At 35.7% G+C, this 144179-nt stretch overlaps 1 protein-coding gene across 1 annotated transcript; it reads right to left on the minus strand.

Annotated features, from left to right (window-relative positions):
* Nucleotides 1-29616: 29616 nt before the first annotated feature.
* On the minus strand, nucleotides 29617-115468 carry VWDE (von Willebrand factor D and EGF domains). The gene is made up of 32 exons (XM_047095231.1): nucleotides 115402-115468; nucleotides 105934-106118; nucleotides 103089-103320; nucleotides 93770-93835; nucleotides 89542-89789; nucleotides 88895-88984; nucleotides 87011-87155; nucleotides 84207-84424; nucleotides 83843-83916; nucleotides 82147-82417; nucleotides 81432-81640; nucleotides 80051-81012; nucleotides 77664-77800; nucleotides 73837-73992; nucleotides 73608-73712; nucleotides 71668-71782; nucleotides 64825-65075; nucleotides 63539-63758; nucleotides 61823-61960; nucleotides 57598-57738; nucleotides 54749-55318; nucleotides 53284-53379; nucleotides 53107-53202; nucleotides 52019-52114; nucleotides 51130-51225; nucleotides 49789-49884; nucleotides 46364-46459; nucleotides 46164-46259; nucleotides 44849-44944; nucleotides 42454-42557; nucleotides 29764-29911; nucleotides 29617-29678 (listed from the first exon to the last, which is right to left on the minus strand). The coding sequence occupies exons 1-32, from the start codon at nucleotides 115466-115468 to the stop codon at nucleotides 29617-29619; spliced, it is 5682 nt and encodes a 1893-aa protein (XP_046951187.1).
* Nucleotides 115469-144179: the final 28711 nt, after the last annotated feature.

Consider the following 144179-nt stretch of genomic DNA (forward strand, 5'->3'; position numbering starts at 1 on the left):
GCCTTTTAGCCTCAGGCTTCTTACAGGATTTTTAAGGAAGAGCCCAGGAAGTGGGGCCTGAGATCACCAAGTGGTCAGAGGATCCTAGGCCTGGGTTGGGTCAGATAAAAAGAAAGTTTAAATCCGTCCAGAAAATTCCCCTTTTGCTGCCTAGGCTGCCTTGTCCCACAATGTTTTTGTCAAAAAATGAAATTAATTTTGAAATTATGCTATCCATTTTACTGTCCCTTTACCCACATTAAAAAAAAAAAATTGTAAGGCTGTATTTGTTTTTACCAAAGTAGAATATATTTTACTTAACAGTTTGTTGGCTTGCTTATTGTATGTTTTTTTGGACACCTGGACCTGATTGTGTAACAGGGCATAGTGGCTTTACTGGGTACAACTTTTGGTGTAGGACTGAGAGGAAATGACTGATTTCGATGAGTATTTTTATGATACTTTCATGCTGCAGTGCAAGAGGGGAAAGAGAATGGAGGAGTCCTGTGCATACTATGAAGTTTTCTTAAAATTGTATTGCCTCACATAACAAAATGACTCTCTTTTTCGAGGAGGTCGAAAGTTAGCAAAGCACTGATTTAAATATAAAAGCAAAGCACTGATTTAAATATAAAATGGAAAAATGATTAAATTCCTAATAAGCCTTCATATATAAATGACTATTGATGTAGAAAATCATGATACAGTATATTAAAAATTATTATAGAACTTTCTCTTAGCCAATAGGAGGACTTTAGAAATAACCTTTCATTTTATATGTATGTATAAGGAAGTTGAGACCCAGAGCCTTAGCCAAGGCTCCGTAATTAAATAGGGTTGGTGCCAGATTCCTAATCTCAGGATCTTTGCGTTAAAATCCTCCCAAATGGCTGATCTACCATTAATACAAAATGCCCCCAAAGCTATTTAATACTACACATGGACTGTATTTCTGTTTACACTAATTTAACTTATACACGGACCCTGTTTCTGTAAACATTCCCTTGTCCGACATGTAGATTCTTGGTCTGTTACATTTTTGCTTACTGGTTTAAGTGGAACTGACTGACTGTTACTAAGCAAATATTGTGCAAACCTAAGGAAAACTATATATAAAAAGTTAACTGGATAGTTATAGTTCTTAATTCTTAATTTAAGGACTCCTCAGTAGACAATGAAGGGACCACTGAAGGAGGCATTTCTTATAGGGGCAATATCCAACAGAAACTTTTGTTGAACCCTAAAAATATGTTTGCTTTAGATCTGATTAGTATCACACTCCCACTTCTCAGTATTTGAACAAAACATTAGGATAGATGGTTCTGTAAATACTTGTCAATGGGCTGCTTCAGTATTTTACAGCATGAACAATTAAAAGGAAGCTTAACATTATTATAAAAATACCAGTTAAATTGTAAAGGAAAATTTGTACTATAATTTTGGAAGATAATGTCTCCATTTTTTCTGTGCAGCAGAACTAAAAAATTGATTGTGTGGGGAGGAAAGATTTCTACCTTATATTGATTTCATTTGCCTGGGAAAGGAGAATGTGTTACATAAGATAAAGCGCTCAAGTTTTAAATACACAGGTTAAGTTTTGCCATGCTGATTCAGTCACAGAACTACTATCCTATTCAAGATATAGAATGTTCTAGACCTCCCTGAAGATTCCCTCCTGCCGGACCCACCAGTACTCCTCCCTGCTCCCCATCACCACACACAGCAGTACTCTGACCTTAATCACTACATTACTTTTTGTTACTGCATTTTGTTACTTTTTCAACCTCCTATAAACAGGGGCAAGTTCTCTTTTGCACCTGCCATCTTTCACTCAACATTAAGGCTGTCAGATGTATACATGCCATGCGTATCAGCAGTAAATTCCTTTTCATTACTGTGCAGTAGTTGGTAGATCAGGGAGTATGGTTAGCATTTGCAGGAAAAGAAAGATAGTTTTCCAAATTGGTGAAAACAGTAAAAGTTCCAGTTGCTCCAGATCGTCAGCCATCGTCTTTTTTTTTTTTTTTTTTTCATTTAAGCTACTCTGGTGGATGTGGAGTAGTCTAACTTGCATTTCTCTGATAACTAGTATTTTGGGATCTTTTTATACATTTATTGGTTATTTTGATACTCTCTCTTAAGACACTACTCTCATTAATAATTGAATGTTCTTTTTCTCATTTAATAGTAGGAGTCTTTAGGAGGTCTGGATGTGAGCCTTTCATATAAGTATGTTGAGAATATTTTCCTTCAGTTTTGGCTCACTTTTCATTCTCTTAATAATTTATTTTAATAAACAGAAGTTCTTAATTTTAACAAATGACAATAGTTTTATGGTTTGCTGCATGCAAATATTTTACTTTGTATCTTGTAAAGGTTTGATCACTTTAGCTTTTACATTTAAATCTGTGAGCAATCTTGAAATCATTTGTATGTGGTATAAAATAAGGGTCTAGGTTCTTTTTTAAAAAAATATGCAAAAACCAATCGGCCCAACACTATTAATGAAGACGGTCATCTCTCTCCCAAATTGCATTTGAGATACTTGCAAACATGCAAGAAACAAGTATAGATACAGCTTTTTATTTGGAGGAAACAGACTAATTCTGTAAAAACAAAAACAAAAACGAAGGAAGGAAGGAAGGAAGGAAGGAAGGAAGGAAGGAAGGAAGGAAGGAAGAAAGAAAGAAAAAGAAAAGAGGGAAGGGGGAGAAGAGAAAACCAAAAAGAGACCTTCAGAAAAATGTCTCTTTGATATTGGGGCATGGTTTAGTTTTGAATTAACAGATAAACTCTGAAAACTCTATGTAAGTATTGTAAAATAAAAAGTGTATTTTATTAAAAAAAATTGTTTTTAATGTTTATTTATTTTTGAGACAGAGACAGAGCATGAACAGGGGAGGGGCAGAGAGAGAGGGAGACACAGAATCTGAAGCAGCTCAGAGCCTGACACAGGGCTCGAACCCACAGACCGCAAGATCATGACCTGAGCCGAAGTCAGAAGCTCAACCGACTGAGCTACCTAGGCGCCCCTAAAAAGTGTATTTTAAAATGTATGCAAACTTCCAGTTTCAACTCTGATATGTAAAGAACTTAGAAGTCACCACCCAGATTCTTGCAACAAGAAAAATGCTGAAAAACATTGCAAATCAGCGATTTATCTTGGGCTTATTGGAGAATTGAGGTTGCAAGGCAAACCACCATGCAAATCTGAAGAGATCAGCAAACACAAAGAATCACAGATGAAATCAGCTTCCCTGGAGCAGAAGCTGCTGGAGCTGCAAACTGGTAGGAACACTTTTTTTTCTTTTTCTTTTTGGAAATTTATTACCAAACCATGAAAAAGGACATAATTATTTCATTTTTATAGTTGATTATTAAATTTTTAGTTAAACTCATTAAAGACAAGTGAGCAACTAAGAACCACTTTTGAATGTTTTGAAGATGTAAGTAGAATTAAACCAAATTACTTGAGGAAAAAAATCATGATGCCTCTGTGAATTTGAATAGTTTCATATAAATTATTAGACCTAGTGCACTTATTTGGAGTTTTTTACTTATTTATATTAAATGCATTTACAGAAAAACATGCCAGTAATTATATTCCAAAATAACTTATGTTCAATACAACCATGGTGAAGAACATTTATTCTTCATATAAAACAATCCAAAATAGGCAAAATTCAGGATAATACAAGTTAAATTGTTAGTTTGGATAGTATTTTTTTCCCTTTGCTTTTTATTTTTTTATTTTTTAAAATGTTTTTTAAAATTTAAATCCAAGTTAGTTAACGTATAGTGTAATGAGGAGTTCAGATATAGAATTTAGTGATTTATCACTTACATGTAACACCTAGTGCTCATCCCAACAAGTGCCCTCCTACTCCTAATGCCCCTTTCCCATTTAGCCCATGACCCAACACCCTGCCAGCAACCCTCAGTTTGTTCTCTGTATTTAAGAGTCTCTTATGGTTTGTCTCCCTCTCTGTTTTTATATTATTTTTGCTTCCCTTCCCTTATGTTCATCTGTTTTGTTTCTTTAATTCCACGTATGAGTGAAGTCATGTGATATTTGTCTTTCTCTGACTGACTTATTTCGCTTAGCATAATACACTCTAGTTCCATCCACATTCTTGCAAATGGCAAGATTTCATTCTTTTGATCGCCGAGTAATATGCCGTTAAACATACCACATCTTCTTTATCCATTCATCAGTCGATGAACATTTGGGCTCTTTTCATATTTTGACTATTGTCAGTAGTGCTGCTATAAACATTAGGGTGCATGTGTCCCTTTGAATCAGTACTCCAGTATCCTTTCGGTAAATACCTAGTAGTGTAATTGCTGGGTCACAGACTAGTTCTATTTTGAATTTTTTGAGGAATCTCCATACTATTTTCCAGAGTGGCTGCACAAGTTGGCATTCCCACCAGCAGTGCAAAAGCGTTCCTCTTTCTCTGCATTCTTGCCAACATCTGTTGTTCCCTGAGTTGTAAATTTTAGTCATTCTGACTCCTGTGAGGTGGTATCTCATTGCTATTTTGATTTGTATTTCCCTGATGATAAGTGATGTTGAGCATTTTTTCATGTATCTGTTGGCCATCTGGATGTCTTCTTTGGAGAAGTGTCTATTCATGTCTTCTTCCCATTTCTTCACTGGATTATTTGTTTTTTGGGTGTTGAGTTGGATAGTTCTTGATAGAGTTTGGATACTAACCCTTTATCTGATATGTCATTTGTAAATATCTTCTCCCATTCTGTTGGTTACCTTTAAGCTTGTTGATTGTATTCTTCACTGTGCAGAAGCTTTTTATCTTGATGAGCTCCCAATAGTTCATTCTTCCTTTTGTTTCCCTTGCCTGTGGAGACACGTCAAGTAAGAATTTGCTGCGGCTGCGATTAAAGAGGTTGTTGCCTGTTTTCTCCTCGAGGATTTTGATGGCTTCCTGTCTTACATTTAGGTTTTTCATCCATTTTATTTTTTGTGTATGGTGTAAGAAAGTGGTCCAGGTTCATTTTTCTGCATGTTGCTGTCCAATTTTCCCAACACCATTTGCTGAAGAGACTGTCTTGTTTCCATTGGATATTCTTTCCTGCTTTGTCAAAGATTAGTTGGCCATATGTTTGTGGGTCCATTTCTGGGTTCTCTGTTCTGTTCCATTGATCTGAGTGTCTGTTTCTGTGCCAGTACCATACTGTCTTGATGATTACAGCTTTGTACCACATCTTCAAGCCTGGAATTGTGATGCCTCCAGCTTTGCTTTTCTTTTTCAGGATTGCTTTGGTTATTTGGGGTCTTTTCTGGTTCCATACAAATTTTAGGACTGTTTATTCTAACTCTGTGAAGAATTCTGGTATTATTTTGATAGGGATTGCAAATTGGTAGGAACACTTAAATGTCACTTTGAAGAATTGTGGGATGCAGGCACGAACTAGTGTGAAAATCAGAAACTTTGGGGTGCCACAGTCTTGGAGAAGGTGCCCATACTTTTCTTGGATTTTATGTCAAGTTTTATCCCCATGTTTGCTAATTTTGTCTTCTCTGCTTAGTATGCTGCTAAAACCATTGAATGTTATTAATTTCAAATACTATATTTTGCTGTTCTGTTGTCCTAAAATGTCCATTAAGTTGTTTATAGATTCTAAAGTTTTATAGAAATCATTTTCCATTCATTTCCTCATTTTCCTCTGTTATCTTTAGTATATTAATCACAGTAATTTTAAGTATTTTTCTTCAAATTCATTTCCTTAGTTATCTCTAGGTCTGAATCTATTGACTATTACATTTTAAATATCATTGGCTACCTGCTGTTGTTGTTTTGCTTGTTTGGTAATTTTTAATTTTATGTCAAACATTGTGAATTCTTTTATGTGGTAGTTCTTAATTATAATCTTCTAGCTTCTGTCATGTTTTCCTCTAGCAAGCAATAAATTAACAGCGCCCACTTCAAAAGGGCTAATATATGGATTTGTAGACCTGGTCTATGTTTCTATATTCTTCTTCCTTGTTTTTTGTCCTTGTAAGGCACAGTTGTGTATAGCTTCCAACATCTCTGCTCAGCCCTTCAGTATCCCAACAGCTAGTCCCTGCTAGACCTCCCAGTGGTTCTTACTAAACCTACAAAGCTTAGGAGTTGGCCAAAGACCAGGGAAATTTTTATGCAGATTTTGGGGGTTTATTTTATTGGCCTTCTTCTCTTCAGTGCTTTCATACTCAAATCCCAACTGACTATGTAACTCTGAGCTCTGATCTTTATTTTCTTTTCAACCAGTGAGAATACACTCTCTGATTGGGCTCTGTTTTCCTGGATTGTTGTTTGGACAATGCCTCAGTGAGAGACCAGTGAATGTGGGCTCACCTTACCTTCTTCCCTTTGCTCAAGGATCATAGGTAACCATGGGTGATAGCTTTTCATTGCCTACAAATTATTGTTTTTAAAATTTAGAAGTTTTTTGGGAACCTTCTTGCACTGTTGGTGGGAATGCAAACTGGTACAGCCACTCTGGAAAACAGTGTGGAGGTTCCTCAAAAAATTAAAAATAGAACTATCCTATGACCCAACAACAGCACTACTAGGAATTTACCCAAGGGATACAGGGTGCTGATGCATAGGGGCACATGTACTCCAATGTTTATAGCAGCACTTTCAACAATAGCCAGATTATGGAAAGAGCCTAAATGTCCATCAACTGACGAGTGGATAAAGAAGATATGGTCTATGTATATACAATGGAATACTATTTGGCAATGAAAAAGAATGGAATATGCCATTTGCAGCAATATGGATGGAACTGGAAGGTATTAAGCTAAGTGAAATAAGTCAGGTAAGAAAGACAAATACCCTATGTTTTCACTCAGTTGTGGATCTTGAGAAATTTAACAGAAGACCATGGGGGAGGGGAAGGGGGAAAAAGAAACAAGTTACAGAGAGGGAGGGAGGCAAACCATAAGAGACTCTTGAATATTGAGAACAAACTGAGGGTTCATGGGGGGGTGGGGGAGAGGGGAAAGTGGGTGATGGGCATTGAGAAGGGCACTTGTTGGGATGAACACTGGGCGTTGTATGGAAACCAATTTGTCAATAAATTATATTTAAAAATAATAAATAAATGAAATAAAACTTAGAAGTTTTTTCCAGTTTTTATTATATTCACAAGGGAGTTTAAGCTTGTTCCTAGCTACTCTATGGTAGCCAGAACCAGTCATTAAATTTTGAAAACTGGGGCGCCTGGGTGGCGCAGTCAGTTAAGCGTCCGACTTCAGCCAGGTCACGATCTCGCGGTCCGTGAGTTCGAGCCCCGCGTCGGGCTCTGGGCTGATGGCTCAGAGCCTGGAGCCTGTTTCCGATTCTGTGTCTCCTTCTCTCTCTGCCCCTCCCCCGTTCATGCTCTGTCTCTCTCTGTCCCAAAAATAAATAAACGTTGAAAAATTTAAAAAAAAAAATTTTTTTTGAAAACTAATTTATAACAAGAAAAACAATTATTTTGATATGTGTTTACAATAGGAGATTTTAGCTATTTTTGAAATTTTGTGTTTTATTTCTCAAACTTTTTCCCCTCTTAAAATAAAGATATAACAGAATAGAGAACAAGGACCCAGATTTTTAATGATAGTGTGGAGTGTTTTCTCTGAAATATAAAACAATTATGGTAAAATGCCATTTAAAATTAGGTCTCCTTATGAAAGATTAATTGTATGTGCTGAATACTTGGTCCCAAACCACTGAAGTTTTTCAGAAGATAAATGACTGAGCTAGTCAAGGGCCTAGCAGGGGAAAAAAAAAGTTATACATTCAAATTGGATAATTTGAGGAATGTTTAATAAAATGATTGTTGTTCCTTTTTTTTAAGTGTGTGGACAAAGTATAGGGAAACAACAAGAAATAGTGCTGGACTGTGGGACGAGTGAATCATGGCACTAATATCACCCTTAGGAGAGAAGAGGAAGGGATAAAAAGGATGGTTTTGAACAGGAATTCTTGACAGGTGCTGAGATCTAGTTGAGGGACTCCATCAACCCATGTCACTCTACAGGAAGGAAGCCAGGGAAAAAAACATACGCAGACTTCATTTTCATCCCTTCGTCTAATCTCCAGCTGAGGCTTACCCAATTGAATAGGATGTCATACGATAAGGGAGCTTGGTGATGTAATCCATACAAGTCCAGTCCTCCAGAATACAGAGTAGGGGGAAAACAAATAGTGTTCTAGTTGAGCAAATAAAAACTATCTAGCACACCAATGACAGGATTTGTTTTTCCCTTAATAATAACTTCAGCTTAAAGTTATTTTTTTCACAAATGAGATTAATAAATTCACAACACACACACAGAAAACATACACGTGGCAAGCATTATCCAAGTGACAATGAATAAAGTTTCCAAAAAATGGACATAGTTTGTTTTTGTTATCTGTTGAATTCTCAAGTCTTTGAACAAAATGTGATACATACTAGATAATCAATAAATATTTGTTGTGTTACTGAACCTTTAATTGGAATTTATGACAGAAGAGCAAGCTGGAGTGTCTTTGGAGACATACCCTCAAATTCTATCAGATAGGCCAACCCTTGTTTTGTCTGCTCAAGAGGCTGAGCCTACTGTTACAGATTGTGTTACTTAACTCTCAAATTCTGCCTCATTGTATAACAAAATTTTGTTGAAATATAGCAATTTTGAAATCTGACCTACTGCCAAGAACTTTTTGAATACTTTCTAAAGTTTAAGAAGTAACGTCTTAACTATTTGTTTTTTCAAAGTAACAAAAATGAATTACTTTATCCTAAAAAACCATGTCTTAATTATTTTAATGGACTTGATTTTGATTAATTTACAAGCTAAATCACTACATATTTTCATTACATCTAAGCTTTTATTACTAAACCACAAAAATTAGCAGGCTGTTGACTACAAAATTCAATTTTATTTCTTATAGTCATAAAATGATATGAAAATTCACCACATGAGAGATGCTTATTTTATTTTTAATTAGGCATAAAACATGTTTAAACTAGGAAGACAAATGCCTTTATAGGTCACTAAAGGGTAATAATTTTCAGGGCTTCATTCAAATTTAATAAGTTAGGTAAGGGATTTTTTTTAAGGAAAAAAATGGCAAAATATAGCCTACATTGTAAAAATCTATTTTACTAAGGATGCTATCAATGGAAGGGTGGTCAGAGCAAATCTGTTTTTCCCTTTATTCTCTGTATGATACAGTTAACATTTCACCGGTGGCTTGTCAAGTTGATTTTTTTCTAGTAAATGATAGTAAATATGAGATATTTCTCATGACACTCATAAGAAATTAACTTTTGACTGTGTTAGGCTGCTGAGATTTTACTATGGCTTATTCCAATGTCATTACCAAGTCTATCTTGACTAACATAGTATATGTAATATAACCCACTATAACAGTTGTAGTAAAAGGCTTGGACTAAAAAAATCCCATTCGCATTAGCAGTCACTTCCCATTTTCTCCTTCCTGTGACCCGTAGCAAATACTAATCTATTTTCTGATTCTATGGATTTGCTGATGCCGGACACTTTAGATAAACAGAATCATGCAATATGTGTCCTTTTGTGAATGGCTTATTTTATTTACAATGATGTTTTTAAGGTTCATCCATATTGTACCTCATTCCTTCTATGGCTGAAATATTCCTTTGCATGAATATACCACATTGTGTTTACCCATTCATTAATTGATGGCCATTTGGGTAGTTTCTATTTTTGACTATTATGAATAATGCTGCTATGAACACTATGTACAGTTTTTGTGCAAACATATATTTTCAGTTCTCTTTGGTGTATACTGAGAAGTATAATTGCTGGGTATTATGTAACTCTAGGGTTAATTTTTTGAGAATATGACAGACTATCTCCAGAGCAACTGTACCATTTTATATTCCCACCAGTAATATATGAAGAGTCCAGTATTTCCACATTATTGCTAACACTTGTTTTTGTCCATCCTTTAGAACATAGTCATCTTAGTGGTTGTGAAGTGATATCTCATTGTGGTTTTGATTTGCATATCCCCAATAAATTAGTGATATTGATTTGTTTTTAAGTGCTTATTGGACATTTTTATGTCATGTTCAGAGAAATGTCTCTTCAGATTTTATTTCCAGGATGTAATTGGATCATTTGTCTTTTAATTAGTTGCAAGGGTTCTTTCATATTTTGGATAGTAGCCCCTTATTAGATGTATGTTTTACAAATATTCTTTCCCTGTAATTGGATTTTGACTATAGAAAAACCCTTCAGAAAATAGTGTAAGTGGTGAGTTGGGAGAAATGAAGAAGAAAAAAGGAAGAACAATTACTAACTTATTGGGGTAACTCAAGAAAAGGAATGGTGAGACAGCAGTCATAGAAATAGAGAGGAAATAGGAAAAATTTAAAGAGTTATTTCCTATATTTAATAACAGAATAGATGAAGGAGCTGGGCTATGCTGTGAGACTGTGGTAGTCATAATCGTTGTTCCTCTTTTCGCTAGCTGGATAACAAAGTATTGGTATTTTTAGAACATAAGTTGTATGCACAATTTTTATTTAAAAATAGTCCATAAATATTATTTTTTTATACTGAGTTTCTCAGATACTGAGGTTTGGGGGATATTTTAGAAGAAATATTTTCTGAGGACACCTGGGTGGCTCAGTCATTTAAGTGCCTGGCTTCAGCTTAGGTCATGATCTCACGGTTCGTGGGTTCAAGCCCCGCATTGGGCTCTGTGCAGACAGCTCAGAACCTGCAGCCTGCTTCAGATTCTTTGTCTCCCTCTCTCTCTCTGCCCCTGCCCTGCTCATGCTCTGTCTCTCAAAAATAAATAAATGTTAAAAAAAAAAAAAGAAATATTTTCTGGAGAACTTATGAGCATATTCTAATGAGAATTATGTTTCTGGAAATTTTGAACGAAAAATCATGTGTTGTACCTATGTTCACATCTGACTGGCTATATGATCTTGGACAAGTTTATTAAGCACTTTGAAAATCAGCTCTCTCATCTGTGAAATTGGGATAATAATTCTCCCATATCTATAGATTGGGGTGGGGGGAAGTAGTGGGTAATAGCACGTTTTTTTAACTCAAGCTACCTGCATTCAGATCATGCTAGTTATGATCTGTGTAACACTGAGAAATTATATAACTAACTGTACTTTAGTATGATCTGGGAAAATGAAGATAATATTTAACTTCAAAGTAATGTTATGAAGATTGAGCGAATACAAATTAAACTCAGCATGATATCTGAAAAATGTAATTTCCTAATAAATATTAGCTATTATTGTAAATGTTACATAAAATTATTTATGTGAAGTACTCATTTTAGAGCTTGGACATATAGGGTAATTAATTCATGCTTTGTGCTATCATTATAATAACCATTATTACTTGATGTCAGAGAAAGAAAGAAAAAATGAAAAGTTGAGGATGAACAACACAGTTTATAGCTTGGTAAGGATGATGCTACCATTTATTATACAAGAAAAATAGCAAAGCAGGTGGAAAATCAAGACAATATTTGAGCATAGTAAGTCAGAGATACTAGATAACTTGGTAGAAATGTCCAGTAGATAACTGATTGTATTCATTTGGACATTGGTTAAAGGTAGAACTTGAAAACTGCTTAAGATGTTTCCAAAGTGAGAGAGTTATTCTAGGCTTTGGTTGGAGAGGAGGCTGATGTAATGGAAAAAAGTAGTATAGATCTTTGGTTCACTAGGAGGAAGCTGAGAATAGGAGGAGAGAAGCACAAGAAAGGAGCTGAAGGTAAACTGATCATAAAACTGATTTGAGAAAATAGGAAGAAAGGTGTTCTGTCTGTAAAGGAAGAACTTAAGGCATCCAGATTGGGTTTACAAGCTCAGGACTGTGTGTCTAAGGAAATGAAGTATTGCAGGTATAAGTCATGAGTTCTAAAGTAATTATTGCCTGTTATAACTTTTCTGGCTTTTTATTGTAGTGAAGAAAAATATAGAGTAATTATATCAATCAGAAGTAAGAAACACATGTGCACTCAGGTTTGGTCATGAAGAAGAGTTTTCAGTAAAAGGACTTTACAATGGTGAAAGCATAGTTTAGAAAAAGCAACGAGGAGATGCACTGAGACTATGTAACTAACAACACGGGACCTTTACCAACCTTAGGCCGAAACAGGACGGGGGAGGTAGCATTGATCAGATCCCAGAGATGAAAGCTCTGTAGAGAAGGTGGCCTGTCAGCAGACCACAGCCAGCCAGGTTCAGAATATGAAAGAATGCATATCTTGACATTACTTTCCTCACTCTTTCCAATCTCCCGACTTTGTCCCATTGGCTGAAGCCAAAGCCTGTGAGCAAGGGAATCACTGATGCCTGCTGAATTCAGCATCCCGAGGCACAAAACAGGGTGGGAAAAGATGGAGAAGGTATCGGGGATGCTGGCAGGTAGTCAGCACAGCAGTGGAAACAAAACAAAAAATGAGAAGCTCAAAAAAATTACTCCCTCACAAGAAGCAAATTGGTTAAACGTGTTAAAATATCAGAGAGTGATTTAAACAAGGTTTCAACTTGGGCTCCATTTACTGTACCATACATCTCTGATGTGTCCCACAACTTTTTAAATAAATCCATGTAAAGGTTTAATCAGAAATATGAAAATTACTTTAGAAAAAAAAATTAATGTTCTTAATGACTACATGATAAGCTTTAAAATGTTGCTGCACAATAGCTGGCTTGCTGTGACTGTGCCAGCCCCGTGGGGTCAATACGAGTGCTATGAAGTGGAATAAGAAGATGGAGGCAAAACAGAGTTTCTCCATTGATTTTAATAATCTTTGAAATTAGAAATAGATGTTCTCTGTCAAACGGCTTAACCTCCTCAGTTCTCAGTTGAAGTCTTATTACACTGTAGCTTTTCAAACAAGCTCTGGTATTAAATTAGATTTTGTATATACCACATCATCTCTTTTTATTGTACATTATCCATAACTCATTTTCTAATTAAAAAAAATTATTCTATAAGGATAAGGGATACTGAAAAATAATGATAACAATTAAGTTTTTTTCAATTTCAATTGAATTTAGAGATTTTTTTTCCTCAGTATCTTGACATTCTTTATATCAATCTGGCATCAAAATGTTGTTTTCTCCTCACCAGTTTGATAACTGGTTGTGTACGGATAATTGTTCATGGTTATCACTGGGGATGACAAAGTAGCAAGAGACATTCAAGAGAACCATTTCAACTTCAGACTTACTCTTTCCTGCCTTGATTACTAGCTACAACTTTATCCCTTCATTATAATCAGTTCCCATGACCCCTCCCACTATAGTAACTATTTGCTCACTTGTCTTTTGGTATCAGGAATCCAAAATATCCAGGTGGCACCCACAGCTATAGGTTTAGTAGCAAAACCTTGCCTTGTCTCCTGATAGAAGCATTCCATTCTATACTCCTCCCTAAACCACTATCTCTAATGCCACAGGGCCTACTAAAGTTGTGGCAGAGTTAAGCACACATTCCTTAAATGGGCTAGTAGGAGTAATGATAAGAGAGCCTACCTGTGCTCCCATGCCTGAGACTCAGCCTCTTGTATTCTGAATTTTTTTTTTTTACATTTTTTTAACGTTTATTTATGTTTGAAAGAGAGAGAGAGAGAGAGAGAGCGAGACAGAGAGAGAGAGAGAGAGAGAGAGAGAAGGAGACACAGAATCTGAAGCAGGCTCCAGGCTTGGAGCTGTTAGTGCAGAGCGTGACGTGGGGCTCGAACTCATGGACCATGAGATCATGACCTGAGCCAAAGTCGGATGCCCAACTGACTGAGCCACCCAGGTGCCCCTCATGCATTCTGATTTTTGAGAAACTATCACCATATAATGGCTTTTGGTTTAAAATATATATTGCATCTTGGGTGCCTGGGTGGCTCAGTCAGTTAAGTGTCTGACTCTTGATTTCACCTTAGGTCATGATCTCACCTTAGTGAGATTGAGCCCCGCCTTGGACTCCATCCTGGGTGTGGAGCCTGCTTACGATTTCCCAGCCCCCCACCCCCGCCTCTCTGCCCCTTCCCTCCTCTCTCTCTCAAATAAACTTAAAATACATGCGCGCGCACACACACACACACACACACACAGCATCTTAAAGAACAGTATCCCAACCCCCCAACCACTCAAGGTATCATCCTCACAATGAAGCCTCAGCTGGGCATTTAAGAGGCCATTCCAAAATTTTATCAGCCTGGCATCTTTTGGGTGGTAAGTTATATAGTAAAATCAGTGGGGTCCATGGTCATATGCTGTCTATCGTACCTCCTATGCCATAAAATGAGCCATCAGTATCAGTCACAACTCAACTCTGTATCCAACAGTCTTGAAGAATTTCAGTATTCTTCTTCCTTGCATATATGGATATGGATATGGACACATATCACGGATCCCTCTGGGGACAGATTAGGAATACCTACTAAGCCTGCTGTGGTGTTATAGGGTCCTTCCTTAACAGCACCCAACCTCCCTTTGAACTGGGAATGAGAAATGGCTTACATCTAGAAACGGGGTAACAGATCAATGATTTTTCCATTGTAGTAGCCTCCTCCTCATCTGCTCTTGATATTTTGGGGTTATATAAAGTGAGAAGTGATTTTGTTGGTTGCTCCTCAGTCTTGCTCCTAGAATAACCATGATATGTAACACTTCTAATAGTCAACATGTGTATTTCTTAGCCACAGGAATTTTTCTAGCTGCTCCACTTTGCCCATGCCAACTGCAATAGCGCATAATTTTTATCTGCCTTCTAGTCTCCCTTAACATCTTTCAAACAATGGCTGGCGTTAGGATGTCCCTGGAAGGGGACGGCCCTCTCGCCAGCGCTCGGGAAGACACTGAAGGGCAACCAATCACCGAGCGCCAATCACCGAGCGCCAGCACAACCCAGCGGAAAGCCACCGAGCGGCTCTCCAGAACAACTAAAGGTCAACCAATTACTGAGCAACGGCACAACCGGGCACAAGAGAAAGACCCACCCGAGCCTAAACCCAGAACTACTACAGCTTAAAAACCCTACCCCACCATACCCGGGCGCGACTTCCCTGACTCCCTCCTTTAGTCACGGAACCTCGCCCGGAACCTTAGTTGCCAATAAAGCCTTAAACTGCAAAAATTCTTTTTGACTCTAACTCCTATCTTTGCCCCACACAACGCCTGACACTAACAGCTGGTATCTACAAATTTGTAGGTAAATACTACTGCCACCTCAGACTTTCGGTGAACGAGTGTGAAACGTGAGGCTATCACTCTGTGTGAAACCAGGTTCAGCTGACCACAATAATCTCTTAGTCAACTTTCTTTCCTTCTTAGTCTCATTTTTCCACGACCCTACAAATGCTACCTAGAATCTACCTTCCAATAAACTACTTGAACTCAAATCCTTGTTTTAGGCTATACTTGGGGTGGGGAGAAGTGAAATTAATACAGTACCAAAAGTAAATCCTTGGGACACAATAGTGGGATTGGATCACTCACCATGTAAATGCCAACAGGGTTCCATTGCTGGTGGCAAATAGGATGTGACTGTCCCTGGGATGTTGTAGTATCAGTAAGATCTTCACCTATATGAACTGGGGTGACATAAGGTGGAAAGTGATGTATGGGCTTATATAATATCACTGGCACTTGAGAGATATGGGATATGATACAAGGATTGTGTTGTTGGTTGGCTGGTGATAATTGCCATTAAGGTATGGAAAGAAGAAAATCATGGCCTTACAACATGCAATTCTTAAATCAGTCCATACTGAAGAAGCCCAAAAGTATTTAAAGAAGCCTTCAACCCCTGTAAATCCAGAATGTTGCCATCTCTTTCCCTCTTGGCACTGGAAAAGCTTTAAAAACTGCCAATGGAAAACCACAATAAAACGTAAAAGTTATGGTGGTTACATGCACAAACCAGAGTAATTTGAAGGAAAAAAATCATATGTCAATAAATACGGCTGGAATAACACTCTTAATTCTTTACCCTCTATTATGAAGATAGAAAATAATCAGTTTCTCTTCAAATATAGACTAAACTTTGCACACACAAAAATCTTTGTAGTTTCTCATTGCACTTGTCCACTCCTGGGTCACTCAGAGCCTAAAAACAACATTCAGTTTCCTTTAATTGAAAAGCAACACTTTGTAGCTAAAAAATTGTTCAAATTTAAGCTACATTTCTTCTAAGAAATATTTTCTTTTTTTTCTTTTTAAAAAAAAATTTTTTTTTAATGTTTATTTATTTTTGAGACAGAGACAGAGTGTGAACAGAGGAGGGGCAGAGAGAGAGGGAGACACAGAATCTGAAACAGGCTCCAGGCTCTGAGCTGTCAGCACAGAGCCCGATGCAGGGCTTGAACCCACAAACCGTGAAATCATGACCTGAGCCGAAGTCGGATGCTTAACCGACTGAGCCACCCAGGTGCCCCTCTAACAAATATTTTCAATCACAGTGAGAATACAGTTCTTGTAAAATGACTTGTAATTTGACTTTAGAGCCTCTTCAGAACAACAATTCTACACTCTTATTTAATTTCAGTATGGTGAAAACTGATGGCCTGACCATTTGCACTGGGTAACTGAGGATTAGGCCTCTTTTTAAATTGTATAACAGCATTTCAATCAAATAAAAGCTAATATTGGAATCACTTATAAAAATCACAGCTCATTTTTATAAGTTTTAAAATGTTTTATAAAAAAGAACATGATCTCCTTAAGAGAGTATCAATTTATCATAGTAACCAAGTGTTTATTAACCACATGCTAATTTAATTCTTAAAATCTTGTGTCAATGTATGTTTAAATAGAACTAAAATGCTCTGTTGACTCCTTCATGAATCCACCAGGCATTTCTGATCATCTCCTATATGCAAGGAATGATGATTGGTGTTCAGAGTTTATAATAAAGTATGAACGCAGAGACAGCTAAAATGTGCACAAGGTTCTAGGAATGGAGATACACAAGCCAGGAAATAAGTATTAAGGAAATAAAACGTGAGCTGGGACTAAAAGGGTTAACAAAAATTGGTCTGTGATTTTAAAGCAGTTCAACTGCCAAGTAGTTCAGCCTCTTGTCATGGGGGAAGGAGAAAAGAGCCTGGAGGGTAAGGAGGGCACTGCCTACTAGGACAAGATCCTGGAGGATGGCACACTGTGGCAGGGTGGTTGTGCAATGGGAGAGTCTTCATTATTCTCTTGTACTTGCTGATGTACCCTGGACAGTCCTTCCTGCCAGTGCAAGAGTCCAGACATTAGCCTCCCATCAACTTCTAGGGAATACCTGAAGACGTTTTCCTTTCCTCCATATTTGGATATTAAGACATGGGAGGAATGGCTTCTGTAAAGTCCTGACTTTGATCCCAGTGATCCTATAACTGGTCTGAGAAATTCTTTTCTACCATCCTATTTTGTAGGCTACTTGTGGACAAGACCTGGTTTCTTTTCTACCATAGTTTGCCAATATTTTTGTTTTCCTCAAATGAAACAATGGATTTGTGAGTAACTCTGGGTCATGTAATTACAAATGTATGCACATTAGGGAGAACATTGGATCCCAACAGTTGCCAATTGAATCCTTAGTAGGAAGGAACTGCCACCATCAAGGAAAAGACCTTGTTGAGCTATTTAGGGTAGAAAGGGATATTCAGCAGGGGCCAAGGCAACACAAAGAGAAGGCTCACTACTCTGCGTAAGAGAAAGAGGGGACATTTTTGTTTTCCTATGCTTGCAAGTAAAACAAAAACAAAAACAAAAACAGAAGGAAAGGCCAAAGACTAGAACAAAAGGTGGCAATGAGAACGTGGAAGACTGAATTCTGTGTAGTGTATACATTGATGAATAAGCAACCCTTAGTGGAATGGGTGGCTCTAGAAATGTCCAAGAACAAGTATGTCCAATTAAAGGTTCTTATTTACTATGTGCACTGTCATTGTTGAGCAAAATTTCTGTTCCTTGCAAATCTTGCATTATTGGTTTAGTTGGAGAGGGAGAGAGAAAATAGTGCAATTATTGGGTAAATGCCATGTGTACAGGAAGGAATGACCTGTACAAGAGCAACAACAATTCCACTCTTCCTCCAGGATTTTGCCCAGATTATATGACATTGGTTTGAATTGATATGTGCATCTCAAGGAACTGAGACACACTAACTGACCTAGAGCTTATACAGAGTTATGATGACATTTGCTTTGAAACTGAATTTTCTGTGTTCCCTAAGTTAAAGAATATTTCATGCTAATTCTTACAGAATACTAACATTTAATATCTTTTTAATATAATGTATTAAATTCATGTTTAATAAATGTTTAAAAATAAAAGGTAAATAAGTGTTAATTTTGTATTGTGTCCCTTAGATTGTTGTGAGTAATAAATTTTGGTTGTTACCTTAATTTAGTGCACATTTAGGTGTTTGAACAATGATTAGTTCTAGTGTTAGATTTAACATTTATTATTTAGCTTTGGGCACTAATGAACTTTTTTTCTTACATAATTTCATGTAACTCTGAAGATCTTTCTAAGGTTTGTAGAGAAAAATCATATTGTAATAAAAATAATACTATAATTAAAGAGTAGTAAATATTTCATAATCTTTGCTGTGCCAGTATTTATTTCACCCCATAAATTTGATATGTAAAATACCTCATTCTTTGTTTGGGATACCTCATTCTTTATCTGTGACTAGAAGTGCTCCTGGGTCTACTATTAAATATCCAAATTGAGACAAGTTTTAAATAATTTTGAATGTGGGTGCATTCATAGAAAGTGAGATCCTGTCAGATATGTATCATGTATAAAAAATTATTCTGAATTTGTTATCTTTATTCACCTTTTTCCTATTTATCTTTTACATTTATTTTATATATAGTGTACATATATATGATAACATTAAATATTTACTATGCACTACATAAGGTACATATAATATTGACTATATTTACCTTTATTAATCTGTGTTTAGTTCAATCAAGAAATCCCTTATTTCTCTTCCTCAGTATAACTGTAATTCCAATGATCAAAGTAGTATATCTCTTTATTTAATTTTTTATTGAGATATAATTGACATATTAGTTTCAGAGGTACAACATAATGACTCCATATTTATATATATGTTGCAAAATAATCACCACAATAAAGCAGTTTATTGATACATCAATTTAAGACTTGTGTTTATTTAAATTCTAAAAGCCCATTTTGAGATAACATAAAAGGATCTTGGAAAAGTTTTTTCTAAATTTAGTTCATTAATGTTTCTTAATCTGTGAACTTAGCTTTATACTAAATTTTTGAGATTTTTGGTATAAGCCTAAGAGTATTTTTTGACAAATTGCTTTGCCTGTTTGAGAAGTTCTTACATATTGCCCTTCAAGGAACAAGGAACACCCAGAAATTAGGAGACTAAATGATATTGCAAAAATTGCTTTTTTCTTACGATCAACATAAAAATAGGTCAAAAATATATCATGCGTGGGAGATAGAATGTTCCTTTTAGTTTTATTTTATTTTGAGGTCCTTATTAAATATATACTTTACACTGATTTTGATTTAGCTTGGAATTATTTAGTGAAATTTTGATGAAAATTGCCTTTTTAAAAAATGTTAATTTATTTATTTTTGAGAGAGAGAGAGCACACACGAGCAAGCAAGGGAGGGGCAGAAAGAAAGGGAGACAGAGAATACCAAGCAGGCTATGCACTGTCAGCACAGAGCCCAAACATCAGGCTTGAACTCAGAACAGTGAAATCATGACCTGAGCCTAAATCAAGAGATAGCCGCTTGCCAACTGAGCCACCCAGGTGCCACTGATTAAAATTGCTTTTAATAATGATGTTGAAAGATTAGGTTTTATTTTTTCCTCCTGACTTACATGCATAATTATACATGTATATTCATCATTTACTCAGCTCACTGTGATATTTAATTCATATTTATATATGGTTTTTTGTAGTTATTAATTGAATATAATTAGAAAGAAACTACTAAAACTTCCAACCATAGTAATAATCAATGGAAACAAAAAGTAAAAATAAAACTATTAACACATTTAAATTTTTTTCTTTTAATTGAGAGAGAGTAAGTGTGAACAGGGGAGACGGGCAGAGGAGAGAGAGAGAATTTTTAAAAAAATTTTTTTTAATGTTTTTATTTATCTTTGAGACAGAGAGACAGAGCATGAGCAGGGGAGGGGCAGAGAGAAGGGGAGACACAATCTGAAGCAGGCTCCAGGCTCTGAGCTGTCAGCACATAGCCCAACGCGGGGCTCTAACTCACAGAGTGTGAGATCATGACCTGAAGCTGGACGCTTAACTGACTGAGCCACCCAGGCGCCTCGGAGAGAGAGAGAATCTTAAGCAGGCTCCGTACTCAGCACAGAGCCCAATGTGGGGCTTGATCCTGATCCCATGACCCCAGGATCATGACCTGAACTGAAATCAAGAGTTGGACACTCAACCCTGAACCACCCAGGCGCCCTCCTATTAACACATCTTAAAGCTGAATATTCAGGTTACAGTTTTTAACATAAAGATGCTGTTTTGAAATGTAAAACTATACTGATTGATAAAATGTGATAAAACTTTCAAAGCTCAATACAACAACAAAAAAAAAACCGACAAAATTTCTTTTTAAATTAGAAAACAAAATGTAGAGTCAAAGAAAAAAAAGTTTCTGAAACTTATTAGGGCTTTGAAACCTAACTCATCAGATAGGGCTTATAAATACAGAATTTTGATTGTGAAGTAGAAATTTTTCCTGTAAATGGAAGGAACATCTGGGCAGACTCAGATGAAAACAGAATGCCACAATCAGCTTATAATACAAGCCAATTCAAATGGAAAGAGATGATTCTCAAAAAAGAAAAACCATTTTGAGAATAAAAGAAACATATTCAAAACCTACAATTTATTCTTAATGATGCTTCATTTTTCATTTGCTTTATGGCAGCCTTCTAACCAAAGGGCAAAGATTGGCAGACTATTCCTTAGTCCCTTAATTTTAGCTGTCCCCTTAACTATGACTTTGGGGCTGGAATGCACAAAGAGGACAATAAATCAGAAGGAACAAAGAACCTTTAAAACTATATGGCAGAGGGGAGAAGAAACGTATGCTGAATAATTCCTTTTATATGTATCCTTAATAATTGATAAACAGTACTGAGTTTGCAGAGTTCAGTTATATATTTTTCAAGACAGGTACATTTTTTCATTTTTCCCCATCTAACTTGAAGCAACACAGAGTGCTGTTTCACATTTCTTCCTTGATGTCATTCTCTAGTCAATTTGTTTAAAATTAGAATAAATTCTAGGTTTGGCTTTAGAAATATTCATACTTGCCCTGTCCTCAGCTCTTTCAAAACACCCATTGTATGCCTTCCTTGATTTGAAGCAAATCTCCATTTAAGTGTCATATTATCAAAAGTAGTACACTGTTGCATTAGTCAATAATACTCTGCATTTAAGGTTTCTGTTTAGATAAATCTAGCATTTCTGAAACAAGCTTAATTTGCCAACTCTAAAACAAGAATACTAGTACTTTCTAAACTTCTTTGTCATGGAGCAGATCTCAATAGATTTGTTTCTGTCCTGATTTAAATGTTTTATAATTTAATAATTGAACTGTTATTATATGTTGAATGTCATATATGTGCTGAAATATTACAGGTAATTTTCTTTATGTAAGTAATAAGACATCTTTGACCTAACAACTAAAAACATGCGTATCAAGGTCAACAGCTGTCACACTAGATTTCATTACTATGTTACTTCTGTCATTGTATGGTGGTTAAAAGCACAGGTAGGTCAAAAGGAAAGTTCAAGGATGGAGGGCTGGTTAGAGGGGCTTTGGACAAACTGAATTGGTTATTTCTGGTCTCAAGGACTTTGGCGACATTATTACAGGTAAGGATTTGTAAGATGATCACTGGGCAGGACGGGGGAGTTGGTCAAGCTTTCCAGCTACTAACTCAAACTAGGAGTATGGAGAGAGTAAAGAAGTTCTGGAGACGATGTACACATGCTTCAGTTTTACTGAGTTTGGTAGGGAAACTAAAAATGAGCCTGGACTATGGCCATGCCTGTTCTCACACTTATTAAATTTAGATGGTCAGGGAAAGCTTGTAAAATAGATTTGGGGGATGAAGTTTTGTGCTGATGCAGCAGTTTCCTTTACAGTATATAATTAGTTTCTTCAATTTTTAAAATTCTGTTGTTTCTTAAATCTAAAAGTTAACTTACGGTCTTTCTACCTTACATGTGTCCTTAAAATTGCAGTAACTGCCTGCAAATAAGTCATAGAACTATATAGAAAAGTAGCAAAGTATTTTTATCATTAGCATCTGCTTTTTATGTCAGCAAGGAAAAAAAACATTTCAGCTTAGAAATTCACTTTTCAGCAGTCTTTGTTTCTTTCCTAAACCTTTTGTATCCATTATGCCAAATCTCTAAGCATTTAAATGTTTTTTTTTTTTAATCATATTCCCTGTCTTCATTCAACAATGCCTATTCTGTTACCAGATGTGCTACATCTAAAGAGAATTGCTCTGCTTCTCTAATTTGGAGTGGAAAAGGATCTGCTTATTTATCTTTAACATTGTTGAAGTAATCTCACATAAAACACCCAGTGATGACGGGCATGGCAATATTCAGGTGAAGCAAAAATGTTTTGTTTTTCCTGGTTTATTTGGGAGTCGGTCATGATTCTGAAGAAGTCAATTCACTCTTGTTTGAGGAAAAACAGCCTTTGCGTTTTTGTGTCTTTCGTATATCAAAGAATAAATCCTAGCTTCAGAAAGAAGTAAAATATAAACCCCATTAAAATGTGAGTGTTATGATAACACGGGGGGCGGGGGGGAGGGCAGGTTGCGGAGACTGAGTACCCTGAGGTCTCTTTCCTCCTAATGTTAGACGTACTGCTTCCAACTTCGACTGTCCTGGCCCCATCAGAAGCTACAGGGCAGGGAGCCAAGGTGAGGCAATCTAAAGATCAATAACAGGGCACATAGTCAGGCAGATAATGACTAAGCACCAGAACAGATGGGTTAAAAGTCAGATTAGATAAAATTTAAAAGATAAGTAGTGATTTAGTGATAGGTTGGTAGAATTATCTGCTAGCACAGAGAGACAAGGATTTGGAAAATAAGAAATATTAGGTAATTGACATGAGGAATGTAATAGACAAATGTCTTACATTTCTAATGGGTATTCTAAAGGAAAGAATACAAATAATGGGAGGAGACAATATTAAAGGAGATGATAATAAAAGTAGTCATTTTCCAGTACTAATAGAAAACACATATAGCATTTTCTCTGTGCTGGGCATTTGGCATTCATTTGTTAACTAATTTAATCATTGTAACAATCTTCTGAGTAGGTACAGCATGAATCCATAGACAGGGGAAACAATATTATCAATCAGTATAAATAAAAAATAAGCTGACATTCTGACACCTTGTAGTCAGACTACTGAATACCAACTAAAAAGAGAAAAAAAGGGAAAAGAGCCACAATAAAATAAAGTAACAACAATTAGATTAATAACAAATTTTAAGAACATTGGAATCCTAGTTCAATGTATAGAAAGAAAATAACTATGAACGTAGAATAAAGTATCCAGAAAAAATATTTTCAAGTATGAGGGAATCACAATAGTACTTTGAGATAAAAACAATGTTTACCATCAAGACTGTCACTAAAAGAGCTTCAAAATGAATGTACTTCAGGAGGAAGAAAATTGATTGCAAAAAGAAGGTCACGAGGCAAGACAGAATAGTGAGTAAATTGATAAACATTTAACTAAATTTAAGCAAATAACTGTCTTTATAAAGTAACAGTAATAACTTCTAATTTAGGATATAAAAGAGGATAAAATTAAAATACAACAATAACATGTAACTTGGAATAAGAAAAAGTCTCTTATGTTTTTTGAAATGAGAGTAAAGAGTGATTTTTATTTTGTTCATCAATTGAGAATTTCAAAGGCAATAATCAAAAGGATTAAAATATAACATATATTACTCCCAAGCCAGTTGAAGGGAAAAGATGAACCAAGAATCAAATAAATATAATATCTCAGTCAATTTAAAATAAAAAAAGAAAGGGGGGGAATAGTAAAAATGGGACAACTAGCAAAAAACAAAATGATAGAAATGTCAGAGTACTTCTTTCCAGCTGAAAGACTGACTAACTGTATTTTAAAAAAGAAATCCAGCTACACATTGAATTCAATTAGGCATAAAACCTAAGGAGAAAGAAAGGTTGAAAATATAGTAGAAAAAGATTAATCAGGAGGATTTCCGCCCCCCCCCCAGGAACATCCTTCTTTTAAAAAAAGATAGAGTAGCTATCAAAATAACATATAAGTAACCTTTAATAACCATTAAGCAAAAAGCATTATTAGGAATAAAGAAGTCAGAACATTTACTGGTTTATCAATAGCTGTGTGTCAACTTCTGTTATGGGCTTGTAAGTATTCACTTATTTAAACCTCATTTCAAACCTGCCATGTAGGCATTATTTCTATTTCCATTTTTCAAGTGAGGAAATTAAGGGATACAGGTTAAGTCATTTGTTCAAGGTCACTCAGCTAATAAGAAGTAAAGTTAGGATTCAAATCCAGAGGGCAGTAGGTCTCCAGAGTCCATGCACTAACCACCATAACATGCTGCCTGATCAAAGACTTACTATACTAGAACCTTCTAAGCATCTAATTTAATGGCTTTGAGAATATAAAGTCGAATTGATAAAGTTACAGGGAGAAAGAGACAACTACAAAAATGATAAAAAGAAATTTCAGTACTTTTCTAAATTAGAAAATTAAGCAGCTAAAAAACTTGTAAGGTGAAGACCTGAACAACACAAATTAAGAGTTTGCTTGAGCAGAAATTAATATACTTTGTGCTCTTTATTAAAACTTTATACAAGGCAAGAATAATATACGGGTTCTTTACTGCTGACTAACAAATCACTCTAAAGCATAGTATCTCAAAATAGCACACATTTATTATATTTTCTTTCCTGTGGGTCAGGAATTTGAGTTTGGTTTACCTGAGTGCCTGCGTCTCCGGGTCTCTCTGAGGTTGCAATCAGGGTGATGCCTGGGGCTGTGGTCTCATCTCAAGGCTTGACTTGGGGATGATCCACTTCAAAATCACAGGTCATTGTCTGGGTTGTTGGACTGAAGGACTCGGTGCTGCCTGGCCTTTCTCATTCTTTACTACCTTTTCATAGGTAAACTGACTGCATGGCAATTGGCTTTCCTCAGAGCAAGCCACAGAACAAGGGGGGTGGGGTGGGCGAGAGGAGAGGGGGAAAGGGGAGAGAAAAGGAGGTAGGGAGAGAAGAGAAGCTATAGTTATTCTATAACCTAAGAAGTGACAGCCATTACTTCTCTCATATTGTGTTTGTAAAAAAGTGAATCATTAAGTGTAGCCCACCCTCAAAAGAAGGGGATTACATGAGGGTATGAATACGAGAAAGTGGTAGCTACTGGCAGGCATCTTACAGGCTGCCTGGTACAGATAACAAATGAAATTCAGGGCAGTAGTTTGGGGTGGGGAGGAAGCAGGGTCACAAGAGGAGCACAGAAGTAGTTGCAATCATATTGACGTTGCATATTTCTGGACTGGATGATTGAGTTGTAGGTGTCCGTTTTGGAACGTTTTATAACTTTAGACATATAATACTGTTTTCTTTTGCATGCATGAAATATAACATATTTTTTTCAAAGAGAGAGGTACTGGTCATCTTTTGAAACAAAACAAATCTCTGCCTAGCTTATAGACTGACCTCTGACAACTTTAGTTTCTACTGAAAAGTATTGTGTTTCATTGGATTTATCAGTCTTTGGGAAGGTTGCTCCATCTCTGCCTGCTCATACTATATATATAAAATAAAAGAGCATTTTAATTCTACCTGTAAAGCAAAATGTTCATTAATTCATTTTAAATTATCATTAAGTCATTCCTTTGAAGGTTCTAAAATTTTTACATGATAGGCACTCTACAACTTATAGGTATAAAACATTATTTTGTGGTGTATTTGCTCCCATAAACTTAGGCAAATGGGAGCTCTTTGGCTGCATTATTCAGGTAATAAGCTCAACTCTTAGCTGTAAATGTGACCTCTAAATATTAGAACTAATGCAAACAAAAGAACTTGGTTTCATCAGTTTGATATGTAGCATATTTCTCTCCTGCCTACCCCTTGCCTGACAGTATTAGAAATACAGTTTGATACATGAATCAAGCTAATAACATTAGCCTGTGACTGATTACCTGTCCAGTTTGGCCTCATATGAAAATTCTGAGCAATTAATTTTAATCTTATGATAAGACTCCTGGGACTGTAAACCATTCTCCCTAATTTAAATACAATGGTTTCCAAGTTAAATACATATGCAATAATGAATTAGCAAAATCTTTTCTCTGAAAAGAGTATAAGTACTATGGCTAAAATTTTACACAAAAAACATTACATTTTTAATTAATTTTTATTTACCCTTTTCAGTTGAAGAAAACTATATATTGGTTCTTTGATTTTCAATTCCTATTTCAAGAAAGCTGCATTGTTTGGGGCTAACTGGAGATTCTACAAAAATATAAATTACAAAAATAAGATCACTTATTTAATAAGATCACAATAAGATAAAAATTTGGAGCAGTATAAATATATATGAAATAGCAAGTAAAATCTCACCCTCCAGCTTCTAATCCCACCTAAGAGGCAGCCAATTTTAAACATTTAATATTTGTCTTTTTAGAAATTTTCTGTTATTAAAAATATACATGTGTGTTTACACAGATGCAAACATATATGCATCTTAAATAAGAATGTACTATAATTACTGCCTGGAAATTTGCCTCCTCACCTTTTTCACTTGATATAACATAGCCACAAAATACAAGATACAGTTCTTCATGAATCAGTTTCATTGGGTGTATAGAAATTGTATAGATGAGTGTGTAATAATTTAACTTTTCATATTGATAGTCACTTAAAATAATATTTATTAATTTTTATTTTTTCATATTGGGAACTGTCCCACAATAAACATTTGGCAGTAGAATTATGCTAATAATTCAAATAAATTATCAGAAGAGTAAAATATCAGCGCGTATTATTTTAAACCTCCATGCAATTTCTTAAATGGCCATATTTCTCAAAATTTTCACTGACTGCTCCCCATTTCATAGGACTACTCTTAAAATAGATGTGATAATCCTTAAATTTGATCCTCAATGAAAAGTTCACATCTTGATTTTAATTTTCATTTGTTAATTGTTATTATACATTAGCTAAGATATCCATGATAGCATGCCAATTTCAACTACATGCACAGCTTAACAATAATAAAGCTAGTCTTAAATATTTTATCTGCTTTCGCATAAGAACTATAATATGGTAGTATAAGATTGTTTGCTCTTTTCTGACAGTTTTATGCCTATAATAAAGAACTTACTTTGCTTTTTAAAAAAATAATGAGTAGCAATCATCTTAATTAATTGCAATGCGGCTTTTACAAAAAGCTTGGAGCCTCATTAGTTAAAATCTCTCATGTATTATTTCCGGCATGAGTATTCTATCAGAAGTTACAAGCTGATTATTCATTTTGGTTTCAACCACTCTTGTCTTCTTAATATTCCCTAAGGGGTGGGGAGCCTACCAATTTGCTCTTTCTAGCAAGTTGTATCACTGGCGCTTAGTAACGGGGACTGACCAAGCCTGTAATCTGCCTGCCTGCATGTGTTGGTAAAGGATTTGTCAGTTTTAGTGGAAACTCAATATTTATTCACTTGGAAGAATATAATGGTGTTCAAAACAATTAGAAATAGGAATTTTCTCCTAATTGCTTGGCTTAACAGTGATAGGAAGGTTAGGTCATCTAAACAAAGCTCACAGGTAATGTTCTGTTTGGGATCTTTGTTTTCTCAATTCAGGTGGAGAAAAACACCAACGTATTCCTTGGCAGGCTCCCCCTTTTTAATATGAATCTGACGTTGGAAGCTTTTTAGAATACATTATGCATCAGGACTTTATCGTTAACTGTAAACTGCCTTCTGTCCGCTCTAGCCCGCTGCCCTTCTTGATTCAACCATATGGCTCTAGAAAAATCCCACTCTTGCTCGGCAGAGCCAGGCACAAAGCCATATGCCAACCCTCAAAATGAGCAATTCAGGCTTTATGTTCTGGTAATGCAAATTTCCATTTCCTATAGCTATTTCTTCTTTTATGGGGAGACAGATGAAACTAAAATATTCTTTCAAAATACTTGTCTGTGACTCATGTGACACATGATGGATTTTCTCTATAAAGGTGCCCACATTTTCCACCAAGCTCTGCTGCTGTCTTGTGACTTTTTTTCCCCCTGGATTGAACCATTCTATTCTTCTATGTAGGCCACTGTGTAGGAAATGAAGTGGTCAGACTAAATATATCATCATTAATGCTTTATTCATTTCGCTTGTAACGCTGCAGCAGGATGCATTTGTGACATTACACTGGAAATGGCTTCACTCTGATATGGAGAGATAAGTCAACTCCAAAGAAAGAGTTGACAATTACCACAAGAAGGGATTTGAAATAAAATTCTGTCCACTTTTACAGTGCTCAGAAATTGTCAATCAACAGTAAGAATGCATCAGCACTGAACACTGACATGACAAAAAGCAGTCAGCGTAGAGGGATGAGGCATCCTTCAGCTGCCAACTCTATTAACCAACATCAAGGCAGCCTCAAGGCCTTCTCTAGAAATGAGTGACAGGTCTTGATAGCTAAAAATACAACTTGGGGCCATAGAATATGCAAACCCTACGAATCTCCTTTGATTTGTAATCAGAGCCCTCAACCAAAAAAGGAACATCTCAGTTTAGGTAGCACTGAGCCAAAGCAGTCAAGGAAACACAGATTACGATCACCGGAACCTAGAATGAGAATTGAAATTAGATAATAACAGTATTTCTTGGCCACATTAACAAGGATTACCACCAATTCCATGCTGAGGAAGATTGAAGTCTGATATCCGAAGCCACTCTATATATTTTGAGTATATATCTGAGGGAATTGAAAAATAAATTGGGATTATTCTCACTACAATATTTGCATCCAGTAAGGCTTATTACTTTTCTCAGATTCATAGTATGTCAGCTCAAAGATTCTTCAGGTGTTGTCATGTACAAGACACATAGCTGTGGGGACCCTACTTAATTCAGGCAAAATGATGATGCCAAGTAGGAGCCTTTTCAGCAAAGCACGCTTTACAAAGATTATTTTTTTTCTCTCAGGGTGTGCTATACATTGACTTATGATTCTTTGTTAATGACAAGGGGAAAAAGGGATAATTTTTAAATACTTGAAATCTGAATTGCTAGGATTTTCCAACTTCAATGTATATATGAAAATAAAAGGTTCTCTTCTTACACTAATACTACTCACAACCATTTTAATTCTAGTATAGATTGGGTAAACCACCAGTCTTTGAATGAATTGTTAACTGCACTCAGGCAAGGGGCTATTATTGATTACCCACCAGGTGTAATGAAGACTTCAAGGCTCACATGAAAGGCTGATGTTGTGTTACTAAAGAATTTCCATTTTGGAGAATGTCATGTTTACATTAAATATTTAATATGCTCTCTTACTGAAGTGGTCCTTCTGCATGTCTGGTGTGTTTCCTGGGAACTGAGGATCTGGCACCACCTGCAGGCAAAAATCTACAAAAGTTTTACGAAAGCCTTCCAACTGAGGCTCAAAGTGTTTCTCCAATGAAGAAGGTGGTCCTTACAGTAAAAATGTAAAGTGAAAATTCCATCTAGTTTGTCTTCCTTTTCTTTTATTTGCCCAGAGCATCCGCAGTGGTTATTTAAGAAGTACTCTGGTCTCAGACTTGGTATGCCACAGGCGATCACACCGTGGCAGGCAGGGCCACATTTCTGATCAGGCACAAGAGGCACAGCGACTAGCGGTTCACAGTACTTTTAAAGGCTCAAGAAAATGTTTTAATTTATTTTAAAATCAGAAGAAAAAATAAGCTTCTAGGTCAAAGAAAATGTTTAAAAAATAATAATATATTGGCCTTTTTAGCAACCCACCTGTAGAATATCATTTTAAATATATTTAAGTGGAGGAAGGGGCCGGGAAGACATAAGGGCTTAGGGCCCACAGAGGTTTCCCTGGAAGACTGTTGCTCAGGGCTGGAGAACTGTTGAGTGAGGAGTAACTGCTCACAGACGAGCCAGCAGGAGCAATCAACTGCACCCTTGTCCACCACTTAGAACAGAGCCTGGCTCACACATGGCTCACAAATTTTAGTCATTATGTGCCTGATTTTAAAAACTTTTTAGTCTGGTTCTTACTAATTATATGCCAGACTTGATTTAAAAATTCACAGGCTCTTATTGTATCTTGTGTGCAACACACATACTGTTTCATCAATGCTTTTTTTTTTTTTAAAGTAAATTCTTTAATGAGGGAACAAGAAACACTAATATACAGTAATCCCTAGAAAACCGAAAACCTGAATAATGGAGTCTACCTATCGTCCTTTTCTCAGCTGGTTCTGCTGATTTATTTTTAGCAACAAAAATAATAAATAAGAAATATGAATAGAAGAAATATAAATAAAAATAATAAAACCCATATATTTGCCATTTATTAGATGAGAGTCATTGTGAAAAATCATTTCTAAAAATTTCACTTTTTGGCACAAAAACAGACACACAGACCAATGGAATAGAATAGAAACCCCAGAACTAGACCCACAAACGTATGGCCAACTCATCTTTGACAAAGCAGGAAAGAACATCCAATGGAAAAAAGATAGCCTCTTTAACAAATGGTGCTGGGAGAACTGGACAGCAACATGCAGAAGGTTGAAACTAGACCACTTTCTCACACCATTTACAAAAATAAACTCAAAATGGATAAAGGACCTAAATGTGAGACAGGAAACCATCAAAACCTTAGAGGAGAAAGCAGGAAAAGACCTCTCTGACCTCAGCCGTAGCAATCTCTTACTCGACACATCCCCAAAGGCAAGGGAATTAAAAGCAAAAGTGAATTACTGGGACCTTATGAAGATAAAAAGCTTCTGCACAGCAAAGGAAACAACCAACAAAACTAAAAGGCAACCAACGGAATGGGAAAAGATATTTGCAAATGACATATCGGACAAAGGGCTAGTATCTAAAATCTATAAAGAGCTCACCAAACTCCACACCCGAAAAACAAATAACCCAGTGAAGAAATGGGCAGAAAACATGAATAGACACTTCTCTAAAGAAGATATCTGGATGGCCAACAGGCACATGAAAAGATGTTCAGCGTTGCTCCTTATCAGGGAAATACAAATCAAAACCACACTCAGGTATCACCTCACGCCAGTCAGAGTGGCCAAAATGAACAAATCAGGAGACTATACATGCTGGAGAGGATGTGGAGAAACGGGAACCCTCTTGCACTGTTGGTGGGAATGCAAATTGGTGCAGCCGCTCTGGAAAGCAGTGTGGAGGTTCCTCAGAAAATTAAAAATAGACCTACCCTATGACCCAGCAATAGCACTGCTAGGAATTTACCCAAGGGATACAGGAGTACTGATGCATAGGGGCACTTGTACCCCAATGTTCATAGCAGCACTCTCAACAATAGCCAAATTGTGGAAAGAGCCTAAATGTCCATCAACTGATGAATGGATAAAGAAATTGTGGTTTATATACACAATGGAATACTACGTGGCAATGAGAAAAAATGAAATATGGCCTTTTGTAGCAACGTGGATGGAACTGGAGAGTATGATGCTAAGTGAAATAAGCCATACAGAGAAAGACAGACACCATATGGTTTCACTCTTATGTGGATCCTGAGAAACTTAACAGGAACCCATGGGGGAGGGGAAGGAAAAAAAAAAAAAAAAGAGGTTAGAGTGGGAGAGAGCCAAAGCATAAGAGACTGTTAAAAACTGAGAACAAACTGAGGGTTGATGGGGGGTGGGAGGGAGGGGAGGGTGGGGGATGGGTATCGAGGAGGGCACCTGTTGGGATGAGCACTAGGTGTTGTATGGAAACCAATTTGTCAATAAATTTCATATATATAAAAAAAAAATAAAAAAAATAAAAATTTAACTTTTGATTTAAAATCCCATGAAATAAATATTATTTACCTCTTATAAATGAAAGAATTAAATATAGAAGGAGGTGAGGCTCTCTGTGCAAGTCCATATCACTGGGGAGAGGTGGAGTGAGGATTTGGGGCTGAATTTAAAGTCAGTCTTGGGGCGCCTGGGTGGCGCAGTCGGTTAAGCGTCCGACTTCAACCAGGTCACGATCTCGCGGTCCGTGAGTTCGAGCCCCGCGTCGGGCTCTGGGCTGATGGCTCAGAGCCTGGAGCCTGCTTCCGATTCTGTGTCTCCCTCTCTCTCTGCGCCTCCCCCGTTCATGCTCTGTCTCTCTCTGTCCCAAAAATAAATAAACGTTGAAAAAAAAAAATTTAAAGTCAGTCTCCCCCAATTCTAAAGTCTCAGCTCAATGTCCTGTGGCTTCTCTGCCTTTAGTCTTACCTCTGCAAAGAGCTCTTTGTTATCAGACACCTTTCTAGATAAGGATGCATATTCCACAGCTAAAATAAAACAGGCTGCTAATTTAGAAAGTCTTCTTGAAATATGTTCCTTTCAAAAATATTTTTGCTAGATGGGGCACCTGGGTGGCTCAGTTGGTTGAGTGTCCAACTTTGGCTCAGGTCATGATCTTACAGTTTGTGGGTTTGAGCCCCACATCAGGCTCCCTACTGTCAGTACAAAGCCACAGAGCCCATTTCAGATCCTCTGTCCCCTTCTCTCTCTGCCCCTCCCCCTCTCGTGCACTCTCTCTCTCAAAAATAAATAACCATTAAAAAAATATATACCTATTTTTGGTGGATAAGTGAATAAATGAAAACGTCTTATTTTAACATGCATAGTTTTCTGTTATCAGACCATACTGTGAATTGAAAAGATACAGGGAAAGAGACGCCCAGACTCCTTTATTGAAATTATCAGGTGGTCTTGAGCCATTAGAAGCCATTGAAAAATCTTGTTGTTGTTGTTGTTGTTGTTGTTTTTTAAATAAGTGGTACTATGAAGTTAAATAATAGGCCTAGGTTTCGGATAGATATGCATTCGAATAAAATCACTACAATATGTGAGCAGCAAGATCATGGACTATTCTGGTCTTTAGGATCTTCATCTGTAAAATGGGAAGAATCTCCCTATCTCAAAAGCTTTGTGAGGTCTAAATAATTAATATGGGTTAAAATCCCGTTAAAAACACGTTAAAATTGATGTGTTCAATACATTTTAGGTTTTTTTCTCTCAATTTGCCTGATAATTTGATAATCACATAATTGATCTACTTCAAATCAAGAAAACACTTCTAATTCTCATAGTGTGCTACTGAATAATTTACGAAAATAAAGTGGATGTTGACTGGAGATAATATCATACATAGCACTGTCCTTTAGCAGATATATTTGTTCATACGGGCTTTAGTTTACCTGCCTTAAATACATGAAAAAAACCAGAAACAAATATAAGAAATCTTCCTTGACAACAATTTTTTGCCTAAAATTACCATAACTTCTCGAGAATAGGGGCCTATTCTGTCCTATTTACCTCAATTAATTTCAGCATCACAAAGATCAAATTCTGAAAACTCTGGCATACTGGGATCTTCCTGTACTCAGAAGTTATATGTCCACCTCAGAACATGAACTTCCTCATAGGCTAAACACAGGCAGCTCCACCCACAATATGACTTTTCTGGCTGTAATCATGCCTGTTTGCCCAGGGATGGACACTGGCTCAAGCCCTCTGACTGTTCATTACTCTCTGAGGTCTTTCTCACTCAAGATTTTTGAACTAAACAACATGGTTTCTAACCAATGGGTGGCTGCTATGGGAACTGAAAGATTGTCATGTAGATTTGGTGGCCATGTTGGATCCTGAGGTGGATCAATAAAGGACAGACAGCAATGGGTAGAGAGAAGTAGAGGTTGACAAAAAAGCCAAGAGGAGATAATCTATACAGCTTCAGTAAAAGAGTGGATCTCTTTTCTTAATTGCTTTCTGGTTCCCATTAAATCCAACTTCATGTCTTGCCTCACAGAAAGCTCTGTGAGATTTCTCTATATCCTTTTACTAAGTCACCATTTTCATTGAGTTCAATCAAACTTAAACCTCGACTTGATGATTCGTACCTTAGAGAGGAGAGGCAGTTTTCACCAAACTGAGACAAGATAGAAAATGAAGGAAACTGAAAGCAGTTGTCCAATTTTCAACACCAGGGGTGGGTGGCAGTCCAGCATACTTGTCCACAGCAAACTCCAGAGCATTCCAGGCCATTGTGAACAGATGATTAGAAGACGCAGTGACAATGATGCTGTCCATTGTTTTCAACATCAAGAAAGAGTTATATGAGGAGGTCCTTGGGAGGCAAATTGAAAGCTAGGGGAAAAAACTGACAAAGGAATCAACAGGGTCAGTTCTTGCAGCCCATTTTCAGGATTAGAGGGCTGAGTTTTATGAAAAATGGAAGGTATTTAGGAAAAGGCTTTATGCTTCTTTTCTTTTTACATTTTTTGGTAATGTGTATTTATTTTTGAGAGAGAGAGAGAGTGAGAGCGGGGCAGGGCAGGGAGAGAGGAAGATACAGAATCTGAATCAAGCTCCAGGCTCTGAGCTGTCAGGACAGAGCCAATGAGGGGCTTGAACCCATGAACCGTGAGATCATGACCTGAGCCGAAGTCAGATGCTTAACCGACTGAGCCACCCAGGTGTCCCATGTTTCTTATTCAGTATTAAATATTAGTGGCTTCGGCACAACTCTATTTTGCTGCTGTTTACAAATATACCATTTCATCCACTTCATCAGATGAATAAAAGTGTTGAGGATTTATGCAATGTTAAGACTGTCAGGCTTTTCTTTTTCTAAAAACAAGAACTGACTTGATGTTTTCTGTATCATTGGCAAACAGCGACTGAGAAAATATCAGCTACAGGGCTATTCAAAGTCAATTACAGAAGAATTAATTAACACATTCCACGGAGGTCATCTACTAAGCTTTATATGAAGAGATGGCTATTCCTCTTTTTTTTTAAATACAATCTTATAACTGCCTAGTATTTACTTCTTATTTATAGTTTATAACATTGTAGATACAATACAGTGTTTCTTTTTTAAGTTTTTTGTATTTATTGTTTTTTCCCTATTTAACATGTTTATTAATTTAGGTCACTCGATCTCATTTTAGAAATAACTGGCATACATACCCTAAGGAATGAATTATTAAAGTTGCACAAAGAAAAGCAAATTATTGCATTCATTTAACTAATATAAATATACCTGGTTTAAACTCTAACACATAAATACTTTAAAAACAATTACATAGTTTCAATGATATTTGTAAAATGTGTGTAATATATATATGTTCCATTAGAGGCTCCAAATATTTCCAAATAGTTTGTCCTTGAAATCTAAAATTTTATTATGTATGCTGCAATTTGGATAAATTTTATAATTTGTGAATGTGAAAAATAAGATGTATTTAAAATTCTACCAAAAAGATTATGATACTTTAATATTTTAGAATAAAGGGCTGGTAGACATATTTTAAAATTTAGACAGAGAGTTCATATTTTAAATACTGGACCAAAGAAAGGATAAGAATACTGGACAACTCAAAAATTTCATTTAAATGTTAACATGAATAAACACAAAAAAGCCAAGCATATTAAATAAGGTCTACAATCTGAATTCTTTTTGGAGAATGATTTATAAGGCAAAAATTGAAAGGTACACATTTTAAAGTACTTTTGCTTAAGTTGTCTAACAGTCATTATCTTCAAAGTATTATCCAAATGGATTTTGAATGAAACAGTTTAAAGTTAATAAATGTGAAAATATCAACAAAAAGTAAGGAAAAATTAAATGTCTTCTCCATAAATTTATCAAATTACTTGCTTTTCTAAACTCAGATTATATTTCTAAAACATTACTTTCATTTGCATGAGTCATTAGCTTTCATAAGAAGTGCTCTTATATAAAATCTGTAAACCATAACATTTCTTCATTATTAGCATGTACAGGCCCATTAAATCTATTATAAATGGATAGTCTACTGATTAATATTGTAATTGTAGCATGGGGTTCTTGGTGTGGATCTAGAAAATATTTATGAAAGATTTAAAAGTGTTAGTTTAGACATTTCAGAATAGATCCTTGAGTGATTGTAACTTCTAGCCTTAAAAAGTATACACTGAAATTTAATTTAATAAGGCTATTGATAAAGTTGCTATGCTGTTACAGAGCAAAGGTGACAAAGAGACAAATATTAAAATTATATCTATTTTTATTACATCTATTTTTGTAGGAATTTCAATTCTAATTATTAAATTTTAAAAAGTATTTTTATCTAGAGTGCATTTTTCTTTATATATATGTATATATATATTTAATGTTTCTTTTGAGAGAGAGAGAGAGAGAGACAGACAGACAGCATGGGCGGGGGAGGGGCAGAGAGAAACAGAATCTGAAGCAGGCTCTAGGCTCTGAGCTGTCAGCACAAAGCCCGATGCCGGGCTCAAACTCACAAACTCTGAGATCATGACCTGAGTGGAAGTTAGATGCTTAACCGACTGAGCCACCCAGGACCCCTTCTAGTACTTACATTTTCATAAGAGTGTAAACATATAAGTACACACTAAGTGTCAAAGGTTTATTTTGCATTTATAATAATCTGTATTTTTAGTAATGAAATAAAATATAGTGAAACATTGTTTTCTTCAAAAATTCTTTAAACTACCTTTCAGCAAATAAGAAATAAATTAAAATCTCTTTAATTCTGACATTGGATGCTATTACTTAAAAGGTTCTTCTCAACATTAGCATAATTTTATTCTAATAATGTCTTAGTCTTATAGTTTAAACATGGCTTAGGAACGCTCAGTATTTCCACTTAAAATAACAAAATGAGTTCTGTAAACTTGTATGATTTAAAATAAATATATTCAAAGTAAAATAAAAGTATATTTTAAAAAGATAGTTTGAGGTCAAATCTGAGATAGGAAAGATTTATAACTGTATATAACCTATAATTATTTTTATCTCAAAGACAAATGTTTCAATTATATGTATATACCTTGTTGACTTTACCCACTTCCCCAACAGTTAATGCCATTAAATTTTGCTTTCATCAAGGATTCACTTTTTTTTAAAAAAAAATTTTTTTAACATTTATTTATTATTGAGAGACAGAGAGAGAGAGAGACAGAGCATGAGCATGGGAGGGGCAGAGAGAGGGGGAGACAGAATCTGAACCAGGCTCCAGGCTCTGAGCTGTCAGCACAGAGCCTGGCGTAGGGCTCGAACCCATGAACCGTGAGATCATGATCTGAGCTGAAGTTGGAGGCTTAATTGACTGAGCCACCCAGGGACCCCTCTTTCATTATTTATAGAAAGACTTGATTTTGTGATCTTTTGTCTCTTGCTTCTACACCCAAATAGATCATGGTACCAAAAGAATGGAAAGTGAAACAGACATCTTCATGTCCTTTTTACATCTAAACACAATGAGCAAGTAAATCTTCTAAAACCAGAATTTCATTATTCCTTTCAACTTGTCCAGAAATGGTACAGGTCAGAGAAGTAGAAAGACTGGAGGTGGAAAATAGGCAAAACTAAATATGGTGTTTTTATCACAGAAAAATGATGGCTTGATCTCTGGGAATATGGTCCAAAGCCACAAGATGCAGGGTATATCTTTTGTTAGCTCACTGTTGTCTCCCTGGTACTACTGTCAGTTACTTCTAAGGCTAGGACTACATTTTCCAGAACCCCCTTCTCTGTGTGTTTCTGGGTTAGGGTTTGCCAGTGAGAAAAGCTTTCCAGAGAGAGAGAAGATGGAAGTGGGAAGTCATTTTTTTCAGAGGTGTTTGCAGCTAGATATTTGGATAGATAAAAGATTCACAGTGGCTTCCCAGCAAATTTTCTGTAATGACAACTTGAGACAGTGGAGTTTCTGAAGATTGTCAAGTATTGCAGCAGCTCCAAGAAAGCTGAAATCTGCTTGGTGCTTTAGGCTAACATCTTCAAGAACAACCTCTCTGACCTTCAGCAGTTGCTTTCCTGACCTCTACCTCCTCCTGTCCCCACCCTTACCCCCAACCCTTCCAACAATCTTGAGATTTCCTAATTCTGCTTTAAATACTTTATATCTGGGTACATCACATGGTTTCTGTTATGCTGACTGATCCCTAATGATAAAGACACCAACCATCACGGTAAGAATTGGGAGATATTCAGTTTATTAGATAATGTGAATGTCTTGAATATTGGATGCATCATCTCAATATGTAAATATCAAATCACATTTCAAAGTCAATTCAAATGACCTGGATTTCTTCTTTGCTTTTCTCTAACAATGACCAGATAACAGCATTCTACATTTGATTAGTTTCTTCAGTCTTCAAAATAATTTTAAAAATGATGTTCAGATAAACTTCAAGTAGTTATCTTCAACTTTTTCTGAATAAAATTTCCATTCTTAAGACAGGCTTGTGATATACTGGATATTAATGGCGTTTTGTCTGTAGTAAGAAGTGGGAAACCAAGTTTCAATGAATACAGGAAAACCACTTGACCCTTATTCATTGTTTGCTACCTCTTCCTCTCTGACGTGATACATAAAGCTTTTGGTTCTACATTTGCTACTAGAGACCAAATACTGCTTTCATAAAACTGAGGTCTAATCCAGATCTTACTTATTTATTTAATTCTTTTAATGTTTATTTATTTTTGAGAAAGAGAAAGAACACTAGCAGGGGAGGGTCAGAGAGGGAGACACACAATCCAGAGCAGGCTCCAGGCTCTGAGCTGTCAGCACAGGGCCTGACACGGGGCTCAAACCCACGAACCGTGAGATTATGACCTGAGCCGAAGTTGGACACTTAACTGACTGAGCCACCCAGGTGCGCCCAGATTATATTTAAGTATCAAAATAGTTGTGACTAATTGGAGCTTGGATATTACATGACTCCACCTTGAAGAAAAATTACATTCAAGAAACATCCCTGCTCAGTAAAACCAAGCACGTTTTTTCCTGATACCCTTCAGGAAAAGACTGTTTTCAATGCGTTGCAACATTTCTCTCCAGTCTTTTTCCTCATCCTTTTCCTTCTCCATGGCTCTCTATTCCTCTATTCAATGTAATAACCAGTAACAAACTGACATAGTGTTTTCTACACACCAGGCACATATGTTAACATAGTTAGTCCTTTAACTCTCTGATTTAACCTAACCCTATGATTAGGTGTTATTAGCACCATATGACAGATGAAGAAGCTGAGACTTAGAGGGGTTCAGTATCTTGCTGAAGGTCACAGAGTGAACAAGTGGCAGGTCCAATGCTAAATGTATTTAGCAGCTGGGCAGCAAGTTCTGAGGCCTCTCAAAGCCACCTACCCCTCTTTAGCACCTCTTTTGCCCATTTCTCCTTTCTTTGTATTCTTTGTTTCTGGCTAGTAATTCTCTGCTGTTGTTTTCATTGAAATTCTAGCAACCCAACCTAATCACTATCTTCCATTTCTTTTTTCCCCTCACTACCTCAGGATGCTTGAAGAAGGGCCAGGAAGGTAGGCCTGAAGGGAGCTGGGAGAAGCCAGGGAGGGTTCTGAATACCCAAAACGGCAGTTGTTTTATTATTTTTTCCCTGCCTAAAAATTTGTTTTTTACCCTATGTTTTGGAGCCCAAGGAAAAATAAGTAAGTAAGTAAATAAATAAATAAATAAAAGCAATGACACCAATGAACAACTGAATAAAGCTCAAGTGAGAATTGAAGTCAAGAATTTGGACAAACAGGTTATAGTATTCAGGACATGTGGTCCCTGAGCTAGTCTCATTTTGTTTTCCTATTCCTTCTCCATGACTCTCTGTGCTTTCCTTCCTTAAAATGGCTCCAGGTGCAGTTTGAGAAGCGTCCCCATTAGAGGAGATGAAGATTATCTGAGGAAGGATTCAGGTAGTAAAGAAATAGATAAAAAAGATTACAGAGAAATCACCTAATTTAGTATGTCAAAGTGGAGTTGAAAGCTTTTGAGCTCATGGAACTTTCTGTGCCATAAAAATCTCAAATAAAATGAAATAATACATGTGTAAAAGCTGCCTTTGAACTAGGGAATTCACATTTTTATTGTTTTTATTGTTCTCAACAACAGCTGATCAAACAGGCACTCAATAGCTTTTGTTTTCTGGCTTTCAAACCACAGTACTATTATGAGCTTGTTTTTGTTTGTGTTTTCAAAATGGAGGCCATATCCAACCAGGATGGATACCAGTGCAAGGAGAAACACATGTGCACGTCCACTTTGCCTCTAAGCTAGACTGATCCAGTATCACGCTTCAAAAAGAAAATTCCTTATCATTTTTCAAATTACAGTACTCCAGGATACTTTGATACTCACAACCCTTGGGCTTTCTGAAGTGCTAAATAGCATATAATTGCTTTTAAAATTAAAACCAATACAGATTAGGGGTGCCTGGGTGGCTCAGTCGGTTAAGCATCTGGCTCTGGATTTTGGCCCCATGTCGGGACTGTGCAGACAGCGTGGAGTCTGCTTAGGATTCTCTCTTTCCCTCTCTCTCTCTGCCTCTCTTTTTCTCAAAATAAATAAATAAACATTAAACAAAAACCTAATACAGATTAACATTAAGAGATTTTTGAGAGCTCTGCTGCATTTGTGTGTGTGTGTGTGAGAGAGAGAGAGAGAGAGAGAGAGATTAGCACTACCCTTGTACATGTAGGAATTAGGACTGAAAAATTCCTTGGCTGTTGATATTTAGAAATTTAAGATTGGAGACAAAATAAAATACAGTTTAATCTTAGCACAGATTTGATCACAGAAACTTTTAAAAAAGATGTTTATGTAGCACTAGCCTTCTAAGGGAGTGTGGGGCAATTTCAGGAACTCTAAGAAAGTGTCTATTTTTCCTTTGCTTTCTTGATTTCTTAAGTAAAAATAAATCCTAATCCTAATGATATGAAGAGTTTTTTATTGCTTTCCCTGAAACAGATTTTAACAGGGAGCAAATAAAGAGCAAGAACTACTATCTAGGAAAAGAGTAAGGACAGATAAGGCTTTTTTGGCACACACATCCTCAAATCAGTGAAGCAGTGGATTTAAAAGTGGTGGATTTAAATAAACTGGAGGGAGGGGTGAGGGTAGTCTTTTTATCTAGTATTTGACCAAATTTGTGGTGTCAAATACTGTGGTGTCAAATATTTGTGGTGTCTTCTTTCCTAAAGAAGACATCCAGATGGCCAACAGGCACATGAAAAATGCTCAATATCACTCCTCATCAGGGAAATACAAATCAAAACCACACTCAGATACCACCTCACGCCAGTCAGAGTGGCCAAAATGAACAAATCAGAAGACTATAGATGCTGGAGAGGATGTGGAGAAACGGGAACCCTCTTGCACTGTTGGTGGGAATGCAAACTGGTGCAGCCGCTCTGGAAAACAGTGTGGAGGTTCCTCAAAAAATTAAAAATAGACCTACCCTATGACCCAGCAGTAGCACTGCTAGGAATTTACCCAAGAGATACAGGAGTGCTGATGCATAGGGGCACTTATACCCCAATGTTTATAGCAGCACTTTCAACAATAGCCAAGTTATGGAAAGAGCCTGAATGTCCATCAACTGACGAATGGATAAAGAAGATATGGTTTATATATACAATGGAATACTACTTGGCAATGAGAAAGAATGAAATATGGCCCTTTGTAGCAAGGTGGATGGAGCCGGAGAGTGTTATGCTAAGTGAAATAAGTCACACAGAGAAAGACAGATACCATATGTTTTCACTCATATGTAGATCCTGAGAAACTTAACAGAAGATCGGGGGGGGGGGGGAAGGGAAGGGGGAAAAAAAACAAGTTACAGAGAGGGAAGGAGGCAAACCATAAGAGACTCTTAAAAACTGAGAACAAACTGAGGGTTGATGGGGGTGGCGGGGAGGGGAGGGTGGGGGATGGGTACTGAGGAGGGCACCTGTTGGGATGAGCACTGGGTGTTGTATGGAACCAATTTGACAATAAATTATATATAAAAAAATATCTGTGGTGTCTTAAGTCCATTTTGAGGAATATTATTCTCTTTCAGTTCCAGTGCCATAAAATAGAATAGTATTACACTTGAAAGTCATATCTACACATTGAAATCCTTTAAGTGAACATCAGAATTTTGAATAATAAGGTAACTCTACAATGGCACAAAAACGATACTGTTTTTAGTTTCAGAGGCAAATAGTAAATCTCTGTATGTTTTTTATTTGGAAATCAATGAAAATCAAACAATAACACATAGATGTCAATTGCTAAGCAAAATATCTGAGTAGATAGCAGATAGCAATATCTAATATTTATTTTCCATTTAAAATTTAAAATACCTGTACTTTCTTTTCACATTTGGGTCCAGAATATCCATTGCGACAAGAACACACATTAGGAAATACACATCTGCCTCCATAAAGACACTTTTGTTTGCAAATTGCTGGAATATAAAAAAAATTACAATGACCATTCTTTGACACAAATGCTTGTGACATATTCTCTTCTGGTGGTCTGAAGCATGGTCATTAAGATTTTATGAATGACCAACGGTACTCCCATTCTTGTGCAGCCAAAACACACAGACACACATACACACATCAAAAAACAAAACACCCAAAACTCAACACAACAGTTTCACAATTCTATAAAGATATTATTAAAGCAAACAAAATTTTCATTGGCTACCTTTTAAACAGTGGCTATATGTTTTTGTTTTCTTTAGAGAGGAGATTCAAATCAGTAATATAAGCATTTATAATTTGCTTAATAATTTAGCAAAGATTTAAAAGACACAATGCAGTACTGGCCAGTGTAGAGAAAACTGACAATTTAATATGCTATCATTGGAAGTTTAATGTGAAACAACTGTATTAGAAACTTCCTAAAGATTTTTACACCAGCAATTTCTTCCTCAGAATCTCTCCTCATGAAATTTAAAAATACCTATATCTATCTCAATATAATTCAATATCAGTCTAGTTATCTATCATCTACCTAATGTATCCACCTATGTTATCATCTATCTACCTAGCTACTTATAGAAAGAAAATGCTTATTATAGTAATAACTTGTAAATGACTACAATGTTCAACATAAGGGAAAAAGTCAAGTGAATTATATATCTATCTATATATTATATATATAGAATAGATATACATACAGTGGCATAGATTATATAATATTTCGTTCAAAGTTATGTGTTGAAGGACACAGAAAATGCTTTTAAGTCATATTAAGTGAAAATACGTATAATATAAAATTACATACAATACAGTTATTTTTCATGAGAGAGGTATCTGCTTCCAGAGTTCATATTGAAAGCTTGCAAAATTCAAGAACAATATTCTCTTTGGTGGAAGTGCAGCATTAAAAGATTACGTTTTTATCAGTGATGCCATGTGTAGCTGGGCAGGCTGTGCAATACACAAAGCCCCACAGCTGAGGGAGTACTTTTCACACCACAGACATCATAGATTTGCATATTTGTTACACTAGCTCTCCAGCAGACGGCAGTCAGACATCTTGGTCAAATAATGTCAATATATAGAGTTTCTGAAAGTTGGAAATCAAGTATTTTGAGGAAAGGGACTTTGAAAAGTTCACACAGAAGTGCTGCAAGGTGCAAAAATAAAGTGCACATCTTCAGGCTGTACTCAGAGTACCTCAATCCACACTTACTGGAGCACGTTTCCACATTAACGTGCTTCTAATATCTCATCATTCTCTTTCATGGTCCACAAAGACCTCTCTCCAGAATAAGCAGCCCAAATTAAGGGTGATGGCTCTTTTTTCTACCATTTTATCGCATATAACTCCCAATGAGAATTAGTGATTTTTGAGCACATATTTCTTAAGTACTAGAAGTGAATTCTTTGATAATATTTTCCTAAGATGAAAAATGTATAAATTGTAATAGCACTTACTAATAAAATACACTCTAAAAGTCATGAAAATTATATGTGAAATCTGTGATATATGGAAACAAGTGTGGTTCATAAGACATCAAAAAGCAGGGCAGGTATTTTTTGTAAAAACACACGGTCATTTTGCAACTGTATAATTTCAGTTTACAATACACTTGGATCACCAGTTTAAGATGATATAAATCTTTTTTATATCAATTGAAAATATTTGGAGGGGGAGACTTCCAGTTTTTCTCATGAAGCTAATCTTTGTTAATATTTTAACATGTTATTTCAAGTTTTCATAGATTTCAATATTAGATCATTGATCTTCCTCAATACCCTGAGGCCCCATGAATGTAAAATTTTTAACTAAAACAAAAGGGAAATATATTAAAATACTAAAATCACAACAGGAATTTCTTTTGGATGGTAGAATGTGGGACAATTTAGTTTTTGGAACTTTTTCATATTTTCCATGATTTTCATGAGTGGTATGTATTTTTCTCATAATCTGAAAAAATATTTAAAGTTTATGGTAAAAACCTTCTTCACACCTGAGAGAACTTCCAAGGCACCCCAGAGACCATAATTTGGAGTTATCTGTGTCACACAAAATATTAACATATTTTACCAAATTTTCTTCTTTTAAATGGATATAACAATGAATGAAGATTTCCTTTTATTTCCAAAACCCTTTTTTTTTAATGTATAAGCATTATGGGATTTTTTTTTTCTCTATGATTTCTCCGCACATTACACTTTGTTTAATAACTGTAACAGATTCAGGTTCAGAACATAGAGTAAAAAACAAATTTTGTAGGCTTACGTATTTGACACTGCACTCCTTCCCATGCGGTAGGACAGTGGCATATACTGGGAGCTATACATTCACCACCATTTTTACATTTCTGAAAGCAGATAGCTGCAAATAGAAATACAAACAAGTTAACAATTTAATTTGCCAGTAAGTACTCACATAAAACACAAAAAATTTCACTGAAGAAAAAAAAGAGAAACAGTTAAAAGTTAATGACTTAAAGGAGCTTTTCCCTTAACATTTTATCAAGAACATTTTCCAATGTCACTGCTGATTCTTGAATAAGGTGATTTTAATGGTTGTATAACGTTCCACTGATCGAATGCATCGTGATTTAACTTTTCCTCAATTTGTGGGACATTGGTGTTACGTCTTATTTTTCACCTTGACGAGCACATTATAATAGCTGCTAATTTTATAGAGTAATTTATAAAAGGGGGAAAAAATGAAACGTTTGAATGAGAAGAGCTGTTATCAACTCTAAAACTAGCCAGAGTTGAAAGTAGTGTGACCCACCTTGGAAGGTTCTGAATTGGTTGGTCTGAGATGCAGTCATGGAATCTGTAATTTTCTTTTTAACGATTTATTTTTATTTTTAAGAGAGAGCGCACGTGAGTGGGGGAGGGGCAGAGAGAGAGAGGGGAACAGAAGATCTGAAGTGGGCTCTGTGCTGACAGTGGAGAGACCGAGGTAGGGCTCGAACTCACAAACTGTGAGATCATGACCTCAGTCAAAGCTGGACGCTCAACCCAGCCACCCAGGTGCCCCAGAATCAGGAATTTTTTACACCTTCCCCTGACCCTTCCTTAGAGAGGGAGACAGGACTTAAAGAACTTGTCATTTATCGTGGCAATCACAGTGGACAGACTGGAAAATACAGCATATCCTCTTTCTCTGCTAGCCTGAAGAAATGAATTCAGAGCAGTTGGCATTTCACTCCAGTTCACAAAAAAATCCCCTAAAGTAGGAACAAAGAATCAAAAATAAAAACAAAACAAAACAAAACAAAACAAAGAAAATGCCCTGTGTAGTAAATTCTGCTTGATGTTCTCATGTGGATGCAGCATTTAAGAGTATTCCTCTTGGGGCTCCTGGGTGGCTCAGATGGTTAAGTGTCCGACTTCGGCTCAGGTCATGATCTCACGGGTTCGTGAAGTTTGGGTTCCGCTTTGGGGTCTGTGCTGACAGCTCAGAGCCTGGAGCCTACTTCAGATTCTATGTCTCCCTCTCTCTCTGCACCTCTCCCCACTTATACTCTGTCTCTCTCTTTAACGTTTAAAGCAAATAAACATAAAAAAAAATTTTTTAAGAGTATTCTTCTTACGTGTGTTGCATTGTTTCCCTCTCCAACCAGAAGGACAAGAGCAAATGTTTGGTCCTACACATTTTCCTCCATTCACGCACATGGGATCACAGATACCTTAAGGTAAAAGCATGAAATATCAGCCCTCAAATGGCAATAGTTTAGCTATTTAATGTGTTTGCTTTACCTGTAGTTAAAAAACACATTTAGTGGTATCTTACTTTTTTGGCATCTCCTACCAGTGTATCCTTCACGACAGGTGCACACATTATTTCTCATGCAGCGGCCACCATTCTTACAGGGAGGGTGACAGATAGCTAAAAGAACACATGGCAGCAATCTGAGAATACTCCATATTCAATTATTATATATTACATATTGCATCATGTGCTTGTTATCTATGGGGCCATAAGGCAGAGAAATGTGCTATTAAAATAAAAGATCACATCTGCAAGTCATTAACACTATCCTTTCTAAATCATAAAATCCAATGCTTATAGCTTTAAGCAGCTAGTGGATTAGCACAATTTGAAAGGTATTGATGAAGTATTCATAACAAATGGAATCTTTGATATTATAGTGCTTAAATCACAAACCTTACCTTATGATTCACCTTTCTTAGAAGTAAAGAGTAAAATGATCCAGGCAGAACCAAGAAAGTGAGTCATAACCTAGCTCAAAATAAGAAATGCACCTATTCCTGTGGAAAATAGAAATCCCAACAATATATCATATGATTTTTAGAAAATAATTTTTAGTTGACTTTTGAATACCTAACTGAGGTCATAAAGGCAGAGCTTAGTATGTGACTTACTCCTAAAAAACTTAGTGAAAAATCCTTTTAACAATAAATCCCTGGCTTTGTTAGGAATATTTATCAGATAACCTTGACTACATTGTACTAGTATCTTCTATGTATATGCTTCTGCTTCATGGAATTCAGAAGTTAATATTTATCATCTTTTATGAGAAGATTTACATTGCTTCATGTTTCTTGCAGATATGACAATAAATGCCTTTATTTAAAAAAATAATACATAGGCAAACCTGCCTAAATAGAAATTTATTTTTTTCTCTAAATGATAATTAAATGAATTTTAGTTTGTATTTTAAAAACAAATGTCAAATTAACTGATTTTGGTAACAAGGGTATCGTAGACTAATTCCCAGTTTTGAATTAGATCCATCTTTAATAGCGACTTTATTTCCATTCTAAGAAAAGAAATCAACTAATTTCAAATGGACTCAAAACTGAAACCTTTTCTGTTTCAAAACCTTGAACCTTTTCTGATTAATGCTTCAGTCTACTTTCTCTGGTGTTTATTTGGTACTTTTTATAAAAAGTACATTTTCTGCTTCCTAGTCTTAATACAACTTACGATCATTTCTAGTATTAGAAAAAAAATGTATTTGTTCTATTGCAAAAACACAGTAGGAAATACTTATGGTTAGAAATTTAAAACTAAAACAAAAATAAAAAACCAATATATAATGGGTAACCTTGCTATAATCAATACTCATCCATACCACAAAACTTGAGTGTAGAGATAAATACTACATTTACACAACAAAACATATGTAAATAAAGTAATATAAAGAGATTATATATTAATATAAAGGTTTGATCTTCTCCACATCTAGTCCCATTTTAGGAAAAGGAAGTTTAGGAGAAAATCCACCTACATATATACCTATATATTCTCTAGGCCTCACACAGATATTCCATGAGACTCCAAAGGGAGCTAAGTAATCCAGCCTCACCTACCATGTGGAATGGACTCATGACATTCAAGGATTTGAAGGATATAAAATGTATTTAAACAACTCTCCAGTGACACATTATAAGCCTTGATTATGAATGGAGTAGTTTAACTCTTTCGTTATGTCTCTAGTTCAATTTTTATCTTCCTCATTTGAAATCCTATAGAACACACAATATCTTGTGTGGATAAATATTTTATCCATTTTCTGCCTATTTTTATTCAGTGACTTTGAATGTGTACATCATTTTCCCTTCCCACCATTTGGGCTCACAGAGGCTCATGAGAGGATGTGATCTGATAAGAATAAAGCTAATATTTTTTATTTCTTCTGCATCTCCTGTAGCATTTCTTAAAAACAATTGTACTATTATTCATGGTAGCCAGCCATGCACTTACAGTATGTACGTCTCACTCCTTATGGCAATTGTGTGGTTCAAATCTAAAAAGTCAGGAAGTCTGATGCTGGAGACTTTGATTTCAAAATCCATGCCAGCTAGGAGGTTTTAGAGGCTAGCTAATTCCAAAACCTTTTAACATATGTTCAACAGATACTTTTTAGTTCAATACTTAATAATTTAGAGATTTCCTCCTTTCTCAGTAATACTGCTGGCACATAAGTTTTAGAGACATTTTCTCACTATATCTTACATCTACTGCAAGGAGCATGAGAGATATCAGCTTTTATATCCCTCTTAAATTCTGAGTCAAAACTATACCTATAACTCAGAAATATGGGGTTAGACATAGTCACTTGGTTTTCAAGGTTTGCTTTAACGTGGTTTTTACATCTTCCCATTTCACAAAGTGGTTCCTTGAAGGAAATCTTAACTAGAGGAACTCATTTGCTACACCTGTACTTCAGTGGTAGTTTGTTCTCTACCTCATCTGCAACCTTAGAATCCCAGTCAACCTCCAAATAAAAGAAATTAAATCACTTCAAAGTATAACATGCCCAAAAAAGAATACGTTTTAGGAATTAAATTAGGACAGCCTCTGACACGTTTTACTAAAAAATCTATTCTGCATTTTGCAAAAGTTCAAAGATATGAAGATGTGGAAAATACATTTTAAATTTCATTTATTGACATTAACTCATAACTACACTGTCATCCTCAGGACATGCTCATTATTCTGAAAAAATCCATCACATTTCTATATCAGCGAAAGTATTGAAATAGCAGGCCACGAAGGGGGGGGGAACGATGCATCTGTATGACCTGATATCACCTTGCCCAATGCTGTGCATAGCTAACTTTTCACAAGTGTTTAATAAAACTAATGTTGAGAGATCATGAGGTAATAGTAGGCATTAGTGGACCATAAATCAAACATTTTTGCTATGAGGGCAGAAAAAATGACACCATTGCATGCAATAGACTCCAAGAGAATTTTGCTTATTTGGTTCACACCTTGATCCTATAAAACTGCATGGACAAGTGCCAAAATTGAGAGCCTAATGTATAGTGAATAAATGTAAGTATTTTATTTAAAATTTTTTTAATGTTTATTTATTTTTGAAAGAGACAGAGACAGAATGCGAGTGGGTTGGGGCAGAAGGAGAGGGAGGCACAGATTCTGAAGCAGGCTCCAGGCTCTGAGCTGTCAGCACAGAGCCTGAGGCGGGGCTTGAACTCACAAGCTGTGAGGTCATGACCTGAGCTGAAGTCGGACGCTCAACCGACTGAGACACCCAGGCACCCAAAATATAAATATTTTATATAATAACTCATACATTTTCAGGATCTGGTCATTAAGCAGCCACAACTGTAACATCACAAGAAAGAGAGAAAAAAATAGCACTGTCCCCTTTGAGACTTGTCTTGTGTTTACTCAGAGTTCTGTTTATGCCTTTCTCTTTGTATTCATAAAGAAAGAATAATTACCATTCTGACACTGTGCACCAAAGAATCCATTTGGACAGAAGCAAGTGTTTGGCTTATCACAGGAACCACCATTGAGGCAAACAGGGTCACACAAAGCTAATGAACAGCAGGGGGAAGAGAGACCATAAAAGTTTTATTATTTAAAAAATGAAAGCTGCACTGAAGTACAAAATGGTGCCTAATGAAATATTTTATTTTTACTGCAAGGAAAAGCCATAACCTATAATTAATTTGACTTTGCCAAACATAAGAGGAATAAAATAAGTGGATAATAGCTTTGAAAGTCTGTTCATTAAGTTTACAAACAATACCAAGCTAAGAATATGGAGGTTATGATTAGAATTCAGAATGCCCTCTGCAAGCTGAAAACAATGATGGGAAATTAGAAGACATTTCAGCAGCACTAACTGGACAGTCTGTAATCCACTCAAATACACTTCTTTAGGCCTCCATCTCAATTCAAATAGGAACACTGTGCTCAAGTCCTAGCATACTCAAAAGCATTCTGCTTAGCTTCTTTACCTTTGTTCCCCTTTGAGAGGCACCCCTAATTCCATTTTCCAACTCAGATTTTACCCATTCTCCAAAGTCTACCTCCATACTATCTTCTTCCAAACTGCACTTGCCAGAATGAATTTCTGTCTTCTCTGCTTCCAAGGAACTGTGCATTAATTACATTACTTATTATAATCCAACTTGTACCACAGTCATTTAAAATTATTGTATCCTGTGTCTTCTTCACTAATGACATCTACTTGAAGTCAAAGCAAAAATCAAATTGATCTTTGTTTCCCCTTGGATCATGCTTCACACATAGTTCGCAAGCTATAAACATTAAGTTAAACTTATGTTGAGAAAAGTCATTAGATCACAATGGATTAAATTAAACACAGATACCTGCAAACATTGCTGGCAAAAAATTAAGCCTGATACTCTGATAAAGAAATGGAATAGAGTGATGGTGTCGTTTAACTCAACTGCTTGAATGTTTCTTGAAACAGAATGTCTGTGTTGTGATAAAAAAAAAACTTAAAAGAGATTGAAGATTGAGATGTAACACATATTTGTTTCTCTCCATTATAAGGCAAGTGTATGATGAGAATATAAAGGCATAAAAAACAAAAAAAGAAGTACTGGTTGGGCTACATAACACTAAAGCTGAAATATACTCTATGGCCTGATACAGGAAGAAAAAGAATAAAAATAAAAGATACTTTTATTAAAACTTCATACTAATCTTGTCAGATTAGTTTAATGCTTTTGGGTGCTGGTTTAGGACACTGGTGCATTTAACATTTTTTTTTTAACTGACTTATTCATTGAAAAAAATCCTGATTTTACCTGTACCACAAGTAGATCCCGACCAGCCAGGCTTGCACTGGCAAATATCTGGTGTAAGACATTCACCTCCATTTTCACAGTGCCTGTTACAAATCACTAAGATCACAGAATAAAAATAAAAGCAAGCTAAATTAGGCTTGGAATTGGTCATGTTATTGGGTATTATCTAGGTAGCTCATAACTGCCAATCATATCCTCTAATGAATAAATTCAGAGAGAAAAATAAAAATAACCTATTCTTTGGCTTTAAATGGTCTCCAATTGTCACATTCAGCTACTTTTTGGTAACAGAGTTGAGGAGAGAAGAAAATCATTGATCTGAATGGTAAATAAGAGTTGGCTATTTAAGAAAATTATTAGTTACTAATGAAAATAGTTTTAGATATAAATAAACAAGATAAACTTATAGGCAAATCAACAAACTGGAATTCTTATTATCTCAAAGAAATGGTCATGGATAGGGTAAGGAGAGAGTTGTTTACAAGAACAAACTTCTTTATCTTAGTACTGGAATCCAGTGTTCCCAGTGGCATACAGAATAACAACTGTAATAATAAATCATGAATGTATGTTTGTTCGTTTTTTTAATGTTTATTTATTTTTGAGAGAGAGACAGAACGTGAGTGGTGGAGGGGCAGAGAAAGAGGGAGACACAGAATCCGAAGCAGGCTCCAAGCTCTGAGCTGTCAGCACAGAGCCTGACATGAGGCTCGAACTCATGAACTACAAGATCATAACCTGAGCTGAAGTCGAATGCTTAATCGACTGAGCCACCCAGGTGCCCCAGGAATGTATATTTTTTAGTGTTTGGGTTTATCTTAGTATTAAAGGCATCAACTATTAAAAGGAGCAGTTTCATTACATTAGGCTGCAAGAGAGTTTTGCTTACTTGTTTCACACCTTGGTCCTACAAAACCATAAGGACAAGTGCAGAGATTTCCAGCCAAGCAGGTGCCACCATGTCGACAAGGTGGACTACAATGTTCTACAGACAAAAATTATGTTATTAAGTCAGATCCTAATTAAGAATATGTTTGTTTATATTTATGAATCATAGCCACAATAAACTGTGTTGTAAAAGCAATTTATAACAAACTCGGCTTGCTTTTAGTATGAAATTTAGTTCTGTGGGATTGACTATACAAGTTGATACTCTCAAAACACCAACAAATCATCATCATGTTTTGGTTTATAAAACTGTTGGTTAACTGAATGGAAATATACCATGTTAGGTTTCTTCTGCAAAGTGAGACACACACTCCTCCCCTAAAAATAGAATACTTCTATATTTCCATAATTATTTTCCTATGTCATCGATAATACGTGTTTCTATTAGTTCACTCTGGATTTAATTTGTTATTTTGTACCTTGCCCTCCCATGGAAGTATTTAGTGTGGTTCTTAGATTATTAATAATTATTTGTACTGTCTATCAAAGTATATTCTTTAAAATATTAAAAATAACAAATGTGCTTCTTTAAAATATTTAAAAAATGTCATTTAATAAACTCCCCTCTTAAGATTTCAACCAAAGTAATAAAATTATGTGCCTATAGACATGTTTTTAAAAATCACTTTTTAGGATTCTTTTTACTACCTAATATCTTCTAATTATTTGGTATTTAGCACTTTCTTGGAGTCATGTTTGACAAGTCATTCAATAATCAGGTGTCCTTTACTTGAAGCTAAAATATATGTAGGGATATGGCACCTTAAAACCAAATATCCAAGATATTTCCGAAGACAATTTTACCAAGGACAAATAAGCTATTACTCTTTGGATTTCTAATGAAACTGAAGTTTTTAACACCTTCAAATAAATTATTTTTGGAAAACATTAAAAAGCTTAGACATCCTCTCCAACATTAATGAATATATATCAGTAAAGACACAGTAAAACAGAATTATCTTTTTAAAAAAGCTTTAAAAAAGTGTTTTATCTTGGCTCTATTATTTGATTTTTAATTTGAATTATCACCTTCATCACAGGTTGCTCCAGCACGCCCTGGGGGACATTCACAAATGTTAGGCTTAATACATTTTCCGTGGTTTTTGCAATCAGGATGACATAGAGCTGTATAAAATAAAGCTCAGGCTTTAGAAATATCAACTATCAATTAAATTCATTATGCAAACCAACAAGTTTTATACCTACCAGTTTGGCAGTTAGAGCCAGCATAACCAGGTTTACATTTGCATATGTTTGGGGCAACACACTCCCTGCTTTTCCCACATGGGTGTCTACAAATGGCTGCAAAAATCAAAGGAAAAAGGATGAATTGTTGATACATGTTCCATAGACTTACGTGTAAGAAAAGTAAAAATCTCTGAAATTTGAAAATTTTGACGCTGCTTATTAAAGCAATAACCATTGCATTTATCCATAAAGTCATTTTCCCCCTTATATTTGTTTTACTATTAGAATGACTGAAGAACATGATTAATATGGTCAGAAATAAGTGTCATAGGTGGTAATTATTCCCTTTGTGAGGCCTGATGTTGAAGATGGCTGCTAACCAGAAATGGGATTCCAGTCTTTTCACAGAGGTCAATAAAGTTCCAGATACTGATCAGATAAATGCTGGTAAATGTAAGAAATAATCAGAATTTCAAAGAGCAAGATACTAGGACCACATCTTAAGTTTACAGGTTTGTATTCCTTAAGCTTCTTGAAGTGCTTGATATATTCTAACTATTAGGCATTTAACGTTTTTCTGAGGTGACCAAAAGTATGTGGTTGTTAATATGGAGTTTTATATTATGAACATATAAGTCCTGAAAGTCATTATTATCACTATTCCTACAAACAAACAAACAAACAACGTACCTCTCAGTAATACCGACAACAAGGGAATATCCCAACAGCTCTATTGCTTAAGTTGGTCTCAAACAAATCAAAACACAAGCAACACAAAACAGTAATAACAAAATAACAACACAAAATAGCTTCAACAGTGTTAAAGCTAAAAATCTGAGTTGCATCTAGGAAAACAATACTGATAATTATGAAAAGAAGTAAATGCTCCTTTCAAAATTAAAGTGATGCCCAACTTGTTTTTTCCTCAAGAGCTGGAAGAAATACAGAGAAACATAGTTTATGCAAATAAGCAAATATGCCAGAATTAGTAATTTAAAGTGCTAAATGCCCACTGTGAGATGAAAAGAACCCAGACAACAATGTTATTCACATCCTTATTTTATCCCTTTAGCTGCTTAATGCTAGGAAAGTCAGTTAGCCCTCTAAGGCCCTGTATTCTCATCTGGATGATGGGAAAAATAACACTCAATACATGGAGTCTTTATGGATTATATGACATAATTGATACAGAATGTTTCTATAGACCTTGGAACACAGTAGATACCCAAAAACATATTTATACTATATTATATAGTTTATAGTACTATATATAGAAACGTTCTTTCTAAAAATAATGCAGGAACACCCATGTTAATTTTTTTGAAATGTGAAGAGGGGATACACAAACAATAAACAAATAAATAGAAATTGGAGAAATAAATGGAGTAAATAGAAATTAATACATAAAAAAGAATCTCTTCTTAATTACTTAAATGTGAACTAATTAGTTTTCTTTCTATCTTCTAAAGAATTTTCATACTACCTCTGCAATTGATACCATCTCCGTAATATCCAAAGGGGCATCGTCCACATCGGAAATGACCATCTGCGGTTGGCACACAGGAAACACCAAGAAAACAAGGCGATGCAGCACAAGTTGATATTTTGGTCCATCCAGGCTTTTCCGGCAAAACAGTGATGGCTCTAGTAACTGATGATGTAAACTCATCCTTAAATTGCATGTAACCTTGGGCAGACCTGTTGATTTGAGAATTATGCCCTCCTGCCTCTGTTTGGATGGTACTCTGTATAACATCCTTTGCTTTACCATGGGAACTGTTTGGGTTAATGCTTAAGGAATTTGGGTGTTTCACAGAAACTACCAGTTCCTCCAGACTGAGATTTGTAGTGATAGTATGATCCGCATGTTCAAAACCTGATATCTGATGGGAAATAACTTTCTCTGAATTATTCATCTGAGAGGTAACTGCTTTTAATGAGAAGCGTGAGATGTCACTGGTTGTGTCCAAGAACTTTTTGACAGTAGCAGGACCGTGGGTAAAGTTCACACCAATCAGTGAATGATCTGTTGATGGTGGAGGAAATTTTATACCTAACAACCAAAAAAGAAAAGGAAATGTTAGTAACATTTATTAATGTTCTGCCCTTCCCACTATATTTAACATTAAGTAATTCATTCCTTCACATAATGTCTGGTGCATGTATACCATTACACTAGGAGCAATGTGGTAATAAGAAGTCATCATACAGTCCCTGCCTTCAAGGGATTTGTAATCTTTTTGAATACACAAGGAACATAGAATATTAAACATTATAAAAGTTAAAGAACAATAAATAATAATTTTATTTAAGAGTTAGAAATAGCCAACAAACATTATTGACCACTTTATACACTGAGGCTCACAGCAAAGAAAGCATAGTGTTGTCAATAATGGACATGTGAGCAACTCATAATGATAATCTGAAGAAAATTTTTATTATATTTTACTTATTTATTTTATGTTAGTAGGCTTCATGCCCAGCATGGAGTCCAATGAGGGGCTTGAACTCACGACCCTGAGATTAAGACCTGAGCTGAGATCAAGAGTTAGATGCTTAACTAACTGAGCCACTCAGGTGCCCTAGAAAAATTTAACTTACACAAACATACTATGTATAATTTTAAACTAAGAAGTCTGAGATCTTGATGAGATAAACACATTTTTTTTTTTTTGCAAAATATAAATGATTAAACTGGTGGAAGAAAAAATAGAGGAGTTGATAGAACAATTACCATGAAAGGAAAAAAAATAATCCAAAGTCGCCCCCAAAAATGATGCCAGGAAGGATGATCTAATGGAAAAAAATTACCAAATAATCAAGGAAAGACTGTTTTACAAAACTTTTGCAATGCAGAGAAAGAGATGAAAGTTTTAAAAACATTTGATGAAGTGGCATAATCGTCAAGTCAATATTATTTATTAAAATACATAAGCATTTAATGAAATACTAGCAAATCAAATGCAGCAGTGTGGTTACAGATTACTATATCAGAATAAATAAACCTGTATCTCTACTAATTGAATTATATTACATAATTATATAATTACATTACATAATAAAGAATGCAGTGTAAAATAATGTTAAAAAATGATCTGATCCCATTTTCTGTTGAAAACATTCTAAAAAAGTTAGCCTAAGGAAACATTAACAGAAACTGCAGCAAGTAATAAATGCTGAAAAACTGATAAAATTTAAAAACTACTTCTAATTTAAAACTAAAGAGAATTCTGAGAAATCAACAAATAAAAGGAAAATTCTTCAACTGGATGAAGGATTTCTAGCAGAAATCTACTGTGGTATCATACTTAATGGTGAAACATGAAAAGAATTTCCATTAAAACCATTAAGAAATAATTCCCTGCCTAAACACTCTGCACTGGAGGTCCCAGCCATTACAATGAGGACCCAAGTTTGAGAACTGAGACTCTATAGTCAGACTGCTCAGGTTCAAATCTCTCTCCTTTTACAATGTCTATCAGCCTGAACAGATAACCCATCTATGGCTCTGTACAGATTAGAAACTTCCGCAAAATGGAAATAAGAACAGTTACTGTCTATAGCTATTGAAAGGACTGAATAATATATAAATAATATTTGTCTAGAGCTGATATGTTGTAAATACAGGCTAACTTGTAAATACTATTATAATGAGAAAGTAAGAGGAAGAGACAAATTGGCAAGCAGTATTGACTATTTATAAAACCAATAAAGAGACCCAACTATAAAAATAGCATAATATGAGTGTTTAGTAAGGCAATTGGATGTACGAATAAATTAAAATCAAGACAGCTTTCCTATGTTGCAGTAATCTACAATGATATTCTGCAAAACAAACAAGTGCAATGATATCTCGCAAGATGAATAGCTAATGTTACATAAGGCAAAGGCATAAAGAAAGCTAATGTAAAATCTGTAAGGCCTTTATAAAGACAATCAGAATATTAAATAAAACAAGACTTATAAGGACAGCAGAATGGAAAAGGAAAGGCTGTATGAAATAATGAGCTTCTTATTATTTTTAGAGTTTGAGTAGATGTTGGACGACCAGGGAGTTATAAAATGTAACTTTAAAATGGTCACTTCCAACCATAAGTTTCTCTGAGATCACCTTAAATATCATTTGTTCATTATACAACAGGAATCATTTTTCTAGAATATAAACCAAAGAAGTCAATGGATTAGCAAGAAAAAGAATAATTTGTAAACCACATTATATAATCTTAGGTGATCTTTATAAAAAAAAATTCCTGAAATAAATAATGTTAGTATTCTGGAAAATGAATGGGAGGTGTTACTTGTCATTAGCTTTTAACTAAGACCATTACTTACTAGAGGCATTTCTGCTTGTTGACTTAACATGCCTCTCTCTCTGCATGGCATTTTTATCATTCTCTTCCTTAGTTTCACTTTCATCAGAACTTGTAAGAACCACAGTATGTGTCGTAGATTTGTGTAAAAGCTGTGTTTCAACTGTAAATGTATGCGTGAAAAACAGATTAAACTATTGTAAAACCGAAACACTGTGAATGAGAACATACGATAAAAATGTCACTTGGGGGGAGCACCTGGGTAGTTCAGTTGGTTGAACATCCAACTCTTGATTTCCGCTCAGGTCATTATCCGAAGTCCCGCATAAGGCTCTGTGTTGAGTGTGGGGCCTGCTTAAGATTCTCTCTCTCTTTCTCTCTCTCTCTCTCTCTCTCTCTTCGTCTGCCCCCTCCCCTCTTTGGGCTCTCCCTCTTTCTCTGTCTCTCTCTCAAAAAAAAAAAAAGTCACCTGGACTGAACTCTTAGCAAATTAGATTACAGAACTAGCTTAAATTTCACCTCTTCAGCAAATCCTTGGGTTATGGATTGAATTGTGTACCCCCAAATTTATGTTAAAGCCCTAACTCTAAATGTGACTATATTACCTTAAAGGAGGTAATTAAGCTTAAATGAAGTCATGAATGGGGCCCTAATCCACTAGGACTGGTGTCCTTTTAAGAAGAGCAGGAGCCACAAGGGGCATTGCACATGTGAGGACACAGTGAGAAGGTGGCCATATCTCAGCCAAGGAGAGAAGTCAGAAACCAACCTGATCTTGAATTTCCAGCCTCCAGAACACTGAGGAAACAAATTTCTGTTGTTGATGTCACCCTGCCTGTGCTATTCTGTTATGGCAGCCCGATTTGACTAACAGATGTTCCTATAGTACCGCACTCACCCAACCACCCAACTTCATCTATCTGTGTTCTCCCACAGAGCTTTGTCCTTCACGCTATTGATTTTTATGTGTCTCCTTCCCCTTCTCGTTAGCAACCTCAATAAGAACTGTGCTGCAGGGGCGCCTGGGTGGCGCAGTCGGTTAAGCGTCCGACTTCAGCCAGGTCACGATCTCACGGTCCGTGAGTTCGAGCCCCGCGTCAGGCTCTGGGCTGATGGCTCAGAGCCTGGAGCCTGTTTCCGATTCTGTGTCTCCCTCTCTCTCTGCCCCTCCCCCGTTCATGCTCTGTCTCTCTCTGTCCCAAAAATAAATAAACGTTGAAAAAAAAAATTTAAAAAAAAAAAAAAAAGAACTGTGCTGCATTTACTTTAATGGTCAGTGACTCTGTTGCCTGCTATAAAACTAAGTAAACAATACCAACAATAAAAGAAATATTTTGTATTAACAAGCATCTTCCTAAAATACACAAATGCTTCTGACAGAGTTAAGAAACTTAATAGTCACTGATGTGTAATGGGATTTGGTTCAACTTGCTTTCCTCTTAAATTCCATTTGATACAGGTTTTATTCAGGGAATGAGTCTTTGTTTGCAAAAGGCAGATGTTAGATAACTTTAGTGTATGGAGTGAAGGGTGTGATATGGTTGAGTATTTGGAACTGGATATTGAGGGGGAAATGTGAGTGGCTGATCTACTAATGAATTCCCCTTACCATCCAGCACTATGCTCCTCAAGTCTGTTAGCTCCAGGGCTAGATAGTCCCACCTCCATCTGAAGCACAAAGTAACATTACATCACTAATATATGTTTTTCATCAAAACGGGGTCTTATTCACTGGTGCAGCCACTCTAGAAAACAGAGTGGAGGTTAGTAAAAAAGTTAAAAGTAGAACTACCCTATGGTCCAGCAATTGCATTACTAGGTATTTACCCAAAGGATACAAACATACAGATTCAAAGGGGGTACATGCACCCCAAGGTTCACAGAAGCATTGTCAACAATATCCAAACTATGGAAAGAGCCCAAATGTCCATCAACTTATGAATGGATAAAGAAGATGTGGTGTATAAACACACACACACACACATACACACACACACACACAGGAATATTACACAGCCATCAAAACGAATAAAATATTGCCATTTGCAACAACATGGATGGAGCTAGAGTATGTTATGCTAAGCGAAATAACTCAGAGAAAGATAAATACCGTATGATTTCACTCATAAATGGAATTTAAGAAAAAAACAGATGAAAATATGCGAGTGGGGAAGAAAAGAATAAAGAGAGAGGGAAACAAACCATAAGAGACTCTTAAAGATAGAGAACAAACTGAGGGTGGATGGAGGGATATGGGTGGAGTATGGGCTAGATGGGTGATGGGTATAAGGAAGGCATTTGTTATGATGAGTACTGGGTGTTGTATGTTAAGTGATGAATCACTGAATTCTACTCCTGAAATGAATATTGCACTGTATGTTAACTAATTAGAATTTAAATAAAATTTTGAAAAAAAAAGAAAATAAAGAAAAAATTATGTGGAAAAAAATGGCGTCTTCTTCACTTAATGATACCAAAATATAGTTCTTTCATACTGTCTTCTATAATTTGCTTTTCTCTTTTAAGCTTTTAAAATGTTGATATCCACCAATTTTTTGTCTTTCTTTCTCTTAGTGTTATCTTTGGGCAATTTCATCCATGACTGATGACCCTAAGACCTGTATCTTTAACTTAATCCTCCCTCCTAAACTCCACTTGGATATTCCATAGTCTTCTCAATCTCTATGTATCCAAACTGAACTCATTATCTTTCCCCTTGCAAATCACTTCTTCTTCATGTGTGTGTCTTAACTCAGCTGAGGCTGCCATTACAAAATACCATAGACTGGATGTCCTAAACAACAGGAATTTATTTTCTTACTATTCTGCAGGTAGCAAGTTCAAGATCAAGATGAAGGGCCATTCAGTTCTTGGTGAGAGCTCTCTTCCTGGCTCCCAGACAGTCACTTTTTCCCTGTGTCCTCACAGGGCAGAGAGAGAGAGAGAGAGAGAATAAGCTCTCTGGTGTCTCCTCTTATGAGGATACTAATGCTATCGGATCCTAATCCTCCCTTATGACCTCATTATGACCTTAATTAATTCCTTACTCCAAATATAGCCACAGTGGGGGTTTGGAACCCAACCTATGAATTCTGAGGCCACACAATTCAGCGCATAGCAAAGTGAATGCCAATTCTACACACTCATTCATGTAAACTGAGCTTTTGGAATTTAGTAACTCTTTACCTCGCCATGCTAATCCCAATCATTGACTGTGGACAATCAGCTTGCTTCTTTGGTGTTTCTTTCAACCATGACCTCCTCACCCAAAGTCAGAGTATCTTCCCATGTTTCCTATTTTTTTTTTCTTTTTTCTCTTGGTGGGGGGAAGAGGAGCAGAGAGAGAGAGAAAAAGAGAGAGAGAGAGAGAGAGAGAGAGAGACTGAGAGAGAGAGAGAGAGAGAGAGAGAGAGAGAGAGAGAGACGGATAGAGATTAAGAATCCCAAGCAGTCTCCACACTCAGCGCAGAGCCCAATGTGGGGCATGATCCCAGGACTCTGGGATTGTGATCCAAGGCAAAATCAAGAGTCAGATGCTCAACTGACTGAGCCACCCAGGTGCCCTACATCTTTCCTATTTATTCGTAATACTCTCTTAGCTTTTCTTCCCACCTTCAGGCTTGCACAGTTTCTTACCCATAAGTGGTCCATCCACCATTATGCTCAAGTAGACTTCTCCGATATAAATCTTATTAAATTTCTCATAGTTTCTCAGTGATCTGGCCAGTGGCTAGTTCTCTAGCTTCATTTCTTATAGCAGTTCCTCTTACCCTCTATATTTTAAGCACATTGAATTATTTATAGTGGCCAAGTGTGCTGTGATGTTACATATTTCTCCACCTTTGTTCATGATGTTTCTTCTGCTTAGAAAGCCTTTCTTTCTCTTGATTGGATACATCAGATTTAGCTGTAATGACACTCGCTTTTTAAAACTTTTCATTATCCCTCTAGGTAGACACGATTCTCTGTGTAGTATTCCTATTATTCTCTACAGACACTTCTCATGAAAGACACAGAACACCATATGAAACTATGTGATTACATGTCATACTGGTATTACACTCAAACCTATTAGGTCAGAGGACATGTTTTACCTATTTTTGCATCCTCTGCATCCAGCTTAATGCATGACACTTAGTGAATACATACTGAATGAACACATGAGTAAAAAAGGTAATAGAACTGAGTGATTTTGATTAAGTAAATGTAGCAACAAATATTTCATGCCAGAAAATAGGGACTTTTACCATGACATATCTTTCCATCACCATAAAATCCTTTTGGACATGAACCGCAATGATAGGAGCCAAAGGTATTGAAGCACTCTGCTCCTGGAAAGCAAGGTCTGGATTGACACTCATCAACATCTTCCTGGCAATTTTTACCTAAACAAAATACAGATTGAGAGTTCAATTTATTTATTTTGAAAAACACTGTATATCCCATCAAGTGTTCCTTATTTTATTTCTTTTACTTAAAGTACTTTACTTCTACTTTACTTAAAGTATATTTACTTCTTTTACATAAACTCCAGAAAAAATGTCATACATTAAGAGGAATGTATGTATGTATAAAGTCACCAATTAGAGGGGCACCTGGGTGGCTCAGTCAGTTGAGCATCCCACTTTGGCTCAGGTCATGATCTCGCGGTTTGTGAGTTCAAGCCCTACATCGGGTTCTGTGCTGACAGCTCAGCACAGAGCCTGCTCTGGATTCTTTGTCTCCCTCTCTCTCTGTTCCTCCCCCCTCTCACACTCTGTCTGTCTCTCTCAAACATAAAATAAAAGGTTAAAAAAATTAAGTCATTAATTAGATCCTATTTAACATTAAATAAGACCCTTCAAGTGCATAAGATTTTCCTTATAAAAAAGACGACAGAAGGCCCTTGGTACTCTAAGGCAAAAAATTACCATATCATAGCAGCAATTCTCACTTTGTTAAAAAAAAACTCAATGATTTTTTTTTTAAAAAGTTAGTAGAATGATTGCTTAATTAGCTTAAGGACAGCTTATTCAGTGCGGTGACTGCATTAGCTGTGAAAACGCATGAAAATTTTACAGCATGTGAGGAAAGTCAGTATGTCCTCAATAAAGTTTTTTGAGATGAAGTGTTCTTTGAAATGTTTAAAATCTTAGTTGAATGAATATATTCAGTCATTTATGATGGTTGCTCCCATTACAGTAAGATCCATGAAGCACTCAACACGAATTGTTTCAAATGAAGTCTGTAGCACAACAGTCTCAACTGATACAATTTTTATTTTAAAATGCTGAAGAAAATAATAAATGTCTTGCTTAGTTCAATTATAATGTTAAAGTAGGTGCCTTCAAGTAAAATATAAGCTCAGTAACTGCGTATTTACTTAACATTTATATCTGTTTAAATTAGAGGAAATATTGGTATGACTCTTAAAAAGCCTTGGGAAATTATAAGTCATTCATATACTTATTTGAGGTTTCTAGAATAAAATTTTTCAGGATAATTAACAAGTTAGCAAACATGCTAATATTTCCTTTCATTTCGCTTTAACATTGTATCATGATCTTTTTAAGTTAATGAATTATCAAGTTTTCTTAAATGATAATGTTTATATTTCTCATGGCAGATTTCTTGATTTTTCCATATTATATTTCAATAGTAATATATTTAAATATATTTCTACCTAGCAAATATAGACAGAAATGTTTAAGAACCTGCAAAGTACAATACAGACATAGAATACTGCCATTAAAATTATAAAAAATTGGCAAAATTGTAAGAGTATATGTAAGCAATGTACAATAATAGAAGGATATGAGTAGCAAATGTATTTGTGATGACTTTTACTAGATTTTAAAACATATATTAAAATCTTTAGGACGATACACATGCTTGAATAACCTGTATATTACTTGGAAAGCCAAGGAACTTTCCTTTCTAATTTGTTCACATACTAATTTCGTTCATGAAGAACCAAAACTTACCTTTGAGTTCAGGTGGACACACACAAGAATAACTGTGAAAACCACTAATACATCTGCCAAGGCCACAGGGGTTTGACTGGCACTCAGTGACGTCCACTTCACAAAGACTGCCCTGAAAGCCAGGCAAGCAGACACACAGGTGCACTCCACTTCCTGGAGGAAATTTAATATCTGACACACATGATCCACCATTCAAGCAATCACAAGACTTCACAGTCACCTCCAAAAGAAACAAAAAGTAAACGCTTTATTCTTCAGTAAAATAATCTTCAGTTTATGCCTTAGAAATTGTGTTAGGCATGTACATTTAGGTGGAAGTAGGACCAGATCACAAGTTTTGAAAAGAAAAAATATATATATATTTAATGTAAAAGAGTATTTTAAAATATAGTTTAATAAGGTAACCTTGCCAATTTTCAAGAGCATAGTCAAAATATAAATGCTATGGATAATTTTTTAAAATGTTACAAGATACAGGTGCCTGGGTGGCTCGGTCCGGTAAGTGTCCAACTTCAGCTCAGGTCATGATCTCGTGGTTCATGGGTTTGGGCCCTGTGTCGGGCTCTGTGCTGACAGCTCAGAGCCCGGAGCCTGCTTCGTGGATTCTGTCTCCCTCTCTCTCTGCCCCTCCCCTGCTCATACTCTGTCTCCCTCTCTCTCAAAAATAAATAAAACATTTAAAAAAACGTAAAATGTTACAAGATAATCAATTTCTATGATGCAATTGGAACAACTGGAAAAAAATCCTTAAGGGGCAAAGCAGTTAGTCACATGACTTGTCCCAGACTATAGGGAGTAAACAGTCATTTGAATTATCTGGTTAGCATGACATAATACACAATTGCCCTTCATACCATTACTTCTCTGGGAGTGTGTCTCAAATTTCAAGTGAATACAGGGCACAAAAACAGTATTAATAGCTCGTGACTGATAATATCAAAAGAATAGCCAATAAAAAAATGACTTCACTTGAAGGAAAGGGTATAATTCTCAATCTTAGGCTTATCATAGATATTTCAGACAGGTAGACATGAATGCATTCTTTACTTAAGTAAACTTAAGTACAGGAGCAAATGGTCTAGGAATTCGTCACATAGATCTGTGCTCTGGACTTGAGACTCTACCGAAGATTTTAAATTCTGACAAAAATAGCATTTTGGCAGTTTAATTTTCCACAAAATGTTGAATAATTTAGTTCCTCTTCATGAAGAATTCTATTTTAAGTTTCAAATAGTTACTGATACTGTTAATTAATTCAGTGGCATTTATGTAATTATAAATATTACCATAATCGTGAGTCTAGTTTCAGCATTGCAGTCATCGGTAAAAAGTAGAGTGAATTGCTGTGGAGTTTGGGACTCTGCTTTCCACATAAGAAGTCCCGTAGAAGAAACATTTGCTCCCTCGGGACCCGAGTCCAAGGCAAAATGGATGTCAGAGCCTTCAGGATCGACAGCTGTGAACTGGAACACAAAGTTCTCCCCGAAAAATGTCTCTAATTTGTCTTGTGGCATTTGAATCAGTGGGGGTTGGTTGTCTGTCAAAGAGAAAACAATTACTTTGTACTTGTGTATAAAGAAAAAGGAAAAGGGAAAGTAAAGTATGATGCAAAGACCTCAGACTGAAACATTTTGATGAATTTCAAACTCCCCTAAAACTTCCATTACCTATGCTGGCTCTTTTTCTTTTTTCTTTTCTTTTCTTTTCTCTTTTCTTTTCTCGTTTCTTTTCTTTTCCTTTCTTTTCTTTTCTCTTTTCTTTTTATATTCTGAATAAATTCAATTGCATTCTTAGAAAATGTAAAAGTAACTGACAGGTGCAAGACTTCAAACTTTGCTACAAGGGTGTAACAGCACTTTGAACACAGCATAAAATACATAAACATATCTGTATTTCCCAGACTGGATGCATCTCCTTTTCTGTCTGAAATTATTTCTTGGTGTTGACCAACTCATTGCTTGCTCTCTCAGTCTCTCTTCTTCATCCTCTACCCTTTTCAGCTTTACTTTCCCCTCAACACCTCCTTTTATTTCCCCTTCACTCTCCATGACTGGATTGTTCATTTAACCCCCCCTCCCCACCCGACCTTATTTTCCTCACTGTACCTGCCTCTCCAGTAGGAACTGGAAGCCATATAAGTCACAGCCATCCTCTGCTCCTCAGAGGCATTTCCCACTGCCAAGCTCACATAATGGAACGGTGGTTATTTCAGAGGACAGAGAAAGCTCCCTTTGCACTCAAGTAATGCTTTAAAACACTTTTTTTATATTGTCATATTAAAAAATGTCCCCCTTCCTTGGCTTAACACATGGAAGGTAGAGGCTTTTTCATCACACTGGGCACAAACACTTTCTGCTTGCATCGACAAAGCACTGATGCCAAGAGAATGTGGTTCTGGTTCCCATTCTGCCATCATATATCTTTATACAATTCACTGGTTTTAATTTCCTCACCCCTCAATACGAGAAATTGGGATAGATGATTTTTCCAGCCTCCTTAAATCCTTGAACATTGCAAATCTATTATGAGTTAGTCATACTCAAGCCATTAAAAACATAGACACCAATTCAGAAGTTATATTGTGTTTCCCTTATCTTTTGCACTTAATTCTTCTCCAAATTTGTAGTGTCTTCCCATAGCACCCCATGAGTCTTGCACCTGAACAATAAATTATCTGAAAAATGGTCTAATACAGTAATGAAATTTGTATACCCAATAATATAAATAGTGATGTTACAAAGCACTGTATAAATACAAGGTTTTATGATTCCTTAGCTAAAATTACATGGGGACAGGAGGAGGGAGTAATTATATCTTGTATTTTATAATGCCTGCTTGGTCTTTGGGATGAGGAAAGAGAATGAAGAAACAATTATATGGAATTATGTATAGCTGTAGTTAAGAAAGTGAAGACATTACAGGCCAGAAAGGAACGGCAGGAGATCTTCAAAGTGATGGACAGAAAAAATATGCAGTCGAGAATCCTTTATCCAGCAAATCTGTCATTTAGAATAGAAGGAGAGATAAAGGTCTTCCCAAACAAACTGAAGGAATTTGTCACCACTAAACCAGCTCTACAAGAGATCCTGAGGGGGATCCTGTGAGACAAAGTACCAGAGACATCGCTACAAGCATGAAACCTACGGACATCACAATGACTCTAAACCCGTATCTTTCTATAATAACACTGAATGTAAATGGACTAAATGCACCAACCAAAAGACATAGGGTATCCGAATGGATAAAAAAAACAAGACCCATCTATTTGCTGTCTACAAGAGAGTCATTTTAGACCTGAGGACACCTTCAGATTGAGAGTGAGGGGATGGAGAACTATTTATCATGCCACTGGAAGTCAAAAGAAAGCTGGAGTAGCCATACTTATATCAGACAAACTAGACTTTAAATTAAAGGCTGTAACAAGAGATGAAGAAGGACATTATATAATAGTTACAGGGTCTATCCATCAGGAAGAGCTAACAATTATAAATGTCTATGCGCCGAATACCGGAGCCCCCAAATATATAAAACAATTACTCATAAACAGAAGCAACCTTATTGATAAGAATGTGGTAATTGCTGGGGACTTTAACACCCCACTTACAGAAATGGATAGATCATCTAGACACACGGTCAATAAAGAAACAAGGGCCCTGAATGAGTCACTGGATCAGATGGACTTGACAGATATATTTAGAACTCTGCATCCCACAGCAACAGAATATACTTTCTTCTCGAGTGCACATGGAACATTCTCCAAGATAGATCACATACTAGGTCACAAAACAGCCCTTCATAAGTTTACAAGAATTGAAATTATACCATGCATACTTTCAGACCACAATGCTATGAAGCTTGAAATCAACCACAGGAAAACGTCTGGAAAACCTCCAAATGCATGGAGGTTAAAGAACACCCTACTAAAGAATGAATGGGTCAACCAGGCAATTAGAGAAGAAATCAAAAAATATATGGAAACAAATGAAAATGAAAATACAACAATCCAAATGCTTTGGGATGCAGCGAAGGCAGTCCTGAGAGGAAAATACATTGTAATCCAGGCCTATCTCAAGAAACAAGAAAAATCCCAAATACAAAATCTAACAGCACACCTAAAGGAAATAGAAGCAGAACAGCAAAGGCAGCCTAAACCCAGCAGAAGAAGAGAAATAATAAAGATCAGAGCAGAAATAAACAATATAGAATCTAAAAAAACTGTAGAGCAGATCAACGAAACCAAGAGTTGGTTTTTTGAAAAAATAAACAAAATTGATAAACCTCTAGCCAGGCTTCTCAAAAAGAAAAGGGAGATGACCCAAATAGATAAAATCATGAATGAAAATGGAATGATTACAACCAATCCCTCAGAGATACAAGCAATTATCAGGGAATACTATGAAAAATTATATGCCAACAAACTGGACAACCTGGAAGAAATGGAAAAATTCCTAAACACTAACACACTTCCAAAACTCAACCAGGAGGAAATAGAAAGCTTGTACAGACCCATAACCAGCGAAGAAATTGAATCGGTTATCAAAAATCTCCCAACAAATAAGAGTCCAGGACCAGATGGCTTCCCAGGGGAGTTCTACCAGACGTTTAAAGCAGAGATAATACCTATCCTTCTCAAGGTATTCCAAAAAATAGAAAGGGAAGGAAAACTTCCAGACTCATTCTATGAAGCCAGTATTACTTTGATTCCCAAACCAGACAGATACCCAGTAAAAAAAGAGAACTACGGGCCAATATCCCTGATGAATATGGATGCAAAAGTTCTCAATAAGATACTAGCAAATCGAATACAACAGCATATAAAAGAATTATTCACCATGATCAAGTGGGATTCATTCCTGGGATGCAGGGCTGGTTCAACATTCGCAAATCAATCAATGTGATACAGCACATTAATAAAAGAAAAGAGAAGAACCATATGATCCTGTCAATCAATGCAGAAAAGGCCTTTGACAAAATTCAGCAACCTTTCTTTTTTTTTTCTTTTTAATTTTTTTTTCAACGTTTTTATTTATTTTTGGGACAGAGAGAGACAGAGCATGAACGGGGGAGGGGCAGAGAGAGAGGGAGACACAGAATCGGAAACAGACTCCAGGCTCCGAGCCATCAGCCCAGAGCCTGACGCGGGGCTCGAACTCCCGGACCGAGAGATTGTGACCTGGCTGAAGTCAGACGCTCAACCGACTGCGCCACCCAGGCACATCTCAGCAACCTTTCTTATAAAAACCCTAGTTTTTAAGTCGGGATAGAAGGAACATACTTAAACATCATAAAATCCATTTATGAAAAGCCCACAGCTAACATCATCCTCAATGGGGAAAAACTGAGAGCTTTTTCCCTGAGATCAGGAACACGACAGGGATGTCCACTCTCACTGCTGTTGTTTAACATAGTGTTGGAAGTTCTAGCATCAGCAATCAGACATCAAAAGGAAATCAAAGGCATCAAAATTGGCAAAAATGAAGTTAAGCTTTCACTTTTTGCAGATGATATGATATTATACATGGAAAATCCAATAGAATCCACCAGAAGTCTGCTAGAACTGATACATGAATTTAGCAAAGTTGCAGGATACAAAATCAGTGTACAGAAATCAGTTGCATTCTTATACACTAATAATGAAGCAACAGAAAGACAAATAAAGAAACTGATCCCATTCACAATTGCACCAAGAAGCATAAAATACCTAGGAATAAACCTAACCAAAGATGTAAAAGATCTGTATGCTGAAAACTATAGAAAGCTTACGAAGGAAATTGAAGAAGATATAAAGAAATAGAAAAACATTCCGTTCTCATGGATTGGAAGAATAAATATTGTCAAAATGTCAATACTACCCAAAGCTATCTACACATTCAATGCAATCCCAATCAAAATTGCACCAGCATTCTTCTTGAAACTAGAACAAGCAATCCTAAAATTCATATAGAACCACAAGAGTCCCCGAATAGCCAAAGTAATTTTGAAGAAGAAGACCAAAGCAGGAGGCATCACAATCCCAGACTTTAGCCTCTACTACAAAGCTGTAATCCTCAAGACAGCATGGTATTGGCACAAAAACAGACACATAGACCAATGGAATAGAATAGAAACCCAACAACTAGACCCACAAAAGTATGGCCAACTCATCTTTGACAAAGCAGGAAAGAATATCCAATGGAAAAAAGACAGCCTTTTTAACAAATGGTGCTGGGAGAACTGGACAGCAACATGCGGAATATTGAAACTAGACCACTTTCTCACACCATTCATAAAAATAAACTCAAAATGGATAAAGGACCTGAATGTGAGACAGGAAACCATCAAAACCCTAGAGGAGAAAGCAGGAAAAGACCTCTCTGACCTCAGCCGTAGCAATCTCTTACTCGACACATCCCCAAAGGCAAGGGAATTAAAAGCAAAAATGAACTACTGGGACCTTATGAAGATAAAAAGCTTCTGCACAGCAAAGGAAACAACCAACAAAACTAAAAGGCAATCAACGGAATGGGAAAAGATATTTGCAAATGACATATTGGACAAAGGGCTAGTATCCAAAATCTATAGAGAGCTCACCAAACTCCACACCCGAAAAACAAATAACCCAGTGAAGAAATGGGCAGAAAACATGAATAGACACTTCTCTAAAGAAGACATCCGGATGACCAACAGGCACATGAAAAGATTCTCAACGTCGCTCCTCATCAGGGAAATACAAATCAAAACCACACTCAGGTATCACCTCAGGCCAGTCAGAGTGGCCAAAATGAACAAATCAGGAGACTATAGATGCTGGAGAGGAGGTGGAGAAACGGGAACCCTCTTGCACTGTTGGTGGGAATGCAAATTGGTGCAGCCGCTCTGGAAAACAGTGTGGAGGTTCCTCAAAAAATTAAAAATAGACCTACCCTATGACCCAGCAGTAGCACTGCTAGGAATTTACCCAAGGGATACAGGAGTACTGATGCATAGGGGCACTTGTACCCAATGTTTATAGCAGCACTCTCAACAATAGCCAAATTGTGGAAAGAGCCTAAATGTCCATCAACTGATGAATGGATAAAGAAATTGTGGTTTATATACACAATGGAGTACTATGTGGCAATGAGAAAGAATGAAATATGGCCCTTTGTAGCAACGTGGATGGAACTGGAGAGTGTGATGCTAAGTGAAATAAGCCATAGAGAGAAAGACAGACACCATATGGTTTCACTTTTATGTGGATCCTGAGAAACTTAACAGAAACCCATGGGGGAGGGGAAGGGAAAAAAAAAAAAAAAAGGAGGTTAGAGTGGGAGAGAGCCAAAGCATAAGAGACTCTTAAAAACTGAGAACAAACTGAGGGTTGATGGGGGGTGGGAGGGAGGCGAGGGTGGGTGATGGGTATTGAGGAGGGCACCTTTTGGGATGAGCACTGGGTGTTGTATGGAAACCAATTTGACAATAAACTTCATATATTGAAAAAAAAAAAGAAAGTGAAGACGTTATACGACACATAACTATGATTTGGGGTGTTTTTTGGGGGTGGAACAAAGTATCCAGACATTATCTGTACCCACTATTATACTAATGAGGTCCCAGAATGGTAGGGCTGGAAGGCACTTAATAGATTATTGAATCCAGATAATCTCATTTAACAGGTGATGAATGCATAGCCTTTGGAATTTAAATAGCTAAATGCCTTGTCACAAAACAGAAAAGAAGGCTAAGAGCAGGATGTAGAGCTTTGCTTTTGGTCTGAAAGTAATGTCTTCTTTCCACTAAACCCGCCAACCTTCACTGATGGACATTTTATGTGTTTACATAGTGGCCATTCTGTTGGTAGCTGTATGACTTGTACAAACTGTGTGTAGCTGAATTAATCATTCTAATTTCTTCCATTAATAATTCACATTTGCTTTCAGGATCAAATACTGAAAGGAAAATCCCATACCCTATTATAGTATAATCACGGAAATTACATAAAATAACATGTCATCTTATATTACGTTCAAGCAAAGTAAATCATGCAGTTAGGAAAGATGCTAAATAAAGCACAGTGTTCATCTTAAACACATTTATGTAACTCGTGTCTTAAAAATCACTTAAAAATTATCTTGTAGAGGAAATATTTGTATTAATAAAGAATAACTTACTTTCTAAAAATGACCAAGTAAATTTTGAAATTTTTGGTCTACAAATCAAACAAGGGCTGGTAGGATTTTTATCTCCTTCAGTGTAGCAGAGCCCATCGATAATGCAAACATTTTCCTAATGGAAGTTTTAAAAAGAGGAAAGCAATTAGGATATCGTTGTAGTTAGTGTTTAGGAAAAAATGTACATAGAAAGATAGCATCATATATGTTGATCATTCCAGGGTAAGCATGTTATAAGTCCGTTTTGATTAGGAAACATTTTTTCATGTGTTCTAATCATAAATGTGTGTTAGAAAACAAATCATTTCCTTTTTGTGTAATTGCCCGTGGAACTGATCAATAGGGAAGGAATAAGAAAATACATATAGCTGTATCTCTGTGTAGAATTTTAGCTTATAAATAACATGGGAGACAATCTGTCTTTTCTTCTGGTCTTTCTTACTGCTAAGTCAGGCTGGAAGTGCTCTATTTATAAAGAAATGAAACAATTTTTCCCCTTGCTCATCTTATAGAAACATATTCGTTTATAGCTATTTTCCCTTCCTCTAGGATCCCACTATGTCCTCTGAACAGAGCAAAACTGAACCAGAACCTTGGCATAATGATCCACACTTGACAATGGATATCCTTATACAAAATAGTGGAAAGAGAGGCTGATCTGCAAAAAAATAATTTTAAATGTAGCAATAATTTTCAACCTGGGAAGAAGACCAAATTTTGTTCAGCATATATAAGCTCTGCTCATTTAATGTAATCTCCTTTGATGTCACTTGGAACACTGCACAAAAATAAGAACAGAACAGTCGCAACAATGTAAAACAATTTTGAATTACAAAGTTTTAAAAGTACTTACTGTAAGACATGTGGAAACAGAATATTTAGGGGAAAATAAAAATCAAACAACTTTGTAAAAACAGAAACTTCTGGGGCACTTGGGTGGCTCAGTCTGTTGAGCATCTGAATTCAGCTCAGGTCATCTTGTGGTTTGAGTTCGAATCCCGCATTGGGCTTTGTGCTAGCAGCTCAGATAATGGAGCCTGCTTCAGATTCTGTGTCTCCATCTCTTTCTGTCCCTCCCCTGCTTGTGCGCTCTCTCTCTCTCTCTCTCTCTCCCTCAAAAACTAAATAAAACATTAAAAAAATTAAAAAAATAATTTAAAAACCCCAGAAACTTTTTACTGACATGATCTAATTGCTAATCTCAAGGGAAAAAAAAAGATTTAAAATTCAAAATAATGATACTTTTCATTTTTATCTACATAAATATTTGATATGCTTCTCAATTTTGAATAGCCAAGTAATATTACTGCCATGGTATGTATTAAATCAGCAACTGGCATATGAGAAAGATATGGTGATAAACCCAACAGACTGCACATAGATTAAGAGGGTGTGGCTGTGAGGATGCAGCTCAGGCTGGGGTGTTCTGTAATCTCTTAAGTAGATAATTGCATGGTTCAATGAATTTATTTGCCACACACACACACACACACACACACACACACACACACACACAAACTCCCTATAAAAGTGGTAGCCTTACACATTTTACAAGCTCTATCAAAATGCATGTCATTTGCCACAAAGAAGATTAGGCGCGAGCAGAGAGACATATAACTGGAAAATCTTTATTACTTTTTAAAAGGAATGTAGTAGGAGTTAAAATTCAATCTGAACCTCCCCTTTTAATTTTTTTTTTTTAAGAAATAAATAACCAGCCACTTGAAAACATTAGAGGTAGAAATCTCCTTGCCATTTCACCAAGAGTTACTGGCAGAGTAACAATTTCAGTTAACCTCATATAAACTTGAGGAAGGCTTTTCTCTATTAGTATTTCTGATATGAAGGTGAAAAAAACTAATATGCCTTTAATATGCCAATAGCATGGGAAATGAAAATACTTACCATGTAAATGTGAAAATAAGTGAAAAACTGCTTACCTTTATAGTACATGAGTCTTTTCCATAGAGACCGCAAAGTTGACAAGCCCCATCATAGATGATCATTATTTTGGGATTACTGAACCTGTAACCATCATTAGATACCTGTAAGACGTAGTTTTATAATAAGATAATTTGTTCTAAATGTGGCTTCATAAATTCATTATGAAATTTTAATACATAAATATTTACTTTATTAATAAATATGAGACTATCTTTTCTTTTTTACCTTTAACTGCCACTTCGCAATTGGCTTCTCACCCATCAGATCTAAGGTATCAGACTGCTGAACATCAGGGGGCAGCTGACAATCAATAGTTCTGCTATTTTGAAAAACAATATGCGTGTAGACAGCTTTTCCAAGGACCCATTTACTGCTATTATACTAAAGGCATAATAAGAAAGCAATTAACTTCTGTTTAATTATGGAAATTCCTTGCTAATAAACTACATATAATCAAAATATAAATCTTAAAAAATGCATGGCTAGCATAATGGAATATATAATGAATGAAGTAATAAAACTGACATCAATAGTGAATTTTATCCAGAATAATGAAAACCATATATACCTTAATTAGACGTAAACTGGTTCTAATGCCTCATGCATTTCTTATAGGTGTAAATCAAAGAAGTTATCAATATTGGTCATGTATAATGAATCGCCAAGTAATGAGTTTTGTAGCAAGAGGAAACACATTTGACTATGTAGCTGACACACAGTGGTTTGATTTTCTGCCCAGAAACTCTCTCATTTCTTCTGCAAAAGTTCTTAAACTTCTACTTTTACTTGAAATTGCTCTTTCGGTCCTTCATCCATATGGTTCCTAGGACCTTCTCATGTTTTTACATGACCCATCTTCCTGGCTATGCTTGATTGCTCTGGGGGTGTATCTAAGCTGAGTCAATGCTTTGATTATTTGGAATGTTTCCACTTTATACCAGAGGGGATACTGGGCCAGCATGCTTCTGGTAGCTTCACGTGCACGATAAAAAGTAATGGAGATGTGGGTGGCTGTATTTTTCACTATGTGTAGGAGGCTAGTATATAGTAAAAGGGAAAAATGAAGCGCACAGAGAAAAGCAGAACTGAGACAGACAGATACACACACACACACACACACACACACACACACACACACACACAAGTTCAGATATACTGAGTCTTCGTGGTGTTCAAGTCCCAAATTCAAGTTGTTCCTGAGAATTCAGCAATTACATTCTTATCCTGATTTTGTGAAAAACACACTACCTTAATAATAAATCCTATTTTTGATTAAGGTAATTCAAATGAATCTATATAACTTGAAACTAAATTCTAACTGGTTTACTCTATTTAATAACTCAGTGGCATATTATATTTAATCTACACTTAAAGTATAATTTTTTAGTATTAAAATGTATTGGTATTAAATGTATTAAATTACTAAATGTACTAAATACATTTAGTATTAAAATGTATTTAGTATTAAAATGATCTAAAGAGGAAAAGCCAGAAGAATTTTCTAGGTACTGGTAACTACATAGAAAGCTAAAAGGATATATTTTATTGCCAATATTTTGACTTAGATTTTTCTTTTAAGTTTATAACTGTATAATGTTTTCAATTGTTCAGAAATGGTCAAGGACCATGTTGATGCTTCAATATTGTGAGTCTGCAGGAGAAGGAAAGGAAGGTAAGAACATGCTCATCTGTGGCTAGCGGGAAGTATCTTAAGATCTGAGGATTGAAGGAGTAGGCCACAGTACAAATCTCCATGTTTGAGGGGGGTATGTATAGTCTGGCTAAACAGATCAGTGGTTTCCCTCTAGCGGAGGGGGACTGACAACAGTGTCTCAGAGCAGTCATGATAAGGACACTTAGATGGATACAGGGTTTCGTGTATTGAAACAAGATTCCAGCCAAGTCCAGAAATCATTTCCCCTCCTGTTTGGAGAAGCCAACCCCAAATAAGGAATAAACGGAGTTATATTTATTTTCCATTCATCAATATTTTGAGAGTACCTACATGTGCTGAGAATTTCCCGATGAAGAAAGATCACAGAGGAAAGGACAGACAAAACAATTTTAATACTGCTATAACCAAGATTCAAGTTAAGTTCAGTGAAAGAGAAAGAATCCATTGTGTCTATCACGGTCAAGGGAGGCTTTTCTCCCTGAAAGTAGAAGAGGAGACTGCCGTTTGGACACCTGGAGCAGAACTGGAGAGACTACACTTCAGTGAGGCTGGAGGGAGTAGCAAGTGAAAAGGGAGGGATGCATGAGACAGCATGAGATTTTAGTATAGTGTATGCAGGCGGTTCAAGGTTACAAAAATAGACAGGAGCTGGATCACAAAGGACCATTCATTTCTAGGAAAGCTACTTGAATTTAATCTTACAACTATTTAAAAACTGGATTCTGTAAAGTTCTGGCTGCTTTTCGGAGAGGCAGAGAGTGAAAGAAAGGATTGGGTGCTTGGATCTCCAGATAAAAACGTGTAAAATTATTATTGCAAAAGTAGAAAAGAACAGCCATAATATGCTACCTTTCATGTAATAAAAGAAGGGATTCATCTGTTCCTTTGTGCAAAAGAAATGCAGTAAGGACAAACCAGAAAATAATGAGAGTGGATACCTCCAGGGATAGATGGGAATGGAATGGAAAGAAAGGGTAATGGACAGAGCAGTATAGATGAAAAGACAGTGATATTTTTCTGTGTGTATCTTCCGTACAGCACCAACTCTCAGAACCATGATTTTTTTGCTTACTTTCCAAATAAGTAAATAACTAAAATCAACTAAACTGTGGAGGAAATTTAAAGTGGAATACAAATATTCAAAAATAAACTGAATGGTATTACAAATGAAATAAACATCCTGAACAGGGTGCAAAAATATAAGTAAGTTTGGCGCTGGCTAGTGAACATATATATTTTCTTTCTCTAGTTCTGTATAGTGTGTTAGAGAATTTCATAGTGTGCTCTTTATTTGTCAGATATTTAGAAAAAGTCGTATGAGAATAAATATCACAGCAAATAATACATCTGAAAGTAAGTACAAAATGTACTTTCCAAGAGAATACAAACCTATAAAACTTTTTGGCAAATAACTTAATTGTACTGTGATGTCATTTGATTTATTCTGCCACAAAGAGTATAATGTCTAGTCTCTTGAGGAATACTGAAGTGAATAAAATTATGCATACATTTCATTTTCCATTGTGTGTCTTATTTTTTCATTGGGATTAAAATATTTCATGGCTCATTTAGAAAAGCTCTACTCAAAAAATCCTGAAACAAGAATATTTTTCTTGTATAATTCTTTGAAAAAGACAGACACAAAAGTTATTTCCTCCTTAAATTCTCAATCCCAGGATCACATTTAGCTTTAGCAATTTAGAGAAAAAGTATAAAGAATGCTAAAATGTGATTTTCTGTTTTAAGTTTTCAGCTTACCCCAGTATTTTCAAAGGGATTTCCTTAAAATAAAAATCCACTTGAATAAAGAAAAGGAAGACCAATGATTGATGATAAATAATATCAAAATAAGATATAGCTTGATATAGCAATGTTCAAACTGAGTGATTACGTCTGTCATTTGTAGCCCCAAGAAAGAAAAACACTATTTTTATTTTGAAATCCATAGTAAGGGAAATATAAAGGATGAGTGCAATTAATCTTCACTTTTTGTTTGGTAAAAGGGAATTGTTCATATCTCTACATCCCCTAAGTCATACAGATTTGTCTTGGGCAAAAATGATCTCTATTTGTTGTGGTTTTACATTTTAATAAATGCAGAAGCTTACATATCAAGCTTAATATTACTTTAATTTCTTATTATGACTGGAATATGAGCCAATACTGCAATAAAAATTATAGAAAATATTTTAATATGGTTAATGAATAGGAAAGAAACTTTAAGGTTAAGCAATGTAACCATATTCTTATTGAGCTCTCTGCGGATTTGACATCCTTTGGGATTATGTTGTTAACTGATAGACCAAATTAATCCAAGAAAAAATTAATCTGAATAACTCATAAACTTAATTGTTCTTCAACACTATAATTAACATACCTGCAGTTTAGTAACTTCACATTTAGTTGAAGGTAATTCTTTGAAGCCTTGACCAAACACTCTCACTGTCATACAATTATATTTTTGAATATTACAGAATCCAGCATTCCCAAGTCCTATAATTTCAGGAGCCTTGTCTTTGGACAAAAATGATAAAACAAAATGGACAAAAATCCATAAAAATAAACTAATTATTTGCAAGGTCCAAATTAAAAGCATATGGAAAATAATATTTTGAAGTCTAACCAAGTATAAGTACCTTAATTAAACTATTAAATATTAAGAGTAACCTGGTATTTAAAAAAGTGTTACTTACCATCAAGCCAATAACAACAGCATTAAAGATACTACCAGTGCCCAAATACACAGATTTAATTGATGTTTTAATAATGATTAATACCAATTATTTACAAGTATTAGAAAATTACTACTACAATGGCCTGTGTTTTGTTTTTGCCATTTTGGTTTGTGCCATAGAGGTGGGTTATAGAAAAATACTTCTGCAATAAAATAGTGTAATTAGCAATGTAACGTATTAATATTTTAAAAAAATCTTAATTTAAACAGAAGAATTATCAAAATTTTATGAAAATGAAAATGTTATTAATGTTTTTATTTATTATTGCTATCTTACATGTCCCAATTATCTTAAGTGTACTTTCAATCACAGGAGAAAAAAATTCTCCTAGTAGTCAGAGTTAACTGATTTTCACAGTTATATCTTTGGTTCTGGTCTTGGTAAGATCACACATCATCTGTACCAGCAAGATCTGGTTGTCAAAATAGATAAATGCAGCATATGAAAGTAACTGAGTCCTCTAAGTACTGGCAAAATGTAAATGAATATAACTTTACTAGCAGGAGAATATAAAATCATAAATTGTATACTCAGAACACTAAAAATGCTTATGGAAATTAAAAAAAAACATTTGTTTATTCTTTCATATTCAACAAATGCTTACTGAAGAATTTCTACTTTTCCAGATGTTATTCTAGGTACTGAATACTAGGTTTCTCTATGTAAAGAGAACAAGTTCCTGCCTTCATATAATTTACATTCAAATATGGGAGGACAAAAAAAATGAAAAATAAATATAAAGTGTATCACACAAATGTTTTCAAGACTATGGAGAAAACATATGTACTAACTATATTAAGTGAGATAAAGACTATGTGATTGTGTGAAGAAAACTACTTTATTTTGAAAGACTTTGAGAGAAGTCTGAAATAATATGATATTTGAACAGAGAAGGGAAGGAAGTTGATCAGGAATCTATGAATTGGAAGAATGCTCCCGTGAAAGGGAAAGTAAATTCAAAGGTCCTGAGGTGGGAGCAGGCTTGGCCTCTTTGACAACCAGCAAAGCAACCACTCAAGAACACTGGGGAGCAGTGAACTACGGAGAGAATGGTAGATGAGTTCAGTGAGAGAGGAGGCTCAGACTGCATAGGGTCTTCTAGACCATGGTAGGGAATGTGGATTTTACTCGGAAGGAGAGAGAGAGAGCCATTAGAGGCATTTAAGCAAGAGTTCTGTGATCTCACTATCATTTCAAAGGGATCTCTTTAGCTGTTATATGCAAAATAAACTTTGAGAGAATCTATAATAATCCAGGTGAGATATAATAGTAGCTTGGACTAAGTTATTGCAGGGAAAGAGATGAAATTCTTCACATCTAGAGCTGGATTTGCTACTAAAACACGAGGCATGAAAAAAAAATGAGAAGCCAAAATGACTACAAGTTTTTAACATGAACAATCAGAGGAGTGAAGTTTACATTTACTGAGATGGAAAAGGGCAGGATGGTGGGGGTAGAAGGAAAATCGGGAGTTACTGGTTTAATAGCTAATGAAATCCAATTGACTTTTAGAAATTTCTTTCTCTTATATACTGAGATACAAAATAGTTTGTGCCACGTAGATGGGTTAGAGAAAATATTAAGCAAATTGGTATAATTAGTAAAATATTATAAACACAGTACTCAAAATACACTGAATGTAAGTTCTAGAGAAATAGTGATTCTCTACTAGTAGAGGGATGAACTGTATGCAAAGGCCCTGAGGTCAAGAGAACCTAGTGTTACAGAAACCAAAGTGGGTGGAGTAAAATAAGTGAGGGTTTTAGTTGTAGGGGATGAGTTTGAAGATATTTGGTGTGCCTGAACATATTGTGCTTTATAGGCTATTATCAGTACCCCAGCTTTCACTATAAGTAAGATGAGACACTTTGGAAAAATTATTACTAATAGTATTGCTTAATATAATTTACATTCTTTTCCCAACATAATCTGAAGGAACCCTGTCAAAATACAGAAGGTAAAAGAGAACAAATAAGTTTTCATAATCAAATAACATACACAGTATCAAAGTTGGAGGGTACTTACTCACCATGGGAATCACTGCAATCATAGGAACTAAAGCCTGGGGAACATACACATCCCCATTCCATACACTGCCCATTGCCACTGCATAAATTGGGGCATTTTAGCACTGAGAGAACGTCTTCAATTGACTTGCCATATTCTTCTGTGTTGTATTTCCCCTCTTCCAAAATTCTCCTTTCACATTCATTTTCTAAAAGAGCCACAGCTGCTTCTGTCCAGCTAAGATCATCTTTTAGGAGAACATCCTTAATGCACATATCTATAGCACTGTCTAGGCTCTTGCCCAGAAAGGCAAGACAGTGTCTTCCTATGCTGGAGTTACCAAGAGTCTGCTGGCACAGTGCCAAGGTGCTGTATTCAGTGAGTCCAGAGGGTGTGGGCCACGTAGGGACAAACTCTTGGTGGACATCCTCAGAATGGTCCTCAGGGAAGAAATAAGTGAATTCTTCTAGGTCACTTTGGCTGAGACTTCGTAAAGCAAACATAGGAAGAAACTCATAATTTATGTTTTGCCGTTTCCATCTGTTTTGTGGATCCCACCTCATCTCTTGGCTGCGGCTACCCTGGTCCTGGGTCTGTTTCCCATTGTCCGAAGTGTTTGGTGTCTCTTGTTTTTCATTTCCAGGATGTGTTTGTAAATCTAAATCCAGTTTGGTTAGGTTCACATGCTTTTTTTCTTGAGGAAAGAAATTCAAATTACTTTCTTCAAATGCATACTCATTTATCCCTCTGGTAAGAGCTTCTGAATTAATATATTCAGAGGTGACATCTAGTTCTGGTATCAGGAAAGAGAATTTGACATGTTTGAGATCTCTGCAACCTGAAACAATCTCTGGTTGAGAAACACTGTCCAGGTGATCAGAAGGATATAATGAATTAGTCAGTGAGCAGCTACAATAGGATTGTTTTCCAGGTGATGGCGGAGAAATTGGCATTGTGTCAAACATGCTTTTCCCTGGCAAAATCCTTCCAAGTGCAAAAGAGAAAAGAATAGTAATTTGGACAAGAACATTTTTTTCTCAGTAATGTGTTGAAAAACAAGCAAACAAAAAAAACAAAAACAAAAACCCGCAGAATACTGTGTCACCATTCATTTATTTATTTTTATTTTTTTAAATGTTTATTTCTTATTGAGAGACAGAGAGAAACAGAGCATGAGCATGGGAGGGGCACAGAGAGGGGGAGACACAGAATCCAAAGCAGGCTCCAGGCTCCGAGCTGTCAGCACAGAGCCCAATGAGGGGCTAGAACTCACAAAACGCGAGATCATGACCTGAGATGAAATCAGATGCTTTAGTGACTGAGCCACCCAGGCACCCCCATGTCACCCTCACTTAAACTCTAACATGAATACAATAACAAATGAAAATAATTTACTTTCTCACCTCCATTCATTAATAAAAGCAACACAATCATTAAAAGTTGAACTAATTTTGGTTCCATTTTTATTATGGAAATCATTTTCTGGGTTTTCATCAAAGGTGCCACAAAGTCCCAAAGTGTTTCTATAGTCTAAGCTAGGGGCTCGGATTGTTAAACTCATGCCCCACTCACTAAGATCAGCACGGATAAATGCTCCAGAAGAAAACCAGATCTGCAATACAGAAATAAATCAACTGCATTAAGAGTTGGTATAAAATAACACATTAAATACATTAAATACAAAACAGTGTGTTGAATTTATTTATATATGTTCAATATATCTTGATGCAAGAATGAAAACTCTGTATTTCTAACTATTCCTGAATATTTATTCTTAACTATATATTTAATCCCTAATATATGATTTATTAGGCACTGTGAAAAATATTTTTTTAGGAATAACTTACCAAGTTAGCATACTGAAATCTTAAAATAAGGCTGCTTAGATTTGACAAAGACTTAACTATGTTGTGTCTAAATGTGTACGGAAAATTGAAAAAAGGTATTATTCCTTCTTAGATCCTTCCCCTAAAGCTTTATTTAGGGGGAAAAAAACCCTAATGCAAAAAAAAAAGATAACTCTTAATTTAATAGAGATGAAAACAAGTTCAGAAATCAATCCAAAATCTGTAGGAAAAAAAAGGAAAAATACTTTCAACCGTGAAGAATCATACATACTGTGACTTTTCTTCCTAAGTAAGATTCACTTATCTTGATATTGCTGGTTGCATCTTGGCTCTTTACAGATAAATATGGCTGTGATTCATGTAGCTGGCCACTGCACATATCAAAAGTAACTATATCACCTTCTTCTTTGGCAACAAACCCGCAGTTACAGGACACAGGATAGTGAAGGCTTCCACAGTCCCACTGGCGTACATGGACTTCAAAATCACGTGACATACTCTTATAAAGCACAAATGTTCCAGTCTTGAAATTATCATATACCCTGGCATTAATAAAAATCAACTGCGTTAAGAATTGGTATAAAATACCACAATAATACATTAAGCACAAACAATGTGTGTTAAACTTATTTATAAGTTTACTTACTTATTATAAGTTTACTCAGATACACTATGCATTTTACTTATTAATCATGCATATCTCTCTTTTGCTTTATAGAAGTAAGCTGCATGAGAGAGGGCACATTTGTTTTATGCCCTGCCACACCCCCAGCATTTAGAACAGGGATTGTCACTCCTTGCACAATTAATCTTGTTGAATTATAGCTGATTAAATCAATCCCACTATTCTTGGAGGTTTTTCCACTAAAATTTTTAAGTTTTCATCATAACCATAAAGGATTCTTGAAGGTGGGATCAATTTCTACAACTTTTTAATACTTGTTCAAACTTTTGGAGTATCACTTGCTATGGAGGATTTCTATCTCTATTTGTTCATATTGAATAATTTTACGGACAATGATGACATTAAAAATATCTTAAAAAGAAGGGTCCCTTGGTGGCTCAGTCAGTTAAGCGTCTGACTGCAGCTCAGGTCTGAATGCACCGTTTATGAGTTCGAGGCCCACATTGGGCTCTGTGCTGACAGGTCAGAGCCTGGAGCCCGCTTCAGATTCTGTGTCTTCCACTCTCTCTGCCCCTCCACATTTGCACTCCGTGTGTCTCTCTCTCTCAAAAATAAATACCCTCCCCCCAAAAAATTAAAAAGAAAAAATCTTAAAAAGAATAAATTACCTTATATCATGAAGAAAATTTTGACTCACCAAAGAGGTGTTCTTAAAATTTTCTTAGGGACATCTTAAAATCACATATTCCCCAGAAGAGTATAAACTGAGTTTAAATCCTTATAGGCAGATATTAATAGCAAGATAGCTTAGATTACTTTTTGGCCATTTAGCCCATTTTATTTGCATTCTAGAAGCAGATATTTAGGTATTTATGATAGCCACAATAGTTTCCCCCCTGAGTATCATTGTCATGAATTAGAAGTGTTTAGTTTTTTAGAAGTGTTTAGCTTTTTAAATAATTATGTGTTAGTTTAATCATCTTGCCTAAACCAAAAAGATTATTTCAGTATCTTGCAGAAATGCAATATAGTAAATATCTCTAGAGCAAATATTTTAATCATTATTAAAAATAACTGAATGATCAAATTAAAATGACTATTCATATTTGTAAGAATCTTCATTTTTACAAATACAGACTCACTACAAATCTGTATATTTACCAAAGGCTAAAGTTTAAGGCAAAAACATTTCACACAAATAAATCAGTATTTTGAAACAAGCCATTGTTATCTATACATGCCTTCCTTTCTAATCTTTCAGTGAATAGGACTAGAAACAAAACAACAGCAAATTCCAAAAGAAGCAAAAACTATTAAAAGAAAAAAACTTTCAGGAAATTACCTGCCATCAAATGTAATTATATGTGGGTCAGTAAATGAATAGCAGTAAGCAGTTGGGACATCCTTTACTTTGATCTTAAAAGCAAAGATATTTTTGGTAAATATTATCATTAATTGTATTTAGTGACATACAATAAATAGCTTAGCAATCTCAATGAATTTTCAAATAATTGCTTTTATCATAGTTATAGAAAACTGAATCATTTAAAATGGAAAAAACTTATTAAGTAATTTTGAAATGAAACGTTTATGAGATGTATTGCTCAAATAAATATATCTTTTTTAAAGCTTCAATTGTGAAGCTTCAATCATTTAAAGCTTCAATAAAGCTTTTTTAAAGCTTCAAATTACAAAAATTTGTCAACCTGGATGCTGTCTGGAATGTAGCTGTTCCACAGGAAATCCTCATTAACTATAGGTTCCACTACAATGTTTGTGATTCTATCTCCGTCTCGAGAAAAATCTGTTACAGCAGTGTAGGACACAAAAGCATGGTTACAGGATCCATTAGCACAGGATGATGTCTGGTGAAGGTCCACGTGACAGGAAGACAGTGCTAAGTTTAAACCTAGCTGTTCTGTACCTATTTTGTGAAAAAATACATTGAGAATTTTTGTAAGGAAATATACCAACAAAAGCATGTAATAACTTGATTAACATGGAAAATTGAATCAAGATATTATTCTCATTTTCTCTTATTTAAAAAATATGGTTGTAATTTTGTCTGAATGTGTAAATTTTGTCTAAAGGTATTGAACTCTATTTGATTTTTATAAGTAATTAATCAACTTCAATATATATGTATACATAGTACTATTTTCAATAAGGTTATAAATCCATATGCACCTTCATAAAATTCAAAGCAATATATAAAATTTATTGTTTGTGCAAAAAAATCATAATTTCACCACCAAAAAGCAAAGTTTGATGTCTTTCTGCCTAACAACTGTGCCTTGGGTCCAGATATATCTGTAATATTTCATAGGGTTTGTACTCATGTTCTATCCATCGTTGAGTGATAGCAATGGTTATTAGTACAGATGATTATTGGATCATCAACTTAAAAATAGAAAAATTAAAGTAAATTAAGTAATTCCACACAAGTAATAAACTCTCTATTGCTTTTTATCTCCCAAATGTCTCAATATATTCAGAACCTTGAGAAGCTTCCTTTCCTATGGAAAAAAAGGACAGAAAACAATAATTTAGAAAAAAAAAATAGTAACAGAAGAGAGAAAGGAACTTCAGGAATTTGTGTAAGTAAACAAAAAGGATAGATTATTTCAAAAACCGGTAACAAGGGAAGTCTGCTATCATATCTCATTAGTAATTACAAAATCCTTCTGAGATCTAGAAAAAAGTAGCTGTTGTTGAAAACTTTGTATCGTCTTTTCTTCCACACGATTTTCAGGTGTAAAATTATATTGGCCTGATGTAGGACACTGCACTAGATTCAAAATTACTGAAAAAAAAGTTCCTCTTTATGCATTTTTCCCATGGAAATGCATACTGTTATTATGCACATAAAAAATAACAGAAACATCCAAATTTTTAGCTGGCTCCCTAAAGTCACTATGGAATATATCTGGCTTGGATATAACCCCTGACATCATTTCCCCTGGTCCATGGTATGAGGGCCAAGTATTGCTCTCTGTAAGCCTGTGAAAAAGCAGCATAGTAGTTGTGGAAATACACTAAGAGATACCCACTTGAGCTCTATGGAAGTAGATATGTAATGAAAATACACTTAAAAAAGATAAGATGAAGCAAATCCAGAATGAAATCCAGAAATTCTCCTCCAGAAAAAAAGGGAAATTATTTTTAACCGACAAATAGCAGGGACATGCAAACTCCTAAAATATAGATATATATTGCTTTTGTATTATTATAATAATGCCTTTCTTGCTGCAAGAATTGAGAGCACACAAATATAGTTTAAAGTATACTTGCAGCTGAAGAAAATCTCTGCCTGACACAAGTTTGAAAAGGGTCATATTAACATCATCCTCTTCCTATTTTCCCCCATAAGCTGTAGTAAAATTTACCAAATATACTTTTCACACATAGTTTGAAGTAAAATTATGTCAAACAGTCTGAGAGAGAGGGTTTGATTGCATATTTCTGTGCTGAATTTCAAAACACAGTGTTGCTCACAATGCTCCTGAAATCTGAATGAGTGGCTGGGCATTTATTACCTAAGCCTGTTTACTGTCACCTGTCTTGAGACAGCATCTCCCAATGCTTCTCTCTATTTGTACGTCCATCTCTTTTCTGGGTGTATCATTCCCATGGGACTCCCTCTTCAAACATTTTTATCCTTTGCTTCTCTGATTTAATTAGGTATAATAGAGACCTGAAGACCTAAACACATCGTATTTGGTGTATTTATTACATAAAATTTTATGTCCTATGGTGAAAAGGTATGTAAACAGAATCTCTCTTAAAAGTCATATTCTAATTTATATATCTCTTATGTGCTTTGTTTTCTACCTCAGAGTCTTAGGGGGAGAAACAGAATTCAACTAAACCCAATCACCGCCATCCATGCTTTGTCCTCTCATAATCTATCGTGTCCTTTGGGAGAATTTCATCTCTCCCTATATGGCTGTGACAGTGACATATGTGCAGCCATGCATCACACAATCTATGTAATTTGTAATTTAAATAGAATTTTATAACAAAAGTTCTCAAACACAAGCTTACATTAAGGAGAGAAGTATAAAGACTGTATTAGGAGACCCATGTTGCATAAGCTTGAATTTATGTTAATATAACATATCATACCTCCCTAGTTAGGGATATTTGGAAAATCTTAAAGAGCAGTTTGTCTCTCCATCTCTGAAAACAAAGCAAAGAAAAAAGTGAGTGGGAGGACGAGAATGAAAAGGAGGAAGAAAAAGATGATGATGAGGAGTTGTTCATCACTGTTTTTTTTTTTTTTAATACATGCTATGAGCCCAGGAGGGATAAATGTGAATTACAACATAGATTGTTTTGACAGTCAACAATATGGACCCATATCATTAATATGGCTGAGCTATAATTTGGTGTAAACACACAACATAATTCATTATATGCATACTCTCCAGTGACTTTTTCTAGAAGAAAAAAAAAGCGTTAATTATTATTTGAAATCCAGTAATAAAATTAAGTGAATTTAGTGTATTACCTTGATCAACAGTTTTCAGTTTTAACGAGATTTTGCATTCCTGGTCAAGCTCACTGAATTCAGAACAAATGACAGGTACTGTGCTCTCTATCTTCAGGCGATATTCTTTCCCATCTTCTGATATAGTGCTTAATTCAGGGTGTAACTGGTATAAGAAAATATGTAGTCATATCAAAATAGAATTTATTCCTAAGATAAAATTTTACAAGAGCATTCTTCTTAACAGCTCCTATTTTGCTAAATAAGCTGGGAGTAATAACTTAAGCCCTCAAATTTTCAATTTAATAAGATCAATTAAAACCAAATCTTTAAAAACATTAGCACATAGCAGAGTACATGGAGTCACTGTACTGCCCTGAGCTGAGGGATAATTTGGTTCCCCAACATGGTAGGCAGTCTGGTAGAAGTCTGCCTTGATGATTCTGGTTCTGGGATGGGCACTGGGGAATGGGCACAGACAGAGAGAAGCCTATATTCTTTCATTTGTTTGTTAACATTTACTGACTCACAAATGAGTGTGTTTATTCTGAGAGATTAATATCACCCTTAACATAAGTTAGAAATCTAAGTATTTTTGCATATATAAATCAAAATATCATTGTCACCTCAAATATCTCAAGCTTATGTTGCAGCCTCTGTCTTCCTTAGTTGGATTACTAACTACTGAAGTCTAGGACTGGTCCCATCCCAGTTCATGGGCCAATCCTTTTTTGAGGCAGGAAGTTTTTACTCCGTCTGAATTCTTGGCTAGCTCCCTACTAGCCTAATTAGAAACATCTCCTGGGGGCTGACCAATGACCCGGATGTTTTTTGCTGAGTGTTCACCAATGGAGATCCAAAGGTTCTGCCTCCCCGAGGTATGAACTCTTCTCTCCTCCTACTGTGATTATACTCTTCTGACAACATGGTTACTCTTCTCACTCCTTCCTTGGTTCCTACTGTGTATAAATGGACTTTCTCCAGACCAGTTTTTGTCTTGGCTCTCACAATCTATTATGAGTCCTATTCACACAATCTATTGATTGTCTCATCTTGTCCTTGAACTAGAGATGAGTCCAGGTCAAACTCCAGTCCTGTGGCTGAGACCACAGGGGGTGTACAGTGCCTGTCTGCCTAGACCTCATGATATTGCCCCATTCATTCCACCACTTCTGGATTCCCTGGATGACTGCTCATCTGCTGTAATAGCAGCAGATCCTGTGCTTGGACCTCCCATGATACCAGCAGTGACCACAGACATTGCCTTGTGTAGTTACCTCCATCTTCACAGTTCATAGAGCCCAGATTTCTGGGTCAATTTTACTCTAGTCAGAGGCTCCAGTACCTGACCTGGTACTTGTCTTCCGACCTACATGCTAACTAAATATCAATAATCTAACTTTTAGACATGTGATAGAATGAATTATGGGAATAAAGCCTTCATTTTTAATTTTTTTAAGTTAATTATTTTGACAGTGAGAGAGAAAGAGAGAGAGAGCACAAATTCGGGAGGGACAGAGAGAAAGAGAGGGAGAGAGAATTCTAAGCAGGCTCCACAATGTCAGTGGAGAGCCCGATGCAGGGCTCCAGTTCATGAAGTGTAAGATCATGACCTGAGCCAAAGTCAGACATTTAACTGACGAGCTACCCAAGTGCCCCACTTTTATTCTAATTTGAGCTATTTCTCAAAAAATATGCAAGTATATTCCAATTTTAGTTCATTAACAGGGGCCCTCGAACAGTGTTGTGCATTAGAATTATTTGGGTAATTTTTCAAGAATATAGACTCTCGGATCTCAGTGTTCAGTCTGTGATGAGGTCTTGGAACCAGCATCCACAGATCACAGTATAGAAAACACAGTGATAGAGAAGTAATCTTTCTGATCCATCCCCGTGGCTACATACCTTAATGCCTGCAAAAAATTCTTGGCTTTCGATGGCTAAGCTTTGTACATGTGGATTCTCCAACAAAAAGATGGAAGCACTACAGAATATCTATGAACACAGTTATGAATAATCATTTAGCAATGCAATTATGGAGAAAATATGTGTAAACTATTGTAATTAAGTACTTAACTTATAGTAGATTGTGCATAAAAGATAATAAGAAGCTAAACAATTTGAAAACTTGCTTGAAAATCGAGAAAAATTCCACAATTTAAAAATATTACCTATTCAAACCTCAACATAAATCAAAGTGTTGTAGACTTTGTATTTAAGATATATTTAAAAGTGGATAAGTGACATCATCATTAAAAAAATAAAAATATTTTTCAAGAATAAAAACATATCATTTTAAAACCAGAAAGAGGCATCAAGTTATAAGGGTTCATTGATAATTCAGCAAATGGTAACAGCAGATATTCATATGTAGTCATTAAGATACTGACTCATCCAATATCATTTGAGTTGGCACAATTGCCAAGGAAAAAAGAAAAAGAAAAACATTAGTGCTTGGTATTCTGGGGATGAAGGTATTTTTAGGATATGTTAAAAAACTCATTTTTTAAAATCAATACATTCACAAAAAGAAAAAAAAAATGTGAACATACCCTATCTCCGAGTCTGAGATTTATTCCATCCAGCTCTAAAAGAGAGAATGCCTGAACTGTGGTCTCTTGCTTCAGCTCCTCTTTGATTTCTTGAGAAGAAAGCCTAGACCAAGTTATGAGAAATCCCACCGAAGTGCTTGTAGGGGAAACATCAAAAGCACACCTACAGAAAAGCCTGGATTCAATCAGCTCCACCACAACTTCTGGCCTTCCTGGGGGCGGTGGTGGCACTGAGACAAACCGCTGACCTGAGGGGAAAAAATGCATAATCTGTCATCAATCAGGCATCTTAAAGAATGGATAATGACAAGCAGAAAGCTCATGGAGACTGTGGCTCAGGGATTTATATTAAGAAAATTAAAATACATTCAGAAAGATAACTATTATCTAGCAATCAACAAAGCAGCACATTTTTATTTTTGACCCAATAATCACAGAAATATTGATAGCAGAGAAACTTATCAGCTCATCAAGCTTATATTAATGTACTTTGGATGTGTCTACCCTTGAAAAAAGTCTAGCTCTTGAGCATAAAAGTAATTCACCTCCTTCGAAGTGATTTATGAAAGATTTCCCTTTCTAAAAGATTGAACAAAGAAATAAAATTAAGGTTTTTTTACGTTATAATTTCTTGCTTAAAAAGTAGTCATTTATATGGGTGCCTGGGTGGCTCAGTCGGTTGAATGTCCAGCTTCGTTCTGCTCAGGTCATGATCTTGCGGTTTGTGAGTTCCAGCCCTGCGTCGGGCTCTGTGCTGACAGCTTAGAGCCTGGAGCCTGCTTCGGATTCTGTCTTCCTCTCTCTCTGCCCCTCCCCTGCTTCCTCTCTCTCTCTCTCAAAAATAAACATTTTAAAATAAAAAAAAAGTCATTATAATGTAAACTTAAAAGGCTTACTATTTTCCTCTTATAACTCAACCCATCATTACTCTGGGTTGAAAGAGCAGCTCATTACGGGACTGATTAAACTGTTGAGTGAAATACATCAGGTGTTAAACAACAGTCTTACTCTTTTAATTTTTCTGATGTTAAAAATGTTTGAAATTTTCTCTAGGAACTTGGGGAGATTTTGCAATTTTCATCTCTGGTCATTCGTAAGATTAAATTTAGGGATCTAAAATGTTTCTAAATGAGTTTTTTAAATTTCCTTTGTTTTAGAAAAGAGAAAAATATCTAAGTGATAAATTTTACAAGATTTAAAACATGTGCTAAAATGTACAAATTTTTTTTAGGATATACATGGTCATTTTACAATAGTTGCAAAAGTAATTTTTTTAGTCCTCTCATAGATTTTTGAAAACTCTGAGGAATTCTAACCTAAATATAAGGGAAAAAATAACCTTGTGTATTTTAAGATATTTTAACTTGCTATTTTGTTAGATATTCAATTACAAAATCCGAGTAGCAAATGAATTTTTTTCAAAATAATCTGAGTAATAAATATATATTTTTTTTTTTTTGAGAGAGAGAGAGAAAGAGAAAGAGAGAGAGAACACGCAAGCAGGGAAGGGGCAGAGAGAGTACCAAGCAGGGTCCGTGTTGTCAGCACAGAGCCTAACTCGGGGCTTGATTTCACAAACTATGAGGCCATGACCTGAGCCAAAATCAAGAGTTGGATGATTAACTGAGCCACCCAGGCACTCCTAATCTAAGTAACAAATACCTTGCCAAACATCTTAAACATGAGGTCAAATCATTATGTTCACATTTGAAAGAAATAATAGACTACTCTTTAGTACCTTGGTTTTTAAAAAAATTATATATGAGGGAAAATTTCCTCTCACATAAATTAGGAAAAAGAAGTTCAACTTATTTCCAAACAGGGAAGAACTATCTATGGAAATGATTATTTAGAGTAAGAGATGACAGATAACTGAAAAGAAAATAATTCATGAAAATTAAAATTTTGAATCACTATTTTAAATGGCATCAACTATCTGGGTGAAAAAACAGATCATTGCTCACAACATTGTAGATGAAAGAAACTTTGTCAACATATATTTAAAAGAAAAGTTTGCAAAAACAAAAGATAAATTATTTCTGCTTGTATCTTTTTGTCAATTCTGATATTAACAGTTGCTGGATATGTTAACATATTCTCTACTTTATCCTGAAGCTGTTGACTTTTGATTCAATATTTCCATTCAAGGGTTATCTCCCCAGATTGTGTATGATTTTGTATAGCATTTTTTTCCAATAATTGCGTAAGCCTTCTGTACAACATACATACATAGCTTAAATTTATTGCTTATTCAGAAAAGAAAAGCGATTTCACTATAATATATGTATATGAGAAAGATAATCCAAACCTATTATGCAGGTTATATATAAAGTATAACAAATATACTTTATGTTTAATATTACTATTATTAGGGATATTATTTTGTTCTCTTAAGAACTTAAATCACAGTGTTTAATTAAACTGAGACTTTCAGATAAAATAATAACTTGTTTAAAGAACAGTAGAAAAAGGAGCTGGAAAATCCATTTACAATTGGAATAGAACATAGAAAAACAACTCAGAGGGATTTACTTTGAGTGCTATTATTTTGTTTTTTGAGAGAGAGTGCAAGTGAGGAAGGGGCAGAGAGCAAGGGGGAAGAAGACTATTAAGCAGCTTCCACACCCAGCATAGAGCCCATGTTGGGGTTTGACCTCCCAACTGTGAGATCATGATCTGAGCCAAAATCAAGAGTCAAATCCTTAACTGACAGAGCCACCCAAGCACCCCTTATTTTGAGCATTATTATAAGGGTAGTTTTCAAAGGCAAAACATATTAATTTTTAGAACTGGTATCTAAATATTATATAATATATCCTGATTTGTTTTTTGTCATTATGGTTTATTTTATCAAACACCTTAGTTAATTATATATCAACAATCCCATATTCATTTATTATATTCTCATACCATCATCAATATACTTGACCAATATATCCCACAAAACGCTAAGGTTTCAATAATAGTTTTAATCTCTTCTCATCCTTTAAGTAGATATCATAAATTTATTAGACGATCTATTTAGAGTTATTTTAAGAAATACTGACATAGGATTTTTTTAGTGTGTAAACAACTTCTAAAAATTTAATTTAGAAAATACAAAAAATACAGATTTGAAGGAGGAGAAAAATTACGAGTACCATTAACATTTTTGATGTTTATCTTTCAAGAATTATTTGGTACAAATGCAATCGCTTTCAGAAAATAAAAATGAGATTGTGCTACATATTTTGATTTCTTAACTACAGTATGCTATTAATATTTACTAATATCAAAGAATGTATTCCTGAATTTTAATATTGTTTATAGAATATTTTATCATGGGTACACCAAAAATATTGAATCATCAGCAGTTATTGTATACTTGAAATTTAGTTTTTCATATTATTAGAAAAATGCTGTTTTAAAGAGAGTACTTACATGCTTCTTTAAATATTTCTATAAGCTAGACTTTTGAAAATGGAATTGTTGAGGACAAATATATGTGCATTTTTAATATTGTTGCGATATACTGCCAAATATTTCCCCATATAAGAATTCTACCAATATCTGTAGGGTATGACATGCCCAACTCCATATATTTGCTAATTCCAGGACTATTCCTTACAGGCAGGATAAAGTGATTTTTATTTTTGATAGTCACGAGACTGAGGTGAAGTCAAATAGCATAACTAACATCTAAGTAAGTCACAGAACATAAAAACCCATTGAAATGGGGGCACCTGGGTGGCTCAGTCAGTTAAGTGTCCAACTCTTGATTTCAGCTCAGGTCATGATCTCACAGTTTGTGAGACTGAGCCCTGAATCAGGTTCTCGGCTGACAGCACGGAGCTTGCTTGGGATTCTCTCTCTCCCTCTTTCTCTCTGCCCCTCCCCCTGCTCATGCTCGCTCTCTCTCTCTCTCTCTCTCAAGAGAAATGAATAAACAAAACAACTTTGAAATTGTAAGTTTTTTTTTTTTAATTTTTTTTTTTTTCAAAGTTTATTTATTTTTGGGACAGAGAGAGACAGAGCATGAACGGGGGAGGGGCAGAGAGAGAGGGAGACACAGAATCGGAAACAGGCTCCAGGCTCTGAGCCATCAGCCCAGAGCCCGACGCGGGGCTCGAACTCACGGACCGCGAGATCGTGACCTGGCTGAAATCGGACGCTTAACCGACTGCGCCACCCAGGCGCCCCTGAAATTGTAAGTTTATAAATTGTTAAAAAAATAAAATTTGATACTTACGAACACAGTCACCACTAATTTCAATTTCATCAGGGTCACATGGGTGTAATTTTGCATCAGAAATAGCTGCAAAAGGTTAAGGTTTGTATATTTATTCAATTGAGCATAAAGATATAAATACATACATAAATATCTGAAATGACAATTCCTCGGAGAAGTATGTTTCAATAGACTAAGACTTACTTATTCTCATTTTTATTTATAATAAAATTTTCCCTTTTCAGGATGAGATCAAATAGAGATAATTTGGAATCATATTTTAAAACAACTAAAGCTTTCATGTCTTGTTTCCTAAATTTTAGTCTACACTATTAAGTAATGAAACTAAAATTTACATAAATTTATACAACAATTGGTTTGAACCACTTCTGTGGAACTTGTTTCCCCTATAATCATGTGCAGGGTTACAGAAATGAGTTGACAGCTGTCATGGTAATAACTATAACCCAATGCCAAACTAGGTTCATTGGAACAAAGGTAACTACTCGAACAAAGACAGGCTCATCAGATTGCTTCTTGGAAGAATTTAGAATTTAAACTGAGAGACAAGGACTTGAGAGCAGAGTCAAGTCAATGATGACGTTCTACAGGAATGTGTATAGACTCTTATTGCTAACCTCATGGGAGGTGCTCTAATGCTCATATCTTCTGAGGCCTTCTTATTTAACTCTTTCTCAGATTCAATGACACATCCTAAAATCCTTAGAGTTCATGATTTTTAAACATTATTTCAACTTGTTTTCTGTTATTTGTAACTCAAACTAATGATTCATTGTGAGTTATACCTTTAAAAAAAATTTTTTTAACGTTTATTTATTATTGAGAGACAGAGACAGAGCATGAGCATGGGAGGGACAGGGAGAGAGGAGGAGACACAGAATCAGAAGCAGGCTCCAGGCTCTGAGCTGTTAGCAAAGAGCCCGACACAGGGCTTGAACTCACAAACCGTGAGATCCTGACCTGAGCTGAAGTCCGACACTTAACCGACTGAGCCACACAGGCACCCCTTTTGTGAGTTATATTTTTATACGCATTTTGATCACAGTTCATTTTTTAAAATTTGTGTATAAACGATTTGTTGAAACTACTGTCCTTTTTCTAAAGAATTGACTATGTTTAGTGTTGAAAATCAGTTGATTATACGTGTGTTGATTTATTTCTGGGCTCTGTTCTTATCCACTGATCTATCTTGATGCAAACATAACACTTTACAGATTAACTTTAGAATAAATCTGAAAGTCACTATAAATTGCCCAACTCTTTTCCTGATCAAGGTAGTTTGGGGTATTGTAGATATTTTTAATTTCCATATAAATTTTAGGAAAATTTGTCAATCTCCAAAAAAAAAAAAAGCTTGCTGAGATATTGATTAGGACTGTTTTAGAGCTATAAATTACCTTGAGAATTGGTTTCTTAACATTGATCTTTGTTCCATAAACATGGTTTATCTCTCCATTATTTTAAGTTTTCCAATTTTTCTCAGCAAAGTTTTACTGTTTTCACTTTATAGGTCTTGTGCATCTTTTTCCATATTTATTCCTAAGTATTTCATATAGTTGGTACTATAATTAGTATTTTTCGATAAAATTCCTGCTAGTACATATGTAAAGAAATACAAATGATTTTTATATGTTGATCTTTTTTCTTTCAGTATTACTTCTTACTAGCTCCAATAGCTATTTTGTAGATTCCACTGGATTTTCTAAATAGATGATCATACCATCTGCATATATATGTATGAGGGATATAGTTTTCTTGAATGTCTGTGTCTTGCTTTTACTTTGAGAGTATTGTTGGCTCTACAGAAGTTTTTTGGTTCCTACTATTCATTTTTCTGGAAAAGTTATGTAAAATTGGTATTATTTCCTACTTTATTATTTGGAAGAATTCCCAAACCATCTGGGCCAGGGTTCTTGTTTGTTTGTTTTATTTTATCTGTGGAATGGATTTTAACTAAAAATACAATTTGTTTAACAATTATAGGGCCATTGAAATTATTTTTTTCTTTTGAATGAGCTTTAGTATTCGTGTATTTCAAGAAATTTGTCTACTTCATTTAAGTTGTCAAATGTATTGGCAGTTATTCATAATAATTCTTTATTCTTATAATTCTTTTAATATCTGGAGAGTCTGTATTTTATCACCTTTCTTATTCCTGATATTGGAAACTCCTGCCTTACCTTTTTTCATTTTGTGTATTATTCCATTGATTTTCACTCTGATCGTTATTTCCTCTCTGCTTACTTTGGGTCTCATTTGTGCTGCTTCTAGTTTCTTAACATATAAACTGAGTTTTTTTTTTTTTTTTTTTTTTTTTACAGATCCCACAGATCTGTAAACTCTCTTGTTTTCACAGTATATATAGTGGGTTTTTTTTTTTTTTTTACTAACATCAAACTTTTTTTTATATTCTAATTTCCTTACTCTAGGGCCTAGCATGTAATCTCTCTTGGTAAATGTTTCTGGTGCACCAGTAAAGAATGTGGGTTGTTCTGTCATCTGTGGAATCTTCTCTAAATGTCATTTAGATCAAGTTGATTGATAGAATCTTTCCACTCTCCTCCATTTTTTTTTGTTTTTGTTTCTATGTGCTCAATTATTGACTGATGAGTGTTAATCTCCAACATGAACCATAAATTTGTCTATTTCTTCTTAAAGATCTGTAAGTTTTGCTTTCTGTATTTTGAATTCTATTATTAGGTACATAAGTATTTAGAACCGTTTTATCCTGTTGTTCAATTGATCCTTTTATCTTTAGGAAATGACCCTTTGTCTTCTAGGTGATATTCTTTGTTCAATAATTTACTTTGTCTGATATGTACAATGCCACTCTAGATTTCTTGTCATTTGTGGTACCTAAGTCAATCCTTTTCTTTCCTCATATTTATAACCTCATTTTTCTTTATGTTTAACATGGGCTTCTCTGGGCAGCCTATAGTTATAGTTGGGTGTTGCTTTTATTATCCAATCTGAAAATTTCTGACTTTCAATTGGGGTGTTTAGATCACATATATTTAATATAATTATTGATATTCTAGGGTTTAAATCTATCATGTTGCTATTTTCTATTTGTCCTTTTGGCACTTTTCACCTGTTTCTGTATCTCTAAAAGGTGTATTTTGTGTATCTTATCTATTTTATTGGCTATTAGATACACACACATATTTTAGTGGGTGCTGTAGGGTATATAGTATATGTCCTCAACTTCTCATGGCCTACTTCCAATTGATATAATGCCTCTTTGTATAGCATAAGGACCTAATAACCACCTTGCTAAGTACAAACATGGAAAATATGAAAAAAAATTTTCCAATGAACTTTTCTCAGTAAATAACATATATAAATCTTTTTGCTTGAATGGCATTGATTATAAGTATAATCTTGAATTAACGTTTCTTGTCTTCTTTGCCTTATAGAAACTGTAGATAAATTGTATGAAAATTATATGTAAGTTATAAAAAACAAAAGTCATAAGAATATATTATTAAAATGGTGACAATTTTCTTTAATTTGTGCTGTTTTGATAATGTTCAAAAATTTTTTTTAATAATTGTTTATTTTTGACAAAGAGAGAGAGACACACAGAGCATTAGCAGGGGGAGGGGCAGTGAGAAAGACACACACACAGAATCTGATGTAGGATCCAGGCTCCGAGCTGTCAGCACAGAGCCCAACACAGGGCTGTAAGAACTCATGAACTGTGAGATCATGACCTGAGCCAAAGGTGGACGCTTAACCAACTGAGCCACCCAGGCACCCTGTTTTGATGATTTTTAAGCTAAATATACCTGATGGATTGTTGCCTATCCAATAGCCTATTAACTAGTGACAGAAATATGTCCAAGTAAAAAAGGAGATTTCACAGATTGCCTCTGAAGACAGAGATAAGCCAAAGAATTCTTCTGAAGTAGTTGTGATAAGACTTCTTCCAAATAAGCTCCTTAAGGGGAGGTAAGTTCCAGTTAGCACAAGCTCTCTTTTTATCCTTTGGGCTTCCCCTTTTATCCTGTCTAAAATGCACATAAAGAGCAAAAACTGGACCTTCATCTCATCACTGTGAAGAAAAAGCCTAGAGACTCACAGAGACCTCAGCCTGACATTGTAAATGGCCAAGTCATCATAAGCCCGGAACATCTGCTTCAGATTCTTGGTAAGCAAGAGAAAGAGACACTTAAGAGGATTATGTGATTCATTTCTGTTTGCTATGCAGGAATTCTAATCCAAGTTTAAATAGTATTTCAAGGTAAGCTTTTATTGGCACATCAGAGAAGATAATTCATGTGTATATCGATTAATAACATATACAAAAAGTAAAAAATAACAATCTTCTCCCAGAAATTCTCTTTACTTAAAACCAGTAGGAGGACATGAATATGAAGAATAAAAGAAATACTTTTGAATATTCAAACTTGAGAAAATGAATGGGCGGGAATGACATTAACAGGACATATTTTTTTAAGTATTAACAGCATGTCAAAAAATGCAAATTATATGTATTGAGTTTTTAAATTCAATGTAAACAATATTTTTGCCTAAGTGATTGCTTTTATGATATTCCGTGGTATAAAAGTTCTGTTTTCATTTTTAATAGTAATCAGTATTTCTTAAAAAATAATGTAGATATGTTGTTGGTTTTTTTCCCATTGAAATACCTATGCAATTTTCCACAAATACTTGGTAATATTATTAGAAATTTTGTAAAAATTAACTATTTTGATGACAAGAATATTGAAAAATACTAAAAAGACATTTTTCAAATCTCTCACCTTGGCCACTCAAGATGCATCTCTCTGGATTCTCTCCTTCCTAATGGATAACATTAGCTCTATTAACTGAGCAGTTGCTGTCCTTCCTGAACATACTGCTTTCAACCAGGTTTAGCTGGCTAGCAGCTGTGTAAGAAATGTGAAGACTTACTGGCTAAAGCTCTCAGGATAATTCTCTTAAGACTTCTCAAAGCACAGAATAAAATGAAGAGTTCCCTAACTAGCAGACCCTGCTGCCTTTCCAGCCCATGTCTTGTAATACTCTGCTCACTCTTTGCGATCCAACATCTCTGTGCTACTTTCACTCTTGGGAGCAACACCACACTTATTGCCTTAAGGCCTTTTACGTGTTGTTGTTGTTGTCTGGGATGTTGTTCCCCACAGTTTTTATCTGACCCAGGACTGTTTACCCTCAAACTCTCAATGTCAATGCCCTTTTCTCAGATGAGGCTTTCTTCTGTGGTTCCTCATTATAAATTTCACTCTCCTTCACCTTTGGTATTCTCATCTACAGCAACTTTTTTTTCTAATTTTCATTTTAGAGAGAGAAAACATGAGTGGGGGAGAGGAGCAGAAGGGGAGAGAGAGAGGGAGGGAGGGAGGGAGGGAGGGAGGGAGGGAGAGACAGAGAGAGAGAGAGAGAGAATCCCAAGCAGGATCCACACTCAGCACAGAGCCCAATGTGGGGCTTGATCCCATGATCGTGGGACCATGATCTGGGTCAAGACCAAGAATTGGACACTCAACTCACTGAGCCTCCCAGGCGCACCTACAGCAACTTTTAATCTTCTCATTCACACCACTCATTGCAATTTGTGGTTCCATGTATATTCCTAGCCATTGTTTTGCCATATCTATTATTTGTAGGTTTTTTTGTTTTTTGTTTTTAGATAATCTAACAACCTCAAGATGAAAATATTCATAGGTATTACTAACACGATTGTCATTGTTTGCTAAATCAAGTGTTTGGCCTAGTTTAAGAGCACTAATCCAGAACAGTATCTCCTAGCATTTTCAGTCTCCTACATATGGAGGAATCCAGATAACATAGTAGAGGGATATTGGTTTCCTCCCATAATTTGGTCACATATCAGCAAACTTTCTCCATCCCCAAACAAGAATAAATCCCTCAATTATCAGCTTCATTCCTGTCTAAGCAGTCCAAGTAAAAAATCACCATTATGTAGCTTCTTTCCATTTTGAGCTCCTTTTATCTGAGGAGTTGGGTCACTAGTTCAATTAAACACTTCTGTTAATGTGCATTTGTTGTGTCCTTACTTGGTACTGGGCATGAGGTCATGAGACCTTGATATAAAGGGTACATTGTCTTCAAAGAGTTCACAGTCATAATTGAGCACAGAGAAAAAAAAAAAAACTCATTAAGTTCAATTATCTATTGTGAGCTCCGTGATGGTGTATCATGGGAACTACCCTCTTCTCCAACATCCTTAGTCAACAACATGGTCAGTGGCAGGCTCATGAATCCGCTGTGCATTTTATGTCTGTATATCTCATGTACTCTCTTAGATAACAAGCCAAAACAGAACTGTCCATTCCTTTCTCTCCCCAACTAATGTGTTGCTTTCCTATCTCAGCTGCTCAAGCAAAAAACCTAGGCCTTGTCCTTGGTTCCTTTCTTTCCACCTTCTCTCATATCTAATGCATGAGCTCTGCCTCCAAAAGACATCCCAACTCAATAACCTCTTTTCTTTGCCACTAGTCTAAACAATTTCCTCCTTCTCCAACCTTTGAGCCACCACTGTCTTTCCACAGCCTCTTCAATGGAGTCTTTTAAATACAATCCATAGATCATATTCACCTATTTTAAATCCCATTAAGGCTTTATACTGCAGTTATGACTAAATCTAAGTTCTTACCACGATCAACATACCCTACAGATTCTGTCCCCTTCCTACTTCTCTGATCTCATCTCTGAAGTCTCATCCATTCAGTCTTCCTGCCATGTTGTTCCTCCTTCAGTTCACTGAACAGCCATCTTCATACTTGTCTAAGGACACTGGCATTTGTTGTTCTTTCTACCTAGAATGCTCTTTCCCCACATGTCTTCATGGATGGTTCATTCTCCTCATTCAGAGCTCAGCTCAAGTTCATCAACTGTCAGAGAGACCTTCTTCAGGTACTCTGGGTGAGACAGCATCCTTGTGCCAGTCAATCACTATTGCACTGATCAGTTTTCTCTAATTTATAACACATTTTGCTTCCAAAAACAATTTTATTTTTTGTTTTATTTTCAGTTTGTGATAAACATTTTATTTAAAAGTAATTTTAAATGCACATAAAAGTTGCAAAAATAATATGGAGCTTTCCTGGTAATAATACCCTTTCACTAATGTTAACATATTACAAAACCATGATACATTTGTTAAAACTAAGAAATTGATCTTAGGACTCTATTCTTTTTTTTTTTTTTTAAGTTTATTTAATTTATTTATTTTGGCAGGGCAATGGGAGAGAGAGAGAGGGGTAGAGAGAGAGAGAGAGAGAGAGAGAGAGAACCCTAAGTAGGCCCTGTGCTATCAGCACAGAGCCCAATGTGGGGCTCAAACTCACAACCGTGTGATCATGACCTGAGCTGAGATGAAGAGTCGGATGCTTAACCGACTGAGCCACCTAGGTGTCCCAGTTAGGACTCTATTCTTAAATAAACTGAAAAGTCTATTTGGATTTTACCAGTTTCTGCTAACATTCTTTTCTGTTCCAGTATTCAATCTAGGATATCATCACATTGCATTATTCATCATGTTTCCCTAATCTTTTCCAATCTGTGACAGTTTTTTCACTCTCTCATGACTCTCCATGATTCTGACACTTTTGAAGAGTATTTTTCACAGGTGTTTTGTATAATATTTCTCACTTTGGATTTGTATGAATTTTCTCATGATTATACTGGGGTTATGGCTTTTAGGGAAGAATACCACAAAGGAGAAGTACATCTTATTGCATGTTATCAGCAGGTAACTGATATCAACATACATTATCACTCATGATATTAACCTTGATCACTTGGTTAATACAGTGTCTACTACGTTTCTCCCTTATAAAATCACTGTATTTTCCTTTCTATACACTATTATTTGGGAACAAGTCACTAAATACTGCTCACAATCAAAATGAAAGGAATTAGGCCCCATATTCTATGTGGGATACTAACTACAAATATTTGCAATTCTTCTTTAAGGAAGGTTTGTCTCCTTTCTTCCATCAATTTATTTCTCTAATCATGTCTTGATGTAGTAGGGACTCGTGGATATTTATTTTATTCTTTGAGTCATATCCAGTTTATTTTTCTATGTCTGAGGCACTCCACTAGAATGTGAGTTCCATGAGGGAAGATATCTCATTTGTCTTGTTCATTACCATAACCCTAAGGCCTAAAATAATTTCTGGCAAAGGATAAACATTCAATCAATATTAATGAATGAAAGATGAAATAACTTAAAACACATTTGCATGATATCTTTTTGTGTGGAATAAGCTTAGGAATTCCCTGAGCTTGCACGCATGGGTTAATAAGGCATAAAGTAATAGGAAGCCACAGAATGAAAGCATCAAAGATTAGGTAAACAGGGAAAAGGCCCCCAGTATATGACAAAGGTATAGGAATAGGAAATTTCAGGATGAAAACATCCAAGATGAGGTAAACAAGATTAGGTATTCAGGGTGGAAGCAGCCCCCAACATAGTACAATAGCAGAAAGCTGCTTTCACAGGAAGGAAGGACCAAAATAGGTAAACAGGTAAAGAGGGCTATGGATGGCAGCAGGGCAAAATTGCCCAGAGTGGAGCTAATTAGCAAAAGAAAGGTGCCTTGTTGACCCTGATGGTAGCACACTCTTTCTGTCTTATTCCCTAGGCTAGCTAAGATAAACAGACTCATGCCTGCCGTAAACAACCATCTGCCTGGCACCAGGACTTTGTTTTGTATTGACCCAAACCCCTAACGCCACATATATTCAAAAGCCCCTTTCCCTCACACCCATGAGTTAATGTTCATGGTTTCATGGTCCCTTTGTGCATGTCCATCAAGCTTGTAAGCCTTCTGATCCTAATAAAAATGAGCAAGGACCCTTACTCGTGTCTCGTCTCTTCCTCGACATTAGCCTCTCTCGCATTTCAATCCTGTGTCTGCTCTCTTGCTGGACAAGAGAGAACTCCAGACCCAGAATCTACAACATCTTTCACTCACCATCCTCATCCTTTAATTAAAAAGGGTGAAAGGGCATGAGGAAACCAAAGAAGTTTTAACAAACTCAATCGTTATGTTCAATGGGAGGAATGGCAAGAAATCTGCTTTGATACTTTCACATCAGCAAATATTTCTGATATTGGCTCACTTAAGATCTTGGTAAAAAATCCTAAACAGATTTGGCCAATTTAAACCAGAAATTTAGCTTCACTCTAGCAATAGTGGCAGACCAAGACTCAGTGAGATTTGTATTATCTCAACACAACCTATCCAGAGAATGGCCCAAACAGAGCAACACACACAGTTCTGTGACTAGTAGTTCATGGATATTACTCATGTTTTCTTACCTTCTGCACAATATCCCATACATCCTTGAGTGGGCTGTAGTAAGTACACAAAAAATTTTCCACAGTTTCTTACAGACACTGGGATTTGAAAAAGACAGCAGTCTTTTGTAGCGTTAAACAAAAAATGCCATGTGGCACAAGCTGTCAGTTGCTTGATCTCTCCAGGTGAAGGCAGTGTCTCTGAATCTCTCAGGGATAGCCAGATGGGGGCCTGTGTTCCACAGTGATTCATCTTTTGCAATAGAGAAAACAAAAGTTGAAAATCCAAGTTATTTTCACATGTGATAGATAAATCAACTTTGCATTTTTTTCTGAACCACCTTTAAAATATTAAGTTATCATTTAAAAAAATCTAATAACTTATACCTGTACTATAAAAGTAACTTTATGGAATATTAAATTTAAGGTAGATTGCTCATAATTAATATAACCTTACTCAATTTAAATTTATTCTGTGTTACTTTTGTATTATGAACAAGAGAAATTCAGTATCAGTTAACTTACTATCATAGCAATATATTTTAAGGTAAGATAGGTGAATCTGAAGTTATCTTAATACAGAGCAAAAAGATAAACTCACCTTGCAGATTTCTTCTGAAATTACTAAATATAGTATATGTAAGAAGTTAATGCATGGTTCAAGAGGTATCAAAAATCAGGGGAGAAGGAAAGGACTGTTCACAATTTGGTGATGAAACAACTGGTTGGCGATTTGGGGAAAGAAAGGAAGTTAAAGCCTCACTTGAAGCCAATTAGCAAAATCGCTTCCAGATGGAAAATGGAATTAAACAGAAAACTAATCCAGGAAAAATAAGAAGAAACTATATATGACTTGGGAAGGACCCAGGCACTTGCTAAATGCATGACCTTGGGACAGGAACTCAACATCCATCTTTTCCTTTTGTTCTAGGTGGATTGCAGAATGTACCACACTGTACTATGGTGAGCTATAAACATAATTATGTACACAACATAATTTCTACATAGCAATGACTCAGTAATTATTAGCCAGATTATAGCACTCAGTATTATTATTATCCCCATGCTTAATAGCAAAGGAAATCATAAAGGAAAAGACTAAAAATTGTGTTTAAATAATAATTTTAAAAATATAAGACAGTGCTCGCTTCGGCAGCACATATACTAAAATATAAGACAAATAAGAATTTAATAGGAAATATTATTTAATAGGATTATATTGTCACATTATTATACTTATTTAATAATGATATATTATTACCCACTTAAAAACTAAGATCACAAGGGCACCTGGGTGGCTCAGTAGGTCAAGCATTTGATTCTTGGTTTTGGCTCAGTTCATGATCTTGCAGTTCATGAAACTGAGCCCTGTGTCAGGCTTTGCACTGACAGCACTGAGCCTGCTTGGGATTCTCTCCCTCTCTCTCTCCCCCTCCTCTGTGGTCTCCTTCTCTCTCCTCTCTCTCAAAACAAATAAATATTATTAGAAAAGGTACTTTTATCTACTGCTACTGAAATGAAATATTAGCATTATATTTTCTAAAAACAATTATATGTATCAAAAAGATACTAACCTCCACTAATTTTACTTATAAAAATAATCTTACTAAATACACTAGTGATAGAATATTATGTTCAAAATTAATTTTGAAGAATATTCAACAGCATAGGAAAATGTTAATGCTTTAATGGTACTTGAAAAAAGCATGTTATGCAATTTAACATGTAGCATGAACCTTAAAGAACAATATGAAAAGAGGGAATGACAGAAAAATGTGAATGGAGGTATGACTGTGTGGGTGGATGATGAATGAATGAATGTTATTCTATTAAATGTCTCTTATTTTCTAAGTTTTCTGTAGTGCACATAAATTACTTTAAACATTATAATAGACATTTATTTACACAGACATGTATTATCCTGTAGAGTTAAAAAAAAAAAAAGATCACTTCTCCAGTTCGATGCTGCAAAGCCTTGGTTCAAGTAGGAGATGAAAGAGTGGGGGCAGAGAACACTTCCTCATGGGGGCACAGACCCAGCGGAATCATCTCACCTTTACATTTGTGTCAGGTTCTACATTCAATTATAGTTAGTTCAGCCAAAGAAAAAGAACGCAAATATTTAAGGATGTAGTGAATTTCCTGTAATTTCTTCAAATTTTACTTTTAAATTCTGATTTTTTTTGTTTATCACAAACAAAATGCCACAAAAGTGACAAGTAAAACAAAAAGGAAAAAATAAGATAGCCACAATGTCACCACTTAAAATTAAATATTGTTAAAATTTGGATATTTTTACTGAGTTTTTTTACATTGTGTGTTTAAAAGGGAAAATAATTCCTGCTTCTGCATAATTCACAAAAGGTGAGTAACAATAAGGGGAATGAACCTTCTATTTAAGACTGACAAGAAATGAAGTACTTGGAATATACATTATTTTACTGTTAGCAGGTTACTTGTGTGTGGTTCAGCACATGAGCTCCGGGGACTGGTGGTCTGTGATCAAAACTTGGGTGTTTGGGTAGCTGGGTAACTCTAGTAGGAGTGTTTCGCCTAAGAATCTATGTTTCCTGTGCTATATGATGGAAATAATGATGACAGGTTACATTGTAGAGCCATTGTAAAAACTACATAAGATATTGTAGGTAAAAACCCTTGGTGGACTGCATGAGCATAACATTAACCATTGCTATTACTATTACCATGAGAACAGGGAACATGGAAATACCTCTTTGGATTAACTCAATCTTGATACACAAGCAAAATAATATTTTAGAGTGAGAAATAAACTGGTTGTAACAAGATTCGACCCTCATGAAAACATACATAAGGAAAAGCACATGTAGTTCTTAGTGAGTTGAAATACCTCAACACATTTGGTTGGCATCTCAGCAGGTCTGTCAAAGATGAGAAACCGATACCATCCGGGAGACAGGGAACGGTCACACACCAGGTTTTGAAAGGGAGAATGCTGGAGTTGCAACGAGTCAAAATGCACACTTCGGTAAGGGCTCTGAAGAATCTGGTGCCCCCCAGGAGAGCACTCCTGAGCTAGGAGGGAAAGACAGTATCTTAAGTACGCGTTTCCTTCATTAACATGGGTTAGTCCTCAATTAAAATTGATTCTTTCCCCAAATTAAACAAATAATCCACAACTGCACATAAGGACCATCAGAAATGTCAGGGTCTCATAGTAAGTCAAAGATGTATTCCACTTTTCATAAAGGCAATAATCCAGTCAGCAAAGTGTAGGATGTGCTTTTGAGGTACTTGAGCTTCAAGAATTTTATTTTCATTTAATTTGGACAGTCAATATTGTTATCACTGTTGACATAGGTTTTTGTTTTTTTTTTTTTTCATTCTTTCCGTCTAAAGTTACAGCCCCTATAAGCCTCCTCTTGAGGATGGCCTTCCAGGTTTGAATGCCATTACTGACCCTCCATAACCTGCTTTCCTTCCCAGTAACTATAGGTCCCCCAATATCCATCTCTACCAAGTCCTGAAAGGCAACAAAGAAAATTAAGCTTTTAATGCTAATCTAATTTTTGCAAAATGCCCTCCTACTGAAGCTTCCTGCATTCTTCAGTACAGGAAAGAATATAAAGTTGTCAAGATTTTTTCTTTCTTTTCTTTCTTTCTTTCTTTTTTTTTTTTTTAAGATAAAGTATTGGAATACCTTTTTACTACCAAACACAGGAAAAGGAATGGGGTTCAGGGGTACAGTTTTGAAGGAAAAAAAGAAGAGTTCCGTAGTTTTTTGGGGAAGTTGTCTTAGCAGCACTTGGCCTGGGAGATACTTCAGTGAAACCCACAGAGGCAGAACATCAGGCTCCTCTTCCCATCAAGAAGAGAGAAGCAGGGGCGCTTGAGTGGCTCAGTCGGTTAAGCAGCCGACTTCGGCTCAGGTCGTGATCTTGCAGTCCGTGAGTTTGAGCCCCGTGTTGGGCTCTGTGCTGACTGCTCAGAGCCTGGAGCCTGTTTCAGATTCTGTGTCTCCCTCTCTCTCTGACCCTCCCCCGTTCATGCTCTGTCTCTCTCTGTCTCAAAAATAAATAAAAGTTAAAATTTTTTTTTAAATAAAAAAAAGAGAGAAGCAGATGTCAGAAGAAGAGACGTCCTAGAAAAATGACTCTTGTTTGAGCTTCCTGTACTCTCGCATGATAGGGAGCAGAGAACTGCCCTTATTTGGGTACCAGAGTTTCTTGTTGACACAGTAGGTAGAAAATCTCCAAATATTAGCTATTACATACACTGAAGGAAAGCACTATAAGATAATATCCATGAAATTGAAACGGGAAAGAAAAATCCAATCATTACTAAGGTACCTCACTATGGGACAAATTTATCTAACTGAACAAAACTCTCAAACATATATACATAATTTTAGGTTACAGAGGTGTTTTTCAATCAAAATCAATTTCTGAACTTAAGGGCATAAACTAGAAATACTAATTTGCAAGTAGATATCATAAATGTAGCTTATACAATTTTTTATTATGATTGTTTGCTGTTCATTTTGTTGTTTGTAGATATTACAATTAAATTGCACAAAATGTAGTGTTCTTAAAGAATTTTTAGAGTAAAAAAATTCAGGAATAAGCACAAAAGTTTCCTCTTCCTTTTATCTCTTGCTATACCAGTTTTAAATTTCCCAAGAAAAATGTAATCCAAAAAGCTCTATTGACTTTAATGATCTCAATCCGTCAACACTGGATAAATATTTCATAAAATGTGTATGGATGGAACTCAGGGGATGTGCTATCATTTCATCTAATTTTGAAATAACTCTAAGGTCCTATCAATACCAGAACACTGTACCTGGTTAGAAACTAAGGAAATATTTAAAAAGAGATTCCTAGTGAGGTTTGCATGAATTATTGAGATGTTTTCTCTGTTCTCTTTCCTGCAGTAGAATTTTGTGTTCGGAAAAAAGTCACTAAGTCCATCTCTATTCTGTGTGGTATTTCTTCTTCCTAAGTGCTTCTGTAGCTCTCACATTTTCTCTAATTTTACACTCTCAATAACTGTTTTCTAGTCCAAAGCTGAAGATGTAATAAATATAGTAGCAATCACAGTGTAACATCAGCAATACCAAAGAACTATATAATATCTACACAGAATTGTTAGACCTGCATTTATTTTCATTTAATATTTATTTTAGAGGAAAATTCTTAAATCATATAAATAATAACAGCCCATATTTTTTATATTGATCATTTCAGTTTTTTCTAAAAAATCTACTTGTCTTTTTAAAAATGTTCAAGGTCTCTGTAGAAAATTTTTAAATCTTATTAGTAATGAACAAGCCACACTCTTAAAAAATCTCATGACAGCCTTAACTTTAGAATGCAGTACACAATTAACAAAGTGAGAATTATAAGGATAGTTTTGGTTTCCATTTGGAAATGTGGGGACTCAGCTCCTCAAATACTAATAGTTCTACAAGCCCATCTCACTTATTCATGACGTGAATGATGTGCTAAGCTTTCTAGCAAACTTCCAACATAACTTTTCCCTCATAAAAAAGTACATATAAAATATTCACTTAAATTTACATATCCATTTAGTTTTATTCTAGTTTTATTTGTACATAAAAGGTAACCTGTACATATTCTAGTTTTATTTGTACATAAAAGGTAACCTGTACTAGATTGTTTTCTAGTTTAACACAATGGCCAGGATTCTTTTTTTTTTTTTTTTTTTTTTAATTTTTTTTTCAACGTTTATTTATTTTTGGGACAGAGAGAGACAGAGCATGAACGGGGGAGGGGCAGAGAGAGAGGGAGACACAGAATCGGAAACAGGCTCCAGGCTCTGAGCCGTCAGCACAGAGCCCGACGCGGGGCTCGAACTCACGGACCGCGAGATCGTGACCTGGCTGAAGTCGGACGCTTAACCGACTGCGCCACCCAGGCGCCCCAATGGCCAGGATTCTTTAAGATTCATAATTGGTAGACAAAAAATTTGTTAAGAAACTAGATAAATCACTGTATTTTTAAGAGATGAATAGGCTTAATGCCTGAAACAGGGACTTCATAATATTTGAGTTTATAATTAAAAAACCTTTGGTATATTGCCCTATGGGAATTTCAAATATTTGTAAATTTTTGAAAATCTGCTAGCTTCCCTAAAGCTTCTGATATTCAAAATAGAACTGTGAGTTCTGCAACAACACAAAAGGCTGAAAAACAAGGTCAGAGAGTGTCTAGTTTGCTAAATCTCTTTACCTTGCCCTGCTTTGTATGTCAACAGGCAAACTGAATGCTTCTTGTAAAGAATAAAAATAGATTGAAAGTAAAAGTATGGGCAATATCATGCAAACAGCAACCACAAGAAAACTAGATTGTCTGTATTAATATCAGACAAAAAAATCTTTAAAAATAGTACCAGAAATAAGGAGGGGAATTTTGTAATGATGAAAGGTTCAGTCCATGTGGAAGATATTCAATTACTAATACACACACACACACACACACACACACGCACACACACCTAATAAGAGAGCATGAAAATATATCAAGTTAAACCTGACAGAAATGGGAAAAAATACATACTTCAACAGTAGTAGTTGGGGACTTCAATATTCCACTTTCAATATAAATACAAAACTGGGCAGAAGATAACAAAGAAATAGAGCTACAGCAGTACTATAAACCAACTTGACCTAAAAGACATCTATAGGACATACCTGTCAAAACCAGCAAATACAAGTTCTTCTGAAGTGCATATGGAACATTGTCCTGGATGGACAATAAACTATACCACAAGATAAACCTCAATAAATTAAAAAAAAAAACAAACACAAGTCATGCAAAATATGTTCTCTGACCATAATGGAATGAAATTGTGAAACAGCAAAAATAAATGTAATTAGCTTACAAATACGTGTAAATTAAACAACCCAGATAAGTGACGACTCAAAAAAGAAATTAAGAAGGAAATGACAAAATACACTGAAAAGATTAAAACAGATACAGTATATTTATGAGATGCTGTCAAAGTAATACTTAGAGGGAAATTTATAGACATATATCCTTACATTAGATAAGAATAACATCTCAATGTAATAAACTAACCATGTACCTTAAGACACTGGAAAAAGAAGAGCATACTACATCTAAAGGAAGCAGAATGAAGGAAATTTTAAAGATTAGAGAGGAAATTAATGAAATTGAGAATAGAAAAACAATGGAGAAAGTCAATGATATCAAAAGCTGGTTCTCTGAAAAAAATCAACACAACTGGCATATCTCTAACTAGACTGAGAACAAAAAGACTCAGTTACCAGAATCTGAAATGAAATAAGAGACAGCACTACAGATCTTATTAAGGAATATTATTACAGACAGGTATATGTCAATAAATTAGGTAACTTAGATGAGATTGGAAAGTTCCTAAAAAGACACAAACACCAAAACTTACTCAAGAGAAATAAGCAATCCAAATAGATTTGTATCATGTAAAATACTGAGTAAAAAAAAAAAAATACAACACAACACACACAATAAAGACCAGATTCAGATGGCATCAATGCTGCATTCTACCAAACATTTAAGGAATAAACCATTTCTTCAGAAACACTTCTAAATAATATATAAGGATGGAATACTAGGGGCACCTGGGTGGCTCAGTCAGTTGAGCATCCAAGTCTTGATTTCGGCTCAAGTCATGATCACAGGGTCGTGGGACCGAGCCCTGAATCCTGTTCCATGCTGAGTGTGGAGCCTGCTTAGGATTCTCTCTCTCTCTCTCTCTCTCTCTCTCTCTCTTTCCCTCTCACCCTCTGCCTCTCTCCCCTGCTTGCACTCTCTCTATCTCTTATATATAATAAATAAAGTTTAAAAAATTTAAAAAAATTAAAAGGATGGAACACTTCCAGACTCATTCTAGAGCCCAGTATTACTTACACCAAAACCAGAAAAAAGGTATCACAAGAAAAGAAGACTACAAACCTATGTATCTTTTGAATATGGAAGCAAATGTCCCCAGCAAAATATTAGCAACATGAATCTAGAAATTAGACAAAGAATTATAAACCATGACCAAGTGGAATTTCAACCAGGTGTGCAAGGTTGATTTAACATCCAAAAACTAATCAACATAATATTCCATATTGATATAATAAAAAAATAAAAATCCATAAGTGATTTTCAATATCCAGAAAAACTCATTTGAGATAAATCTAACACTCTTTATGTGTGTGTGTGTGTGTGTGTGTGTGTGTGTGTGTGTGTGTATACACACATACATAAAAAGACTAGGAGTAGAATGTAACTTCTTCACCTGATAAAGAGAATCTACAAAAAACCCTACAGGTTACATCATACTTGAAGAAATACTGGATGCTTTCTCATAAGATCAGGAATGCCTGCTCTCACTGCTTCTATTCAACATGGTATTTCAGGTTCTAACTCTGACAACTAGGAAAGATAAATAAACAAAAGGTATCCAGATTGAAAAAGAAGAAGTAAAACTATCTCTATTCACATATGACATGATTTTTTATGTAAAAATTCCTAACAAACCCACACATACAAAAATTATAATGAACACATTTAGAAAGATTTCAGGATACAAAATCAAGATACAAAATTTAATTATACTCCTACACATGTGCAAAGAATAGACTGAAAATGCAATTTAAAAAATGATTTGAGGGTGCCTGGGTGGCTCAGTCAGTTAAGCATCTGACTCCTGATTTTGGCTCAGGTCATGATCTCACAGTTTGCGAGATTGAGCCCTACATTGAGCCCCACTTTGGGCTCTGTGCTGACAGTGTGAAGCCTGCTTGGGATTCTCTCTCTCCCTCTCTATCTGTCCCTTCCCCTCTCATGTGCATGCATGTTCTCATTCTCTCAAAATAAATAAACTTTAAAATAATGATTTCACTTACATAGCTTCAAAAGAACAAATTACTTAGGGATAAATTTAATAAAACAGTGTAAATTTAAATATCACAAAACATTGTTGAAATAAATTAGAAATCTATGTAAATGGAAATACATTCACATTCCTAGATCATAAGATTTAATGTTAAGATTGCAATCTGCCCCAAATTAATAAGAAGGTTCATCCTATCAGAATCCCTATCAGAATACCATGTGACTCCTTTGTAGAAATTGGCAAACTAATTCGAAATTTATTTGGAATTCCAAGGGACCCAGAATAGCTAAAACATTTCTTAAAAAAGAAAGACAAAATAGGACGAATTATATTTTCCTATTTTATAATTTACTACAAAACATCAGCAATCAAAACAGCATCATGGTGAATAAGGATGAGTATAGATCAGGTGCCTGGGTGGCCCAGTCCATTGAGCATCTGACCTCAGCTCAGGTCATGACCTCACGTTCTGTGGGTTCAAGCCCCGTGTCAGGCTCTATGCTGACAGCTCAGAACCTGGAGCCTGCACCAGATTCTGTGTCTCCCTCTCTCTCTGCTCCTCCCCTGCTCATGCTCTGACTCTCTCTCTCTCAAAAATAAATAAACATTAAAAAAAAAAAGGATAAGCACAGATCAGTGAATAATATGGAGAGTCCAGAAATAAACCCATGTATGTATCTATGGTTTTCAACTGACTTTCAGCCTAGGTGCTAAGGTCATTTCATGGGAAAGAACAGTCTTTTTCAATGGTGCTGGGAAAATTGGATATTCACATGTAAAATAATAAACTCGGACCCTTATGTTGTGCCATGTATAAAAATTAACTCAAAATGTATAATCAAAGACCAAAATACAAGATATATACCTATAAAACTCTTAGAAAAAACATTGGGGTAAATCTCCATGACTTTAGATTTGGCAATAGATTCCAAGAAATAACAACAAAAAACAAGCAACAGAAGAAACGATAGATAAATTGGATTTCATTAAAATTAAAAACTCCCATACTTCAAAAGACATTATCAAGAAAGTGAAAAGACAAGTCAGAGAATGGGGAAAAAATTGCAAATCACATATCTAGTAAGATAATTGTATTTATAATACATAAATAACTCATACAACTCACCAGCAAAGCATCTGAGTAGTATTTCTTCAAAGAAGATATACTGGTACCAATAAACACATGAAAAAATGCTTGCCATCATTAGCCACCAGGAAAACACAAATCAAACCACAAATAAATGTCACTTCATACGAAATAAGATGGCTAAAATAAAAATCTCAATGTCGACTGGGATGTGGATGCATTAGAACCTCACACACTTCTATGAGACTATAAAACATGCAGCCACTTTGGAACTAGCTGTTCCTCAACAGGTTAAGCAGAATTACTCCATGATCCAGTAATTCCAGTAATAAATATGCTTCTAGATATATCCATGCCTAAGAGAAATGAAAACAGGTGTTCACCCAAAAGCTTGTACCAGGATGTTCACAGTAGCATTACATATAATGGCCCAAAGGTGGGGGTGCCCAGGTGGCTCAGTCAGTTAAGCCACCGACCCTCGATTTTGGCTCAGGTCACGATCTCACAGTTCGAGAGTTTGAGTCCCCCTAGTCAGGCTCTATGCTGATGATGCAGAGCCTGCTTGGGATTCTCTCTCTCCCTCTCTCTCTCTCTCTGCTCCCCCCCCACAAAATAAATAAATAAAAACTTAAAAACGTGGCCCAAAGGTGTAAACACCCCAAATGTTCATCAACTGATGAATGTACAATGTAAATACTTAGAGTGGAAAATTACTCCACCATAAAAAGAGATGAAGTACTAAATACAGTACAATATGAATGAACCTTGAAAACATAAAGCTAGGTGAAAAAAGTTAGTCACAAAAGGCAGGCTGCTGTATGATTCCACTTATTAAAATGTCCAGAATAGGCAGATCCATAGAACAGAAAGTAGATCAGAGATTGCCTATGGTTGCAAAGGTGAGACGGTAATGGAGGGAAGAGGGGACAGAAAGCTGGAGTACAGTATTTCTTTTTCAGATGATAAAAATGTCCTATAACTGACGGCAGTGGTTGCACATATCTGTGAATATACTAAAAAACAGACCACTGCATACTGCAGTAACTGCTGCACACTGTAAATGAGTGACTTATATGGTACAATAAACTGTATTTCAATAAAGCTGTTTGAAAAAAATAATATTTTCTATTCCTCTCTCCTTCCATCTTTATTAGATATAAAAAACTTATCAACTTTACCAACATATGAACTTAGAACTTGGTAAGGGTTAATATTTGCCCTCAGTAGGGAAATTATAAAGCTATTATATAAAGGCAACAAGGGGTTTTGTGCTGTATGGCAAACATTGAAGCAGATACTCTCTATAAATATTAGTCATTTTTCTGGAAATATTTTATCTAACTATAATAAATGCATATTTAATGCTTTTTATGTTTAACAGTTCTTCATGAAAATCTAGTGAATCTGAAAGCAAACGAAAGAAGGTGCAGACTAATGATACCTTGTTGAAGTATCATTTCGGGAAATAATATATTGGGTTTTAATATTCTTTTTAAAATTTTACATGGGAAAGTGCTTTCTCTCCCCCCTCCTCTTTTTACAAAGCAAATTCACCTTAGTAACATACATTGAGATCAACAAGATGATAAGACTAAATTATACCCTAAGCGATTATAAATGTATTTTTTTTCAAGGGGCAGATATACACAGATCAGATTTATTTCTGAAAACATATAAGGAAATTTACAATATAATAAGTCACTTCCATTTAATATTCCCAACTATCCGCCCACAAAAAGCAATCAGGAAGAGCTAACTAATGTTTTAACTTCCCTGTATTCTAAACTGTCCTCTTTTTAATGGATTAAAGATGCAGGAGTGGTGCTATTTTCTTCGTAGAGATCTCTTCTACAGCAGCAGGAGGGATTCTAACAGATATACTAAAATATCATACACAGAACTTAACGTATTGATTTATTGTAGAGATAAAATGTTCATCAATTACTTATTTCCAGCGGTGGGGTGGGAGTGCAGATGTCCAGCAGTTTGGAACTTACTCTTTGCGGGTAATTCGGCTCCACTTGCCACTAGGATGCTGGCAAATCCAGCAAAAGTTTCTTACAGTAGAGACCTTAAAGAGCAGGATATCAGCAGGAAACAGAACCGAGGAACACTAACAGGACTGAGGGTCTTAGAGCGGGAGAAGAGGAGGCGACAAACTCCTGAGCACGAAGAAATCACGCAGAGCCGAAGGGCTGCAAACTGACCAAAGAGGGCAGAAGGGCAGGGCAGAGGTCGGTGAGGGTCAAGTATCAGATGCGGCCATAGGATGCACAAGGACGCTCCAGTGTCATCCAGGAAGTCAGCCCCTTTCTCCCTAAGGTCCGAGTGGCGCCCCAGCGCTCCCTTCCGCCTGAACCCTACCTTGCCAACCTTGTCCCGGGGCCAGGAGCATAAGCGCCAGCGCCAGAGCCCAGACTCGGCCAAGCATCGCTGCCGCCGCACTTGGGGTCCCAGGCGTCGCAGGGCCCGGGCCGTGGGTGTAAGCAGGCTGTGGACACCTCAGCCCTCCTATCACAGGACTTTCTCAATCCGTTCCTGCTCAGTCTTCAGGGACGCTGCATGTCCCCGCTCGGGGAAATCAGCTGTCCTTTCCTGGGACACAAGCGAGAGTCTTCCGCGCAGCCCCTCGGCGGCGACTCTCCTCCCACAGAAGCCCCGCCCGTCCATCGGAAAGCCACGCCCACCTTTTCCCGGGGAGACCGGGTCCTGCAGGGTCCAGGCTGTAGCACACCCACCACCTTGGATCTCAAAGGCAAGCTCACGGGATATAGCTTGGCACCTCGAGTCTCACTGTCTTAACAACGCTTTAAGAAAAACTGATAATCCTAGAAATTGTTCAGATGGATCTCCAATAAAAGCAGCTTTGTGAGGTTCTGTTGGAAGGGGCAGTGCCCGTGGTTATCCCTGTAGATGGATTCTTAACTTCGCAATTGCGGGTGCTGGTTTGCCCCCCAGAGGAGCATATGCTTCTCAGAAATTGCTCCTGTCACCTCAGGCCTCATTGATGAAGGATGGGAGGAGGGAGTGGAGATTAATGGCGCAACACTGGTAGCTCTCTTCCTCTGCTTTTAAGACAGTTTTGAGAAGTGGGAGGGAGGACATGGAGACTTTCAAACATGTGGAGTTAGCCATTGTAATTGCTGGTGATCCCCAAATTTTTTTCAGGTGCTCAGTGGTGACCCAGTGACTCAGGATATGGTCAACATATGGTCCCATGATTCCCAAGGTTGCCTTGTGGATGGTGTCCAATGTGAAGTTATCTTCACATGCCTGGTTGGTTCTGCAGAGGGAGCAGGCCCCCACCTTTAAAAAAAGGAACAACTGATATTTTTAGGTAGGCTCCACACGCAGTACTCACAATGCTGAGCTCAAGACCCCAGCTGAGATCAACTGGACACTTAAATGACTGAGACACTCAGGCACCCTGATTCTGCATCCTTCTATGTCATTAAATGAAACCTCACTTTCCTAGGTTTTCTTTGGAAGTCTCCATTCTCTCAAGAACCTTATCTATCACCTGTCACTTTGTCTTCAGAGCTGGTATTTGAGAGGAAAGAAGACACTGGACAACAGAAGGTAGTTCCAAGGTCCTGATGGGCTCCAGGATTCAGGCCACAGTTCCACCTATAGATCTGGAGGACTGAGGCTTGGATGAGGCATGGTGGTAAAGGCAGAAGATGTCCAAATGCATAAGAAGTTATTTTAAAAATAGTTTATATTTTTTATTTGAAAGAGAAATTACAATTAAAAATTTTTAACTTTGTTTCCAAAACTGTAAGTATTAACCCATTTTGGGAGAAAAAAACATCTTTGTTGTGCAACGTGTAGCCCCCTTTTACATGCAATGAAGGCATCCAATGTAAAACAAAAATGAAATACAACTTTTTGGTGGGGTTGGACAGATGATTTTCATCTTTGGGCCTAATTATGGAAGAATAATTTAAGGTGAGCAGAATGAAAACCCTGAGATATTTTTAACGTATGTCTTTTTGCTTCAGCTTATAAAGCCCTAATAAAACTGAAACAGAAAAGTAAACATCAACTGTCTCAGACTATTTGTGAAATAACCAGGAATAAAGTAAAGGCTATAATCAAGATTTAATTACAATAGGCTTTTTATAATTTATTTTTGTCAAGCAATATGTGTAGAAATACAATCAACTTTTATACTTTATTGGAGGACATTACTTACCTAATTTCCAACAAACCCTGATTATACAATTTAAAGTACAGTGGGTCCTATTTTTCCCTTCAGGTTTTGACTTATGAATACTATTTGATGAGTTTACAATAGACTTGTTAACAAAGAACCAATTTTCCTTGATGTCTGTGAGTTAAAATGGGAAGAAAAGTGCTCTTAAATTGTTTTTCAAATCTCAATGGGACATTTACTTGAACTGGTGTGGTTCTGGAAAAATATACCAAATAAAAATTAGTTACAAGATTGTGGAAAAAACTAAAAAGTAATAAAAATAATGTTTTCATATGTATCTGGTGAAGTACATCAAAATTGGTGTAAGATTCAAATATTTTTAACTTTTCTTTATTTTTGAAAAGGAGAAAAAAAACAATGGATATATGGTACCCTTACTGTAAATATCGATGGCGCTAGTAAAATGCAATAGATATCACCAAGAGACAGAAATAATACAGAATGTCTGAGGAAAGATGAAACGAAGCCAAGGGTTAATAAGTACAATATAACCTGAATGAAGAAAAAAGCCCACCAACAGAAACTTTCAAATGATGATTTTTTTTTAAAGAAAATAACTCTGCTCTTGTCAGGTTCTTTTGCAAAATGATGATGGGCTTGTCTGGGTAAAACCCCCCAAATTGAGGGAGCAGAAAGACACAGCTATTAAGTGCACAAACCTTAGGGTCAGGACACCTGGATTGTAATCCTAGATCTGCTACCTATTTACTGGCTGTGTAACTTGGACATCACACTTAACCTCTTTTAACCTCATTTTTCTGTACAATGGGAATGATGATAATAATACCTACTCCACAGAGTTTAAGAAACTAAAGTGTATATATGTGTGAGGAATGGTCTGGAGGATGAGTCTGAAGAGAAAGCACTTAGGTTCTGGCACAGAGTAACTAAAATGAATGTACATTATAATTTATGGTTAATAAAGGTGCAATACCACATAATGATACTTTTTCTTATATCTTGTTATTATATAAAGGTGCATAGTTTCTCAGTGTTACCTTATACCAATGTACAGGATAATTTGGAGTAAACTTACTGAAAATACACATTTATAGCTCGTATGAATTCCTTGGCCAGTATGTATTTTACTAAATAAAAGAGTCTGGCTCTTTCCCAGATACATCTATCTATCTATCTATCTATCTATCTATCTATCTATCTATCTATCTATTTAGCCAGGGAGAGGGTTAACAGGAAATAGCATCAGGGGGAGATAATGGCATCCCCAAATCAATACTTGAGCTTCATAAATTAGTATCTTGGCTTTGGCTCTCAGTTTATATTCAGGAAGTTATTGCTCCCAAACAGACACACCAAATGGAACAGACATTTTGCTCCCAGCAACAGCAAATCCTTTCTTAATGAGGAATGAACTAGAGACTTGAAACAGTAAAGAAAATTTATTGAGAACATCCATTAACTGTGAATTTTATAATGTTTATTATGGCACGCCTCTAGGGAATAAGGTGGAAAGGCTGGGAGAGGGGAGCTGACTGCCTGGCATAAATGCTGGTTATAAGAATCAATCTTTTCACGTCTATGTTTGAAGCAGCATTACTCATAATAGCTAAAACACGGATGAAATCCAAGTATCCACTGATGGATGACTGGTAAGCAATGTATGGAATATGAATACAATGGAATATTATTCACTTTTAAAAAGGAAAGAAATTCTGATACAATATAAACATGGATGAACTCTGAACTCTGAAGACACTATGCTAAGAGAAATAAACCAGTTAAAAGGATAAATACTGTATGATTCCACATATGTGAAGTACCCAGAGCAGTGAAGTTCATAGAGACAGAAAACAGAATGGTGGTTCCCAAGGGCTGGGGGCGGGGGCGGGGGCAATGGGGAGTTATTATTTAATGATTACAGAGTTTCAATTTGGAAAGATAAACTTCTAGAGATGGATGGTTATACCTGTTGCACAATACTGTGAATGTACTTATGCTACTGAACTGTATATTTAAAAATAGTTAAAATGACAACTTTATGTTATATATATTTTGCCACAATAGGGAAAATTAAATAAAATGAATGAATCTTTCACCCATCAGCCAGAAAGCAAGCCCTTTATTTAAACAGATCTCAACATTACCAGCTCCAAGGACATTTCTTGAAATGTTCCGTAGAGTAGAAATGGCTTAACCTGTGATTAAGTTTACAGAACATAAACTCACAGAGGTTAACAAATTGATTACACGTCAATCAGTCATGCAAAACCACATAAATTGAGACATGGTAGCATAAGATTTACCAGCTAAGCAGTTTTCCTATTTGTTGATCAGAATACAGAATTCAGAGAAATTACTTTTCAAAGATTTCTTTCATTTTTATGAAATGAAAGCAACTTTTATGAATAGCTGTTTTAATAAAGAAATTAACTTGTTTCAACATAATATGTTCCATAATGTGATTTACAAAATGAAATTGGAATACTAAAGTTCCTTTGAAGGGAGTTGGAAAAGGTGTATATTATCCCTTTCAATAGCCATTCATATACATAAGTAATAGTTTGGATCAGAAGTATATATTATAAAATGCCTTTATAACCGAAATGTCTGCCTAGTAAACGTCATGATTATACTTGAATGTTATTTAGATTCTTCTATAAGACTTAAATAAAACGTTGTAGCAGGTGGGCAAGCTATGTGACATTTGTATTTTTGTTTATATGATTTATGATTACCATCCCTTTCTAAATCATGAAGCATTTTGAGCCTCACAATTATAACTTGTAACATGTAATTAAATTCTGTAACTACAGAGGAAACATTTGATAATATTGGAGAAGGAATTTCATTATTTAGGAAATGGATAGTTTGATTTATGAACAAAATCTAATAAATGTCAGTAAATTTAGTTTTTGCCCAACTGTCCCACTGACCCTAATCCAATCTGAAATAAGCCAGGATTTTATAAAATACAAAATGATTTTTTTTACCATAGCTCTATTGAGATGTACTTTATATAATATTCACCTGTTTTTACTGTATAAAACATAACCGCACATCACCACACTCTAATTTCTGAACATTTCCATAACTCTAAAGATAAACCTCATCTCAACTTGTGGTTGTTCTCCATTCAAACCTCAAATTTTAAGCAATAACAAATCTCCTTTCTGTTTCTATACATTTGCCTTTTTTTGGGACATTCTATAAAAATGGAGAATATGTGTACTTTTGTAACTGGGTTCTTTCACTTTTTGAGATTATCTATGTTGTAGTTTTATCAGCACTTTATTCCTTTTTATTGACAAATGATATTCCATTGTATGGATATAGTCTATTTTGGGTAGCCATCAATTGACATTTTGGGTTGTTTCCACTTTTCGGTCATTGCAAATAATGCTGCCATGAACATCTGAGTGTAAGTCTGTGTGGGTACCTATATACTCACTATTTTAGGTGGAGTTGTAGGAGTGGAATTTCTGGGTCATATGATGAATCTATGTTTCATTTTAAAGAAATTTCCATATTGTTCTCCAGACAAGCTTGTTTTAAGAGCGAAAGCAAATTTGTAATCACATGTGTGTTCTCAGCTTATATATGTTTTCCTCCAAAATAAAAATCCTTCAGAGATTGATCAAAAAATTAAGTCTCTTGGCTTTTTACATAACTTAATTTTGAAACTTTACTGGTAAAATTGTTATAATACCTTAAGTCATGATTTAAAAAACAAAACCAATTACTTAAAAAAATGTCAAAGCATTTTATTTGATATTAGATGGGGTAAAGTAAAACCTCGTAAAGATTTATTCATCTAAAATTGGGATGACAAGTTTTGAAGTCAATCTCCGAAAGGTTCTCAGGTTCTTATATTGCCAATATTTCTAAAATTTTTAGCAGTTTTTTTCATGAGTGATTTGTTTATCAGCAACCCTTTGAGATTTCAATTAGACTGAAATTTAGATTTCAATTTCAATTAGAATGCTGAAAATGTTAGAAGAAAAAAATTAAGTTTCTGGATTTCCTGACATTTTAGGTATTGGGAAATTAAATTTTATGCATACATATGAATTCTCATGACATGGGAAAAAAGAACAAATGTTATTATATTAGACCAAATTTGATTCAAAATTGGGATCTGATACTTTCTTTTTTTAATTTTTCTAAAATTTATTTACTGAGAGAGAGAGAGAGAGAAAGCATGAGAGAGGGGCAGAAAGAGAGGGAGAGAGAGAAAAATCTGAAGCAGGCTCTGCACTGTGAGCATGGAGCCTGACATGGGGCTCAAACCCACGAACAGTGAGATCATGACCTGAGCTGAAACCAAAAGTCAGATACTTAACCGACTGAGCCACCCAGGTGCCCCAAGATCTGATACTTTAAAACCTGTAGGGCTTTGGGCAAGTTTTTTGATAGCTCATAAAATGTATTTCTTGATTTGTGAAGTGAGGCTCATAACCCCAAGACTTCCTAGACAGAGAGGGCTCCAATAATTTCTAATTGACGGCTACATTCGCCCCACAACTTACTAATGTTTTGCATTTGGTGACTTGGTTGCAGCTGATTGGACCAGCAATCCCTGCTTAAGGGACCTGGCATCACAAGTCTGTCCAGTGAAAATCTCCATGTCACTGCCAATTCTCTGAACCCATCATGTCCACACCTTTAGAGAACTGAAATTCTCGACATGGGAAGTCAGCTACCAGGACTCCATTGCTCAGAGAGCTAGTGCATTGTACTGAGAAGGCAGAACAAGGCGAGGCATGGTGAAGACCTCAGATTCTGGGATGAGAATGCCTCATTTGGAAAACTGTCTTGCCAATTCCCATCTAGGCGAGTCTGGATAAGATACTTATCTTTTCCTCTGTTTGTTTATCTATAAAATGGACTCAATAATAAGAGTATTTGCCTAATAAAGTTATTCTGTGGATTAAACCAAACAATATATGAGGAATGTTAGCACATAAGGGGTATTGGACATGCTCTACAAATGGCTGAGGCTCTTGTTATTGTTAATATTGTCATTTCTCATGTAGTCTATCAATGCAACCCCATTACCTTAGCACATCTAGTCACTGCAGCCTGAAGAAGATAAAATTACACGAAATTGTCAGGGAACTTAGAGACTGCCTATGGCCTTCATAAATCCTCACTCTCTCCATCCTATTTTGCTCCTATGCTACATTTTTATAATTTAGTCGATACAAAACCTCTAGTAAATTTTTCTGAGCTTGAAGGCTGGGCAAGAGTCCCTTTCCTACCATATGCTCCTGTGACTACTTTGTTACAGTGATGCCTGGATTTAAATGTGACGTTAAGCGTGTTACTTAAACTATCTGGAAAATGGAAATAATATTGTTATGTTTATCACTGTGATGGTATAAATATTAAATAAATTGCAAGTATATATTTACATATAATATTTAGCATAATTCCTGTCAAATACTAAACAATTGACAGAGCTACTCTGTGTATATTTCTATGTTATTTATAAGCATGATTACTGAAATATCCTATTCAGTATTTTGTGATGGAGTAAATGTACCAATCGGAATATGAAATCTAAGTGGAGAGGGACACTGTCTTGGCCATCACTTAATGCTAGCAAACTTTTGTAATGACTTAGTCCCAACTGACCTGGAACCACTCTGCTCTATGGGTGTTGCCCAGATTTTGCCTAGATTTGGCACACTTTTTCTGTAAAGGGACAGATAGTAAATATTTTCAGACAATATGGTCTCTGTTGACACTACTTTCCCATCACTGTAGAGTGAAAACAGTCATAGATGATACGTAAATTGTTGGGTATGGCTGTGTTACAGTAAAACTTTATCCCCCAAAACACACTGCAATCAGATTTGAGCTGATTGCAGATAGTTCACAGATCGTTCACAGTTAGAAGATTATATGTATTGTTATCTAGTCGCCTTGCACATAGTGAATTTCTTTCTTCCTTAATTTTTAAATATATGATCTTGCTTTTTGTTTTCTTGGAGCATTTTAAGTCTACCTTAGAATTTCTATATTTTCTTACTTTATACTAATAAAAATAGTAAAAAAAAGATATCTAGTTATATCTGAATAAAAGTTACCTATTTTAGAACTGGAAAAGTCATCAAGATCAATGATTTTTAAGCTTATTTTAAGACAATTTGTCAAAAAAAAAGTATGTATCCAAGGCTTTGATTAAAGATGGAATGGAAGTCTTGAAGCCCTACCCAGAAGCTCTCCAAGGATAGTTTGGGAAACATGGCTTGAAATCAGGGTACACACCCAGAATTCCACAAAGGCAGAGCAGGAGAGATAAATACGTGACAGTGGTTCAGTGCAAGACAAGTGGGGGAGGCAGGAGTAGGGCATGAAGTATGCATTGATTACAGAAGCAACAGCTGATTGTTGTACTAACAGAATTTGGATCTGTTTTGCTGGATAAACTCTTTTTTCTAAAAAGTCAAATATTTTTTGCTCAGGATCAAGGTTCTCATTTTATGGGTAAGAATATGGAAGATCAGAAATCATGACTCGGGTAAAGCTGGCATATATTCTTTGACTTCAGTGTCCAAATGCATTTTTCACTAACACTGTGATTTGGGAAGAGAACTGGGCTGATCATGTAGTAGGTAAGAGCAGACGTTGCAGCTGGGCAGATTTGTTCTAGAAAGCCCAGCTCTGGATCCTATGATATCTCATTCTTCATTTGTAACATAAAGGGATAAGTGCATATTTCCCAGGGTCATAGTGAGGGTTAAATGGGATAGTGAGTGCAAAGCACTGAGTCCCATTTCTGGCATACAGGAAGCAATTAACGGTCCTAGTATTAAAATTTAGAAGGTAGTGAAATTTTTGATGAGTTAGTGTGAAAATATAGGTCTAATTCATTGGTTAAGTGTAACTATGCCCATATATGCATTTTTATCTTTCTGAGTCAATAGAATAACTGTCTCTAAAAATTATTACACAATCAGAATTGCTTAGTTATGTTAATTTTCTTTTTTTTAAAGCTTCTTGCATTAAAATTTTTTAATGTTATTTTTATTTTTGAGAAAGAAAGAGACAGAGCATGAGCAGGGGAGGGGCAGAGAGAGAAGGAGACACAGATTCTGAAGCAGGTTCCAGTCTCTGAGCTGTCAGCACAGAGCTGGATGCAGGGCTTGACCCTATGAACCACGAGATCATGACCTGAACCGAATTTGGACACTTAACTGACTGAGCCACCCAGGCTCCCCTAGCTACATTAGTTTTTAATAAAGAAAGCAACTGCAACAAGGTGAGTGCTTTTGCAAGTTCCCAAAGGGGGATGGAAAGAGACTGCAGGCCTCCACATATGTAACATTGACAATTCACGTGCAACCAAAGTAGTTCAGGGGAACCTATCTGTCAAGTGTCAGTGAAAAATGAAGTATCTCAGTTTCATGTTTAATGTTGTAATGCTTAATCTAGATGAGAAAGGGACTACACCTCAAAATAAGCAGACACATGACTATATTTCACCACAAAAGGAGACTGAAAAAAATTGTCATGTTGAGGGAACATATGGCTTCTTGTAAATTATGTCATGTTGAACAATGGTTTTAATGAGAGACTTCCAATAAAATAAATGCCTTTGAAAAGACCTCTTTCTTCCCCTTTAACTACCAAAGAAAATCCCCAGTCTTGCTTCAGGGAACTGAATTTCCTGTTTGTTATTTCTTAGAGCTACAAGCTATTTTTATTGAATGGCAATTCCAACTTCAGGCAGTAATGAAAAAGGCATATACCACCAAAGCACTGTAATAAAAGGATTTTGTAGATGATAGAGGACATTATCTGAATTAAATAAAGGTTTCAAAAAACAAATCACCATGTTCATGTTTCATTTCCTAAAATCAAGTATATAGCTCACCATTAGAAGCAGGATATAAAACAAGAAGACCCCCAGGAGTCCTTGGCAGAACATTCTCTTTTTACGGTACTCTTTAAACCTAATTATTTAAACAGTGATCAGCTCGCTTAAATAAATTATCATGACCTATTCGTAATGATAATCACTCGAAACAATAGAACAGAGTAAGTATCAAACCAACAGCACAGTTGTGTTTTATAATCTAGTTGTATGAAAAATTCCTAAGAACTCAAAATAGTAATATTTATTACATTTTTCATTTAAATAAATTCTTACATTGGCTGTGATTTCTTGGGTACTGTAGCAGAAACGGATATGAATAATACCTGGGCCACTTAAAAAGAGTGATAAAGCTGTGCCCATCAAGTAGCAGGTCTGGAAACAAATGACACTGTGATGTTGTTAAGTACGGAAGGATTTAATGGAGGAACTGGATGCTCCTGAAATCATTTCAAAGGCTGAGAAAAAGACTCCAGTCTGGGTCCCAGGAATCTGGCAGCACAAAGATCTGCCCTGATAAGGTGGCTTGTACCTCTGCCATTGTCAGAAATGTGAGTAATCGCGAGGATACCTTGGAAATACCAACTTTAAGGACCCATTGCCTTCTAAACAAAGGAGCACAAACACTCCTCCAAATAGCCAAAATGTTGACAAATGGAAAATGGAACTCTGACCACTAGGCTCACTATAATGCCCCTAAACACTCAAGAAACTGAAGATGGGGCACCAGAATTAAGCACTGCTACAGAAAAGCTGTTTGGGAAGTCCTTTGAAGGTAAAACTGTTTTTGAGACATGATGTTTTCCCCAGGGTTGGCTCAGCGCCTGAGACATCACAGGCAATACAAACACGCCTAATTAAATTAGTTCTAGCAAAACTATTAATTGTATTGATGTGGAATGGAAGGTCAAGATTCTTAGTGGACAAAATTATACAGCAGGCTCATGAGGAAAATTCAGAATAAAGCTCAAACCTGGGCTCCAGTGTTCAGAGCAGCCTGTTGAGAGGTTGAGAGGTCTGGCTTCAGATGCGTGACTACCTACCTACATACACACTAAACTTGCTTTGTCTTCTCAGTTAAGTTGTCCCCTTCAAATACTTAACAGAAAATCTACATTTATGTATGTGATCTTTGCAAACTGGCATTGTCTCTAGGCCATGTTAGGCCTAGAAAATATTCAATAATTGAATATATTTTCAAGAATCTGTTATTTTTTTTAAGTTACAGTATAGTCACTTCCAAACCACACTTTCTGAGCATGAGACCATTCAGAATACAGATTTTTTTTTTTACTGACTACCTAGTCATGTAAAATTTCAATTATAGTTTAAATAAGTGGCAAATCAATAAATTAAATTAAAATATAATAACTTGGAATGTCTAATTCTAGAGAGTTTAATTAGAGCTAGACTGCACATGAATATATGAAAAATGATTTAAGTGTATATAAAACTATGATCTTCTTTGTGGATATGAAGCAACATTTTTTAAAGTCAGCCCTCCAAAAAAACCTAAAAATGTGTTCTGGATAGTTAAATATACTAAAATTATAAGGGAAATTCTTCAAAAGAATGGAGAGTGACTCTACTCATGAACTTGTGTTATGTAATTATAAATTACTTATAAATATATTATAAATATATTATGAAGTAATAATCTTAAAAACAAAGGAGAAATAATATTAAATACATAAGAGAATTTGAGAAGCAAGAAGTAGGACATTTCAGATATTTGGGGAAATAGTTTTTAAGCTTATTTAAGATGAAGAGTAATTTATTCAAGGTTAATTGCTTGTGACAATGACTATGGTTGAAGGAGGTGTGGGAGTTCTGGAGTCCTACCCACTACCTATGCAGAGAGCAGTTTGGAAAACATGACATAAGGGCAGGATAGATACTCAGATGTCGACACAGGCAGTGAACGAAATGTAAATGGGTGACTTCTGTTCAGTGCGAGGTAATGAAAAGTGGTAGGAATTAGGAAGTCAAAAGTGCATTGCCAATTTAAAGGGAGCAGCGCATCCCAACCGGCTGTTGCACTGAGGGAATGTGGTCCTATTTTGCAAGATGGCTTGTTTTTTTAAGAAAAACTAAAAATATTTTCTTTTTACTCTTTTCTTTTTGTTATTTATAGTATTTTAATTTTTGACCTGCAATTAATTTTAAAAATTAGACACAACAAAGAACAGCTTTTGAGTCAGCTGCCAGTTAGCAATTTGTACTCAAGAGGGTATAGATAACAGAATGGAGAGTCAGAAATCTTCATGACTTGGGGCCCCTGGGCGGCTCAGTTGGTTGAGTGTCTGACTCTTGATCTCAGCTCAGGTCATGATCTCGCGGTTCATGACACTGAGCTCTGCATCAGGCTCTGTGCTGACAGCATGGAGCCTGCTTGGGATTTTTTTTTCTGTCTCCCTCTCTCTCTCTCTCCTCCCTCCTCTCTGCCTCTTCCCAATTCACTCACTCTCAGTCCCTAAATAAATAAACAAACAAACATTAAAAAAAGATAAATCTTCTTGACTTGAGTAAGTCTGGCATATAGTCCTATGACCTCAGGATCCAAATGATAGTTCAAGAACACATTATTTTTTATGAGAAGAGGTTTGAACTAATCCTGCAGCAGTTAAGAGCATGGATTTTGTAACTGGACAGAACTTTCCACAATTCCAGCTCTGGATTCTATTGTGCCTCAGTTTGCCTATTTCTAACATAATGTTTATAAATGTGTACTTCACAGGGCTGTGGTGACGACGAAATGGGATAGTAAGTGGAGAGCATTATCCCCACCCCTGTATACAGTAGTCACTTGATAAACTGAGCTATTACTAAATTCTAGATAGAAATAAAAAATTGAGTGTGAGTCAGTGAGAAAAGAGAAACTACAGATCTAATCAGCTTCACTGGGTAAGCATGAACAGAAATATACCTGTTTTCCCCTTGGGTCTAAAGGATAAATTTCTCCAGAACTTACTGCATAGATCAGAAATATATGATCATGTATTCTTTTGCAATAAAACAAACACCTACCCATAGGTTTATGTGGATCTTTCTAAAAAGAGATGGGATGAGACTACAGTTCACCACACAGATAACATTGAACATTCAAGTACACCAAAGTCATACGTGAGAACCCATCTAGCAGGTAACAAATGACATATTGAATGTCTCAGCTTCACTCTTCCTATTCAACACCTGTTTAATGCAGAGCAAGAGGAAACTGCAGTTCAAAATGAGCAAGCGAATGAATGTAATACTCTACAAGAGTATTAAAAAAATATTGAGGAAACATGGTACTTATTATAAATAATATCATTGAACAGGGCTTTAATTATAGATTTTCAATGAAATGAAGCATTTGAATAGACCTCTTTCTTCCCCTTTACCTACCAAAGAAAACTCCCAGAACTCCATAAAGGCACTAATACATAGGCTGACTATATGCTTATATTAACTAGTGTTAGTTTTTATTTATTATATTATATTAAGTACTATTAGTTCATATTAATTGAATGTTCCATGTTCCATTATAGTACATTATTTCATATTAATTTTTGAAAGTTATCATCAAATAAATAAAAAATACAATGTATGATTTATTCTGTATGCTGAATTTTACATGAAGACTTTCTGGAAAGGAACCTTGTGTTTGGGGGGTTTTATTTTAGATTTTATTTTTAAGTAATCTCTACACCCAATGTGGGGCTTGAACTCACAACCCTGAGATCAAGAGTCACAAGCTCTTCCAACTGAGCCAGCCAGGCGCCCCAGGAACCTTATATTTTATCAAAATTTTTTTACAAGAGTCTAAAATAGAGTACAGCAAGAAAGTCTCAAAGTGCCCTTCTGTTCTTTATCTAACTCTTTCCTGAAAGGTATCGTGCTATGCTGATTCTTATTTGATGATGTTGTTAACTTCCTTCCTTGGCCCATTGTTCTTACTTTCTGTGTGTTGGTAGTATTTTTGCATTATCCATCAATTCTCATGGTTTATCTATTTTTCTTGTGCACTGAATTACAAATGTGTTTCTCTAGTCCTGACTTTTTGCCTGAGCTTCGGTTTCATATAATCAGAATCTGCCTCCAACATGACCAAGACTTAGCTCATTTATAATGTATGCATTCATCATGGTCTGGGCTGTGTGTAACTAACTCCTCAGCCTCAGCTCCTCATACTTCTTGCTTCTCACTTCGACACCTGGTTCAGTAAAACTGAACTCTGTTCTAATCTGAAGTACATTTGTTTTTATCTAGTGGCATTGAGACTTTACCCGTTTCGAGTTTTAACTCACCACCCACTAAGCTCTATGCTCCTTGAGGAGCAAAGCCTTATTATTCACCTTTGAAATCCCAATGCCTTAGTATTTAATACTTATGATAAAAACATTGTCGAATTGAATAGGACCAACTAAAATTTATCTATTTCAAACCTACATCTGACATTCACAGCTCCATTGCCTACTGGAAGTTTACTGGGGTATCCTAAAGGAAAAGTGTAATACTCTATTCTATCCATAGGTGGTATAATACTCTACTCTACTCATAAAACTAAGGAAACAAAAGGTGTAAATGGGCTTTAGGTACAATTGAGCACAAAGATTAAATTTATAATTTTTAAACTAAAAATTAAGTCTACCCTAAGACTTAATTATATAAAGACTTTTAAATTATATTTACATCTATTACATACATATAACTATAATTATATTTAAGACTTTATATATATAATTTAAGTCTATTTTATATATAAAATAGTAACTGTATAAACTTTCATTTGCCGCAAATTGTAAGCAAGGAGAAAAGAAGACAGTCTATTAAAGTGGGAGCTCTTTGAAGTGAAGTTTTTCTGTCTTAAATAGTCAAGATACCTAGGGTTACCTACAACATTTCATTGTCTTACATTTTCCAGCCTTTTCATTTTCATATAAACTTTGTGCTAGTTTTACCCAGACCATGTGATGGTCTTTCCCCACAACGGTTAAGGAAAAATAAAAGTTCAGTACAGACAGCTCAAATTCCTCTTTTTAAAAAAAATCACATTCTGTGGGTAATGTATAACAAGGATACACAGCATTAGATGTGAAAAGTTGACTTTTTTTCATGCTGATATAATTATTTTAATGTAAACACAATTTCTCCCTAGATCTAATTTATAGGAATAAACATTATTTATTTAGCTATGACCTTAAAGTAGCAAGTGGCTTATTAAATGAAATGTTATAGTACGAAATCATTAAAAACCAAAATTGTTTATTACTAAAGTTATCAAATAATATGGCATTCACATTTTATCTGGGTTTTCCAGTTTATCAAGGCTTACTGAAAATACCTGTTTTTGTAAAAATCTTCCTACATGGTTAAAAGAAATTTTTTCTAGTCCTCAAAATTATTATTTCCCAAATAAGAAAATTTTTTGTCACAGCCTGGAGCCTGCTTCGGATTCTCTGTCTCCCTTTCTCTCTGGTCCTTTCCCCTTGCACTGTCTTTCCCTCTGTCTCAAAAATAAATAAACATTAAAAATTAAAAAAAATCACAACCAAAAGTTCCACAAGATTTTACCTTTGCTTTCTTTCTTAGGTAAACCAATTTTACCATGTTTTATATGTCATTCTATATACTCACAAACACTTAAAATCACACATACACACACATACACACACACACACACACACACACATTTATAGGCACAAGGGAGACTTGGGGGTTACTAGTTTTGTTTTTACAAACTGAGGTTATGCTGTTTCAGCTATGCAACTTGTGTTCTTCCTGAAAACATATGCTGTGCATTCCTCCATGTCCATATGTATAGATCTAACTCTAATTTTAATAGCCACATGGTGAACACATCACAGTATATTCAACATTCCTCTTTCCATGAATAATCAAGTTGATTTCAGCATTTTGATGCTCCCTACCCAAAATGCTGCCATAAGAATCTCTTCCAGATACAGTTAATGTGGACTTTTTATATCTCTGGAATTTATATTTAAATGAGGAAGTGCTCACTCAAGGGTATATTTATAATTTTTGTCTCATTTTGTCAGTGAATTCCTCAGAAAGCAATAATAATTTGTACTTCAAACAATACATGAGAGTTGCCCTTCTTCACATTCATGGCAGCATCAGATAGTATACTTTTTAACTTTTGTCAACTTTTTAACTTTTACATTATCAATTAATGATAATATCCCATTGTTGCTTAAATTTGTACATTCTCAATCACTGGAGAAGATGAGCATCTTTTCATATTTATGCATCATTTAGATTTATTAATCTATTATTTCTTTAATGTTAACTTTTTTATAGTGTGTTGTCTTTTCTTATCAATTTTAATACCTATAGGAATATTACTGATATTCAATTTCTTTGTATTGTCCTTCAATTTTCCACATATGAGGCAATTTTTTTCCTTCCTTATCTCATTTGTTCTTTGAATACTAAAACTTTAAATATCAGGGGACACAAAGACTGACACAATTCAGGCTATTATGGTGGAAAATATTACTACCTTTCTGAGTGTACTTCATTTACACCTTGTAGGTAGTTCATTTAGTCCAGGATACGCAGTCAACTCCATTTATACTCTATGAGGGAAAAGGGAGGTTTAGGAGAGAAAATAGACAAAGTGGGTAAAACAACTCACAAAGAATACCCTCGACTACTAATTTATATTTCCATATTTTTGTTGATTTATACATATATTAAAGCGTATAAATCTTAAATGTACAGTTTAATAAACTTTTACAAATAAAACATGCCTGTGTAACTGCCACTAAGTTTCAAATGTAGAACATTATCACATCCCAGGAGCCTCCCTCATGCCTCCTCTCAATCACTACCCTGCCAAAATAAAGTACTATTCTGATTTCTCTAAATATAGATTAGTTTTGGCCTGTTTTAAATTTTATTCAAATGGAATCATTCAGTATGTACTCTCTTCAGTCTTGCTACTCTCATTTAACATCATATTGGTGAGATTTACCAATGTATTGACAGAAGTTCATTAGATTAGAAATCCATGTGTGAATAAACCACAACTTAATTAGAATTCTTCTGATGACTGGAATTTGGGTTGTTTCTCACAATCTTTGCTTAATTAAAGTATTATGTCATTTACACTGAATGAAATTTCTTATCTTTTTTTTAAATCTCCCAAATTACCATTTGTTTTATGGTTTTCCTCATCTCTTTGTTGTCCCTTTTTTCCCTCCTTTTCTTTCTTTTGGAATAATGAAGTTATTTTTCAATATGACATCTCCTTTGTTTATAGTTACAAATTCTTTTACTATTACTTTATAGGTTATCCTAGAGATAAAACGTTCTCTTTTCTTTTTTTTTCTTTCCTTCCCTTCCTTCCTTCCTTGCTTCCTGTCTCTCTCTCTCTCTCTCTCTCTCTTTTTCTGACAAAATAAAGAATACATTGTTATTTTTTAATGTGGCTTAAATACAGATTTCCTCTCTCCTGGGTAAAAGATTAGCTGTGTGCTAAAATAACAGAACTACCACATATGTGACTATGACAAATAAAACCAGCTACAAAAATTAGAAATGAAAGACAGACGTCTGCTTTCCTTAAAATGTCTAAAATGATAAAAGATAGTTTAAATAACAAACAACTTTGAAAAAGATAAAATGTTTTCAAGTCCACTGATTCAGATGAAATACACTTTACTTGGAATCCACCATTTTCAATGATGGCAGAATAGGACATTATTTCTTCCATTCTATTATTACAATAGGGCATCTTTTTAAATAATAGCTTGTATTTATAACTTATCAGCAATAATACAGTCAATATTTTTGGCTATATGCCAATGGAAGGAAGAAGTAAAAAAAATCCTCTAAGACAGTAACCTAGAAATCACAAATAACTCCTCTGGAATGCACTGTATTATTCTGACTTTATAATTTAGCAGAAAATGTACCTACCTAAAAAAAAAATCTGCAACTGATGAAATCATAGAAATACGTGTCTTCTAATACAACATGGCAGAAAGCTCCCTAACTTTATATGGGATGTACTATCCCTTAATCAGAACTGGAAAAGTTAAGTGTCCTTTACCTGGTCAACTTAAAGGAGAGGGGTCCTCACTTTAACCTATGCTGACACAGTGCTCTCCCCAGCAGCCATGTCTACTCTGTTCAAAAATATTATCAAGTTTGTGATTTCTGGTCCCCAGGAAAGACAAGGATGATTGTGAAAATCAATTACCATTATAGGAGACGCCTGACATAGCAATAAAAACCAGGTCACAAACTGTTTCTGCCAAAAACCACTTGCAGAAACCTGGTTAAAATCACTAAGTGGATAACCTTTATTCAAAAGCAAAACTATTATACCTTTAAAAAACATACAGTTGGATTAAACCTGAACTTCCAGCCTGTGAAAAGAGGCTATCAAGCTAGTGTGAAATGCAGAGAATGCCACTGACCTCAACAGAGGACCCTTAGGAAAAGAAACATTGTTAAACAAGTGGGAAGCCTCTCAGGCTCTCAAGGCTTCTGAAGCCCAGCACAAGAGGGTTACACGTGAAATTCTAATACAACAATGGTGCTGGTGGACATGGGGTTCTCTTAAAGAATAATATGAAACTAGATGAAAGTAGATACCAGAATTGCATCATTCTTATGCTTTCATGTAGCAGATAAGACAAGGAAAAGGTCACAGTCTAAGTGGAGCCTAGTTCTAGCAATTTTAACATGGTGTACAGTATTAACATACCCCTCACACTTACTTTAAAAGAATTATCTGCACTGAAATAAGAAAGCAGATGTAAAAGAAGTAACAAAGCACCAGGAATTCTGGTGCTACAGAGAAGAGGATGGGAGAACAGGAAGCTTCATGACTTGAGTAAGGCACAGTTGGGTAGCATAAGTTCTGTGACTTCTTGTCCTGGAGTCACAGTTTTGGGTTCTGTTTGGGTATCAGCTTCCTTATTCATAAGAGAAGGAAGTAAACTGTGTTTCATAGTCTTGTGATGAGAATTAGGTGAGGTGACTAATGGGATGCACTGAGCCCCATTTCTTACATACGTTAATCACAATAAATAAAGGTATTAATAAATTTTAGATCCAATGAAAATTGGATGTAAGTTAGTGAATACAGAGAAAGTACAGGCCACACTACCTCACTGGGTAAGTATGACTGTGGACATGTATTTTTTTTTTTACCAGCACTTAAAAGGCAATATTACTTAATTATATAAACCATATTAACTAATATTAATTATATTTGCTACATTAACTACTATTAGTCAATATTGAATGCACATCCTATTAAAACACATTATTATATATTAATTTTGCATTCTGAAGTTATCTTCAAATAAATAAAAGTATAATCCACGATTTATTTTTTATGCAGCTTTTTGCATAAAGATTTTCTGGAAAGAAACCTTACATTTTTTTTCTATCTTCTTAAAAGGATTCTGTAACACAAGATCCTCTGGAAATGCCCTTGGTGTATTCTATTTTTTCCTTACCAAAACTATTTCCCAAAAGATTTCTTGCTCCTCTCCTGACTCTTAATCAGTGGTGTGGTAAACTTCCTCCCTTGGCCCATTTTTCCTCTCACTTCGCCTGTTTGCCATTCTTTTTTTAAATGTTTATTTATTTTTGAGAGAGAGCGGGGCGGGGGAAGGGCAGAGAGAGAGGGAGAGGATCCCAAGCAGGCTCCACACTGTCGGCATGTTGGTCTCTATCCCATCAACCATGAGATCATGACCTGAGCTAAAATCAAGAGTCGGATGCTCAACCAACTGATCCCCCCAAGGTGCCCTGACTGTTTACTGTTCTTACATGATCCATATACAGTCCTAGCTTATCTACTGTTCTCATCCACTGACTCACAAATGTGTTTCTCTAATCCTGACATTTTGCCTGAGCTTCAGATTGATATAATCGACATCTGCTCCCAAAATGACCAAGACAAAACTCAGCTATAACACACATTTCTCAGCGTCCATCACTCACACTTCCTGCTTCACACACATTATGAAAACTGATCTCTGCTCTTGTCACAAGCACATTTGCTTTTGTCTCAAGGAGTTTAAATTTTCTCTCTCGAGATTTATCTTACACACTAGGCTACAAGCTCCTGGTGATCAGAGCCTTTTTTAATTAATCTTTGAAAGTCCAGTACCTAACTCAGTATTTAATATCAATAACAGAATCATTGTTGACCTGAATTACAATATCCTGGTAAAAACTGTAATACTCTATTCTTATCAATCTAAGGAAGCAAGCTGCTAAAATGAGGGAGGAATGGTTTAAATGTGCCTTAGATATAACTTACCGCACAGGTTAAAATCATTTTTTATATAAAACTTAGTCTTTATGTGAACAGAAGCTGAATAAGCTTTTATTTACCACAAGTATTAAGCAAAAAGAAGAGCTCAAACTCGGAGCTCTCTAAAGTGTGTTTCTCTTATTACTCAGGATCCCCAAATCACCTACAAAACCTCATTATCTCGCTCTTTCCAAGGCTGCCTTTTAGTATAAACTCAGAGCCAGTATCAGTGCCCATACGTGATCAGAAGAGGTTTCCCAAACTTTTAATTCATTGGAGAGTTAAAATCCCTTCTTTTACCACACTATCTAGATAATCTATAATACGAATACACAGCATTTGGATAGGTAAAAAGCTGACTTTTTTCCCTGACGTTGAGCAAATATAATTAATATAACTATTAATTATATTACATTTAATATAAATATTAATTATAATTCTACTATAATTAAATACAAATATAAATATATAATCAAATATAATACTCATATTTAATATAAATACTGCATTTACATTAAATTTACTTGAATATTTTATTATTAATAGTTAATTAATTTAATAATTTATATTAAGTATAATTAATATAAATGTAATATTTTTGGCCTAAGAATCCATTTTAACACAATGAATCAGTGTCTACATAGATATGATCATAAAGTAGTAAAGTGATTCACGAAATGAAATATCATATCACCAACTTCTTAAAGACCACAGTTGTTCTTCACTAAAGTTATCAAAGACAATATTGCATCCACATTACATCTGGGTTTCCTAATTTACCAACTTCCTGAAAACACCATTTGTTTTGTGAAACAAAACAAAACCAATTCTTACATCATCTAAAATGATCTGGTGTTTAAAATGATTGCTTACCAAATAAGAAATTTCTGTTACCCTGCAAACAGTTAAGCTCGGGGAATTAGTGTGTCATGGGCAGTGGATATTTCCTTATAAAAAAATCTATGTGTAGGCTTTCTTCTTTGATGGTACCTGAGCAAAATTGTGAATCTGGTTAAATTTATTTTGGTAACTGATCTCTATCCCCTGACGAAACAAAATGGAAAACCTTCTCTTTGGCCAGCCCTGAAGGCTTTATCTTCATTGCAAATAGCTTTTTCTTGAGTATTCATCAATTAATTTCTAACAAAATATACAAATACAGATTATGTACTCTGAAATATTTGTATCATAAGATGTCTCTATAAAAACAAAAATACCACAGGATTTTATCTTTCTTTTATTTCTTAGGTAATCCATCAGTACCATGTCTTCTACATATTCATACACTCTCATAGAAACCACACACACACACACACACACACAGGCACATGAGAAAAACTTTTGGGAGTTTCTATTTTTGTTTCTACAAAATTGACATCACACTATAGTTATCTATGCAAACTGTTTTCTCCACTAAAACATATAATATCCATTCCTCCATGTGCTTACACAATATTCCACATTGTGGACCTATCACAGCCTATTCAATATTCCTTTCTCAATGGATGATGAAATTGATTTCAGTTTTTAACTGCTGCCTCACACAAAATGCTGCCATATAGATCTCTTACAAATACCATTTTATGGGCATTTTAGTCTGTGCTACTATATATACACACACATGCAGAAAGATTAGAAAGAGATTCATACAAAGGATTGGCTCACTCAATTATGAGTCTGGGAAGTTGCACAATCTGTAGGCTACAAGATGAAGGCCTAGAAAAGCTGGGGTATAGTTTCAGTCCATAGTCAAGGGTGGGAGAACCAGGAGAACCCATGTCCCAGGGAAGAAGATACAGTGGTATCATTAGGTATATATTACTCATTTTACAGATGCAGATACTGAAACTCTGGGAGGGTATGACATACCCAAGGAATAACATTTTGTAAGTGCCAGACCTAACAACAGAACACAGAACTTCTGGCTCCTAACTCAGCACTTTCCACAATACCACATTGTGCTACCATTTAAAATAAAACCAAACAAACTTTCTTGTTGGCTTACACTAATAATTTATATTTTTATAAACATTTCTATTAAGTATACATAAAGAATATAAATTTTAAATGTACAGCTGGATGATTTTTTTCAAGGTAAACATACCTGTATTACCACCACCTGGTTCAAATTTATAACATGATCACCTCCCAGAAGCCTCCCTTATGATCCTGCCAAAGCTAAATCACTCTTCTGATTTCTTTCCCTGTTTGTTATTTATTTTGTTATTTTGAACACTATACACATGAAATAGTTCATTATGTATGTACTTCTGCATTGTTTCTCTCAACATTATATTGGTAAACTTTATCCATTATAATGCATTACAGCATAGAATTTCATCATGTGAACTGACCATAATTTAAGTGTCTATTATTTTATTGATGGGTAAGTAGGCTGCTGTCTGACAATCTTTTTCTCATAATTGGAATATTTATACCACTTACATATAATGAAACTACTGACACTTTTTTATTTAAATCTATCAAATTGGTATTTGTTTGCTAATTTTTCATCTTGTATTTTTTCCTAATTTTTCTTTCCACCATCAGAACCCAGGAAGCTATCCTTCAAGACACTTTCCCCTGAGTTACTATTCTAAAGTAAGTTCTCACTTCTCATTGATTTATTAACACCTCAGTTATATGTAATATGAGCCTAATTGTTATTGTCAAATCTACTTTATATTCAAAGTAATGTTTGGAAGTAGATTCTTGTATTAACCAAGTCACAAATAACCATATTCTTACTTTTGATTTATTTTCATTACAATTGTAGTCCATAAAGAATCTTGATGCTTATTCTTTTCGTTAAGCCCACAAACCAACAATGTTTAAAGAAATCTCACTATAAGAAATCCACACAACCTAGAGAGTAAGACAGCTAAGTAAAAAAACAACACTTACTAAAGGTGAAGATCAAGGATAATGGTGGAGTTTTAGAATAACAGTAATAAGATGGTGATAAGCATTCTTTTTGTCTAAAGGTAGACTGGCTAACCTAATTTAGCCTGCAAAAACTCCATATATATCATTTGTTTTGCTCAAATTGGATTGGGCACATCCTGGATAGTTACAAGATTTGGTAAATTAACCATTTTAATCATTTAATCAGTCAACAACCATTTACTGAAACTACTGGGTTCCTATGATTCTAGTCCCTCCCCATCATCAACACACTATATGAATTTGAGATGTTTCTTATATCTAAAATTGTCCCAGTTTCTTTCCAGTTCCTATTCCATTTAAATCTGTAAATAGGCTCTATCATGATATAATGCTAACAGCAGCAACAACAGCAACACAAATTAAAACTCCAAAACCATCAATATCAAAATTTTCAATAGTCACATGTATCATTTTGCTTTCTTCACTTAGATATACACTGGCCTGAAAACAGAGTACTTGGAGAATTTGCATTGCTTTGCTTTTTCCCAATTCATGTATAATTTCCTCCGGAACTAACATACAACAGGTGCTTATACACAAGTTGAATTAATAAATGCATTTTGTTGATTTAGTTATTCATGAAGACATGAATGCAAACTCTGAATGTACAAAACAGAATACCATGAAGAATCATAAAGAAAAAAGTTTATCAAACATAGTGCTACCTACAAAAACAAGTAAGTTCAAAACCAAAACCACTGTCACTTTGTTCTGATAAGACCAGATAAGATTCTTCAGTTAAGTTTGAGAAAAACTTACATATCAAAAACTTCATGATATATAATGTAAATTTAAAAAGTTCAAAGTCTGCTTTAAGTTTTAGGAAACTCTATTTAAAATGATATAAATAAATGAATGCCAAAGTAAAATTCCTTTGCAGCATTAAATATACTCCACTTTTCATCATATAATACAGTACAAAGTACAACTCTTTTTGATAACTGTAGTTATAAAAAAAAATCCCAATATGGAATACAACAAAAATAGCTCTTTAAATGTATATTCTATTACCAATGGCACCCAAGTTTAAACATATGAGATTGGAAATGAAAGAAAACGCTTTTGTTGTTGATAGTACAAAATCATCTAGAATATTTTTTTAAAGATGAACAAAAAAGACTCATTTGCCACATAATATTTTGTGCTAATTCCACTCATTTTCTGATGTAAAGCATCAGATCTTGGATATTTTCACTTCACCTTTGCTGTGGTGGGTGTGTACAAGAGAGGAGAAAAACAGATAAAGATTACTTTCAAATCTCTGTTAGTTCTGCCTATGTTTGAATAAATTCCAAAGTAGTATTGGTTCGTAAACTAAGAGACTGTGATGATTGCAAATACTTAATAATGTCATATATTCTTGTTGGGCTATCTGTTCAAAAACCCCATAAGAAACACACAATAAGGAAAGGACACTATTACCCCCTTACATGTGGACAAACAAAATCTTAAGTGAACATACATAAGAAAATGTTCCCCAGTGCTTCCTGTATGTCTACAGAATATGTCTCACAATTAGAAATATGTAAACTATTTTAACAAAATCCTCATCTTTTGACTTATAGTTAATTCCTCTCTACAGCTTCTCCTGCAGAACAGATGTAACATAGCCTAGTCCCCATACAAATGTTTCCGTATGGCCTGAGTTTGGATTTCAATGAAAACTGACTCTATTTTCTTATTTTATTTTGATATTAAAATGCAATATCAGCTGTAATTCTATGATAATATTCTAGTAAAGAAACTATGACAATATGAAAAGGCATTGGCTCCATTATTGCTTGCATATACCATGCAACTAAGGTGTTCTCTAAAGTCACGTCTCAAAGATAAATCTTGTATATTTCTGATGCTAGTGAGTTGGGTTTTTTTAAGTTTATTTATTTACTTTTGAAAGAGAGAGAGAGAGAGCTCTCATGTATGCCGGGGAAGGGCAGAGACAGAGGGAGAGAGAGAGGATCCCAAGCAGGCTCCACATTATCAGTGTGCAGCCCAACGCAGAGCTTGAACTCATGATCTGTGAGATCATGACTTGAGCTGAAATCAAGAGATGGAAGCTTAATTGACTGAACCACCCAGGCGCCCCTGGTGCTATCGACTTGTAAATGACTCAACCATGCTTCAACTGAAACTATATTCCAGTTTAATAAAGATTAATTATTTTAATGCCCTTATAGTGCTTACTAAATATGAAAGATATTCCATAAACATTCTTTTCCTCTCACTTCCCCTTATGTCTCTACTCGATTAAACAAAAGGGTATTATCCACTTCACTTTTATAGGAGCTTAGAACCTGGTAAGTGATAACATTTGCCCTAGAGAGATGTCGTTACTATTTATGTGAAGGCTGAAAATGAGATGTAGTTAGAGTAAAAATCGAAATACTTTCCTTATTAAATTTTGGTCAAGTTTTTTAAAAAAATATTTCATCTAAACAAAATTAATGCACAATTTACTATATTATATATATGCGTGTATTTTTAAAAGATGTGCATGAAGACATGGTAAATCCCTGGTACATTTGCAAAAAGGAGGCGCCAACCAATGATACCTGGAACACTGAATGAACCCTGTGACAGTGCTTGCCTGAAGTAGAGAGACGACAAGGCTACTGACGCTCAAAAAAGGATATGTGGTCTACAGTAAAAATATTATAAATTTTGAAGTCTCTTGCCTTTTTAAAGGTTGGTCAAGCATTTTCTTACAAAATATTTTGTGTATTTACAGTAAATACATATTTTACGTATTACATAAATCCACTTGTAAACATTCTTTTTGAAGACATGGTATTTCTGCTGGAGAAAAATGGAAAGCACTTACACTCAGGTGTGTTATTTTTGGACATACCTAATAAATTGAGTCTAATGCTCATTTTTTAAATCGTGTGGTGGTGAGATAATAGCTCCCCATTTTTACAAATCGAACCAGCCAAAATAAAACGGACGAAATTCAGTACGACATAAAAAGACAAAATCCTAAACGGCTATTAAGTCTTCCACGTGACCTTTTTAAAGTTGTAGAGAGTTGTACGTCCCATATATGACAGATGTAGTTTTTGTGAAACATAAGGGTATTTGGAAGATAAGAAAAAAAGTACGTTTCCTTTAATATTCCTGTCTGTATAAGTATTGAACAGTACCCGGGATGGCTAATGAATACTGTTCCTGTTTTAACAGCACTGTGTATTAAGCTACGCTTTCTTTGCCTAAATTAAAGCAGTTGGGGGCCTAGAGTCTTCCTTCAATGGAGATCTCATTTACAGCAGTAGCAAAAGGGATCCTAACAGACTCAGCGTCTGATTCTCCTGTTTGCTAAGCACAATTTCCTTGCCGCTAGGATGCCTTCAGAACCGAGTTGAAGTTTCTCAAAGATGCTTAAAGAGATTTTAAGGAGCGAGGATATCAGCGGGTAGAATGCAGGCCCGCGAGCAGGACACAACTGCGGCCAGTACGCACAGGGAAACTAAAACCACCGGGAGCAAAGTGACCACGGCAAAGGCAAGGGAGGGGCCGGGTGACGGCCGGTCACGACCAACCACAACATCCCGCCGTACATTAAGATGCCCCGTGACACTCGTCCTGTCACCTGACAGGCCCCACGTCCACACCACCCGACGGCGTGCGCCCCACTCAGCCCCCTACCTCTCCGACCTTGCTGGTGACCTGGCCCAGGTTCAGCCACTCGCTGCTGCGGCGGCGGACGGACTTCCCAGCTGTTCCTGCTACGTTTTGGGTGGGACGCGGGTCCCGGCTCGCGCCTCTGCCACCCCTGGGCGCGGAGAGCTACGTCCGCCTGCGCGGGGTCCTGCGTGGTTCCTGCCCAGGAGGTCACGCAGGTGGGGGAGCGGCGCAGCCCGCAGCGCGCGCGCCAATCCCTCCTGCTGTTTCCCGCCCTCGCATCCCCCTGGGCGCGCGCAACCCGAGGGAAGGCTCGCCCGTGGGGCTTTGGCACGCGCACCTCGCCAAGCGCAGTTGTTTGAGGAGGGCGTAGTAGTTCTAGAAACTGCAGAGAGGAACTTCCAATTGATGTGGCCCCGGATGGTTCCGTTGGAAGGGGCAGTGCCCCTGACTGTCCCAGCAGACAGATCCTCCAATCAATCCTCTGTGCCGGATTGCTTACGAAAACCAAGCTTCTCAGAAGAAGCTTCTGCCACCTTCCTTCTCAGTGAGGCAGTGAAGGCTCAGGTTGCAACAGCAGCATTCCCTCCTTTCCCTGCAGCTTTCACAGGATTAATGAAAGGAACAGCCTAACTCATGCTTCAAACACGCGGCACTAGTAACCACTGTATGACGCTGAGTCCAGAGTTCTTTCAGCATAACCTCTCTGCTGGCTCCGTACCAGGAAAACCAAATGTCGATTGAACAGCTGCCCCATGGTCCCCAGATCCAGTAGGCCCATCCCTCCCTTGATTCACAGACCTGCTTCAAAATTCGCTTTTCCATGATTTCCTGTCTTAGGAATGATTCCCTTGCTTCCTCTCAACTGGAAGCCTGGTCCTATTCATTTTGTTCTACAGCCAGCAATTCCCGAAACCTATCTATCTGCTCCTTTAACAAAACTCAATTCCATCCATCTTCTTCCTTTATTCCTGACACTTCTTGTGCAGACAGCCATCACCTCTCTTCTGTGTTATGTACAATATGTCTTGTTGCTTTCTTGTTTGCCTGTATTTCTACTTAAACCTGTCAATTAACCCAATGTCCTTTGCGTAAGTTCCCGTTGTTCAAAAGATAAGCTGCAAGAGTCTTCACGATGGACTCCCCTCCATCCTTATTTGTTCTTTTTCTCTTACCAGCATGTACCCCACCCTCCCGACACACACACCTCACTCAACAGCTTACAATTTCCTGATATGACCAGCCTCATTTCTTTCATATAATAGGTCCCTGACCTGAAGGTTTTTCTGTTCCTTCTGCTGCTTCTTCTTCTTCTTCTTCTTCTTCTTCTTCTTCTTCTTCTTCTACCTGGCTATCACCTACTCAGCTTTAACTTTCACCTGAGGCATCACTTTTTCCAGTGTTTCCTTAAACCACCAAGAAAGACTCCCATAGTTCCATGTACTAAATATTCTATGTTCTTCTCTGCATGAAAATTTCCCATTTCCTCATCTGCCTATCCTACCAAATTGGAAGATCCTTGAAGTTAAGGATTGTCTGGGTCAACATGTTATCTCCAGAGGATTGCTGAGTAAATGAGACATTGATGACACTCGAAAAGTACTTGCCTGATTAAATTGAACCAGGTAACACTGTGAATTGCGCTGATGAGGGAAGGTAGGTCAAGGGTCTGAGAGAACACAGTTATCAAGTAGGTTCATGGGAGAGTTAGGAATAGGCCCATTGTTGGTGTCAGAAGATGGTTTCTTCTGCAACATCAGCTGCGAGACTTAGCTTTGATATATGAAGTTGTTAAATAACCTGTTTAAAAACTCAGCTGCTTTGTCCTCTCACTTTTTTCACCTACATATATTTAAAACCCAAGCTGATACATAATCACTGCCAATTGGCTCTACCTGCCCCACCAAGTTGTTGGAGGAGAGCATCAAGAGGACCGGACCTCTGGTTGACTTGAGAGCTGCACCTGTCTCCTCATCTCTTCCTCTGTCCGTGGAATGTGTGATCTACCCACCATTCCCATAGCTGGGGCTCTTTCAAGGACACAACCTGGAGAGCGTAGTGTGTTATTGATACCATATGGATGTTATATGTGACTGAATCCAATGAAGGCCTCTGCATAAACTTTTAAGATTCTAGCAGGTACATGCAGAGATCTACTTGTCTTGCAGCCGCCCAAGACAAGTCTTGTTCCCTTGCTTATTAAACCTCCCAATCTGGAGTGGTCTGCCTCTGTCTTT

Source organism: Lynx rufus, unplaced genomic scaffold, assembly GCF_022079265.1.
Source record: "Lynx rufus isolate CCGP_SWC_20201006 ecotype Redwood Valley unplaced genomic scaffold, mLynRuf1.p SCAF_4, whole genome shotgun sequence".
Classification (NCBI taxonomy): Eukaryota; Metazoa; Chordata; class Mammalia; order Carnivora; family Felidae; genus Lynx; species Lynx rufus.

What these genes read in the sequence shown, in the direction of transcription:
- VWDE (XM_047095231.1), bottom strand. Translation starts at nt 115,468, where the DNA reads ATGCTTGGCCGAGTCTGGGCTCTGGCGCTGGCGCTTATGCTCCTGGCC. An exon ending in TACTTGGTCATTTTTAGAAA is followed by an intron (nt 65,076 to 71,667) that starts GTAAGTTATTCT and finishes TCTCTTTGACAG; the next exon opens with ACAACCAACCCCCACTGATT. An exon ending in GGGATCTACTTGTGGTACAG is followed by an intron (nt 49,885 to 51,129) that starts GTAAAATCAGGA and finishes GCTGTTCATTAG; the next exon opens with CTTTGTGTGACCCTGTTTGC.